This window comes from Pan troglodytes, chromosome 14, assembly GCF_028858775.2.
Source record: "Pan troglodytes isolate AG18354 chromosome 14, NHGRI_mPanTro3-v2.0_pri, whole genome shotgun sequence".
Taxonomy (NCBI): Eukaryota; Metazoa; Chordata; class Mammalia; order Primates; family Hominidae; genus Pan; species Pan troglodytes.
The window spans coordinates 118,096,444-118,240,622 of record NC_072412.2 but is presented as its reverse complement, the minus strand read 5'-3'; the positions used below and the strand labels follow the sequence as shown (position 1 = coordinate 118,240,622).

General features: G+C 43.7%; 1 protein-coding gene across 7 annotated transcripts; it reads left to right on the top strand.

Annotated features, from left to right (window-relative positions):
* Positions 1-37,878: 37,878 nt before the first annotated feature.
* TUBGCP3 (tubulin gamma complex component 3) lies at positions 37,879-140,470 on the top strand. 7 transcript variants are annotated; one of them, XM_063792367.1, is made up of 23 exons: positions 39,357-39,408; positions 41,935-42,057; positions 57,340-57,447; positions 61,210-61,277; positions 66,699-66,776; positions 67,686-67,903; positions 69,876-70,048; positions 71,095-71,213; positions 71,918-72,043; positions 77,720-77,788; positions 78,144-78,276; positions 79,952-80,118; positions 97,464-97,574; positions 97,898-98,006; positions 103,115-103,304; positions 105,606-105,741; positions 106,584-106,652; positions 109,085-109,220; positions 120,921-121,009; positions 121,469-121,600; positions 126,434-126,574; positions 135,878-135,994; positions 139,330-140,470. In XM_063792367.1, the coding sequence occupies exons 2-23, from the start codon at positions 42,033-42,035 to the stop codon at positions 139,486-139,488; spliced, it is 2,673 nt and encodes an 890-aa protein (XP_063648437.1). In that variant the 5' UTR covers positions 39,357-39,408; positions 41,935-42,032; the 3' UTR covers positions 139,489-140,470. The 7 variants fall into 7 exon arrangements, 6 of the variants coding, with proteins under 6 accessions (XP_001142636.2, XP_009425540.1, XP_016781063.1 ...); XM_001142636.5 differs by lacking the exons at positions 39,357-39,408; positions 41,935-42,057 and adding an exon at positions 37,879-38,186; XR_010150587.1 differs by lacking the exons at positions 39,357-39,408; positions 41,935-42,057 and adding an exon at positions 37,887-38,186 and having other exon boundaries at positions 78,144-78,354.
* The last annotated feature ends 3,709 nt before the right edge of the window (positions 140,471-144,179 follow it).

The following is a 144,179-nucleotide window of genomic DNA, read 5'->3' as shown; positions in this document are numbered from 1 at the left end:
CAGTGACCGAGGAAGCTAATGCATTTCTTTCCACCTGCACCTCACCCTGAGCACCTCCGGGAGGGTCATGGTATGAGCCTCAGCTGCATGTTCCTGTGTGTCACCACCTGCTATGGACTGAGTGTGTGTGTCCCTCCAAATCTCCCGTGCTGACGCCCTAACCCCCAGTGTGAGGGCATTTGGAGGTGAGCCTTTGGGCATTATGTAGGTTTAGGTGCGGTCACAATGGTGAGGCTCCTTATAAGCAGAGGAAGATAGAGCACCGCCTTCTCTCTCTGCCTGCCACGTGAGGATACAGAAAGAAGGTGGCTGCCTGCAAACCAGGAAGAGAGCCCTCATCACAAAGTAAATCTGCCAGCACCTTGATCTTAGACTTACCTGTCTCCAGGACGGTGAGAGAGAAATTGAGCCACCCAGGTTGTGTTTGTATTATACTAACCTGGGCTGACTAAAACACCACTTCTCGTACCATCAGCAGTGAGTTCTCAAACCCATCCTGAGGATGCATTTTTCAGGCCACCCCTGGGCTCCCCCAGACAGCAGAGCTGGAGACAAGGGCCTGTGTGAAGGTGGTTGATTAGGGAAGGGAGGCCGGGGGCAGGAGAGGGAGACTGGGAAGTGCGGAGCCGGCAGGGAGGAAGGACAAATTAAGCGTGTGCTGCCAGGCTGGCCACCACTGTTGGTGACGGGCCTCAGGGGAGCCCTGTCCACCATGCAGTGGGGCGGGAGGAGTCCCGTTACTCCTGGGCCCCTATTCCCTGGTGTCCAAGCATTGCCACAGGGAGTGTTGATACCCTCATGTATCCAGCCCGGGGATCCTCCCCGCTGCATCAGGAATGCCCCAGAGAAAAGCGAGGGCCGCAGAGAGCAGCTGTGTGACACTGACCACCACGGCAAGGATGAGAACATGAGGTGGGACTTGGGGGGTTGGGGCAGGGCCACAGAGGAGGCCAGTGCACCTGCAGAGGGCCGTAGAGAGCAGCTGTGTGACACTGATCACCAGGGAAAGGATGAGAACACGAGGTGGGACTCGGGGGTTGGGGCAGGGCCACAGAGGAGGCCAGTGCACCTGCAGTGACCTTCTACCAGCTCCACCTGGCTGGTTTCTGTTCCCCTTTCAGCTCTCACACGGCCAACTGCCCAGTGCCGCAGGGAGGCCTCATTATTCTTCTTGGGATTACTTCCCTCATGTTTTTGTTCCCCACAATTTGTAGCTACAATGTTGTTTATTTGTTGACTGTGTTTCTGATTCCTTGAACTACATGTCCAGCTAGCCAGAGACATGTATTGATTGTATGTTCACCATTATGCAAGTCACCCAGCATAGCATGGGACAGAGTAGGTTCAACATGCGGGCTAAACAAAGGAACAGCACCTCGGTGCATTGCTCCCCAAGCCCCCTATGGCCACAGCATGTTCATCCTGCCTGGTGTTCCTCCCTTCTCTCACCCTACTGGAATAACCCTGAACACTCCTCTTTCCCCATGAAGTTTCCCAGGTCTGCAAAGTCCTGCTGCTCTTCCCTCTTCTGAATCCTGAAGATACTCAGGGGTTCCCATTGATGGCATTTCTGTCCACACCAGGGGCTGTGACTTGGGGGCTCACTGCTTTGCTCCAAACACAGTAGGCATTCAGTCTTTACAACCCAAATGCCACTCGCCCTCCCCAGCCTGGGGCTCTAAGTGGAATGACTCCCTCTGCGTAAATTGGGAGGTGCAAGTAGATCCCAGGCAGTGGCACCCACCCAGTGTGTCTGTCTGAGCTGCAAAACTGGGTGCACAGTCGTGCAAGACAGTGGGACAACACTCTCAGCCGACACTTTCTCGCTGGCTGGCAATGAACGGAGGACTGCTAAGCCTTTCTAAGGACTTCACAGCAGTGCTGGCCACAGGACTGAGCTGGTGCTCCGTGCTGACCCCTGAGCGGTGCCTCCATTCCAGGAACAAGTGCTGCTGCCTGAGGCACCGGCACACGTCCTGCACCTTCCCCGCAGGCCAAGCCCCTCGGGTCGTCCAGCCGGGGCCATGCATAGGCGCCCAGCGTGCAGTGCCAGCCCCGGAAACACAGGAGGAAACGGAGCGTCCACACACGTTGCTGCTCTTACCCTCCACACTTCACTGACCTCACCCGTGTTTCTACGAAGGCCCCCTTTCTGTCCTACAATCCTCTCCAAGGTGCCTACTGCATGTGGACGTCCTGTCTCTCTAGCATCCTACAATCCCCTCCAAGGTGCCTACTGCATGTGGATGTCCTGTCTCTGTAGCGTCTTCCGGTCTGGTGCGAGTCCTCGGCCTTTCCTTGTCTGTCATGACATGGACTGTTCTGTGTTTTGAAGAAAGTCCCTCGATTTGGGTTTGTCTGATGTGCTACCCATGGTTCGACTGGGGTTCTGGGAAGAAGTGCCCTTCCCATCACATCCTTCCAAGGGGTGCCTGGTACCCACATGAACTCCTGGCAACGGACTATCCTCAGGTGGTGTCAGACCACCTCTGACAGAGCCACGGTTTTGCCATCCCAAGGGGTCCCTGCCTGGACATTTCTGTGACCAGTTGGTTGAACACTGTCATAAATGGCTGAAGAACCCAAGTGACGTCCTCCTGAGCTATTCCTGGAGGAGGCAGGTGATGAAGAACGGCTTCCCATGTGTGCTCACTGTACTGGTGGAGCGAGCCTGTGCTCACAGCCAGACGGGCCGGGGTTCAAATCTCAGCCCAGATCTCTGTGCTGGTGCAGCCTGTGCTCACAGCCAGACAGGCCGGGGTTCAAATCTCAGCCCAGATCTCTGTGCTGGTGCAGCCTGTGCTCACAGCCAGACGGGCCGGGGTTCAAATCTCAGCCCAGATACCTATGAGATGGGGCAGATCCTTATCAAAGTGAGGTTTAATTTCTTTATCCACGAGTGGAAATATGACATACGCCTCACAGATGATGGCAGGATTCAAAACCACACGTTCAAAGCGTCCAGCAGTCCACAGGGCCCAGCAGGGATGCAGTAAGTGCTGGCGGCTGTTGGTGGCTGATTGTTGTAAATAAGTGGAGGAATAACACGGAGAGAAGCTGCAGGCAGGATGCTCACCTCAGCCCTTTGCCCAGGAGAAGGTTAGTGTGTTATTTAGATATTTTTATCTCTGAAGAACTTTTCATATTGTATGTCTTATTTTCCCCAAAAGACTGTACAGTCTGAATGATAATAACAGCCAAGAGGTATGGGTGCCTCCTCCGTGTCGGGTGTTAAACACTTTGCACGTATTTTTCCATTAGATTTAACTCTCACAACAACCTCACCAGGTAAGAGCAATGATTAGCTGAGTTTTGCAGATCAGGTGAGGGGGAAGGAATCACCCGTCTGTGTGTATTTTCTCCTGTCCACCTTCTCTTCCTCGAACGTTCCTGATACTCATCATTAACATCCTCCGTAGGCATCCACTTTTCTGGGAAGGATTCTTTGAACAAAGCAAACCAGGAGCACCTCCTGGCCCAGCTTGTGGCTCCTTGGCTCACCCAGTATACCAGTTGTCCTGTTGTTCAGGCCCTGTCACAATTGTGCCTGACGTATGAATTCCCTGCGGACAGGGACTGTGGTGGAGTTCTCGCCCAGCTCCCACCCCAGCAGAGGGCCTGGGGACAGGGACTATGGTGGAGCGCTCACCCCGGCTCCCACCCCAGCAGAGGGCCTGGCATATAGAGTCCCTAAATAAACCTTTTGAATGAATGTGTGGAGGACCTGGGGTCTGGCAGCAGACACAGAAAGGAAAGGGTGGGCCAGGACCTCGGCAGGGAGAACGGAGGGACCTGGCGACAGGAACTGGGTGAGCGGAATAAAGGCGTGTGATGGGAAGGACACAGGGACAGCTAGGGGAGGCAGGTGGCAGTGATGGGAGGCCTCCCTCCAGACAGGATGAGTCTGCGGTTAAGAGAAGCCTCCAGGTGGAGCGTCCCAGCACAGGCAGATGAAATCCAAACCCAGGATACAGCTGCGGTCAACAAAAACATCAGCAAATATTGCTGTGCTCTATTAGGAAGGACGCTGGAAACAGCAGAACGCGTCTTCCCGCCTATCTCCGCACCTGGAAATCTATATATTCTTTTCATTGCCGAACTTGAGAAATAAATACTAAATTAAGGAAAAGTCCAGAAAGCAATTACTATTCTCATGTATACAGAGATATTTTTTCATCAAAAGACTAATAAAAGAAAATATTTGAGTTTTAAGTTTGAAAATAAAAGATATATCTTAGGAAAATGTCATGATTAGTGGATTAATAATACTCGTTTACCTAATTTCAGAAAAGGAAGGCTAGAGAGCTGCCTGAAGTCTGTAGCTAAGTTTAATGTGAATAAATTCAGTAAAAATATACATACACGCACATACACAGAAAACTCACATTATGCTAGGAGTCTACAGGGTGCGGTCACACACATCATAAACCAAGTGCTCACAAATTCCCCGTGATGTTGGTGTTATCTCAGTATTATATGTGAGTAGAGTAAGCTCTAGAAATTAAGCTGCAGTCATCACTCAATTTGTAGCCGGCAGAACCTTTGAGACAAAGGAAGTATCAACACATTCAGCACAATAAAAGATTTGAAGTTTGTTAGTCCCCCCAATAGATTAGAACCAACGAACATTAACATATGTGTAAGCTATCTTTATTACTTTGTGTTGAACTTGAGAAATAAATGGATCCCATTTGAAAAAAATATTTCTAAGGCTTTATATTTTCAACAAAGTATTTTAAAATTATGCTATGACTTAACTATACCTAAGTGTGAAATTATGTATGAACTCTTTATATTTACAACAAATGAAATAAGACAAAACTATACTATCAATAAAATCCGAATCAACAGCATTCTTCATAATAGATGAGTTGCTTGGGTTTATCTAAAATACTCATACATTGGCACGTTTTGTGCTTCCCTGGTCCACTTTTTTTTTTTTAAGATGGAGTCTCACTCTGTCTCTCAGGCTGGAGTGCAGTGGCACCATCTCGGCTCATTGCAAACTCCACCTCCCAGATTCAAGTGATTCTCCTGCCTTAGCCTCCCAAGTAGCTGGGATTACAGGCATGCACCACCATGCCTGGCTAATTTTTTTGTATTTTCAGTAGAGATGGGGTTTCACCATGTTGGTCAGGCTGGTCTCAAACTCCTAACCTCAGGTGATCCACCTGTCTTGGCCTCCCAAAGTGCTGGGATTACAGGCGTGAGCCACTGTGCCCGGCCAGCTAATTTTTTGTCTGCATATTTTTTTTGTAGAGATGGGGTCTCCCTATGTTGCCTAGGCTGGTCTCTGCCAGAAAATGTCTTCTCATTGCAAAAATAAGTGTTGACTTTATAACTAGTCCAAGCTTTTTTTTTTTTTTTTTTTTTTTGACGGAATTTCACTCTTATTGCCCAGTCTGGAGTGCAATGGTGCAATCTCGGCTCACAGCAACCTCTGCCTCCCGGGTTCAAGCGATTCTCCTGCCTCAACCTTCCAAGTAGCTGGGATAACACGCATGTGCCACCACAACCGGCTAATTTTGTGTTTTTAGTAGAGACGGGGTTTATCCTTGTTGGCAGGCTGGTCTCGAACTCCCGTCCTCAGGTGATCCGCCTGCCTTGGCCTCCCAAAGTGCTGAGATTACAGGCGTGAGCCACCACACCCGGCCTAGTCCAAGCTTTTAACATGCGTAATCGTCATTTGAATTCGGGACTTGTCTAGCTGCAGTGGAAAGACGTACATGGGCCCCATAAGCAGGTGACGCTCTTTAGACGCAGCCTGCCAGGTTCTTGATGATAAACCCAGTCCTGAGTGCAGGCCGTGCCACAACAACCCTCACTCCTAAGGTGGCCGTGCAGGTGACCCACGGTGCACTGAGGTTTTTCAAATTAGCACTGGAAAGAAGCATGACACTCTGCACTAGCCCTCCTGGGCCCTGGAGAATACAGCACAGTCCTCTATCTCTCACGTATTTATCTATACAGGAAAAAAAAAAAAAAAAAGGTGTGTGTGTTGGGGGGACTTCGAGAACCTTGTTAGGCAGCTGTCTGAGCTTGAGCACTCACTCAACGTCCATTCGTCACCAGATGAAGGGTCTCGGCTGAGAGCTGTCCAGGTTCTTGGCACGTTGAACAAAGAATTGAACAAAACGCACAAACAAAGCAACAAAAGAATGAAGCAACGAAAGAAGAAGCAACAAAAGCGCAGATTTACTGAAGCAAAAGTACTTCCACAGAGTGGGAGGGAACTTGCGCCAGCGGCTCCAGAGTCCCCCGTTAGGGATGTTATTAAGCTAAAAGAATTTGGTAACACCCCCAGGTGCCCTATAGAGGCCTCCAATTGGCTACATCCTATTGCCCCACGACCAATCAGAGGCTGAAGTGGAGGCAGCTCATGGCCAATCAGAGGCTGAAGTGGAGACAGTCTCGTTATTTCAGGAGGGAGGCTGTGGCCTGAGTGCTGCCTGATCCTGCCCAGAACTGGCTGCACCTGCTGTTCTTTTGCTTCTGCCTTATCCCTTGGCTACCCTCATTCCCTATTCTCCTGCCACACGTGGGCCTCTTTTCCTCATCTTTAAAGTGGGGATAATAATAGTGCCTACCTCACTGGATTGTCAGGAGATCGGCAATCAAATAGGTTGGCATATGTAATATACTTAAATTTGGTACACAAGACATGCCTAGTTATTACGACTACCTGTGCATTCTAAAATAGAAGAGAATCTTTATTCTTTACCTTTCAGCAATAAAGAATACGGAATCATTAATGCAAATGTATCCCTTACAATGTATCTCATAAAAATATAGACAGAACAGAATGTGATATGAATTTTAATTTATTCCATTTCCTAAACCCCAAACGTTCATGGTTTAGGAAAAACGGGCTGGTGTTGGAAGCATGCACAGCAGGACGAACCCAGCATTCTGCTCAACAGTGGCCGAGTCCCCACGTGCCAACCAGGGTCAAAAGGAATCTTAGGAACAATAACAGTAGAAACCATTAGCAGGTGTCACAACCGGCCAGGCGCTGTGGCTCACACCTGTAATCCCAGCACTTTGGGAGGCCGAGGCAGGCGAGTCACTTGAGGTCAGGAGTTCAAGACCAGCCTGGCCAACATAGCAAAACCCTGTCTCTACTCAAAATACAAAAATTTGCCAGGCGTGATGGCAGGTGCCTGTAATCCCAGCTACTCGGGTGGCTGAGGCACGAGAGTTGCTTGAACCCGGGTGGAAGAGTTTGCAGTGAGACGAGATCTCTCCACTGCACTCCAGCCTGGGCAACAGAGTGAGAGTGAGTGAGACTCCATCTCGAAACAAACAAACAAAAAGAATTTGTCACAACCTTGAGACACAAAACTTTATAGGTGAGGATACTCAAGTTCAGGAAGATTGAGGAACTCCCCCAGGATGAAACAGCTAGAATGTGGTGAACTTGGACTTCTGCTGACCGGCATCCGGCCTCAGGCCCCTCGCTCTTCTCATTGCCGAGAACCGAGAGGCCAGGGGCAGCTGGGTCCAGGGAGATGCCACCTGCCCTCCTGTTGTGGCTGCCACTTGCTGTCTCTGCGCAGCTTGGGATGACGTCGCCGTGTCCAGGCCCCCAAGAGGGAGCGCAGGTGAGCTCAAGAGCTTCGAGGGGACCCTCCCAGGGCTCAGCGTCTCGTTAGCTTCCTCTCAAGGCCTGAGTTAGCACGGAGTAGGAGCTCAGAAATTATTTACTGGCTGATTAGACAGTTCTTGAGTTTATGTCTTAGTAGAGATGCAACGGGTCTCTACCAAGAGAATTTACAAAAAGAGTAGAGTCTGTAATGAGGGGTGGGGAGAAGCGTGGTGCTGGGGGCTGGGCTAGTTCACGGACTCATGGGTGACCCCACACTATAGCATGTCCTGTGAAAGAGGACCTCTCCATGAATTTCTCCCCTGTGGAAAGGCTGAGGCCCTGGGACGATTATGTCCAGGGAAGACAGCGAACGGGCACTGAGTGGCGGCCTCTGGGCTGCAGTCTCAGCGGGCGTGGGCGTGGCATGTGTCCAGGTCTCAGGCGGGCCATCTTCTAGCCCAGCAGAGTCCAAGGGTCAATGCTGTCTGCAGGACAGGGACCTCTGTCTCCCAGGGGCCTCTGCTGTGACCTGGCCGGGGGTCTCCTGCTCTCTCCTTCTCTTCTGATCTGTTTCAGCTCTGGATGGGTCACTGGGCCCTGGAGGGAGGGGGTGCCCCAGGTCTTGCTGCGTTCACCTTCATCTTGAAGCCCGAGAGAGCAGCCCGCATTTGGAGCAGGACTGGTGTCCACATTCAGCCCCGTCTGTGGCCAGACAGGCGCCTCCCAACAAAGACAGACGGACAGTGGAACTCCAGCCACCAGGCGTGAACCCCCGAGTGGACTGACAAAGCCGCCTCCCAGCCCACGGGAGAGAGAGGCTCTGCACCTTGACCTGGTGAAGAATAAGGGGCCATAAACCATGGGATTCCTCTTGGAGTCCCTCGGGGAGGGAGCTTCTGGCAGAGACGATTCTTCCGGATAGGTTTGATGTATTCCAGTCTCACATTGCAGTAAGAATTGATTGCAGGGGAAGAAGATGGAACCACCTTCCCTAAAGGTCTTTAACGACAGAATTGGTTTCTACCTGTGTTGGGTCAGTTAATTGGGTCCTGCCTGAAGGGAAGAAAAGGAATCAGGGCATCGCCCAGGTTCCTCCTAGTCCTGTGCTTGTGTGACCTGAAATAAAGAGGGTTTTCTGCATCTAGAAAACTGAGTGGATGGGCGTAGCTGGGTCCCAGATGTAATCTGTTTGCATGTGTCATGGGAGGTAATTTAAGTTATCGAAAATACTTTGTATCTGATGTCTTTTAAACACCAATTTATGAGCACAGCGAGAACAAAATGCTTTAGGCCATCCAAAGCGGTACTAAAGACACAATACCACACTTCCGTGTCAACGGAAAAACCAAACTCTGCAAAATACTTAAAGAGGTTTATTCTCAGCAAATATGAGTGACTGCAGCCCAGGGAAACACAAGCTTTAGAATCCTGACCCAGTGCTCCCAAGGCAGACAGTTTGTAACTGCCTCACACATTTCCAGGACGTGTGACCCCTACAGGCAAAGTCGCAGATTGACACATGGAGGTTACGCGTTGGCTTGGCCAAAAAGGCAGGAAGTCTTGAAGCAGGGATTTCCAGGTCCTAGGTGGATTCCGAGATTCTTAATTTTGAAATTGTTTGAAGGAGCAAGGCTTTGTCTAAAACTTGGGATCAACAGAAAGGAATGTCCAACTTTTGACTTTACCATGTGTTAGTTAAGATAAGAAAGTTTGCTAGCCTTGCCAGAGCAAGCCACAGTTCCCGGGGTCAGGGTGGCCTCTTAGCAAGGCTGATGGTCTGCAGATGCGACTGTTGCCAGGCCCCTTAGGAAGGAATCTGGAGTGCAAAGTGGTGGTCAAAGCTTAGTGCTCATTGTCATACTCCAGGACAAACCAGGGTACGTCCCCTGCAGAGGTGCCAGGAACAGTTCCAGACACGCACCTCCAGGCACGGAGGAAGCGAGAAAAATACTGCCAGACGACCAATTGCAATGGTCATTTCTGGGGGAAAAAAAGTAGACGAGAGATGGATTTACCAAGCGAAATAGGAAGGCTTTGAGGGCAACATTGAGTTCTGTAGAGTCAGGAGGACCTCAGGCTCGTCACCAAACCCAGATCCCAGCACTTGGGGGACCTCTCTTTAATTTGGAAGAGGAAAATCCACTACTTTTCAAAGAAAGCACTGAGCTTTTATAATAAGTAAATTAATGAAACTCCTAATGCTATAATTAATAACAGGAAGAATTAAAAGGATTAAATAAATTAGTTGTTGTTGGAGAGGAAGTACCCTTGAGGACAGCTGGGACTTTTAACTGTCTGCTGTCATCTCTGGCACCACTGGATCACTCCCGAATGCGGTGTTTGTACCATGATTGTAAGATCCCAGCATCCGGAGCCGGGGTGACCGTGAGTGACTGCGGCGATAACTCTGAGCCCTGCAAAGAGGGGCTGGATCACTCCCGAATGCAGTGTTTGTACCATGATTGTAAGATCCCAGCACCCAGAGCTGGGGGGACTGTGAGTGACCGCGGCGATAACTCTGAGGCCCTGCAAAGAGGGGCTGGCCACCAACTGCATGGAAACTGCATGCATCTGACAGGTCGATGCTCTTTTCAATGGGAAGAAATAGCCATTTGCAAGTTATTGGTTTTATGCCAAACACATGAATATCACACATCACTAGTGTTATTTTACAAAAGCCAAACTTAGGGAGTAAAAGTATCTTTTCTTAGCCTTATAAAAATGCTGAAGAATGCCTCCTATTTGGCCCCTTCTCTGAATATTTATGATTCACTGAAGGTCTTTCCCCTAAGTGCCTTTTGAATCACATTTAATAAGTCTTCATTTATTTATTCATAGCAAACATTTATTGAATGGCAATATATCGATGCTGGGATATAGGTATTAATAAAGCATGGCCTCCACCCTCAGGGAGCTCAGAGTCAAATGGATGAATCACATGAGAGTGGTGAGGTTCTGTGCTGAGCCTGCCCGCACTGCCCCGCCTTGCCCCGGGCACACCCACTGAGGGCCACTGCTACAAGTACCTGGGCTCCTTCCTGAGGGCTCCCTCCGGCTGCCAAGGTCCACCCAGGCTATGAGGCTGGTGGGGCAAAGGGAGTGTGGTTAGCACCCCTGGGAGCAGCCCACAGACTTGGTGGATAATTACCCAGCATCCAAGTCACCAGCAGGTCGGAGGGATGAAGATACACAGAAGCCAAACAGTGCCCCGATGGAAGCTGGAAACCTGCCATTTAAGGGATAGTCGACAGGAGGAACCATTCGTCAATTAGTTTTATTAAACCAGGAAAGAGTGGTGTTCCTGACACCAAGAACAGAGAGTTTCCAAAGTGGTCATTGTCCAGTGCTGGGGAGAGCTCAGGTAGGATGAAAATTCAACACAGACTTTTGACCGGGCACCAAGGAGCTTACGGTGACCTCGGACAGGCCAGCAGAGCAGCTCTTTGAAGGGATATGGAAGGAATCAGGGCTAGGAACGCGTGGTAACCCTGTGTCTACTAAAAATACAAAAATTAGCCAGGCATAGCGGTACATGCCTGTAATCCCAGCTACTCAGGAGGCCGAGGAAGGAGGATCACTTGAATCTGGAATGTGGAGGTTGCAGTGAGTGCAGGTTGCATCATTGCACTTTAGCCTGGGTGACAACAGAGTGAGACTGTCTCACAAAAAACAAAAAACAAAAACACAAAAACATTGAGGGGAGGTTGGAGACAGGGCCCACTGGGGCCAGGGGTGGGGTGAGGTGTCCTCTACAGAGCCCAAATGTGATATCTTGGGGCGCCACACAGCAGGTGCACATAGAGAAGAAGCATTTAGGTTCTTCCTTAGTGCGACATGATTCAGAGATCAGGAGGAAGAACGGAGATCCACAGGTGGTCAAGAACAAGCTCCATAAAGAAAAAAAGGAGCAGGGGCGGGAGCTCAAAGCTGGGGCGGACCCAGGGCTGAGACAGCAGGTGGGTCTCTGTGACCCCAGGAGATGAAACCCTGGATTCAAAGCCTTTGAGGACTTCTCAAAAACTCCTGCCTTGAGTTCAACCTGCAGAGATCTTGGTGGTCTTTTAGAGAGCACTGCGGGGAGTTGCACAGCCAGGATTGGGAGTGCTGGGTCCACGCACGGGCGAGCACAGGCTTGGGATGGCTTTGAAGGTGATTTATGTAAAGTGCCTGCAATCAGTGGGCACACAGGAAGTTTCTGTTCCTCTCCAGCATCTTTTAGTTCCTTCCACGTTTTAACTTCTCAACTATCTCCCACAGATTCTACAAGCTTTGCAAGAAATCTGCCCTTGCTTCTCAATGTTGTGTCCTATGAGATCACTGCAAAAGAAAATCATTTTTGTAACCATCATTTTATTTATTTTGCCAAAATTGCACTTTTGAGTCTATTGTTGGCAGGGGCGGCAGCATCATTTTTAAGCATTATCACATACCCGACAGTGGCATTATGGAAACTTGATATAAAACACTCTTTCTATCCTGCTTAGATATTGATTTACTATCAGACGACCATTTTCTCTTCATCTCAACCAGATGCTAAAAGGAACTTGAGGTGGACAGGAAGGACATGTCTTGGGCCAGCTACCACTCAGCTGACTGAAAATAGAAGACAACTTTCCTTCTCCTTTGAAGCATCTTGAGGCATTTTTTAATATATAGAAAGGAACGTGTAACTGTGTGTTAAGAGACAGCAGGATTCTAAGTGATAAAGGTGAATCTGAGGGACGCTTTTTGTCTGTTTAATTTATGTGCACCCTTCACTGTGACTGTCTGGCACAGAAGCAGAGGTCCGAGCCCACATATGCCTCCGTACACAGAACCCCAAGCAAGGCCACTCTGAAAAAGGACTAATGGCCACAAACATATTGATAATTGTGTTTATTTATTTGAATACTTCATCTCTCACTTACCTTAAGTTTGCAACAGGGCTTCCAGGGCCATGCAATCAACAAAGCATCTTCATTTTATTCCTAATCTTAAAGGAAATATTTATATATATCATATAAGGATTCTCTTTAAGAATTTATTTAATAATACATTTATTTTTTATTATTATTATTTTTGAGATGGAGTCTTGCTCTGTCACCCAGGCTGGAGTGCAGTGGTGCAATCTCGACTCACTGCACCCTCCACTTCCTGGGTTCAAGCGATTCTCCTGCCTTAGCCTCCTAAGTAGCTGGGATTACAGGCACGCGCCACCACGCCTAGCTAATTTTTCTATTTTAGTAGAGATGGAGTTTCACCATGTTGGTCAGGCTGGTCTCAAACTTCTGACCTCAAGTGATCTGCCCACCTTGGCCTCCCAAAGTGCTGGGATTACAGGCATGAGCCACCGAGTCTGGCCAATAAAACATTTAAATGTTTGCTTTTGAGTTAAGTGCATGCACTTGCTTTATTGAGGTAAAATTTGCATACAGTGACATGCACGGAGCTTTAGTGTGCTATTCAGTGGTTTTGACACATGTTTATCCCCAGTTAACCAGCACTGCCGCCAAGATACGTGGCCAGGTGTGGCAGCTCATACCTGCAATCCTAACACTTTGGGAGGCTGAGGTGGGAGGATTGCTTGAGCTCAGGAGATGGAGGTTGCGGTGAGCCAAGATGGTGCCACTGCACTCCAGCCTGGGTGATACAGCCAGACCCTGACTTGAATGAACAAACAAAAAGATATAGAACTTTTCCGTCACTCAAGAAACTCCCGCATGCTTCATTTTGGTCAGACCCAACCTCTCCCTGACATGAGCATCCACGGTTCTGATTCCTATCACTGTTGATTAGATTTGTGTCATTTCAACTTCAAATAAAGGCAATAACACACGATTGTTTCTGGCTCCTTTTTTTTTTTTTTTTTGAGACGGAGTTTCACTCTTGTTGCCTAGGCTAGAGTGCAATGGCACAACCTTGGCTCACTGCAACCTCCGCGTCCTGGGTTCAAGTGATTCTCCTGCCTCAGCCTACCCAGTAGCTGGACGGGATTACAGGCATGCACCACCATGCCCAGCTAATTTTGTATTTTTAGTAGAGATGGGGTTCTCCATGTTGGTCAGGCTGGTCTCGAACTCCTGACCTCAGGTGGTCCACCCCCATCGGCCTCCCAAAGTTCTGAGTGTTTCTAGCTTCTTTTGTTCAACACAATGTTTCTGAGATTCATCCTACATTTTTATGCTCCAATAGTTCCTTCTTTTTTCAATTGCTGAATAGAATTCCATTGTATGATCACACCACACTTTGCGTGTCTGTTCTCTTGTTGATGGATATTGCTTTCTGTTGGGGCTATTGTAAATAAAACTGCTCTAAACATTATTGTGAAGTTTTTTTTTGTGGACGTATACTTTCATTTCTCTAGGAGAGTTGCTGGATCATAAGATTGGTGTACGTTTTGCTGTATAAGAAATGTGACATATTTTCCAAGTAACTGCACCATTTTATTATACAATCCCAATGGCAGGAGAGAGTCCAGCTGCTCCACACCCTTTGCTAACTGATATTATCATCTTTTCTGTGTTGGCCATTTTAGTGTAAAGTCGCATCACACGTCAGTTTTCATTTGCATTTCTTCAAGGATTAACGATTTGATTAATCCCTCGAAGTTGCCACATGCGTGAGTGTAAGTTGTAGGTATGTTCATAGTAATCCCTTTTTATCCTTAATGGTTGCAGGATCGGCAGTTATATTTGCTGTTTTGTTTGTTTATTTATTTATTTATTTATTTTTGAGACAGAGTCTCGCTCTGTCGCCTAGGCCGGAGTGCAGCGGTGCAATCTCGGCTCACTGCAGCCTCCGCCTCCCAGGTTCAAGCAATCCTCCCGCCTCAGCCTCCCAAGTAGCTGGGACTATAGGTGTGTGCCACCACACGGGGCTAATTTTTATACTTTTTGTACAGATGGGATTTTGCCATGTCACCCAGGCTGGCCTTGAACTCCTGAACTCAAATGATCCGCCTGCCTTGGCCTCCCAAAATGCTGGAATTTCAGATGTGAGCCACTGCACCCGGCTGATACTTGTTGTTTTATACCTGATGGTGATTTCTGTCCTCTTTATCTTTCCTGTCTTTTTCAGAGGTTTATCAATTTTACCGACTTTTTCAAAGAACTAACTTTGTAACACATTCATTTTCTCTATTTTTTCTGTTTTCAATTGTACTAGTTTCTGCTTTTATTATTATTTCCTTCTTTTCCTAGCTGCTTGAATTGGGAACTTACATGATTAATTTTCGTCTTTTCTAATGTAAACATTTAGAGCTGTCAAGGTCTCTGTTAGCACCGCTTTATTGCATCCTACAAATTTTGGTATGTTGCATTTTCATTGTCTTACAAGTTTACGTATTTTCGGATTTTCTTTCGTGATTTCTTTTGGCCCATGAATTATTTAGCAGTATGTTGTTTAGTTTCTACATGCTGGAGATTTTCCTATTGTCTTAGGTTTCTAGTTTGATTCCATTATGGTCAGAGAACATACTCTGTATGATTTAAATTCTATTACATTTATTAGGGTTGGTTTTGTGACCTACATTACTGTATCCTGGTGATTGACAGGAATGATGTTTAAAAATAATGTAGATTCTGCTGCCGTTGGATGCAGCGTTCGAAAAATGTCAGCTAGACCCTGCTGGTTGATGGTGTGACTTCATTCTTCGATACCCTTGCTGATTTTCTGTCTCATAGTTCTATTCATTTCAATGAATTGGATGTTGAAACCCCCAACTATTTTGGATTTGGCTATTTCTCTTTTCAGCTCTGTCAGTTTTTGTTTTATGTATTTTGAAGCACTGGTTTCTTGGTGCCCGCAGATTTAGGATTACTACTTCTTCTTGGTGGATTAATCCTTTTATGGTTATGCAATTTCTCTTCTTGTCCCTAGTAATTTTCTGTGCTCTGAAGTCTACTTTATCTGAAAGTAATGAAGCTACTCCTGTTTTTTTAAAATTAATGTTTGTATGATATATCTTTTTCCATTTTATTACTTCAGTATCCCTATGCCTTTTGATATGGTTAGGCTTTGTGTCCCCACCCAAATCTCATCTTGAATTGTAATCCCCGGGTGTTGAGGGAGGGACCTGGTGGGAAGTGATTGGGTCATGGGGGCAGTTTCCCCCATGCTGTTCTTGCCGTAGTGAGTGAGTTCTCACGAGATCTGATGGTTGTATAAATGGCAGTTCCCCTGGGCTTTTTCTCTCTCTCCTGCCACCTTGTGAAGAAGGTGCCTGCTTTGCCTTCCGCCAGGATTGTAAGTTTCCTGAGGCCTCCCCAGCCATATGGAACTGTGAGTCAATTAAACCTCTTTTCTTTATAATGTACCCAGTCTTGGGCAGTATCTCTATAGCAGTGTGAAAATGGACTAATACAGTAAATCATTATATTTGAAGTGAGCTTTTTATAGACAGCATGTAATTGAGTTGTGCTGCTTGCTAATCTTTTTTTAATTGGTATATTTATGTCATTTACATTTGAGGTAATTATTGATATGTTAGGCCTTAAGTCTGCCATTTTATTATTTGTGTCTGTTTTTCTGTTTCTTATTCCTTTGTTTCTCTTTTCTGCCTTGAATCACTTGAACTTTTTTTTAGAAATATATCTGAATTTATCTATAACAGTTCTTCAGTATATCACTTTGTGTAACTTTTCTAGCACTTGCTCTAGGTGCTGTAGTGCACATAAATAAATTATCTCAGGCTACTGTATTAACGTTTCACCACTTCAAGTCAAGCCTTGAAATGCTGCTTGTGTTAGGCCCTACCCTACCCACTTTTAAAATATGATTGTCTCAAGTTTTTACTCTACATACATTGCACAGCACACCAGATGGGGTTATGTTTTTGTTTATTTGTTTGTTTGTTTTTTTGACAGAGTCTCTTCTGTTGCCCAGGCTGGAGTGCAGTGGAACGCGATCTTGGCTTACTGCAAACTCTACCTCCTGGGTTCAAGCAATTCTCCTGCCTTAGCCTCCTAAGTAGCTGGAATTACAGGTGGGTGCCACCATGCCTGGCTAATTTTTGTGTGTTTTTCTCTTAGTAGATAAGGGGTTTCACCATGTTGGCCAGGCTGGGGTTATGTTTTGTTTTTGTTTTTGTTTTTGTTTTGCTTTTTTTTTTTTTTTTTTTGCTTTAACCATAAAATATTATTTAAGAAACTCATGAGATAAAGAATAGTTTATTGGCTGGGCGCGGTGGCTCATGCCTATAATCCCAGCGCTTTGGGGGGCTGAGGCAGGCGGATCACCTGAGGTCAGGAGTTTGAGACCAGCCTGATCAACATGGAAAAACCTTGTCTCTACTAAAAAATACAAAATTAGTCAGGCATGGTGGTGCATGCCTTTAATCGCAGCTACTTGGGAGGCTGAGGCAGGAGAATTGCTTGAACCCGGGAGGCAGAGGTTGCAGTGAGCTGAGATCGCGCCATTGCACTCCAGCCTGGGCAACAAGAGCGAAACTCCATCTCAAAAAAAAAAAAAAAAAAAAAAAGAATAGTTTTATTGCTCTTCTCTTATTGATGAAATTTTGGTCTTCTTTTTTTGGGACTGAGTTTCACTCTTGTTGCCCAGGCTGGAGTATAGTGGCAAAATCTTGGCTCACTGCAAGCTCTGCCTCCCAGGTTCAAGCGATTCTTCTGCTTCAGCCTCACGAGTAGCTGGGACTACAGGTGCACGCCACCACACCTGGCTAATTTTTGTATTTTTAGTAGAGACAGGGTTTCCCATGTTGGCCAGGCTGGTCTCAAACTCCTGATCTCAGGTGTCCGCCCGCCTCAGCCTCCCGAAGTGCTGGGATTACAGGTGTGAGCCACTGTGCCCAGTCAATTTTTGGTCTTCTTTTAACATTTTCTTTCTGTTCAGCAGGTTTCTTTCAGCCCATTTCTGTTAGTTTTCGTTTGTCTGAGAATGTCTTTATTTCCCTTTTACTCCTGAAGACTCATTTTGCCAGGTCTCGGATTTGCAGCCGACAGTCTTTTCCTCCTGGACTCCATGGTTTCAGATTTCTAAGCTTGCTTCTTTGTCTTTGAAAAGGTTTTATTCTGATGTGACTTGGTGTGAATTTGTGGGGGGTTTATCCTAACTGGCATTCTCTCAGTTTCCTGAATCTGTAGATTTATGTCTTTTGCCAAATCTGGAAAGTTTTCAGATATAATTTCTTTTCAGCCCCACACTCTCCTTTCCTATGGGACTCTAATGCTGTGAATGTTAGATCTTTTCTTACTGCCCTATAGACCCTGAGGCTCTGTTCATTTTTTTTAGTCCATCTTCTTTCTGTTGTTCAGAGTGTAAATGTTATTGCTCAGTCTTCACGTTCACTGGTTCTAACCTCTTTCGTCTCCATTCTGCTATTAAGCTCATTTAGCATGTTTTCATTTCTGTTATTTTACTTTTCAGTTCTATAATTTCTACTTGGTCCTTTTAAAATAATTTCTCGTTTTTGCTAAGTTTCCTATTTGTTCATTTATTTCAACTGAGTTCATAATTGTTTGTTGAAGCATTGTTGTGGCTGCTTTGAGCATCTTATAACTCCACCATCTGATTTACTTTACTGTGGTGTCAGCTGATTGTCTTTTCTTATTCAAGTTGTGTTTCTCCTGCTTCTTGTTGTGACAAGCAATATTTGCTTGTATCCTGCACACTTTTAATATTATGCCAAGATTCTTGATCCTATTTAAGTTTCTGATTTTTAACAGACAGTAGCTTTGTTTAGGTTCAGTGTATAGGACCTGGCCTATTTTTGTGAACTGTAATTCCAGTAACAATTTGGTTTTCAGAGCCTTGCAAGGCTAATCTGGTCTAGTTCAGATTTCAGCAAGGTGCAATTTTTTAATAAGCATCTACTCATTTCGTAATTAGAAAAATAAAAACTCACTGTACACATGCATCTTATATACAACATGTTAGTATGGATGACACCAGGGCCAAGTGAATACCAGAGTCAAGAACCAAGAGTCAAGGCCATAGGAGAAGAAACAAGTCATACAGTTCAGGGGTGACAGTGGCAGGCAGGACTATCTGACATTCCCAGGTAGCAATAGTTTGTGGGCATGAGGCCTCTGTGCACACTGGGTTATATAACACATGCTTATTTCAAAGGCACCATCTAGCATCTGAGAGGTGTTTGCCTAGAGGCCAGCCTTGGATTCAAATTTAGGACTTGTGGCTCTGAAGCCACAATGTTACTGGTTGCAAAGTAAGATACAAGATAAAACAATCTTAATTAATTAATTTTACACTTTTAAAAAACAGCTACTAGAAATTTTACTTTATACCCGTGAAACTCATTTGTGATGCACAGGGTTTCTTGTGCTGTGGAGATGAGACCATCTCTGTTTGCCGAATCAATAAATCTCTACAGCCGGAGCTTTATTAAGTACTACTATTGAAATAATTGGATAAATTTAGATTCTCTATTTTCCCATTCATCTTGGATTAGTTTTAATATATAAAATAATGCAATCCTGACATATGTATAATGCTAAATTAAGGTTCATTTAAAAACAGACTCAGTATGCTAAAGTGAATCTCTCTATTGATCTTATTCATGTAATCTTGAAAAAGTTCATTTATTGAAATCTACAAATAAAAATTCCATACCCTCTTTTACTGCTGCCATTTTTAGATGCCTGCCAGGTATTTTTTAAACCTCTCAAAATCCTGCAAGTGAAATCTACTTTGAGGATTGGAACACGGAAGTCCAAAGCAGTATCTCGCTCGGAGTCGTCTCTGGCACTGGGATTTCACCAGGACTTTCTGAAGGGCTTTGCAGGGCACCTTGCAGCCTCCAACGTTCTCTTGCTCGTGCAGGGTGGAACGAGCTCGTCCGCATTCTGAAAACCGCCTTTTTCAGTCAGGCAAAGATTGTGGGCCACGATCAAATAGACTCATTTGTGGAACTAGGAGAACCCTCCTGATGATCTGACAGTTATTCTTAGATTCAGTCTCTGAGATCGGTTGCGATTCCCGCTGGACGGCAGGGGGCAGCACCAGGCCGCCTCAGGGCCGGACCCGCGCGGGCGGTGCCGCCGCTTCCCCTCAGGCTGCCGGTGTGGGTGGGGCAGCCCGTGGCCTGGGCGGAGTCGGGAAGGGCCTGGCGGGCGAGAGCCTCAGACGGAGGGAAGGAGAGGGCGCCTTTCCGCGCTTCTGTTTCCCTGGAGGAGGGAAAGAAGTTGAGAAAATTCAGAGCCAAATGTAGATTTTCTCAAGTGCCTCATTCCACACAGCGATCTTGCTGGTAACCGGGAGTGCGTTTCTTCTGCATCCGATGTTCAAATGCTGTCTTCCAAAATGTTTCTGACCGTGGCAGGAATTTCAAACGAAATCCTAGGAGCTAGATGAAGAGTTACAGACAATCGCGAATTTCCAGGCAACACGCCAGGGATTTGGGGAAGAGAACAGTAAAACGTAACAGAAATAGCAGCTTCCTGACACGGCGGAAGTCATCTGGTGAAGATTTTTTATACATTTTATATCGACTTTTTAATCTCCTAATTTATTAGTAAAGTGTTGACCTAAGAAGTAAGAATGCATTTTGTAGCTCATCATTGTTTAAATAGAGGCTTTGAAATTCAGTCCCTCTTGGTGATTGTAGCCGCCATTAGAAAGTGGCTGCGGGAGGGGTCTGGCCTCTGCTCAGCCACTCACTGCTGTGTGATCTTGGGCAGAGCACTTGATGTCTCTGAGCCCGTCTCCTGAAGCCCAAAGCCAGGCTGTAATATCTGTGTCGGCTGTTCCGTGAGGAAAGATGCCTCATCTCTAGCTCTTCCTCAAGGCTATGAATATAATCAAAGGCGGATGCTCAGGGCTGTGAATAAGAGTTCAGTGAGGCAGCGTTTTATCCAGTGCATTCCTCTTCCCAGGCATCTGTGACATCGTCTTACCGACCAGCTGCCCCACTCTGGGACATTTCCATCGCTTTGCAGTGGCCGCACTGACAGTCGACAGCTGCGCCAGGACTTAAGGCTCCAGCCTGGTCCCCTCCTTGCTTCCCAGCACTGCCTGGTCAAATGGTGGAGGACAGAGTGGAGGCAGAAGACGGAGGCGCAGCCGACACGTGGACTAAGGGCTCTCCAGGCATTCCGACTTCTGAAGAGGTGGCTGACAGCCTGAGCTCCATGGAAAGGTTGGGATAAAGAGCCTGTGTGATTGTCTACTCCAAATTCATGACTTTACAGATGGGCTTCAGCCAATGGTTTGGGTCCCAAGCTGTTGTTATTATTATTATTATTATCATTATCATTTAAGACAGTCTCGCTCTGTCACCCAGGCTGGAGTGCAGTGGTGCGATCTTGGCTCACTGCAGCCTCCGCCTCCCGGGTTCAAGTGATTCTCCTGCCTCAGCCTCCTGAGTAGCTGGGATTACAGGTGCCTGCCACCAGGCCCGGCTAATTTTTTTTTATTTTTAGTAGAAACGGGGTTTCACCATGTTGGCTAGGCTGGTCTCAAACTCCTGACCTTAAGTGATCTGCCCGCCTCGGCCTTCCAAAGTGCTGGGATTACAGGCATAAGCCACCGTGCCCGGCCCCAAGCTGCTTTTAGAATGGCTTTTACTTTCTTATATGTAATAGTGAAGAATTTAAAAATGTAAAGACAAGCCAGATGTCATGTTTGAAGAGGGAAATTAATCCCATAAAGAGCAGCACATCCATGTGATGGGGTATTAGGAGGCCCTTAATAGCCAAGGGTTAGCCTTTTTGATGACATAGAAAAATATGAGATATGATATTGAGTGAAAAGGGAGGTTATAAAATATCATGTGTAGTGCAATCACAAGTGTATGCACACACGCGGTGGAGAGAGACTGGGCGGACAGCACTAACCCATTACCAGGGCTGTCTCCTGACTTTTATCCTTTAGGTATTTTTTGTGGTTTCCAAATTTTTCAATGCACATTTATTAGGAGCAGGAAAAAACTTATTTTTGCCAATGAAATAAAAATAAATTTGGGCCAGGCATGGTAGCTCACTTCTGTAATTACAGCACTTTGGGAGTCTGAGGTGGGTGGGTTGCTTGAGCCCAGGAGTTCAAGACCAGTCTAGGCAACATGTCAAGACCTCATCTCTACAAAAAATTAAAACATGCGCTGGGTATGGTGGCATATGCCTGTAGTCCCAGCTACTCAGGAGGCTGAGGTGGGAGGATTACTCGAGTCTGGGAGGTCAATGCTGCAGTGAGCTGTGATGACACCAGTGCACTCCAGCCTGGATGACAGAGTGAGACCCTGTCTCAACAACAAAACAATCAAGTGTGTTGGTGAATATTTGAAGATAGTTTCTCAAACTAAAAGATACCCAAAGAAAACCTTGGAAATATAAAAATAATGCATGAATTGAAAACAAAAAGCCATAATACAAGACTCTAAAGATCTGGAATGAAACCTAATAAGAGACTGGTAGGTCAAATGAGAGCAAAGCATTTGAATTTGACTGGATTGTTTTCTCACTGGAAATAGTGATTCTATGAGTTCATCATTAACACATTTTTTGACTGGAAAACTGCTATAGGACCCCAGGGAGGACTACATTTGAACAGAGGAAGTGGGCAGTGTTAAGTCTCTGTTCTAGCTCTTGGTTCTAGAATAGGAGAGTTAAGAGCACCAATTTGGGATGAAGAAAGCAGAAAGCAATTATCGATATCAATCAAGAGAGCAGAACAGCCTCTCTCCCTCCATCCTCCCTCTGCCCTCTTCTCCCTTCCTCCTTCTCTGCTTTCCTTTCACTCTGTGTATGTTAGCTTTGGCCCCATTCCATAAGCCGAGATAAAAATGCTAGGCATGATAAATTTGTGACTGTTACTAACATTTAGGATTTTTTTTTTTGAGATGGAGTTTCACTCATGTTGCCCAGGCTGGGTGCCATGGTGCGATCTCGGCTCACTGCAACCTCTGCCTTCCGGGTTCAAGCAATTCTCCTGCCACAGCCTCGCAAGTAACTGGGACTACAGGCGCATGCCACCATGCCCGGCTAATTTCTTTTGTATTTTTAGTAGAGACAAGGTTTCACCGTGTTGGCCAGGATGGTCTCGATCTCCTGACCTTGTGATCTGCCCACCTCAGTCTCCCAAAGCACTGGGATTACAGGCGTGAGCCACCACACCTAGCACATTTAGGATCGTTATATGGAATTCTTCATATCTTCTAAGTTTTAAAAAAACAAAATCTACCAAATATTAGAGATTTAGTAGTTAAATAAAATCATTAGGAAAGAGCAAAGACTTGCCCAGTTTTAGGTGGAGTAAATTCTGGAACTTTTAATACAAAGATAGGCTGGGAAACTGCAAAGATAACTTCGTGGTTCTTCTTGTATGCAAATCTGTGATCATGGATGGAGAAGCCTGGAGGAGAATCGGAAGGCAAGGTCAAACTTTATCGGATGCGATCCATTTGGTTCTTTCAATAAGAATCCAAAATTGATAAAATACTACAGTTTGTGTCTCTTAGCTGAGAATGCAGGCGCGAGGAAGTAAAATGATTTCTTCTCATCAGTAGTAGAGCCACCCAACCCCAGTCTTCGGCCTCAAGCTCTTTCTGTGCTTTATTAAATCAGCTGCTTTTTAACAGAAAACCGACTTTGCACACCAGACTATAATGCAGGTCTTGCTTTGGGAATATTTACATGGTAATCTTATAGTCACATTATACACTAAATAAATGTGAGCTGGGCCATTGTGTAGAAATATAATTTGTGCAAAATAAAACCGTTAATGTGTAAAACACATGATGGGGGAGTTTCTTGGTTTTGAGTGTCTGCCTCAAATTATACAGACTCATCTGTAAATTCCAGCTGTATCTTTAAAAATACATTCAAGCTAACGTTCGGTAAAATGAACACTTAGCAGTGGCAGTGCATGGTTGGTCACTAGCCCACTCAATTGTTTTGTGAGGCAGATGAAATATAAAAATATGACAAAGAACAAATGTTTTCCTCTCCTATGCAGAGGTGAACTGAAGCCTGCTGCCGCCAGGGTAATTTATAACATATATTTATAGAAATAAATGGCCCGTCTGGGCATTCATGTGTTTCAAATCAATCATGGAGTACAATGCTCAGTGCCGAGGGAAAAGAGAGTTATTCAGAAGGTCTTTTGAGACCTCCTCTGACCACGGTGGTGGCTCACGGAAGAGTTTGCAGCTGCAGGTTCTGTGGTGGACAGAGGCTCTCCATCTTTACATTATTAATCTGGGTGAAGCGCTTTGTTCAAGCAGAAGGGGAATAAGCGCTCTAATCATCCGGAAACTCATTAACTTCTTTCTTTCAAATGTCTTATCAGATTTCTCCCTGGATGCTTTCCTCTAATTCCTTAGGACTGAAGGGCTAAAGACACTGGAGAGTGTATTAAAATATATTAAGCAATCACAAATGTCTGAATGCGAGGCACGGCCATACAGCTAGAAAGCAACAGCCTGGTGGGGCTCGCTGCACAGATTCGAACACTGGTCTCCCCGACCGTGAACTTGGGCAGGCTACTCACAACTTCATATTGCAGCTTCCACTTCTATAAAATGGGGAGAACAAGACTGACCTTGTTCAGTTGTTGTGAGGATTGGAGATATAACTGCTAAGCGCCTGGCATAAGGAGCAATAGTGCAGTGATCATAACTTATGAAAACAGCAGTGACATCCCGGGGCTACAGAGGCACAGCAGGAAGTGCGGACCCCAGGACTCTTCTGGGCTCTCTGTAGCCATGGCCCTGGGGCACCTGGGTTCTCCTACCCTCTGGCTTCCAGAAGCTTAATAGACTTGATTGGCCACAAGGAATATCCTGTCATGAAAATCAATATTTTAGAGCAAGATGAATCCGGAAAGAGGCTTTGAGAAGGTTTTATAGGCCTGAAAAGGGGGGACATGGAGCTCACCTCACATGGCTGGGGATGAGTCGGAACTGACTGGGGCATGCCCAACTGCTACCTTCAACTGACTCCAAAGGTCTTGACCTTCCAGAGTGATCTGACCTCAGAACCCGACATTCCAGATGTCACAGGCCACCTGGGCGAACACAGATGTCTCAGCACACACTTCTCGTTACCTCATCCAGTCCTCACAGCAGCCCTGGCCAGAGCCGTGGGAACTGTGAAGCGCTGTTAACGCTACCGAGAGAATGAATCCACCCTCATCTCAAGCCCGGGCGACAGAATGAGAACACTAAACCAATTTACAAAGAAAGCCAGTTTATAAGTAAACTGAAGTTAAAGTTCATGGCAAGTGCATTATTAAATGGGCCATATGAGGAAGAGCAAGATGAGAGAAGATTAAAATATTAGTCATGGAATTTTGTGTCCAAACAAGGATATTTCATCACCATTATGAAAAGTCATTTGTATTCTTTTAATTTTTTTTTTTTTTTTTTTTTTTTTTTTGTAGACAGAAGCTTGCTCTGTGGCCCAGGCTAGAGTGCAGTGGCGTGATCTTGGCTCACTGCAACCTCTGCCTCCTGGGTTGAAGCAATTCTCCTGTCTCAGCTCCTTAGTAGCTGGGATTACAGGCAAACGCCACTGTGTTTGACTAATTTTTGTGTTTTGAGTAGAGACGGGGTTTCGCCATGTTGGCCAGGCTGGTCTTGAACCCCTGGCCTCAAGTGATCTACCTGCCTTGGCCTCTCAAAGTGCTGGGATTACAGGTGTGAGCTAAATTGTGTTTTAAAATTAAATTAAAATACGTTTAGAATCAAAGAAACAGTGTTCCCCTTAAACACCATACTCAAAAACTTAATGTGCCTCAAAAACCGTAACTATAGACCTGAGTTATAAGACAGGAGAATACAGGCGAAAATGATTCTGGAGAAGAGGCGAGTAGTGGCTTCTGCTTGCCAGCCTGGAGAGAGAGGCAAAAAGCATCCTTCGATCCTAGCGATATTTATAGTAAAGCCTTATCAAATGTCAACCTTTGAAAATTAATTCCAATTTTTTTTAAGTATAAGAAGAAACACTACATGCTCACAAAGCAAGATAACAGAAAGGAGAGTGGTTTAAAAGACTTCTTGACTTCTAAAGTAATTTATCCATCTACTTTCAACAGTTTAATGACATTTTCCTGAAAGATAGGAGTTTTTCAAAGCCTGGTTGAAGTTTCAATCCGTTGATATGATGTCAGAACAACAAATCATTCTGATCTCATAAAAGAAAAGTGAGTATAAATTTATAAATTAATTGTAATTTTAAAGATTGTTCACTAGTTTTAGTCAATCAATCAGAAGCTCGTTATATTAATTGGGTTGAGTACTGATAACCTCATTAATCATACAGCTTCCAGTTTAGGCAGGTTGAATGCATTTTCCCCCTATAATATCAAGTGTGACATGAGAGATAGAATATAAAAGAATTTTAAAACTAATCCACATCATGGAGAGAAGAAACAGACTCACACAGAGACGGATGGGATGATTTGCAGCCGTCTTTGGGAATTCTCTACCGCAGCATCCCACCAGCGTCGCCTCAGCTAAAATGATCCATTTCATGGAGAAGAGATGACACAGTGGGTGCACAAGTGTGGGATTCGTAGTCTTAGCATGGACTAATGCAAATTGTGGACCTCAGTTAATAATCATGTTTTAATATTGGTCCATTCACTGTGCACTAATGCAAGATGCTAATTATAGGAGAAAGCTGCAGGGGGTGGGGAGATGGGGAGAGGCGTGTGACAGTCTGTACTATCTTCTCAATTTTTCTGTAAATCTAAAATGGTATAAAAATGGTATAAAATCTAAAATGGTATAAAACATAAGGTGTAGGCTGGGCGCAGTGGCTCATGCCTGTAATCCCAGCACTTTGGGAGGCCAAGGCAGGCGGATCACGAGGTCAGGAGTTTGAGACCAGCCTGGCCAACACAGCGAAACCCCGTCTCTACTAAAAGAAAAATAAAAAATAAAAATAATTTGGCGGGCCTGGTGGCATGCGCCTGTAGTCCCAGGTACTCAGGAGGCTGAGGTAGGAGAATCTCTTGAACCTGGGAGGCGGAGGTTACAGTGAGCCGAGATCACGCCACTGCACTCCAGCCTGGGTAACAGAGTGAGACTCCGTCTATAAGAAAAAACAAAAAACAAAAAACCATAGCAAAGTAGTTTTAGATTATAACTCAAAGTATAAACTAAATGCCCATAAATACTAATATAAATAAACTATTGAATAAATAAATAAATGAGGGAGAATAGACAACTCTCTCAGTCAGAACAATGGTAAATAATTTATGTGGAGATTCTATCCGTAGGGAAGTGGAGCGTAAGGACCCATTTATTAGGTGTGGGCTGCGTAATGACTTGTTTCCAAAGACTACAGTATGGAAAGAAAAAGAAAAAGAATAACCTCATAGAATAACTTTACCTGACAAACAGCACCCCAAGTCAGGTGATCAAAGTTATTACCACCAACAGTGACAAGTCATGTTGACAGTATGCACCCTTGATAATACGCGATCAGAACTGTACTTTACCTCTGTGGATTTAGTGCTTTTATATTTGATGTAACTTGTGAGATATTTTGGTTTAACTCTGCCGTCTTTATATTCTTTTATCCCTCTTGCAGTATGTTCATTTTTCTTTCTTTTTTTTTTGTATTGATAGAAACCTTTTATTGTCTAATAATTTACTTTTTTTTTTTTTTTTTTGAGATGGAGTCTCGCTCTGTCACCCAGGCTAGAGTGCAGTGGTGCGATTTTGGCTCACTGCAACCTCCACCTTCTAGGTTCAAGCGATTCTCCTGCCTCAGCCTCCTGAGTAGCTGGGACTATACAGGCGTGCGCCACGATGCCTGGCTAATTTTTTGTATTTTTAGTAGAGACAGGGTTTCACCATGTTAGCCAGGATGGTCTCCATCTCCTGACCTCATGATCCGCCCACCTCAGCCTCCCAAAGTGCTCGGATTACAGGCATGAGCCACCGTACCCGGTGATAATTTACTCTTTATTAGTTTGATAGTTATCAGTATTTTCACTCTTCACTTAATGGTTTCCCTAGAAACTACAACAAATATCCTTGACATATCAAAGTTTAATATAAATGGTACTTTTACCTCTTTTAGGACATTTCAAAGATAACAGAGCACTTTAATAATATTTACCGTCTTCTTTATTGGTGAGATATTTTTGTTATGTATTTAAGTTTGCATATGTTAAACCTAAAACATTGTTTTTTCTAATCAATATCCATTCATATTTATCCTGTATTCATGGCATCCACTGTTGTGTGTTCCTGCCTACAGTGCTAGCCTTCATCTAGTATCATTTTTCTTCTGCCTGAAGGAAATGGTCTTTAGTGTTTCATTTACTATAAATCTGCTGGTGGTAAATCTTTTTCATTTCCGTTCTTCTAAAAAAGCCTTTGTTTCTCTTTCTTTGTAAAATGTATTTAGGCTGAGTATAGAATTCTAGATTGGCAGTTGTTTTCTTTCTGCACTTGGAAATATAATTCCATCTTCATCTGGCCTCTATGTTTTCTTTCTGCTGAAATATCAACTATCAGGTTAATTGGTGCGCCTTTGACGATAACCTCTTTTTTCCTCTGGCTATTAAGACTGTCTCTGTTTTTGCTCTCCGAGGATTTTGCTTACATTTGCCTCGGCATGGCTTTCCTTAGGCAAGTGTGGCTGTGGTTTGTGGCACTTTTACCATTGCCTTGATGTCTTTTGCCATATTGGGAGTGTCATTGGCCATGTTCTCTTCAGTTATTGTCTCTGACACATTTTCTCTCTCCCCTCCTTCTGGATTCCAATTATATGAATGTTATGCTTTTTCACTCTGTCCCCTATGTATTTCATATTCTTTCTCATATTTTAAATCCTTTTCTCAGCATGTTTTCATGTGTCTGTTTTCTTCATGTCACCACCATTTTTTTTTTTAGTTGTATCTAAACTGCTGTTAAGGTCACACGTTGATTTTTAATTTCAGTTAATGTTTTTTAGTTCTAGAGTTCCTACTGGCTTTTTGTTGTTGTTGTTCTCTAAATTCTTTGCCAAACATTCCCAATCTTTTCTTTGATTTCCCTTGAGCATCTTATTCATAGTGCATTGTCTGTAACACCTGTAAATCTCTTTCTAGTTTTCTGTTGTTTCTCTTGGTTTTCCAAAACACTCGTTGTCTCCTCACCTGACTGGTTAAATTGTATTGTGTGACTGAGACACTATGTGAAAGCTTATAGAGGTACTTTGAGGCTAGAATGAAGTTTTATTTCTCTAATGGGGATTTATGTTTGATTCTTGCAAGTACTAGGGGCACTAGCAATCCTGCACACCATCTTAATCCAATCATAAGTTAAGATAATTTAAAGCTGAGCACAAATCCCTAAAGAGGACAATCTATTTACAGCTTAGTCTGTATTCTGCAATTTTACCATCAGTTCCCAACCCAGATCCCTAAGCAACCTTAAGAGCCCATTAGTCAGGCTGACAGACCAGCCACCACTCTCTTCCTTATCATGCCATAAACTCCAATTTTTGTTTTTGTAAGATCAGAAGTAAGTTTAAAGTAAGTTTCAGCTTGTCAGTATCCCAGCCATTTCTTCTGGAAATTGGAGGAAATCCATGGGGGAAAAGCATTTCAAATGCCAAGGTCATCCTTCTATATGTTCTTATTCTCCCAAATCTTGGTTCCCAGGTTTTTTCACTGCGTTATGTTCCAGTACCTTTGAACATATGGTTTTTATATTGTATCCACTAGTTCCATGTGTTTGCAATGGGAGGGTTGGTCTGAATTAACTAGTCTTTCATTACCCAAAATAGAAGTCTGGAAATGTTAGAATAATAGAAGTCATTCAATCTGAACAACAAAGAGAAAATATATTTTTTAAAAATGAAGAAAGCCTCAGAGACCCATGGGACTATAACAAAATAATTAACATCCACATCACCAGGGTTCTAGAAGGAGAGCAGAATGTGCATAGGACTAAAAAGTTGTCAAGGAATAATGTCTGAAAAATCCCCAAATTTGGCAAAAGACATAAACCTATAGATTCAAGAAGCTGAACAAACTCAAGGAAACCATGTCAAGACATTTCATAGTCAAACTCCGAAAAACCGAAGACAAAGAAAAAAAAAATATTGAAAACAGCCAGAGAGAAATAACATCCTAGCATCAGGGGAAAACTATTTGAATGAAAGAAAAGTTCTCACTACAAACCACAAAGGCCAGAAGGAAGTGGCACAACATTTATCAAGTGTTAACTCAGAATTCTATATCTTGTGAAAATAGTCTTCAGGAATGAAAGGAGAGTCAAGATATTTCACATGGAGGAAAACAAAAAGAATTTGCTGCCATCATACCTATCCCAAAAGAATGGGTAGTTCTTGAAATAGGAAATGATAAAAGACAGAATCACGAAACATCAGGAAGAAAGTACAATGAAAAGAATGAAAATATGAATAACTACAATAGGCTCTCTTCTACTCTTGAGTTTTCTAAATTATATGTGAGGCACAGACAGTACCACCATTTAGCGTGGTTCTCAATGTTTGTAGAGGAAATATTTATATCATAAACAGGGGAATGTAAAGGGACACAAAAGGAGATTGGGTTCATTCACACCGTAAAATATCAACAGCAGTAGACAGAAATAAGTTATGTACATGTAAAGTAGCACCTAAAGAAACTCCTCAAAAAAGATGCGCTGGGAAACATTATGGACAAATCAAACTGGAATTCTAAAAAAAATTGTTCAAATAATTCACAGGAAAGCACAAAAAAGAGAGAAATGGAAAACAGAGAATGAATAGAAAACAAAAAATATAATAGCAGACTCAAGCCTTACATATCAAATTACATCAAATGTAAATGGTCTAAATATACCAACTAGAAGATAGAGATTAGAAGGCAGCATTAAAAAAACATGGCCCAACTATATGCTGTCTATCCTTCAATCACAATCACATAGTAGAATGAAAGGGGAAAAAAATAGAAAAATATATATACCATGCAAACAATCAAAAGAGGCAGTCCTATTAATATCAGATAAAGTAGACTTCAGAGCCAAGACAATTATATAATGAGATAAAGGTCAATTTGCTAAGATGGCATAGCAATTTTAAACATATATACACTAAACGGCAGAGCTGCAAAATGTATTAATTGGCTGGGCAGGGTGGCTCACGCCTGTAATCCCAGCACTTTGGGAGGCTGAGACGGGTGGATCACGAGGTCAGGAGATCAAGACCATCCTGGCTAACACGGTGAAACCCTGTCTCTACTAACAATACAAAAAAATTAGCTGGGTGTGGTGGCGGGTGCCTGTAGTCCCAGCTACTTGGGAGGCTGAGGCAGGAGAATGGTGTGAACCCGGGAGGTGGAGCTTGCAGTGAGCTGAGATTGCACTCCAGCCTGGGTGACAGAGCGAGACTCCGTCTCAAAAAAAAAAAAAAAAAAAGTATTAATTGATAGAGCTGAAAAGAGAAACAGCAATCCACAATTATTGTTAGAGACCCTACTCTCCTTTCCCGCCAATTGATAGAACAACTAAACAGAAAATTCACAAGGACAGAAAACAACTTATGAACAATCAACTGGATCTAATGGGTATTTGGAGAACATGGCGATCAACAACAGCAGAATATATATTCTTTTCAGGTGCCCACAAAACATATAAAAAGATATACCACTTCTGATTATCAAACAAACCTCAACATATTTAAAAGAATTAAAATCTTAGTCTGTCTTCTCTTACCCCCACTAGAAATCAACAACAAAATAACAGGAAAATCTCCAAACACATGAAAAAGAAATAACACACTTTTCATTATCCATGGGTCAAAGAATAAGGATCAAGAGAAATACGTAAAAGTACACTCAACAGAATAAACATGAAAATACAACATATCAAAATTCAAAAGCTCAGCAAAGCAGTGCTTAGACAGAAATTTATAGCACTAAATGTTTACATTAGAAAAGAGGAAAAGTCTCAAACAATAACCTAAGTGTTCACCTCAAGAATCTAGAAATAGAAGAGCAAATAAACCCAAAGCAAACAGAATGACGGAGATAATGAAGAGATTAATGAAATAAAAGCAGAGACATAACAGAGGAAACAAATAAGACAAAAAGATGATTCTCTGAAACTTAGATAGCTGCAGGTTTATTTTATAGATGACCTTTATCAGGTTGTGAAAGTTTCTTTGTAGTCATAGGTTGGGAGTTTTTATTATGAAAGGGTTGGTTTTGTCAAATGCTTTTTCTGTGGCTATTAGAAGGTCATATGGATTTTTTCTTTTATTCTATTGAGGAGTTATGACATTAATTGGCTTTCAGATGTTAGCCCAACCTTGCATTCCTCAGATAAACCCCACTTGGTCATGTTGCTGGATTTAATCTGCAATCACTTTGTTAAAAAGTTGTACCTTTCTCATTTTATAGTTTTCTTATGATGTGTTTGCCTGGCTTTGGTATCAGGTTAATACTGGCCTTGTAAAATATTTGGGAAGTGTTATTTTGTCTCTATTTCCTGTAAGATTGATATCATTTGTTTCTTAAGCATTTGAGAAAATTCACCAGTGAAGCCATTTGGCTCAGATCTTTTCTTTGTGGGCATGTAGTTAACTACTAATTCAACTTGGTTACTTATACACCTGTTCAAAGTTTCTATTCATTGTTGGTCAGTGCTCGTAATTTATGTCTCTTTAGGAATTTGTCCATTTTATCTAAATTATCTATTTTTTTAAACATTTTTAAATTTCTTTGTGATATTTTTAGTTTCACCATGGACCCTTGTATGTTATTTCTTTTATTCCTGATTTGGCATATTTCTGTTTTTTTCTTTTCCTTTTGGCTTGTCCAGTCTAGCAAATCTGATCAGTTTGTTTTCCTAGAATCAACTTCTTTTAGTTTCTTCTGTTTTCCGTATTTGTCTTACTGTTTTCTAGGTCACTGTTTGCCATTCGGATCTTTTTTTTTTTCTTTTTTTTGAGATGGAGTCTTGCTCTGTCACCCAGGCTGGAGTGCAGTGGCATGGTCTCAGCTCACTGCAACCTCCGCCTACTAGGTTCAAAGGATTCTTCTGTCTCAGCTTCCCGAGTAGCTGGGATTGCAGGCACACGACAGCAAGCCTGGCTAATTTTTGTGTTTTTAGTAGAGATGGGGTTTCACCATGTTGGATAGGCTGGTCTCAAACTCCTGACCTCAGGCGATCTGCCCTTGGCCTCCCAAAGTTTTGGAATTTAGATAGAGTCTCTCTCTCTGTCCCCCAGGCTGGAGAGCAGTGGTGTCATCGTGGCTCACTGCAACCTCTGCTTCCTGGGTTCAAGCAATTGTCTTGCCTCAGCCACCTGAGCAGCTGGGATTACAGGTGCGTACAACTACGCCCAGCTAATTTTTGTATTTTTGTAGAGATGGGGTTTTACCATGTTGGCCAGCCTTGTCACAAACTCCTGACCTCAGGTGATCCACCCACTTCGGCCTCCCAAAGTGCTGGGATTACAGGTGTGAGCTACCGCGCCCAGCATCCATTCTGATCTCACTCCCCTTCCTTCTACTTAGTTTGAGCTTGATTTGGTTTTCCTTTTCTAGATTCCTGGTGCGGAAGCTTAAACTATTCCTTTAATCTCTTTCTTTCTAATGCAACGATCAAAACTTAGCAGCATCCCATCAATATTTTGAAATGTTTTCTTTTTCGAAACTAGTTTTATTGAAACAGAGTTGGAATGCAACATGCTGCCTGGAAAGTTGGCTGGCTGCAGCCCAAATGCCCTGTGGGATCTTTCAGGTCTGACCACGGATGACGACAAAGGCCCCACCTGGCTGCCTCATAGTGTGTGGCCAGTGCACTGCCGTGTCTGAAGGCTGTTGCGGGGAAGGACCTGGGTGCCCTGGGTATCCCCTGTGCCCAACCCAGGCACCTCCCTTCCGAGACCACATGGGTCCCTTGGCTGAGGCCTGTCATAGGTACCTCTGCCAAAGCCTCCTTTTCAGGGGGCCTGGAAGACATTTTTCCCACTCTGACTTTGTATTCAGCACTTTTCCACTCTCAGCTGCCTCCCTCTCTCTCTTCCCCTGACTCCAGGGCCATAGAATGGCAGAAACTTTTTGTTAGGGGCTCTCTGGGCAGTGAGACAGTATCCCTTCACTGCTGTCTTCACAGACACACCTAACCTTCACCCAGTGCCGTGGGGAAAATGAAACACCAGGGTGGGGGCTGGCACCCTCAGTGAGGCCTCTGGTTTCTACTCCTGCCGGGAGTGACACCTGCCTGGTGGAACCTGCGTTTGGCCTTTGACCCACCCACCACCCGGCACCTGGCAGCTGGCCCCTCTCGCTCAGCACCTCACAATGCACAGATTAAAAGTGTGTTGTTTGTTACATTTAAGAACCAGTATTGAAGCATTATGAATCAAAGTCCATACTTTGAATTATTCAGACTACCTAGTTTTATCTACTATCTATGTCGGTTGTGAACTATTCCATCCTATGTCCAGGCATAATGCAGAGAATGGTGTCCTGGCCACCTTGGGGGTAACCATGGCCATAGGTCATTATCACAGAGTCCAGATGTTCCATCTGGAGCCAACCAGTAAACACCCGGTCACTATGCCCACTCAGTGGCATGCCAGCCAGGACTCTGTAACACAATGGTGTAGATGCACTGTTCTCTGGGTTCCATCCCATATCTCCAGTGCTCCTGGGCCAGGGATCTTTGATATGATTCTTTTGTTCCCAATGTAAAGGGGCACGTGAACTAAGTTGACCCAAAGAGAGGGTAAGTCAGGTGAAACCATCCCAAGTTTGTGTTATGCCATCCCGATACTGAGTGGTCTAATCTCTCAGTTGGCGTAGTACCAGCATTAAGGTATGTGGACTTTTACTGAAAAGCTCTTCCTATGGCTTTGCTTTGTAAAGTATTATTAATAGGCCAGTGATGCACACTCGCCTTCATCATACTAGTGCTAAGCACCAATGACTGTGCTGAGAAACACAGACACATTTCTGATATTCTGTCTACTCTTGTCCTTGAAGAGGAGCTGCCACCATGGTAGGCCAGAACCACCAGAAAGGGGCGCGAGGCCACACACCTAACGAGTGTTGTCCTGTAATTTACTAGCACAGGCCCAAGCCTACTGCAAGAAGATGTTTGTTTCATGGGCAATGGCTGGTGATGGTAGCAACAAAACAGAAGAACTAGGGACAAAAAGAAGGAAGTGTGGTGGGAACTTGTAAAGGAAGACCTTCCTCATCTACTGACGATGATTATATTAAGGGTTTGTCTAGATACAGGCCTGGTCAGGTGTCTTGAGAAGGCTGATCACCTCACATGTCGTTTTCTTCTCATCCTTGTCGGTTCTGGAGAGTTTTAGTTTTAGATCACCGATTTGAGATGAAGTCCAAACTGACAAAGCAGCTTTCCTTGCACGGGTGGCAGGTATCCAGGAACCAACTCCTTTAAGCTTAGCGGCACAAGGGTTGGTTAGGAGTCCCTGATAAGGTTCCTTCCTCCTTGGTGCAGAAAGTCCTTTAAAGGATGCTGTTTCCTACAAAGTCTCCTGGCTGAAGTATGTGTTCCTTGAGTTTTGGCTTCTTGGAGCTCACTGTGGAAAGAATCTTTTACTAAATAACAGTTTTTACTTAGGTGCCTCATGAGGCTGCTGCAATAATACAACCTGTCCCTTTTTAATATCATCGATTTACAATTTCCTGGAGACAATTTCATAGGTCTGTCCGTTATAATTTCAGATGAAGACAGTTGGTGTTTACCCATAAGGGCTGATCTTAGGTGAAGCAAAAACAAGAAAGAGCTTCCAGTCAAGGGAGTTTTAAAACTTCAGTTAATTTTGCCAAATGAGTTTTGATTATTCTGCTTGTGCATTCTACTAACCCAGATGACTGGGGTGATAGGCACAATGGAAATGCTGGAAAATGGGCCAGATTTTGCATACTGACTGGATTATTTGTGCAGTGAAATGAGTGCCTCTGTTGCTATAAAGTTCTTGAGGAACTCCCCAAGTCGGAATAATTTTCTCTAAGATAATTTTACTTACCGCCAAGGCTGCTGCTCTTCTGCATGGAAATGCTTCTACCCATGAGAAAATACACAAACCATCACTAGGATGTGCCTGTATCTTTGTGATGGTGGTAGCTGAAAAAATCTAGTTGCCATCCCTCGAAAGGGCCTTCTGGTAAAGGAAAATGACATGGAGAACTGGGTCAAGGTTTCCTTGCATTATATTCTGGGAAGACAGCCCTGACTGTATACCTATGAGCAACAGTTGGAGAAGGTTTCCAACAACATTGTTCTCCTCAAGAAATCAATAATCTTATCAGGGCTCCAGTGAGTCACATCGTGTATGCACGTTAAGAAAGATGGCTGGACCAGGCGCGGTGGCTCACGCCTGTAATCCCAGCACCTTGGGAGGCCGAGGCGGGCACATCACGAGGTCAGGAGATCGAGACCATTCTGGCTAACAGAGTGTAACCCCGTCTCTACTAAAAATACAAAAAATTAGCCCGGCATGGTGGCGGGTGCCTGTAGTCCCAGCTACTCAGGAGGCTGAGGCAGGAGAATTGCGTGAACCCAGGAGGTGGAGTTCACGCCATTGCACTCCAGCCTGGGCAACAGAGCGAGACTCCATCTGAAAAAGAAAAAAAAAAAAAAAAAGAAAGATGGTTGTAACTTAGTTGGAAGTATGAGTAGAACATTTGGTCAAACCGTACATCAGTCTCAGAAGCGCATGTGCCACTTTTGTTTCCCAATTTTCTCGTCCTGTTTTTGGAGATTTAGATTGAGCTAATTTTACATAAAAATCTAACTTCCTTAAAGGCCAAAATGGTTTGATCTTTTTGTTCAGATATGTTTATGGCCACCCTGTTTGCTATACTACCTGCTAACTGGCTTATCTTGCTTTTTTGAGTGTCTTTGAATGGCCTGGAATCTTGATAATGGCTAATGATTTTGGCAATAGTATGGCTTGCCATAATTCTGAAACAAGGCACCCATTTTTTTGTGGGCTGACTAGAAAAGGTTAAAAATCCTTTGTCTCCATAGCATTCCAAAGTTATGAGCTACTCTATAAGCATACCTGCTATTGGTATAAAGATTAGCAGTTATTCCTTTTGCCAACTGACAGGCTCTAATTAATGCTATTAACTTTGCTTGTTGAGATGATTGCTCCTGGAAGACAAGCACTTTCTATTTCTTTGGGCAAAGACGCTATGGCATAACCAGTGTAATACCTTCCAGCTGCATCCTTTAAGTAAGAGCCATCTGTAAACCAAATAACATCAGCGTTAGTGAGGGGGGTTCTTGCATGTCTGTCCTAGGAGAGAGCTGGTCAGGTAAGATGATGCAGTCATGCAGCATTTCAGCTGAAGGTGGGGGAGAGGGTGGCAGGATTTAGATGACATCTGGACATTGTAGTATGCGGCTGAGAAAATAACTTCATAAAAAGCCAGTTACTAACTGATCGTGTTGAGTGTGATGCAAGTTTAGAAGCGTTTCCACAGAATGCGGGTCGAAGGCAGTGAGGGGTGATCGCATCCTTGGTGGTTTGGTTGCTCTTGCAGAGCTGTGATGGTTGTTGCATCATGCAAGGAGACAGTCCTTTAGCTGTAGGGTCTAGTTGTTGACTGTAATATCCTACAAGTCTGCTTTGTCTCCATGTTTTTGAGTCAGAACGCCAACAAACGTTTTACTTGCCAACAATTCTGCAACCTGAGCTGGACCCAGGCCCGACGGGCTTTGCAGACAGTCACGTGTGTGGCTGGCCTCAGCTGGGATGTTGGAATAGCTGGGTTGTCCTCCCTCTTCCATTTCATAGGATCTCGGGATCTCTTTCCATCATTTTTCCTTAGGAAGTTGGCCTTTTAACATGGTAGCTCACGGCTCCCAAGCGTGCACCCATGTGTAAGCTTTAACGATTGCACTGAAGTTGGCTTGGTGTAATTGTCTGCTTATCGATCTTTTTCTCGGCAGGTCTCCTGTTCTCTCACTCCGTACGTGATTAATTTATTTTCCCAGGACGTCCCAGTTACCCGGGCCGGGGGGACCGGCCTGCGCGGCAGTGCGAGGTCGGGCCTGAGCAGGGCGCCTGTTGGATAGCGTAGCAGGTGAACTGCCCACTGCACGTTAACAATCCTAACACCCTGCACCCTTTAAACAGGCTTCTTTTTTCTTTTCTTTTTTAAACAGGCTTCTTTAATCAGAAGTGTGAATCAAACCAATGCCGTTAAAACACACCCCCCCACACCAAATTATGGCCTTTATGGTGCTACCGGCCACCAAGTGCCCTCCAAGCAAGCCCGTCACGCTCGCGACTCCGGGGCCGCTCTGTCCGCGCAGCTCGAGGGCCTCGGGCCACCTGTCGCCCGGAACTTTCTCGGCCGGCCGGGCAGCAGCCGGGGGAATGCACCGGACAGGGCCGGGAACGCTTAGGCAGCCGCACGCGCGGCCGCGGCGCAGGGAAGAAGCGGGGCATTGTGGGAAGCGCCCGCGCTTTCGGCGGGTTCCGTTAAAATGGCGCCCTGGTGGCCGGCGGCGCCCGCGCCTTAGCCTGTCAGGAGCAGGCAGCTTGCGGGGCGCAGGAAGGGCGCGGGCCGCGGTCCCTGCGCGTGCGGCGGTAGTGGCGGCTCTGCCCGGACCCCCGTGCACGGCTCCGGGCGAGGATGGCGACCCCGGACCAGAAGTCGCCGAACGTTCTGCTGCAGAACCTGTGCTGCAGGATCCTGGGCAGGAGCGAAGGTACAGTGGCCGGGCGACGCGAAGCCCGCAGACCCGTCCCGGGGGCTGCTCCCTGCGCGTGCAGCCCTAATACGTTCCGGGGCTGGAGGAACGAGGATGCAGGGCCGGGCAGAGGGCTGGGGGACGGGCCGAGGACGTGGGGCCCGGACGAGGGAGCGGAGGGCTGGGGTTCGAGGGTCAGGGAGCCGGGGAGGACAGCGGAGGGCTGGGGGCCAGGACCGGGGCGGAGGGAGTGGAGAGGCCAAGGCCGGGGCGAGAACGCCGGGGCGGGAGGCGGGAGGGCGGAGCCGAGCCGGAGCGGGCTGAGTCACCGCTCACTCCGCTTGCGGGTCCGTCAGTGAGGACGGGAGGAATGCCAGCTCGCCAATTTATCCCCCTTCTCTGGTGTCACGCGCCGGGGGAGGGCGCCTCTGCGCGCCTTTGGGTTCATCCTGTGTGGGGTGGAGAGAGTGGCTGCGCCGCGGAGGTGGATGCGGGGTGCTGGAGTGTCACATCATCGTCCCTTTTCGTTAGGAAAGTTTAACAGGCTTGAGTATTATGGGAAGGGGGTGTTAACGCCTATAACTGCCGTGTTTTCCTACTGTTTAAAGGGTTGAAGGTTGGATTTGATATAAAACTATTCTGGGAAAGTTCACATGGCGAATATTGTTACTAATAAGCAAAACTAATCCTATACGGTAGGTAAACCATTTTGTAGTCGAGGTACTTAGAAAGAAATGGTACAGGATGCCATTTCTTGCTCCTTGTTTTGGCCAGGTTGGTGGGGGAGAAAGTGAGGATGCACCATGAGGGAATTTTCTGAGTAATGGAAGCAACTGAGTTACATCTTAAGCACCAAAATGTGGAAAAGAAGTTACTCAATTTTTGAAGGAAGACTTCAAAGTTACATTTAAAGTACTGAGAATGCATTTTGACCTTTCATGCTTCATGACAATTACTGTACATAATTCATTGGATGTTCTATGATAATCTTGGGGCAATCATGAATAATTTTGTGTCACTATTAAATGAGTGACTTCACACAGTTCTTGCTGCATCTTGTAAAGTTTGATTCTGTCACTTTATTTATCTAAGAAATCTTTGAGGACAACCCCGTCCTCAAAGTTCCCCCCAGGAACTGTGCTAAGTGCTGGTGATGCAGATGCACAAGTCATTCCTCCCACAGATCTGACAGACGCTCTACTGGAAGAGACAGATGATAAACCAGCCATGTTAATTAGCAGTAAGTACTGTGGCGAAAAAGTAGGGTAAAGGAATAGAGAGGGAAGAGGCAGGTGAGGGAAAGCCTCTGAGATATTTAAAGAGACCTGAATGGAGTAAGGGAGGGCCATTTGAACATGTGGGGAAGGTTCTGAGTAGAGAGAACCAGTGGAAAGGTCTTGAGGTATGAGCATGGCCTGCCATCGTTTGTTTTTGTCATTAGCAGACTGAGTTTCCTTTCTCATGTTTCATGTTCCTCGTCATAGGGGGAATCAGATAAAACTAAGATTGTTAGGACTTACCCACCTTAATGTCAGTGTTTTCCTTATACCAGTGGTTCCAGAGTTTTTTTTTCTAGGGATAAACCACACATTCATACATTCCCATTGTTATAATTGGATTTTGAAATTCATTCATCATGAGCTAGAATGATATTTCTCAACTTAAAAACTTTTTTTTTTTTTTTTTTTGAGACAGAGTCTCACTCTGGTCGCCCAGGCTGGAGTGCAGTGGTGTGATCTCGGCTCACTGCCAGTTCTACCTTCCGGGTTCATGCCATTCTCCTGCCTCAGCCTCCCGAGTAGCTGGGACTACAGGCGCCCGCCACCACGCCCGGCTAATTTTTTGTATTTTTAGTAGAGACGGGGTTCACTGTGTTAGCCAGGATGGTTTCGATCTCCTGACCTCGTGATGCACCCGCCTCGGCCTCCCAAAGTGCTGGGATTACAGGTGTGAGCCACCGCGCCCAGCCAAAAACTTTTTTTTTTACATTGAAGATTCTTTGATATAAAAGTTTTGTCCCTTCTAAGAGACTGAAAAGCTTCTTTTCAGCAAAATTCTGTATCCTACTATCTTCCCATTTAGAACTGTGTCTAAATTAAAAGTGGGCTCTCAGATCCTGACAGGGTCCTCTCTGAATAAATTATTTATTTATTTATTTGAGATGGAGTCTTGATCTGTCACCTAGGCTAGAGTGCAGTGGCATGATCTGGGCTCACTGCAACCTCTGCCTCCTTCAAGTGATTCTCCTGCATCAGCCCCCCAAGTAGCTGGGATTACAGGCGTATGCCAGCACTCCTGGCTAATTTTTGTGTTTTTAGTAGAGATGGGGTTTCACCATGTGGCCAGGCTGGTCTCCAACTCCTGACCTCAAGTGATCTGCACCCCACCCCCCTGCCGCTTGGCCTCCCAAAGTGCTGGGATTACAGGCACGAGCCACTGCGCCCGGCCCTCTCTGAATAAATTATGTCATGAAGTCCATTAAAGGTGATGCTCTTTTTGCTATGTTCTAGATAGCTAGGATTGTCAAGCATTTATGATATAATTTTAAATTATGCTGCTATTTACTGAAGAATTTATAAATAGTAGCTTACCTTGTTCTTTCATTTGTTATACCTTAGTGAGCAAAGGAGCAATATTAATTACTACCTTTACAATATTTGGTGTTAAAAAATTTGATTAGTGAGCATTTTATCTGGTAACTCCATAGAATATTTGATTAATTACCTTATTCTTTGATGACATATTACAATTGGCCTTATGCTTTTGTAATACATTGTTTTTTTAGTACTATGAAATCAAGTCATAATAGGTACTTGTTACTTTTAATGAGAATTTCATATGAATCACATTTTTATAAGGTACTTTAAAAAAATTATACAGTTGACTTCAAGGGACCTTCAGAAGCAAAGCACCTACATATAATGGTGCTTGACAATTTTATAAAGTTAGCATGACCATGATTTACCACCTTTTCCAACTTATAACATCTGTGAATTTGCTTGAAACACATACTGCCAGCCAGTCATAGTCAAATCCTGTCTCCATATCCCTGCCCCTCCTGGGAGCACATTTATTTATTATGTCTTTGCGTAATTATTCTTATCATTGGAAACAGTGTGCTTGATGTTAATGTTCAAATCTGTCAGAGGTAACACTTCTTTTCATAGCTACTTTGTAATCCTTTTTCTAACTATGAGGTAAAGAATACATAAAGAGGAATTTATATTAGATAAGTATTTCATCATAAATGTTCAGGTATGACTACAGTACACAACATATTCGAAGATGATTGCCGTAATATGCAAGACCTCTATGAGTGTCCTACAAGCCACTATCAGAAGATAAAGGATTATTGTTTTGGTGATTCAGTACCACAAGTGGTGTTGCTATTGGTTTCATGATTTTCCAAAATGGTAAAGAGCTTTTGATGAAGTTCCAAATACCATGTGATCTTCCTTTGGTTATATAATTACATTCTTGGGAAGATCAATGTGTATTACATGTATATTAAGATATACATTAGATGTGTATTAAAACTTCAGAGTTTCAGGCTTTGTTTCAAGTTGTACTTAATGGATTTACTATTTTTCAATAAGTTAAACTTTAAAAATTGTTTTGGCTTAAATTTCTAATATGGTAACTGTGGATAGATATAACCTACATAAACAAAAGCTTTTTGGAGTTCTCAATCGTAATAGTGTAAAGAAGCCCTGAGACCAAAGAGTTTGAGAACCACACATCTAGAGTAATGTTTTTGTTGTTTTAGAGCATTGCTTTTCAACTAGAGCCATGCATTGGAATCGCCTGTGATTACACAAGAACCTGATAACATTGATTGCCTGTGGGAAGGGGAGCTGGTGGCCAATGGTTGAGAACAGGACTTTTTATGGTATCTAACTTCATGCCTTTTCATTTTAAACTCTCTGAATGTGGGACTTACTCAGAATTAATATTGTGGGCTTCATGACATCCATCTGAGGTGCAGAGAAAGTGAGGAGGTGAAGAGGAGAGTGTTTCTGGCATTGAAGAGTTCCTAACTTTTTGGTATGAGAAAGTTGAAAAGTATATAAAACATTTGGATTGGGGATATTTATGTGATGTACTTGAGTGTGAAAATGGTAACCTAAAAATAATTTTTACTGGCTGGGTGCGGTGGCTCACACCTGTAATCCCAGCACTTTGGGAGGCCAAGGCGGGAGGATTGCTTGATCCCAGGAGTTCGAGACCAGCCTGGGCAACATGGTAAGACCCTGTCTGTACAGAAAATATAAAAATTAGCTGGATGTGGTGACACATACCTGTAGTCCCAGCTACTTGGGAGGCTGAGGTGGGGGATCACTTGAGCCCAGGAGGCAGAGGTTGCAGGGAGCTGAGATCTTACCACTGCACTCCAGCCTGGGTGACAGAGTGAGACCCTGTCTGGGAAAAAAAAAAAATTCTTAAATAGTGACACAACTTTTTAAGGAAACTTTTCAATGATACTTTTAATATTCATAAAATTAATATATACTCAGTGTAAAAATTCAGAAAGTGTGGAAAAATATAAGGAGAAAAATAAAAACTACCCCGACCCTGTGACCCCACAAAACATTTTAGATTTCATTTTGTTCCTTTCCCCACTATGCAGGCATTCACTGGATCCTTGCTGACACAGTGCGCTTGTGTCTGCTTTAGCTAGAATAGGGACAGAAAGATGGGGGGGGGGTGTGAGTCCTTAGAGGATGTGGAGAAGAGCGAGCTGGGTGCCGAGCTGGAGGTGAGCTTGGTGTGTTCCAGGAATAGCAGGAGTGCAATGTGGGGAGCAAGGGGCCGGCTCCCTGGGCTGGGGCCAGGAGGTTGGGTTCTGTTGTGAGTGTGATGGGGGGTGTGTGAGCAGAGTGATGATAATATTTATATTTTAAGAGGATCACTTTGACTGCTGGGTGGATAATTCACTCTAAGGGGGCAAAGGTGGAAGCAAGTGAGCAGCTCCTCAGGAGACTTCCTGTAATGGGATGGTAGCTGTGGGGTGATCATATTTGGGATATGCTTTTAGAAATAGAATCAACAGGATTTGCCGATCTAAATAATTACTTAATAGTCTGAAAATGTCTTTATTTCTCTTACGCGCCTATTCCCGAACTCTTGGATCATCAGTCAGATATAGATATTTTGGTCTGAAGTGTTTTTCCTCTGCCCACTTTGAAGGTATTCTTTCATTATTGATGAGAAGTCTGATGTTAATCCATTTCTTACTCCTTTGAAGTTGTATCTGGTAGCTTTTAGAATTTTAAAAAATCCTGCATGTTCTGAAATTTTGCAATAATGTGTCTAGGTGTGGAACTTAAAAATTTACCTGGATTAACACTTGATGATCCTTCAATCTGAGGACTTTTTCTTTTTTTAAAATTTATTATTTTTTTCAAAGCTAGTGACAGACTTAGAATTTTTTTTTTGAGAAGGATCTTGCTGTATTGTCCAGGCTGGTCGCAAACTCCTGGGCTCAAGTAATCCACCTCAGCCCCTGAAAGTGTTGAAATTACAGGCTTGAGCCACCACGCTGGGCTGACTTTTTTTTAATGATAGAAAAATTTTACTAGTTTATTTTTCTTCATAATTTCTAACTGTTCTTTTGTTGTGTTTGATTTTCTAGCTTGCATTTAAATTGTCCTTTAGTATCTCCATTCTGCTGTTTAGCCCATTTAAAAAAATTCTCAGTGTTTAGGTTCACAGTGATTTCCTCTGTGCTACCATTTTGCCTTTGTGCTGGCCGCCACTGTCCTGTGTCTGTGTATGTCTCCGCTTCTAGAATTTCGCGTAAATGCAGTCATACAGTGTTCAGTCAAAAGTTTTGAGACTTGTTTCTTTCACTTAGTATAACGCGTTTGAGATGCATTTACAGTGCCATATCAATAGTTCACCTTTTCATTGCAGAGTAGTGTTCCATTGTATGATGAACCAGTTTAGCCATTTTACCACTGAGGGACATTTGGAGTGCTTCCGTTTTTGGCAGTTATGGATAATGCTGCTATGAACATTCATGGACAGGTTTTTTATGTGAACTTAAGTTAGTTTTCTAGAATAAACACCTGCAAGTGGGGTTGTTGGGCCTCGGGGCAGGTGCATGCTCATTGTTTTCAGAAGTTGCCAGACTCTTTTCCAGTATGGCTGTGGCTGCTTTGCCGCTGCACCAGCAGTGTGGGAGAGCTCCAGGGATGCCGTGGCCCCCCGGCACTCAGCAGTGTGGGAGAGCTCCAGGGATGCCGTGGCCCCACCTGCACTCAGCAGTGTGGGAGAGCTCCAGGGATGCCGTGGCTCCCCGGCACTCAGCAGTGTGGGAGAGCTCCAGGGATGTCGTGGTCCCCCGGCACTCAGCAGTGTGGGAGAGCTCCAGGGATGCCCGTGGCCCCGCCGGCACTCAGAAGTGTAGGAGAGCTCCAGGGATGCCGTGGCCCCCCGGCACTCAGCAGTGTGGGAGAGCTCCAGGGATGCCGTGGCCCCCCGGCACTCACGCTCCAGGGATGCCGTGGCCCCGCCGGCACTCAGCAGTGTGGGAGAGCTCCAGGGGTGCCGTGGCCCCGCCGGCACTCAGCAGTGTGGGAGAGCTCCAGGGGTGCCGTGGCCCCCCGACACTCAGCAGTGTGGGAGAGCTCCAGGGATGCCGTGGCCCCCCGACACTCAGCAGTGTGGGAGAGCTCCAGGGATGCCGTGGCCCCGCCGGCACTCAGCAGTGTGGGAGAGCTCCAGGGGTGCCGTGGCCCCGCCGGCACTCAGCAGTGTGGGAGAGCTCCAGGGGTGCCGTGGCCCCGCCGGCACTCAGCAGTGTGGGAGAGCTCCAGGGGTGCCGTGGCCCCACCTGCACTCAGCAGTGTTAGTGGTTTTTAATCTTAGCTATTCTAGCAAGTGTGTTGTGATATCTCAGTGTGGTTTTAATTTTAATTTTCCTAGTGATGTTGAACATCTTTGTGTGTGTGTGTGTGTGTTTGCCATTCATATGTCTTCTTGGTGAATTATCTGTTCAAAACTTTTGCTTATGTCTTTGTGTTTTGCACATATTTTTTCTCAGTATTTTCATTCTCTTAACAGCGTCTTTTGCAGAGCAAAAGTTTTTAATCTCGATGAAGGCCAATGTATGAATTTCTAAAAAAATGGGTCATCATTTTGGTGTCATGTAGGAACTCTGCCAAACTCAAAGTTGCAAAGATTTCTTCTTTGTTTTGTTTTATTTCTAAGAGGGGCTTATGTTTTACTCTTCTATTTGAGTTAATTTTTGTTGGGGTGATCAGACCCAACACCAGGTCGTGGGGGTGACGAAGTCTGGTGGAGTCGAAGGAATGAGAAAAACAGTTTGAGAGCGAAAGTGGGTCCAGGGGGCCATCGCTAAGTATGGAGGCTGTGAAGGCCCTGAGCTCTGGAAGCCCAGACTATTTATTGGTGATCAAACAAAGAAACAGGTGGTGAGAATGTGGGGGTCGAAAGGTCGCGTTGCATTAAGCACATGATTTACAGGTGTGATGGTTTAGCATATGCTCTGCTACTTGAGATAATGGAGAGCAGGTTCTTTTAACTCAAGATACAATCCATCCTGGGAGAGCAAGGAGCAAGGAGCCAGCAAGTCTAGACACATTCCAGAGCCACGAGTCCTGGATTCCATCCAAGCCACGAGGGGTTTTATGCCCTGGGCTGAGATTATGGTGCGTCAGGGTAGCCTTCCGCCCTTTAGCACAGATTGGCGTTCCAAAGGCCACAAGGGATTTTAGACCCTGGACCCCGGACATGTTCCAAGACTCTTTTACATTAGTCAGACATGCAAGTCCTGCCTCAGCTTCTCCCAACACTCAGCTTTTCCCAACAAATTTTCATATGTGGCATGTGATATAGGTTGAAATTCATTTTTGAGTTTACCAAAGAAAGCTTTTCCCCCCCTCACATTTTAATTGCTTTCCTATCTTGAAGACTAAAAGTTTGAAAACGGAGCTTTAAAATATTGATGCCATGGCTCCCCACTCCAGACTAATAAAATCAGAATTTGTGAAAAGTGAGTCTTGGCATTAATATATTAAAAAAAAAAAGTTTTATTTTAGAATGATGGTAGACTTACAGAAAAATTGCAAATATAGAGCTCCTGTAAGCCCAGTACCATTTCGTCTATTATTAGCATCTTACATAACCGTGGTACACTTGTTAGAATTAATTAATTAATAATGATACACTAGTATTAATGAAGCTCCATAGTTATTTAGATTTCCTCACTTATCACTCGGTGGCCTTTTGCTGTCTCTAGGCTCCCTCTAGGAATGTTACATTCATTCGTCTTGTCTCTTTGGGCTTCTCTTGACATTGACAATTTCTCAGACTTTTTTTTTCATGATCTTGAGAATTTTGAGGATTAAAGGTTATTAGTAGACTGTCTCAATTGAGTCTGATATTTTTATCATGACTAGACTGGGGCTACACATTTTTGGGAGGAAGACCCCCGGGGTGAAGTGACATTTTCATCACATCATATGGAGGATACCTGCCACCAGGGTGATTCATCTTTCTTGAAAGTGACCTTGATCGCTTGGCTAAGGTGTGTGTGCCAGGTTTCTCTGCTGTGAGTGACTCTTTTTTTCTGCTTGTATTGTGCTCTTTGGAAGAAAGTGTGCCCAGCCCACACTTATGATATGGAGTTGTTTTAGCTACCTCCTTGAGAGTGAAGTGTCTACATAAATTACTTAGCCCTTATTATCTTTTAAATTTTTATAAGATCAGTGGCAGTATCCCCTCCTGATTCTGTGTCTTGTCTTGTTTTTCTTGGTCAGTCTGGCAAAGGTTTATCAATTCTGTGATTTTTTTTCCTTTTTTGTTTTTTTAAGAATTTTTTTCCCCCCACCCCACCATTTTTTGTTGTAAATTTCATTGACTGCTGGGGTTTTTTTGTTTGTTTGTTTTACCATTTCCTAATGTGTACTTTGAGTTTTGTTTGTTCTTTTTCCAGATTTTATCATATAAACTGAGATTATTGATTTGAGGTCTATCTTCCTTTTTAAAGAAAGCATTTTATGCTATAAATTTTCCTCTAAGGACTGTTTTAGCCACATCTCACATATTTTGATATGTTGTTTTTATTTTCATTCAATTCATTTTCTGATTTTCTTTGACAGTTTTTATTGCCCATGTATTTTTTTCAGCTTTGTTGAGGTATAATTGATAAATCCAAAATATATATTTAAGGTATGCAATGTGATGCTTTGATGTATGTATGGATTGTGAAATGATTACCACAGTGAAGCTAATCAATATGTTCATCAGCTCACCTCAGTACCCGTTTTTTTGTGTGTGTTTGTGTGTGTGGTGAGAAAACCTGTGATTTGCTCTCAGCAGATTTCAAGTACACAATCCATTGTCATTAACTACCGTCCCCATGCTGTGTGTTAGGTCTCCAGAACTCATTCACCCATGACTGCAAGTTTGAAGTGCTTGCTCTTGGAGTAAGAAGTTGCATTGCTTTCTTTTACTGCAACCCCTTGAAAGTGCATTTACTGTAGTTTGAGGCTTTTCCCCGAGAGATTTCTAGGACCTTTATAGAGAAAGAGAAAGGAGTAGCAGTTTTTTCAGTTTGAGGCCTGTTCTGACCTTTCTTTTGACAGCTCAGCCTTGCTTCTGTTAAATTTTTTAACTGTTCAGAATTACGTTCATTCCATGAATTTTTAAGTCTTGTAGTTGTTACTGTGAAGATGTAATATAACGATATAAAACAACCTTTTAAATAAAGTTTAATTTAAATAATGAAAGGGACGTACGTAATTTTCCTATGACTGCTGTAACAAATTATTACAAATTAGTTCGTTTATTCCCCTGTGTTTCTGGAGACCAGAGCCAAAGGCAGTGTCCTGGGGCTGACTGCAGGTTGCAGGGCTGGGCTACCCCTGGAGGCTCTGGGGGGTGCTGCGTCGCCTTTTCCAGCTCCAGTGACTGTGGTGCTCCTTGGCTCATTGGCTCCTTGGCCCATGTGTGTGTTGACTGACTGCCAGATGTTTGGAGATTTTTCAGATACCATTCTGTTAAGGATTACTAGTTTAATTCTGTTAGTGTTAGAGGACATACTTTGAATAATTTTGTTTTCTGTTTAATCAGACTGCTTTGTGACCCACAGTTCAGTCTGTCCTGAATGTTCCACGTGCATTTGAAAAGAGTGTGTGTTGTTTGGTTGTGGGGTGGGCTGTTGTGTGAATACCGATTAGGTTTAGTTGGTTGTTGGTGTTCAAGTCGATATCCTTGCTCATTTTCTCTTCACTTGCCCTTTTGATTACTGAGAAATGCCCCTTGATGTCTCCAGATGTATTTGTGAATGTCTGTTTTTCCTTTCAGTTCTATTAGAGTTTGCTTCATGTGTCTTACAGCTCTGCTGTTTAGAGTGTTCACATTTAGAATTGCTTTGTCATCTTGGTGAATTGCCCTTTTATCATTTTGTGATCCCTACTTTATCCTTGTTAATTTTTCTTAGTCTAAAGTTTACTTTGTCTGATAGAAATGTAGCCAGTTCACGTTCTTTGAATAGTGTTTTCATGGAATATCTTTCTTCTTCCTTTCATTTTTTTTTTTTCTTTTTTATTGATCATTCTTGGGTGTTTCTCGCAGAGGGGGATTTGGCAGGGTCACAGGACAATAGTGGAGGGAAGGTCAGCAGATAAACAAGTGAACAAAGTTCTCTGGTTTTCCTAGGCAGAGGACCCTGCGGCCTTCCGCAGTGTTTGTGTCCCTGGGTACTTGAGATTAGGGAGTGGTGATGACTCTTAACGAACATGCTGCCTTCAAGCATCTGTTTAACAAAGCACATCTTGCACCGCCCTTAATCCATTCAACCCTGAGTGGATACAGCACATGTTTCAGAGAGCAGGGGGTTGGGGGTAAGGTCACAGATCAACAGGATCCCAAGGCAGAGGAATTTTTCTTAGTACAGAACAAAATGAAAAGTCTCCCATGTCTACCTCTTTCTACACAGACACGGCAACCATCTGATTTCTCAATCTTTTCCCCACCTTTCCCCCCTTTCTATTCCACAAAACCGCCATTGTCTTCATGGCCCGTTCTCAATGAGCTGTTGAGTACACCTCCCAGATGGGGTGGTGGCCGGGAAGAGGAGCTCCTCACTTCCCAGTAGGGGCGGCCGGGCAGAAGCGCCCCTCACCTCCCGGACGGGGCGGCTGGCCGGGCGGGGGGCTGACCCCCCCCCACCTCCCTCCTGGACAGGGCGGCTGGCCGGGCAGAGGGGCTCCTCACTTCCCAGTAGGGGCGGCCGGGCAGAGGCGCCCCTCACTTCCCTGACGGGGCGGCTGGCCCGGCGGGGGGCTGACCCCCCCACCTCCCTCCCGGACGGGGTGGCTGGCCGGGCAGAGGGGCTCCTCACTTCCCGGTAGGGGCGGCCGGGCAGAGGCGCCCCTCACCTCCTGGACAGGGCGGCTGGCCGGGCGGGGGGCTGATCCCCCCACCTCCCTCCCGGACGGGGCGGCTGGCCGGGCGGGGGGCTGACCCCCCCACCTCCCTCCCGGACGGGGCGGCTGGCCGGGCGGGGGGCTGACCCCCACACCTCCCTCCCGGACGGGGCGGCTGGCCGGGCGGGGGGCTGACCCCCCCCACCTCCCTCCCGGACGGGGCGGCTGGCCGGGCGGGGGGCTGACCCCCCCACCTCCCTCCCGGACGGGGCGGCTGGCCGGGCGGGGGGCTGACCCCCCCACCTCCCTCCCAGACAGAGCGGCTGGCCGGGCAGAGGGGCTCCTCACTTCCCAGTAGGGGCGGCCGGGCAGAGGCGCCCCTCACCTCCCGGACGGGGCGGCTGGCCGGGCGGGGGGCTGACCCCCCCACCTCCCTCCCGGACGGGGCGGCTGGCCGGGCGGGGGGCTGACCCCCCCACCTCCCTCCCAGACAGAGCGGCTGGCCGGGCAGAGGGGCTCCTCACTTCCCAGTAGGGGCGGCCAGGCAGAGGCGCCCCCCACCTCCCGGACGGGGCGTCTGGCCGGGCGGGGGGCTGATCCCCCCACCTCCCGGACGGGGCGACTGGCCAGGTGGGGGGCTGATCCCCCCACCTCCCTCCCGGACGGGGCGGCTGGCTGGGCGGGGGGCTGACCCCCCCACCTCCCTCCCGGACGGGGCAGCTGGCCGGGCAGAGGGGCTCCTCACTTCCCAGTAGGGGCGGCCGGGCAGAGGCACCCCTCGCCTCCCGGACGGGGCGGCTGGCCAGGCGGGGGGCTGACCCCCCCACCTCCCTCCCGGACGAGGCGGCTGGCCGGGCAGAGGGGCTCCTCATTTCCCGGTAGGGGCGGCCGGGCAGAGGCGCCCCTCACCTCCCGGACGGGGCGGCTGGCCGGGCGGGGGGCTGACCCCCCCACCTCCCTCCCGGACGAGGAGGGAGGACGCTCCTCACTTCTCAGACGGGGTGGCTGCCGGGCGGAGGGGCTCCTCACTTCTCAGACAGGGCGGTTGCCAGGCAGAGGGTCTCCTCACTTCTCAGACAGGGCGGCCGGGCAGAGACGCTCCTCACATCCCGGACGGGGCGGCAGGGCAGAGGTGCTCCCCACATCTCAGACGATGGGTGGCCGGGCAGAGACGCTCCTCACTTCCCAGATGTGATGGCGGCCGGGAAGAGGCGCTCCTCACTTCCTAGATGGGATGGCGACCTGGCAGAGACGCTCCTCACTTTCCAGACTGGGCAGCCAGGCAGAGGGGCTCCTCACATCCCAGACGATGGGCGGTCAGAAGGAGACGCTCCTCACTTCCCAGACGGGGTGGCTGCCAGGCAGAGGCTGCAATCTCGGCACTTAGGGAGGCCAAGGCAGGCGGCTGGGAGGTGGTTGTAGCGAGCCGAGATCACGCCACTGCACTCCAGCCTGGGCGCCATTGAGCACTGAGTTAACGAGACTCCGTCTGCAATCCCGGCACCTCGGGAGGCCAAGGCTGGCGGATCACTTGCGGTTAGGAGCTGGAGACCAGCCCAGCTGACACATCGAAACCCCGTCTCCACCAAAAAAATACGAAAACCAGTCAGGCGTGGCGGCGCGCGCCTGCAATCGCAGGCACTCGGCAGGCTGAGGCAGGAGAATCGGGCAGGGAGGTTGCAGTGAGCTGAGATGGCAGCAGTACCGTCTAGCTTCGGCTCGGCATCAGAGGGAGACCGTGGAAAGAGGGGAGAGGGGAGAGGGGGGAGGGGAGAGGGGAGAGGGGGGAGGGGAGAGGGAGCTCTATCTACCACACAGTCTTGGGTCCTTCCTTTCATTTTTAAGGATATCTTTCATCATGTCTCAGTTGGGCTCCTTCTCGATAGTACACAGCTTTAAGGGGTGACTTTTTCCAGCTTCCTTTTCTGTGCTGCTGCCCTCACTCTGGTTCCCAACACATTTCCTCATGTTCTGGCTAAAATCCGAGCCCCCAGCCTGCCAGCCTTGTGATGGAGTCTTGGGGCCATTATTGGTTCTTGTCAAGTGTGGAATGGGGCAGCCCACTGCGGGGGTGCCCCTGAGTGAAGGTAGAAGGGGCTGGTAGCCTGGCGCAGGGCTGGGAGAGCTGTGGTGCTTCCTCCCTCCTTCCCCACCTGGGCCCTGGCTGGGGAGACTGGGCCTGGCTCGGAGGTTTTTCTGTCTTTGCCTGTTTGTGGTTTGGGTTTTGGAGTGTTACCCAGCCCCAGCTGGTGCAGTAAACAGCAAACACATAAAGAAAATATCAAAAAGCAAAAATGGGGGAAGTCATTTCAGGATTTCCTTTGATCCATCAGTTTCATACCCAGTCTGCTTCTCTTACCCATTGTTCAGAGTCTGATTAGAGGTGTTTTATGTATTTTTGCCAGAGTTTTACATTGTCATCAGTAGTGGAGTGTGCTTACTCTGTCTTGACGGAGATGACTTCTGTCTCTAGTTTCTTCTTTCAAGTCAATCCTGTTTGTTTTCTTTACATCTTTCAGGGATTCTTCAGTTTCTGTTTCACCAGGAATGCTCTTCTTAGATCCACTTTTCTGGTTTTGTTTATATCTTCCTTAAATCCTTTCTTACATTTCTGGGTATTTTGGATTGTCTATGGATTGGGCAGGGGAAGCCACACTGTGAGCTCAGAGTGCCCACTTGAAGATTCTCTGTGGATTGGGCAGGGGAAGCCACACTGAGCTCAGAGTGCCCACTTGAAGATTCTCTGTGGATTGGGCAGGGGGAAGCCACACTGAGCTCAGAGTGCTCACTTGAAGATTCTCTGTGGATTGGGCAGGGGAAGCCACACTGTGAGCGTGGAGTGCCCACTTGAAGATTCTCTGTGGATTGGGCAGGGGGAAGCCACACTGTGAGCTCAGAGTGCCCACTTGAAGATTCTCTGTGGATTGGGCAGGGGAAGCCACACTGAGCTCAGAGTGCCCACTTGAAGATTCTCTGTGGATTGGGCAGGGGAAGCCACACTGTGAGCTCAGAGTGCTCACTTAAAGATTCTCTGCGGATTGGGCGGAGGAAGCCACACTGAGCTCAGAGTGCCCACTTGAATTTCCAGGTGCCACTCATAGTTCCACTTCCTTCCTAGGATGGAGAACAGTGTTGGCTTTTGCTGGCAGATGCAGCTGGGCACTGCCCTGTTGGGCTGCTCCTCTGCATCCCGGGTTGAACTGGGCCCAGCACTCAGTGGTGGGGTTGGGGGGATCTGGAGGTATCTACTGGTAACTTGACTTCTAGAGTCATAGAAGTTGGGCAGACTGGCAGGCTCTCCCACCCTGGCACCAGCTCCAATCCACTTATTGAAGTGATTGCTTTCGGAAGGTAGAGGCTTTCTGAAAGATTTCTTCCTGACCCTTGACGTTCTTTTGCTGCTGAGATTGTAGTGGGGAACATTTTTCTCCCAGATCCCTTGTACTGAGGGTGGGAGTTCCTCAGATTGGGAGTTTGCGTCTGCAGAGATGAGAGCCTGGATTTTTTCCTGGGGCTGAGGCAGTTGCTGTGAACCATGTAACTTCCAAGGCCCTTCCCTTCTCATCCTTTCTGTCTTGTATGACTTTTTTGGACATTTATTCCACTCCAGGTTTCTCCCTCCCCACTTCCGCCTGGCCTGATGTGGTGATTTCCTTGTCTTGGCTGTCTTAATTTCCATCTTTTTGCCTTTTTGTTTTAGTTTTTGAGAGACTTCTTCAACTTTAAATACAAGCTTTCTACTTATTTTAAAAAACATCTGCCTTCATACTTTTAATATTCAAGAGCTTGTCTTCTCTGAATTTATGGCATACTGTTTTGTTTCATGGATGTGTTATGTCTAATCTCGTAGGCCATTATAGCTTCTTTGTTTTTGTACATCTTGCCCCCATTTTCTTATTTCCTACGTTGTTACTTTTTCTTAGAGTTTCCTTTTTTCCTTCTTGTGTTTGTCTCCTTTTTGTTTTAGATGATGCCCTCAGGTATCTGGTGATACCTGTTCTTTTCATCTTTAAGAGTGGAGTTGTCGGAAGGTCTTGGCTAGGGCAGCATTTGCCCAGTGCTGAGCTTCCTTGTGGAGGACAGGCACATGTCATCTTATTGTCCTTTACAGATACTGCGTTATTTGACAATTGGAAGTTTTTGGCACCCTGCGTTGGGCAAGTCTTTAGGTACCATTTTTCCAACAGCATGTGCTCACTTTGTATCTCTGTGTCATATTTGGAAATTCTCACAGTATTTCAGACTTTTTCATGATTATTATATCTGTTATGTTGATGTGTAACTTGTGATCTTTGATGCTGCTGTTGTAATTGTTTTGGGGTGCCATGAAGTGCACAAACTTAATAAAAAAGTGTTGTGTATGTTCTGACTACTCTGCTGACCAGCTGTTCCCTGTCTCACCCCGTCTCCTCAGGCCTGCCTATTTCCTGAGTCACAACAATATTGAAATTAGGCCAGTTAATAGCCTTACAGTGACCTCTTACTGTTTAAGTGAAATTAGTGATCAACAGAAAACCAAACACGACCTTCTCACTCATAAGTGGGAGTTGAACAGTGAGAACACATGGACACAGAGAGGGGAACAACACACACCTGGGCCTGTTGGAGGGTAGGGGGTGAGGGGCGGGAACCTAGAGGACGGGTCATTAGGTGCCGCAAACCAGCACAGCACACGTATACCTATGTAACAAACCTGCCACACGTGTACCTGTGTAACAAACCTGCACGTTCTGCACATGTATCCCGCTTTTTGTTTTTTAGAAGAAATAATAAAAAAAAGAAATTAGTGTTCAAGTGAAATGAAGAGTCACATGCCTCTCACTTTAAATCAAAAGCTAGAAATGGTTAAGCTTGGTGAGGAAGGCATGCCAAAAGCTGAGACACGCGAGAAGCTAGGCCTCTTATGCCAGTTAGTCAAGTTGTGATTGAATAGGAAAAGTTCTTGAAGGAAATTACAAGTGCTATTCCAGTGAACACAAGAGTAATAAATTGAAACAGCCTTATTGCTAATATGGAGAAAGTTTGAGTGGTCTGGATAGAAGATCAAACCAGCCACAGCATTCCTTTAAGCCAAAACCTAATCTTGAGCAAGACCTTAATTCTGTGAAGGCTGAGAGAGGTGAGGAAGCTGCAGAAGAAAAGTTAGAAGCTAGCAGGGGTTTTTAGTTCATGAGATTGAAGGAAAGAAGCTGTCTCCATAACATAAAAATGCAAGGTGAAGCAGCACCTGCTAATGGAGAAGCTGCAGCAAGTCATCCAGATCTAGCTGAGATCATTGGGGAAGGTGGCTACACTAACAACAGATTTTCAGTGTAAGTGAAACACCCTTCTATTGGAATAAGACGCCATCTTATTGGCGTCTAATAAGACGCCAACTTTCATTCCTAGAGAGGAGAAGTTAGTGCCTTCCTTCAGAGCTACAAAGAATAAGCCGACTCTTGTCTGGGGCTAATGCAGCAGGTGACTGAAGTTGTTGAAGCCAGTGCTCGTTGACCATTCCAAAAATCCTGGGGCCCTTAGGAGTTATGCTAAATCTACTCTTCCTGTGCTCTAGAAATGAAACGACAAAGCCTAGATGACAGCACATCTTTTTGTAGCATGGTTTACTGAATATTTTAAGCCTCCTATTAAGGTCTACTGCTCAGAAAAAGATTCCTTACTGCTCGTTGAGAATGCACCTGGAGTTGTTTTCATGCCTGCTAACATGCATCTGTTCTGCAGAACATGGACCAAAGAGTAATTTCAACTTTCAAATCTTATCACCTGAGAAACACATTTTATAAGGCTATAGTTGCCATAGATAGTGATTCCTCTGATGGATCTGGGCAAAGTAAATTGAAAACCTTCTGGAAAGGATTCATCATTCTAGATGCCATTAAGATCATTTGTGATTCATGGGAGGTCAAATTGTCAGCATTAACAGGAGTTTGGAAGAAAGTGATTCCAGCCATGATGGATGACTTTGAGGGTTCAAGCCTTCGGTGGAGGAAGGAACTGCAGATGTGGTGGCAATAGCAAGAGAAGTAGAAGAGGATCTTGAAGAGGTAACTGAACTGCCACAATCTCATGATAAAATGTGAAGGGATGAGGAGTTGCTTTTTATCGATGAGCAGAGAAAGTGGTTTCTTGAGATGGAATCTACTCCTGCTGAAGTGCTGTGAACATTGTTGAAATGACAACAAAGAATTTAGAATATTACATAAACTTAGTTGATAAAACAGTGGCAGGGTTTAAGAGGACTGGCTTCTGTTTCGAAAGAAGTTGTACTGTGGGTAAAATGCTATCAAACAACATCACATGCTATAGAGAAGAAGCACGAAAGGAAGGGTCAATCGATGTGGTAAACTTCATTGTTGTCTTATTTTAAGAAATTGCCACAGCCTTCAGCAACCACCGCCCTGGTCAGTCAGTAGTCGTCAACATCAAGGTGAGACCCTCCACCAGCAAAAAGATTTCGACTTGCTGAAGGCTCAGATGATTGTTAGCATTTTTTAGCAATAAAGTATTTTTGAATTAAGGTGTGTATATGTTTTTTTCTTTTTAGACATAATGCCGTTGCACACTTAATAGACCACAGTATATTAAACCTAACTTTTATATGCACTGGGAAAACAAGTTTCATGTGACTCACTTTTTGTGATATTTTCTTTAATATGGTGATTGGAACCAGATCTGCACTATCTCTGTGGTCTGTCTGAATTTGACAAAGACCCGTGTGCTTGTTGGGGATCCCCACTCATCACCATCTGTCTCTCTTTTCTCTTGGGCTGATCAGTTTTCCCATAGACAAATTGTGCATCCTGGAGTTCTGGGAAGGACTGGGGATCCCTGAGTTGTCTGTTAACCTTTACTTAGGGACCGGGGCCACCCTAGTGTCCATCCAGACCAGGCTTGCTGGGTGGGTCTCGGTGGTTGTCTGGCAGCGTGGGATTGGGTGGAGGACCCAGGAGTCTGTTTCCATCCAAACTTGCAGCCAGGTCTCCCCCTTCAGCCCTGCTTGCTTCTGCATCCTGAAAGTATCCAGTTCCTTCCTTTCCTGAGCCTGCCTGGGCTCTGCAGTGGGAACTGTTATTTCTTCTTGACATTTGTTCCTCCCACTCCCCTCTCCCCATTCTTAACTTGACGGACATTTAGTGTTCAGGTTTCATTGTCCTCTTGAATCAGTTACCACACATCCATCTGCAGTCCAGCTTCTCACATTTTTTGACTTCTCTCTGATTCCTTTCTGCTTTGTTTTCTTTGTCCTTGTTGGTTTATGCTTTTAGTTTTAAAAACTCCTTTATCCTGAATTTTATGGTGTTTTTGAAGGGAGTAGAGGCACATGCGTTTAAGCTGTCATCTTCATCTAGAGGTGCAAATGCAAATTAACTGTCTATTTTGACTGTTGAGTGACCTGCTTCTGGCTTTTTGTGTGTGTTGACCCGGGAGTTTCTCAGAGGCTCTCCTGACCCGGCCTTCTCCTCTTGTTCATGTGTTGGGATGTGACCCTTTCTGTTCCTTTTCTTTTCGTGATTACTGAGCCAGTTTGTTTTTTGTTATCTAGGATTTTTCAGACTCTCTGGTGTGTTACTGTTCTCATTCTTATTTTATTGAACTCTTATTTCATTCATTCATTCTGTTTTGATTTCTTAATAGCTTTTCTGTCCTCTCAGTTAAGACCTTGGGGAGGTGGAAGATAGATGTTATTACTAGTTCACTGTCTTGAACTGGAAGCTTCAGGTGACCAGAACGTAACCTGGTTGGTAACAATCCACATCCTTTTGTTTGCCTTTCAGCTGATGTAGCCCAGCAGTTCCAGTATGCTGTGCGGGTGATTGGCAGCAACTTCGCCCCAACTGTTGAAAGAGATGAATTTTTAGTAGCTGAAAAAATCAAGAAAGAGCGTACGTATTTTTCTTAAATGTCATGTGTTGGATTCTTAAACTTGTCAGAGCTTAAGCAGATGTATGTATGTATGTGCGTAGGTGTGTATGTAGTTCCCAAGCGCATTTTAATATTGGTACAAAATAAGGACAAGTCAATTCTGTTGTAGAGTCAGAACTATTAGAACATAATACTTTAGAATGTTTAATTCTGGGATGGTGCATAAAGCTTTTGCAAATCCTGGCACCTTAGAGAAGAAAGCTTTCCATTTGTTAGCTTTTGGTTGGTGAGTAGGTTATCTGATTATCCCTGGCAGGGCTCTGCCACCCTGCTTCACCTCTGAAGAGTCTGAGGGGAAGCTCGGCTCTGAGTAATGAGCCGCCACACATGAGCTGTCCTGTTTGAAAGGTGGTTTTTCCAGGTGGCCAGCTCTTCATCCTTACAGTTCTCTGGGCTGTATAAGCCAAACGCAGTGGTGCTTTTCAGTTGGCCTAGAAAAGAGGCCTGTGCGAAGGTCAGTGCATTTCCCTGCTGGGGCCTCCCCGTTAAACTGTCCAAGTGGAGTAGATGTTGGCCTTGGGTCTCAGTAATAACATCTTCTGGAAGTCCATTGGCCTTGGGTCTCAGTAGTAACACCTTCTAGAAGCCCATTTGGCCTTGGATCTCAGTAATAACACCTTCTAGAAGCCCATTTGGCCTTGGATCTCAGTAATAACACCTTCTAGAAGTCCATTTGGCCTTGGGTCTCAGTAATAACACGTTCTAGAAGCCCATTTGGCCTTGGGTCTCAGTAATAACACCTTCTAGCAGCCCATTTGGCCTTTGGTCTCAGTAATAACACCTTCTAGAAGTCCATTTGGCCTTGGGTCTTAGTGATAACACCTTCTAGAAGTCCATTTGGCCTTGGGTCTCAGTAATAACACCTAGAAGTCCATTTGGCCATGGGTCTCAGTAGTAACATCTTCTAGAAGTCCATTTGGCCTTGGGTCTTAGTGATAACACCTTCTAGAAGCCCATTTGGCCGTGGGTCTCAGTAATAACACTTTCTAGAAGTCCATTTGGCCTTGGGTCTTAGTGATAACACCTTCTAGAAGTCCTGCGTGGCACAGTTTTCCACCCCTGGCTGTTGCATTATGAACTGTGTTTGGCCCATGGTCTGTGGCGGTCCCACTTTAGACCTGTGTGAGTGCACTGGATGGCGAGTCAGTTCTGGATAGAGTTGAGGGTGTGACCCAGAGTACTTCACCTAGACATAGTGCTTTTGCCTGTTCAGGGCTGGACGAGCAAGTGGGAGTCTGAAATGATCCATCTGCTGTTACGATGCAGAGCTTTGGTGTTGCTGAGTGTGCATGTATTATTTAAGATGGGGAATAAAAATGGGGTATTTATACTGCTGTTAACATATTAAAATTTATTTTCCTCAATGTCTATATAACAACATAAGAACACTATACTCTCCTCTTGAACCCTAAACCATTTTACACATTTTAGATGATTACTGAAGACTCCAACAATTAGGTACTGTGATAAACAGACCATTTCCTTTACAAAGTTACATTTCATGGCCTCGCGGTGAGCATATTACACATATTTAAACATACTACTATAAGTGTGTCATAGTAGCTAAAAATAAAGTTTGTTTAAACTCATAAGGAACTGACAGCTACTTTGTTGCAGTGGATATTCGAGGGAATCTGGGATTTTCCTTTTAAAGAAGAAAACTGCAGCAATGTAGAGTTTGTTTCCTGTGGGTGTTGTGTTTTGAGATTAAGGCATGTTGTGTATTGACTGACTCAGGTGCCTCTGGGGTGTCCCCAGCAGGTGTCCCCAACTCTTCTTGGGACCCTCCAGTGAGCACCACCTCCTTCAGCACCTATAGTCCTTTCCTGTGATAGGCACTGTTAATTTGTCATGTTTTATGAATGCTTAGACATTTGAAATTTGATTACAGTTGTTGATAGATTAGTTGAGTTATGGTAGCTCTGCTCTTTGGAATAATATGGAAAAGTTAATTTTCCATTTGATATAACCGACCTCAAATATAAAGTGCTAGTATGTTTTATATTGAAACAAATTGCAAAAGTCATCATGTGTGACAAAACATTTTCCACACTGGCAGGTGGGGTACATTGTAACTGGAGATGTGCTAAAATTTAATAGAGAATCAATTTAATAGAGAAACATCACTTATTTTGTAAATACTATGTGTTCATTTTTATTCTTATTTTATTGTGCTGTGACTGTAGTGCATGTATGAATTAGTGCCAATCTCATTCTATAGAAAGAGCGTCACTTGCTTGATTTCATGGTTGTATTTTGAGTCTATTTATATGTTGTAAATACAGTAAATTATATTAAATTTTAATTGCATTCATTTTGTTTAATGCACTTTACATAGTATGTTTTAAGATAGCTTTCCTTTTCCATATAGGAAGAGTTGAATGTACAGTTACGATTAGATTATGTAATCTCTGGTATGTGCTTCATACCAAGATCCTTTTTTAGCTGAAGAATATGGGGTTGGCTGTAAAGTCAGTCATTATCTTTGTACAGATGAATTAGAACATTTAATGCTAAATGTGATTGGCTGATGAGCTTTTTATAAAGTCATACTACTAAAATGGGATACATACAAAGGTTCATTAGAGAGTATTGAAGTTATAAGTTAGCCTTTGAAAGTGGCACCTTTCTGGTGGGTGTAACAGCTTCTTTGAGAGGCACCTGTGCACAGGTGATGTTTGCAGTGTTGTAAATGTGAGCAAAGTAGGTTCTCTTCCCCCAGGGAACCCAATACGACCGCAGCTTCTCCTCCTTCATGGAACAGAACATAGAATGAACTTCTCATTCGCTGCAACTGCTTTCAGATAATTTGTAAGTGTAGCTGGAACAGCCGAAGACATTTGTTAATCAAATGAATTGGTGGATGAAAATTAATAAGCTATTTTGAATTTTATTTTGAAACAGTGATTATGACATTTAATACTAAAACAAGATGAAACATTGCTGTGTATCTTTTTTTTTTTTTTGAGACAGAATCTCACTCTGTCGCCCAGGCTGGAGTGCAGTGGTGTGATCTCGGCTCACTGCAAGCTCTGCCTCCTGGGTTCACGCCATTCACCTGCCTCAGCCTCCCAAGTGGCTGGGACTACAGGCGCCTGCCACCACACCCAGCTAATTTTTTGTATTTTTTAGTAGAGACTGGGTTTCACCGTGTTAGCCAGGATGGTCTCGATCTCCTGACCTTGTGATCCACCTGCCTCGGTCTCCCAAAGTGTTGGGATTACAGGTGTGAGCCACCGCGCCCAGCCTGCTGTGTATCTTAACAAAAATGTTTAGGATATGTAGTTTCCAAGTGGAATGAATGACCATGAATATTGTACTTAACTTACCGCCCTTGGATTCAGGATTCCTAATATTTTCACTTTCCATCCCTACCTCCAGGTGACCACTGTTAACTGGTTACAGTGATCATAGCTTGCCTTACTGTTTATTAATATTTGTAGATGGACTGTAAATAATCCCATTATTTCTATTACTTTACCTAATTTTCACATAAACTCTTTGATCCCAGCCTAATATTTTCCGTACTTTACAAACATCAGGGAGGTTAGATGAATTGATCGGATTCATAGAGCTTAAAAGTTGCTCATCATCTAATTTGACAGTGACTTTTGACTCCGAATTCATCACTTGCGAGTTATGGTGTTGTAGGTGAAATAGCATCATAAGAATGAATTTTGGTGTTTGTAATTACCACACTTATTTTCTTTCTGTCTTTTCAGTTATTCGACAACGAAGAGAAGCAGATGCTGCATTATTTTCAGAACTCCACAGAAAACTTCATTCACAGGTACAGTGCAGAATTCTGGAGGTCATTGCACTCATTGTTGAGGATATGATGAGTGGTATAGGAACCTTTGAATGTTTTTTGTGGTATCATATTAAACTTTTCTATAATTGGTAATTGCTTTTAATTATAGATAGCATTTGCTTTTTTTGTGTGAGCTTCAGTATTAGAAGTTTTAGCTGGATTTAATGCTAAATTGCTTATAAAGATGAATGAAGCTGCACTGGGAAAGTCAACAGAATGTGTGAGTTTTTATTGTAGTCGCTTAATTACTGCTGGGAGGAAGCACATTGGTAGAAGTCTTATCTTCATATAATAGCTAAACTTTATCTGACTGATAAACTTTATTCATTGGGTCATAATTTGTACTGCCATAGTGAATAACGAAAAAATTGATTTTGAATGTGGTTGGATATTGATACTTGAAAATGAATGATTTTTCTGACCTTTTTTTTTCTTTTGAGACGCAGCTTCGCTGTGTTCCCCAGGCTGGTCTCAAACTCCTGGGCTCAAGCGATCCTCCTGCCTGGGCCTCCCAAGTAGCTGGGACTACAGGTGCATGCCACCAAGCCCAGCCTTGTATTTTGATAAAAGATTTTGGCAGCCTGCATACCAATACATTAATTGAATCATAGGGTGAGATTTTTGTGATTTCTGACTATAAAGGAACTTAGTTCATCCCGCTTTCTTTCCTTTTATGGAGAAGAAAGTGAATCTAGAGAGGTTTAGTGCTTTGCGCAACAAATACTGTTAGTGTTACACAGTGAAAATGATTGAGTCAGGCCTAATGCTGCTAGTAATTAAACTCTTTTATTTTGAGTCTTCCTCTGTTGTTATATTGTGCTCTTGAAACAAGCTGAGTTCATTTGCTGCCCATTTTGATTCCTTAATTGTTTGACTTGGATTCACTGTTTTAAGCATGCTTTTTTCCATAATATTTGCGATATTATCTTTGTAATGTTTACAGAGTAAGAAATAGGAACCTTTTTTGTCCATTCATTTCCAGGCAAATTATTTCAAACTGCTGTATCATTTGCTTTTCTTAAATCTTTCTCCATTTTTAAAACCATTTTCTACACACTGTATGTTAAAAAGATTTGCTTATTGGATACCATATTTCTCCAGATTCTTAGCCTTACCAAGATCCCCAAAGGGAGATTTCATCTAGTAAAAGCTGTTGTATTTGTTAATATTAGCCATTGGATGAAAACATATTTAGACACTTTTTTTTTTTTTTTTGAGGCAAAGTCTTGCTCTGTGCCCCAGGCTGGAGTGCAGTGGCGCAATCTGGGCTCACTGCAAGCTCCGCCTTCTGGGTTCACACCATTCTCCTCCCTCAGCCTCCCAAGTAGCTGGGACTACAGGCGCCCGCCAACATGCCCGGCTAATTTGTTTTTTTTTTTTTTGTATTTTTAGTAGAGATGGGGTTTCACCGTGTTAGCCAGGATGGTCTCGATCTCCTGACTTCGTGATCTGTCCGTCTCGGCCTCCCAAAGTGCTGGGATTACAGGCGTGAGCCACCGCACCTGGCCCTATTTAGACACTTTGTGACTTAAAATGGTTGTTTTCCAAAATTTTGTTTGGAGCTCTGAATGTTTATTCCTAAATATCAATGTTTTAAATAGTGGCCCGCTCCCTAGGGCTCGCCCCCAAAACTGACTTGCTTGGCTTTTTCATTGCATGACTGAAACATGATGAAAAATACTAGGAAATAATAGTATAAGACCAACGATTATACAAAGTAGAATAGTAGATTCAGGTTAGTAGCCATTCCATCATTTTGCTAAAAATGGCTCCGCAGAAGTGTGAAGGTTGTTGATCCTAATTTTTTATCTTGTCTTAGTTAGGGCCCCTTGTGTGGGTGTGCTGTGCAGACCATGGGGACGAAAGGTCAAAGGTGCAGTCGAATGTTTGCTCTTGTTGTTGTTAGACCTAGAGGAAGGAGTCCGGAGTGGAAGGAGGGTCCAGGTTGACGTGGAGACGGGAGTAGAGTGCTGTGGTGTTCCTGAGCTGGGTTTGAAGCATGGCTGAGCAGGAAAGTCCGAAGGGGGAGGGTGGCTTATGAGGGGAGTAGAACTAGAACATTGTGCATCTGCACTGCTCGGGCAGGACTGTGGCCTCGAGGGCAGGGAACAGCGTGCAGGTGCTGTGGCGGCATGGTAGGTGGTGCCCTGTTGATGACAGGTGTTCTGGTGTGGCAGTGCCGGGAAAGCTGAGATCAGCTCTTGTGCTGGGCACTAAACAGCTGCTTTGCGAAGATGTTTATTTGGTGTTCCTCTAGATCTTACCATGTCCTGATAAGACTTTCTTCACGTACAATTCAGTTTGTGCACAGTTTTAAAAGTTTTGTATCTGAACTTGCGGTCCTGTAGTTCAGAGTCTGAGGTGGCAGGTCTGAAGTGATTTCGGATGGTTAAAAGCATCTGTACTGCCAGAGTGGTGGGAACGATCTGGTTTCCTCCGCCAAATCTCTCCTCTACCCACTCCTGCCCACTCTGTGCTCTCCAGGCCTGGCAGATTATACTCCTGGCCTCTCGCTGTGTGTCTCCCGGTTGGCTTCAGCTGGAGCTGGCTTAAGCTCCAGGGTGAGTCTGGAGTTGGGAGAGGGGTGACACTAAACTCATCTCCCCTGCTGCCGGGCAGCTGTTTGTCAGTGGCGTAGCTGTGCCCACAGCTCCTGAGGGCAGTCCCTGCCCTGTGTTGGGCCCTCCTGGACCCTGCAGCTGCTGTCTCCAGCCTGATCTCTCTGGTCTCAGGGTCATTAGTGGCTTCTGGCTGGTGGTGTTCCCCTAGTGGCCCCTGGCTGGTGGTGTTCCCTAGTAGGTCCTGGCTGGTGGTGTTCCCTAGTAGACCCTGGCTGGTGGTATTCCCTAGTAGACCCTGGCTGGTGGTGTTCCCTAGTGGGTCCTGGCTGGTGGTGTTCCCTAGTGGGTCCTGGCTGGTGGTGTTCCCTAGTGGGTCGTGGCTGGTGGTGTTCCCTAGTGGATCCTGGCTGGTGGTGTTCCCTAGTGGGTCCTGGCTGGTGGTATTCCCATAGTTGCTCCACCAGCCGGTAGTGTTGCTGGTGGTGTTTCCAGACTGCCTCACTGTCTCCTGTGGTTTCCCTGTTTCCATCCACACCTTCATATCAAACGGTTTTCAGCAGACTGAAGAGATCCCGGGTGTTTTATACTTGCTCTTTTTATAGTTAAAAAATGCTGCCTCCTCCTTTATGTCACTTGCTAAGTTTTTGGTGCATAATTTTGTTCATTTTTGAAATTTCTCCACCCTTCACCCTCAGATACATCTTTGCTAAAATATAATCTGAGATTTTTAACCTAGCGGTTTCTTAGTGCAAAGGTAGAACATTTCCTGCCGTCTTTCCCTTCACCTACCGGTCATTTCACTCAGAGACTTCCTGGAAACTCCCACAGGGACTCACAACTTGGCATCCTCTGAGCTGAAGGAAGTGTTGCGTCTTGTTCCACCCCTCTGGGCGTCCATTCGCATCCACCCGCACGCTGCCTGCTCTTTCTTCTGTGTTCTCTCTTTTGGTGAATGACAGCACCATTGATCTTGCCCCCCATGAGAACCTGAGTGTCATCTTGACTCCCCAGCTATATCTCTCGTTTGTCCGTTTTGGAGTTGGGCAGACCTGGGTTTGAACCCTGCATATAGCTCTGTGATTTGGGTGAGTTATTCAGATTTGCTGTCCTTTGTTCTCTCATTTATGGCATGAAGAGAATAAGCCCTGTCATAGTGTGGTTGTGACGATGACAGGATTTAATGTGTGGAAAGAGCTAAAGGTTGGCGGCAGCTTGGCTCCTTGGTCCTGGGCCTGAGTGCCTGAGCCTCACGGGCCCCTGTTGCTGGCTTGCAGGGACTCACCGGGGACACATGCCTGAGCACACACTCGGCTCACTGCATTGCATTCAGCTGCTTGCATCTCCCTCCAGATAACAGCGGTCTTCCTCTCATGTTGTCCCCTCCAGCATGTTCGTCACTTGTGCAGTGATGGTGCCTCTGCCTAGGACGTCCTTCGCAGGCTTCCTGCTGTTGTCTTTACCTCCAAATCCAAGTTTCTTGGTGCAGCGTGGAGGCCTCATTCCGATATCAGCTTCCCTCCTGACTCCTGGCTTTTGTCAGGTTGCTGTGTTCACTGTTCCTGTCCCTCCCTCTACACGGTCCATCTTTCTAGGAGACTCGAGTCTCCTCCAGAAGCCCTTTTGTGAGCTGTGAAGTGCCATTTGCCACATTGCATCTGCCCACTTGTCTGTTGCCTGTGATGAGACACACTCCATCAGGGCTGGGTCTGTTTCTTATCCTTGTGGCCCTGGCTGGGGATTAGTTGAGTTTCTGAAAAAGCCTATGTCAACCAATTTTTTAAAGTTAGACAGTAATTTAAATACCTGGGATGAGCTTACTTTTAAAAGAAACTTTCAGAGAGTGTTTTATATAATGGAGAGTTTACATAATATAAGCAATCATCCCATAATTTGTTATGTAAATAAAGGTACTTACATGTGCATACAAAAGATAAGGCTGTCTGAATAGAGTATACTGAGGTTTGGCTGCTGTTATGTTTGCGAATCAGACTGGTGTGATACACAATTGGAAATTAATGAAATCTGTATGATAACCCTTGCATAGAAACCTGTGGGTTGGTTATCTTGACAGCTAAGTGCTTCAGACCCACTTTTTTTTTTTTTTTTGAGACGGAGTCTTGCTCTGTCTCCCAGCTGGATTGCAGTGGTACAATCTCAGCTCACTGCAACCTCTGCTTCCCAGGTTCAAGTGATTCTCGTGTCTCAGCCTCCCGAGTAGCTGGGACTACAGGTGCGTGATACCACGCCTGGCTAATTTTGTGTTTTTAGTAGAGATGGGGTTTCGCCATGTTGGCCAGGCTGGTCTCGAACTCCTAACCTCAAGTGGTCCACCTGCTTTGGCCTCCCAAAGTGCTGGGATTACAGGCGTGAGCCCCTGTTCCCGGCCCAGACCTACATCTTGACTTTAGGTACACATGATGCTGAGACTAACTTGTGCTTGTGGCTTAAATGGGATGTTGATAAAGGAAAAAATAATTCACATATTTTTATGATGGCTTTGTCTCATAATTACGGTTTTGGGGACATTATAAGAATTATTTCAGGGGAGACGATACTGTTATTCAGGAATAGGGTAACTTAAAAAAACTTTTCTTGTTGGGGACTTTAGAGCTAGTTAATAAGGGAAGGAAAGATCCAAGGTTGTTGGTTGCATGAGGACATTTGCTTCCGCCTTCGGGTAGGTAGCACTGTTGAAAATACTTATGAATTGTTAGATTTGACGTTACTATGTGAATTTTAAAATGCATTTCTAGTTTGGAAATATAGTTCAGGAAAGAGGAAAATAAGGCTGGAGAGTAGTTTAAAATCATTCTTTTAATATTAACTTTTTTCCAAACAGGGAGTTTTGAAAAATAAATGGTCAATACTCTACCTCTTGCTGAGCCTCAGTGAGGACCCACGCAGGCAGCCAAGCAAGGTAAGTGGCTTTGCCTTTGCAGCGTCGTGTCTGTCGGGACACCCTGGCTGACTTTGATAGGAAACGGCTTCTGCAGCTAAGAAAATAATGCTAGGAAAGCAACAAGCTTGTCTGGTCATGGAAGGTCAAGAGATTTCTTTTCCTTTTTCTTTTTAAGGACATTTTTAGTCAGTGTGGTTTCCTGATAATGTTTTTCAGAATTTTGTTATTCAGACATAACAATGGGTGATTAAATAGAGAATAAATGGTTAGTTTTCAAAATGTTTACTTTGTGAAGTTACTAATATCAGCACTAATAGGTAATTCTTTATGAACTAGAAGACCCTTTAGGAGTTTTTCATGCTCTCAGTTATGAGCATTCTTTACTTTTGTGCCAGTGAAACCCTGTCATCACCGGGCTCAGTGTCTGTCCCCTGCAGTATGTCAGAGTGATTCCAGTGCTCTGTGCCCCAGAGTCTGGTATAATAAAGTACCCACCAGAGACGTGGGAGTGCAAAGAGGTTGAAGCGTGTGGGTGAAAGAGTTCTGTCTATTGCTAAAGGCTTCGTCTGAGCAATCATTATATATTAATATACATGTAAACCATATAGATATGAATATATAGAGGGCAATCATTCTTTAATAATGCCTAACTTTAAAAAATTATTCAAGTTTCAGTTTGCTTGGATCAGAATGAGTGTTTAGTTATCAGATGATGTAGTAGTTGTTGGAGTTCAGAAAATTTTCTAAAACTTTGTCAGTTTAGGCATATTTCAAAAGCATAACATCTAATTTATTGTTTAATAAAGTATGGAATCCAAATCCAGTTACAGAAATAGAAGGAAAATCTGAATATAAATGACCTTTTTAGGTTTGGGAAGACTGTTCTGTAATTTCCTGTCTCTGCTCTTAGTGTGTTTCTCTTTTCAGGTTTCTAGCTATGCTACGTTATTTGCTCAGGCCTTACCAAGAGATGCCCACTCAACCCCTTACTACTATGCCAGGCCTCAGACCCTTCCCCTGAGCTACCAGGATCGGAGTGCCCAGTCAGCCCAGAGCTCCGGCAGCGTGGGCAGCAGTGGCATCAGCAGCATTGGCCTGTGTGCCCTCAGTGGCCCCGCGCCTGCGCCACAATCTCTCCTCCCAGGGTAAGGCCACGCTGACGTGTATAGATTCTCTATGTGTTAGAAACAGAGACGCCTGCAGGCTGTTAACCAGACATTGGTGTTCACCCACAGTATCAGTGGGGCCTCATATGTGCCAGACGGTGTTCTGGGCACTGTGTCCGATGCACTCCATCTCCGAGCGTTACTCCTCTTCAGAGCTATGCTACAGCAGGAGTTCCTTCCACTTTGTAATCCACAAGCTCTGGCCAGCTCTCACCTGTCACTGAAGTGCCCATCACGAAGGAGCTTGAAGTACCCTGTGCAAAGCCCTTCATCTGGAGGCTCTCTGACTGTGCGCTCAGATTTTTCCTTAGGGAATAGTGGCCTCTTCATTGATGTATGTTTTTCTCCTCATTGGATTCTTTAGTAAATTGTTAAGTAAAATAAAATAAGGTTGAACTTTCCTCGAGTGCTGAGGTCTTTAAGGATTGTGACATTTTAGTGCATATGAATTAAGATGATGAAATGCAGGAATGCACAACGAAGGTTTTATGTATGTGGTCCAAGCATGTTTTCAAGAAATACAGGATTTACAGCTGAGAATCAAGCAGGCGCCATTGTCATTCATGGATGGAACTTTGTTTTTTCTTTGTTTTTAATTACACATTCTTCCTATATGTAGATAAACGGGTGGCTTTGCTTTTTGCCATAGTTGGTTCCCGGAAATCGCATTAAAGTGGATTATCATAAAGTAGATATTTTTCCAGAAAAACAGTGACCAAGGATTTAGCATCAAATAAATGGTGTTTTCCATGTGAGTGTAATAGAATTATAAATCATTTTGTGATTTATACAATTACGTTCAAGATACTCAAAAACAGAATGTGTGTTCTATACATATGGATTACCAATGGGGTCTAGTGTTCTATAAAGAAAACGCAAAGCATTTAAAAACAGAACTTGACACATTTAATCTAGAATTTAAGTTCCAGCTCAAAGAATCAATTGACATTCTCATTTATACCTCAGAATTTCAATTATTATCCTATTAAAAATCTGTATAGAGAACTTTGAACTGAAAGTCTTTTAGAATCATCCTCTTAAATTTAGAACTATGCCCAGAGACATAGTTTTAGTGAATGTTGTTGACTTCTCTCCTGATGAAAATGGAATAAAATAAGAACTGTTTCAGTTCTTTCCTGTTCTCCTTACTTCACGAGTGGATTATGGATAAACCCCCCCAGTATTGCACCAGTACTAAATCCAAGCTCTGGCACCTGGAAACTGTAGAGCAGCTGAGGTTCTCATTTTTGTGTTTTGTAGTCCCAGGAAGTGATATTTTTGTTGCAGCTGTCAAAACTGACGCTATTAGAAATCAGCTATGAGGTTCTTACATTTTTCAAAAAACAACTTTGACATAGTCTCAAAATTGCTGACAAGCCATCTTGACCTTGAATATGCATTTGCCTTAGATTTTATACGTTTGTATACTTTAGCAGTTAATTGAAAATTGCAGTTTCTTTTCACAGTGAGCACCCTGAAGGCTGAAGACAGGTGAGGCCAGGCGCCTGGGGCAGTGTCACAGTGACTCGATTCCTCTGCTCAGTACATGGGGAGTGAACGAGAGTTGTTGATTTTGAAGTTAAAATAAGTAGAGAATTTCAAAGTGGTTATGGGGTGGGTAAGGTATGTTATATGTTTATAAAGAAAAGCCAAATAGATTTTGATATTAATGGTAAGAAATATATATTGTAAGGTAGCAGTAAGATGATTTTTCCACTGCTGTGTTGGGTCCGAACGCTAGGCCAAGGGTCGCAAGGAGGCTTGACCAAGTTCAAGGGACTTGGGACTGTCTGTTATTGATGTATTCGGTTAGGGTAAAGTCATGGTATCAGCTATACCAGATTTATAAATTTATGTGATTCACGATAGTAATACAAGAGAAATTTCTAGGGACACTTTTGTCTCTTCAGCGGATAGCCTATTAGAAGATAATACATGTTTCTTTTTTTAGACAGTCTAATCAAGCTCCGGGAGTAGGAGATTGCCTTCGACAGCAGTTGGGGTCACGACTCGCATGGACTTTAACTGCAAATCAGCCTTCTTCACAAGCCACTACCTCAAAAGGTGTCCCCAGTGCTGTGTCTCGCAACATGACAAGGTCCAGGAGAGAAGGGGATACGGGTGGTGAGTAAGGATCTATGTTAATACAGCTTTTCTGTGAACACTTGGAATTCAGCCTTTCCTTATTTTAAAGTACGGCCCAGGAGCCCCACCTCAGACCTTTTAGTGGTTTCTTCTGGTTCTTATGATGAAGTCCAGAGTCCCTGGTGGTCTGCAGCGCCTTGGGGAGTTTGGCTTTTCACCCCAGGCCACCTGGGCTTTTTCCTCCCAGCACAGTCTGCTTTTTGGCTGCTTTTCCATGTGGCCTCCTCCCTCCACATCTCTCGTCTTTGCTGTTCCTCATCACATTCTCCCTGTCTGTTTTCATCCTGCCGTTTCCCTGGGAAAGTCTTTAAGGCTGGGTTAGGCCCCCAGTAAAAGTCACCTTCTTCTACCAAAGTCTTAAGGCCACAGAGGGGCTATGTCTTTTCATTTATGGTGCCAGTGCTTAGCACAGTGCCTGGCACGTCGAAGAGAGTCGTTGAGGAATTACTGAATGGTGAGATGAATACCTCATGGAGGGTTTTAAAGCCCTGCTAGATTCCAAAAGGAAGCTTGAGTTTCTTTATTGAGAACACTACAGTTAGCAGCGTTTGATACATGAGTGTCCTGAAAACAGAGGTTTGGGTTTCCCTGTTGCCTCGTAATCTGCTGATTCTGAAATGGCTCTGGATGTTACCTGTACCTGTCCTTGCGTAGAATGCAAAGGTGAGGAGCATCTGAGAGCTGGAGGACATCCTGGCACAGTATTAGCCCCCGCAGTAGTCTCCACCATCTGCCCCACTCCGTCTGTCCCTGTGTGTGGCTCCCGCGTCCAGCCTCTGTCCACAGCTGCAGACTCATGTCGTATTTGACAGCTGTGTGTTCATGGCACAGCAGGCCAACCTCTAGACTGAGACTCGCCTTGTTTCTTTCTAATCTCATACTCTTTTTCATCTTGAGCTTATTTATTGAGTTAGTAAATTTCTTCGGGGTGGCAAATATCTAATCTGAAGCTAATTGCACCATAATATCTATTGTCTCTTAAAATATTGTCTAGTAATTACTGTCTTTAAAAAATGATTTTGCAGGTACTATGGAAATTACAGAAGCAGCTCTGGTAAGGGACATTTTGTACGTCTTTCAGGGCATAGATGGCAAAAACATCAAAATGAACAACACTGAAAATTGTTACAAAGTAGAAGGAAAGGTACAGTAACATAAAATCTAAGTTAAAATATTCAGAAAGAAAAAACATGTCATGAAGTCCAGATAGTGGCTGTTGATTGATAAGGTGGTACTGGGGTTTTGCGAATCGGGTGTGAGGTGAAATTGCACTGTGGAATTCTGGTTTCTATTTCTGTCCATTGTGGCTCGTTCAGTTTTGTTATGGGGACCCTTTGTGATTAATGTGTGCCTCCTTTCCTCACGTCTACTGATGGGGCTGCCCCATAGCCGATTTCTGCATCCTGCTGTGTGATGGCTGAGGCACCCAGGGGACAGAGGTCCCTTGGCACCTTCGGCATTGATGCAGGATTCCAGGTCAGGGGTCTTCACCCACTTTTGTTTCCTTTTTCCATAACCTGCCTTTACCATGCCCATTTCTTGTGGTGTGGGTCACACTGTGGCTCTTAGCCCTTTCACAGCGTGGCTGAGATCACAGACCTTCTCTGCCACACCGCAGGCCAACTGCAGGGTGGTGTGAAATGAGCTCACCATGCCCTTTGAGGTGCTTTCCATCATGCTGTCACTTAATGTGCTTTCCTTCCCTTTAGTGATGGGATCTTAGTTTTAACTTTTATGTCTTGAAGCCTAAGGATTATAGTATTAAAAGTAGAAGTGCTTGAGAAAAATACTAATTAAAGCTCTAGTATTGCTTTTTAATGTTTAACATTTGATGTATTTACTTTTTAGGCAAATCTAAGTAGGTCTTTGAGAGACACAGCAGTCAGGCTCTCTGAGTTGGGATGGTTGCATAATAAAATCAGAAGATACACGGACCAGAGGAGCCTGGACCGCTCATTCGGACTCGTCGGGCAGGTGCGTTCATGGTTCCTAGGATGCTGGGATGCTGCGCACTTTGGGAAACGCTTACTCTAGTTGAAATCTTACTGTGAAATAGCTCCTTCTAAGGCTCTTTCCAAGTAAAGCAGCTTTGAGAGTCAGCTGTCAGGGTCCACTCAAGACAGTAGAAACCACAGTAGGTGCTGATGAGGACACTGAATACAGCAGTTTGGCTCAGGAACTGCTGGAGGACTGTAAAATACAGAGAAAATGGTGAGACAGAGCTGGCCATGGGGAGCTGGCATTGCCCGATTCCAAACGCTTGAAGGGGGCCCTGCCCAGCTGCTGCTGCCTCCTCCAGAAGGTGGAGGAGGGGCCCTGCTGGGACGGGGCCTGCCAACAGGGGACACTCCCAGCTGCGTGATTCCCCAGGCAGCACGGTGAGGCAGGATTTGGGAACACTGCCGAAGCTGGAGATGGGAATCCTGGCTATGGCTGTCTGGACAGCCCTGGGTGGGCACTGCCGATGGCACAGCGCATGGTTGGGAGGGAGCTGCTGCTGCTTCTCCTCCTGTTGGAGCCTGACAGGGGGCAGCTAATAGGAGCCGTGGCATCTCCACTGTCCAGCCCTTCTTTGTGGCTAAGCAGCATGTGGTCTTGTCCGTAGGTTGATTATTGGGCAGTAATTACTGCCAATGAAATCTCCAAAAATTATTGAATCACAAAACAACTGTATACTATAAGCCCAGCATAGCACAGGACTTATGGCAGTGTGGCTGGTGGGTAGGAGCGTGGCTGGTGAGTAGGAGCGTGACTGATGGAGAAGAGCATGGCTGGTGGGGAGGAGTGTGGTGTGGCAGTGTGGCTGGTGGGGAGGAGCATGGCTGGTGGGTAAGAACGTGGCTGGTGAGTAGGAGCATGGCCGGTGGTTGGGAATGTGGCTAGTGAGTAGGAGTGTGGGTGGTGGGTTAGAATGTGTGGCTGGTGAGTAGGCGAGTAGTGTGGCAGTGTGGCTGGTGAGTAGGAGCGTGGCTGGTGGGGAGGAGCGTGCTGTGGCAGCGTGGCTGCTGAGTAGGAGCATGGCTGATGGGGAAGAGCATGGCTGGTGGGGAGGAGCGTGGCTGGTGGGGAGGAGCGTGGCTGGTGGGGAGGAGCGTGCTGTGGCAGTGTGGCTGCTGAGTAGGTGTCACACTTTGAGCTTTGAAGCGAGGCAGCCCAGGGTTCCGGTTTGGGCTTCTCCTGTAATGGTCACATCATCTTGCCCAGGTTATCTTCTCTTGGCCACAAGTTTCTTCCTGCGTAGAGTGGGGTAGTGATTACCTCTAGGATTGTGAAGGTGGGGAGAGAATGCGTATAAAGATGCTGCTTCCCAGTCTAGCACGGTTTTCTGTTCTGTTTGCCAGTCTAGTGAATTGCTCGATGACCAGCCACCACTCTCCCTCATTGCAAGGGCAGATAGGAGTGAGCTGGCTCTTTCTCGAGGCAGGTAGAACTGATGGGCCGTCCCCTCAGGAGCCAGCTGTAATTTTAGAGTCCCTGTCCCTTTTCCCAAAGGGAGTGTTTTATCATGTCTGGGTTTATATCATCATCTTATGCAAGTGTCACTGATAGCTCCTAGTCAACTTGATAGACATGAAGCAAAACACACACACAAAATCAGTACAGGATAACTAAACCATTATGTAGATATTTTATTCCAGGAGGTGGATTGATCATCACTATAGTAGTATCATACTATGTTTTATAGCAGGGGTCCCCAGTTCCTGGACTGTGGACCGGTACTGGTTCATGGCCTGTTAGGAACTGGGCCGTACGGCAGGAGGTGAGTGGAGGGCGAGCAGGCATGACCACCTGAGCTCTGCCTCCTGTCAGATCAGTGATGGCATTAGTTTCATAGGAGTGTGATCCCTGTTGTGAACCATGCATTCAAGGGATCTAGGTTGCATGCTTCTTATGATAATCTAATGTCTGATTATCTGAGGTGGGAACAGTTTTATCCCAAAACCACCCTGCCCCCCCATCCCACCCTGGTCCGTGGAAAAAATGTCTTCCACAAAACCAGTCCCTGGTGCCAAAAAGGTCGGGGACTGCTGTTTATAGTGCTGGACTTTAGAGGCTCTTCTTTTATCTTCTTTCTCCTTATCGATTATCATAGCAGCCTTCTAAAATGATCAGGGCAAGCATTAATTGTCCCCATTTTGCAGATGTGAAAATTGAACCTCAGCAAGTTTGATTGATTTGACCAAGTTGCCCTGACTAGTAGATGGCAGGTATGGACCAGGGTGTGACGTGTCACTCTGTTCCAAAGCTGTCTCTGTTCTTCCATTTCCTGCTGTTTGGAGTCATTGCTCGGTGCCATCCAGTTGCTGAAGGAGTGATGGTTTATTTATCTTATTTGAAGAGCCAGCGTGTGCTCTCAGTGGGGTGACCGTGTGCCCTAATTTATGCCTTGCATAATTTATGTCCTGTGTCAGTATTACCAGTGCCCACAATTAGCCTTGGAGGTGTCCTGGCTCTAGACATACCAAATGGAGCAAAATCATATATGAATGAAGATACTGTTTTGTAAGTGTGAAATTTACATGTGCATTTAATGAACCAAGGTGGAAACAGCCTCTGCTAACCACAGGCCTTTTCCCTCTGAGGGTGTGTGGCGCTGCCGCGCTCTGCCTGCACTTCCACTCTTTTGGTTATAGACTTCTCAGAAGCTGACTCACATACACCTGTATATAAATACTTAGATTCTACACGTTGGATAATGATTTGATCATTTCAGCAGGTTTTGTTTTTGTTTTTTTTTTTGAGACGGAGTCGTCTCGCTCTGTCACCCAGGCTGGAGTGCAGTGGTGCGATCTCGGCTCACTGCAAGCTCTGCCTCCCGGGTTCACGCCATTCTCCTGCCTCAGCCTCCCAGGTAGCTGGAACCACAGGCACCCGCCACCATGCCTGGCTAATTTTTTTGTATTTTTAATAGAGACGGGGTTTCACTGTGTTAGCCAGGATGGTCTCGATCTCCTGACCTCTTGATCTGCCCGCCTTGGCCTCCCAAAGTGATGGGATTACAGGCGTGAGCCACCGCACCTGGCCGCATATTTCAGCAGGTTTTTCAAAGCTTTGATGTGTTTGTGTGTCTGCCCTCCTGCCCTCGGGTTGGGATGGAGTTTTGGTAAAGAGTGATGCTGTGCCTGAGCAGATTCCATGTCGTTTTCTCTGTAAATATTACCTAAGAAAACTGACCTATGGTTTAGTAAGCACCTTTGTGCCCACCCTGTGCCAGGCGCTTGCCCTACGTTACCGCATTTATTCTTCCTCCCTATGTAGATGAGCCTAGAGGTTCATACCGTCAGGGGCTGACACGTAGCGGTACCTCCAGCGGGAGCCCTGGATTTTTACCCCCTGGTCTATCTCATTCCAGACTCTAGGACGTTTCTTCTTGCACACCTCACTTTTGACGTGTCCTTTTGTGTCTACAAAATTAGTATGTTTTATGTTCATTTTCAAACTTGAAAATGTTCACATTTGTCTTAGTCCACAAACCATAAATGCAGTAAAATACACCTATAGGTGACTGCTGATATATTTTAAAAATATACAGAAAGGTATGCAACCTACATATTTACTTAAAGAAAATAAGCTTAAAAAACAATTAAAAAAATTTTTTTGATGGAGTTTTGCTGGATAAAACTGAATGAGAAAGAACACAGGTTTATCCCTTGCAGGCTGCTTCTGCTGTGGGCTCCTTGAACAGCAGAGCTGCCCCCAGGCATCCTGGAGTTACATCCCACAGCTCATCCCTGAAGGCTCTTGCCACAGGACTGGATGCAGGTGTATGAGGGTGCCTCTTCTAGCTTCTTATTCGTGTTGTTTTGACCTGACTCCTTTAAGTATTTTTTTTTTTTTTTTGAGATGGAGTCTCACCCTGTCGCCCAGGCTGGAGTGCAGTGTTGTGATCTTGGCTCACTGCAAGCTCCGCCTCCTGGGTTCAAGCCATTCTCCTGCCTCAGCCTCCTGAGTAGCTGGGACCACAGGCACCCGCCAACATGCCCGGCTAATTTTTGGTATTTTTAGTAGAGACAGGGATCTCACCATGTTAGCCAGGATGGTCTCGATCTCCTGACCTCGTGATCCGCCTGCCTTGGCCTCCCAAAGTGCTGGGATTACAGGTGTGAGCCACTGCGCCCGGCCTCCTTTCAGTATTTAAGATTGGAGATGTGTGGAAAAGTTCTTACTACTAATAGGGGTCAGAAGAACAAGCAGTGCAAACAGAACAAAAATTAGGAGGATTGGCATTGAGCTGCCAATTTTAAAATTTTGTTAATTAAGAGCATGAAAGAAAATTACATTTTAACCCTGAATATTTACAGGGGATATAATCTTTTTTAATTAATTAATTAATTTTTTTATTATTATACCTTAAGTTTTAGGGTACATGTGCACAACGTGCAGGTTTGTTACATATGTATACATGTGCCGTGTTGGTGTGCTGCACCCTTTAACTTGTCATTTACATTAGGTATATCTCCTAATGCCTTCCCTCTCTGCTCCCCACACCCCACAACAGGCCCCGTGTCCAAGTTCCCCACCCTGTGTCAAAGTGTTCTCATTGTTCAGTTCCCACCTGTGAGTGAGAACATGCGGTGTTTTGTTTTCTGTCCTTCTGATAGTTTGCTCAGAATGATGGTTTCCAGCTTCATCCATGTCCCTGCAAAGGACATGAACTCATCATTTTTTATGGCTGCATAGTATTCCATGGTGTATATGTGCCACATTTTCTTAATCCAGTCTATCATTGATGGACATTTGGGTTGGTTCCAAGTCTTTGCTATTGTGAATAGTGCTGCAGTAAACATACGTGTGCGTGTGTCTTTATAGCAGCATAATTTATAATCCTTTGGGTATATACCCAGTAATGGGATGGCTGGGTCAAATGGTATTTCTAGTTCTAGATCCTTGAGGAATCGCCACACCGTCTTCCACAATGGTTGAACTAGTTTACAGTCCCACCAACAGTGTAAAAGTGTTCCTATTTCTCCACATCCTCTCCAGCACCTGTTGTTTCCTGACTTTTTAATGATCACCATTCTAACTGGTGTGAGATGGTATCTCATTGTGGTTTTGATTTGCATTTCTCTGATGGCCAGTGATGATGAGCATTTTTTCATGTGTCTGTTGCCTGCATAAATGTCCTCTTTTGAGAAGTGTCTGTTCATATCCTTTGCCCACTTTTTGATGGGGTTGTTTGATTTTTTCTTGTAAATTTGTTTAAGTTCTTTGTAGATTCTGGGTATTAGCCCTTTGTCAGATGGGTAGATTGTAAAAATTTTCTCCCATTCTGCAGGTTGCCTGCTGACTCTGATGGTAGTTTCTTTTGCTGTGCAGAAGCTCTTTAGTTTAATTAGATCTACAGGGGATATAATCGTAAAGGATCATTCTCTAAAGTCACTACACTTCATGAAAACTGTACCATGTGTATTTTTTCCATTCCTCTTCTGCAAAGTTCATGCTTTTTGTACTAAGGAACAACACTTTTTTCATGTTATTAAAATATATATTGTGGTGATTAAGATGATTAGAAGATTATTGACAAAACCTGAATTTAAATCTTGTAGCACCCCACCTGAACTTTATCTAAACGCATTATACCTTTCCACTTAAAATCAGTCAATGTGTAATGAGTGTGTCGTGCTTTAATTATATTTCTCCTCCACACAGAGCTTTTGTGCCGCCTTGCACCAGGAACTCAGAGAATACTATCGATTGCTCTCTGTTTTACATTCTCAGGTAAATATTTTATTTTTATTTTTATTTCTTTATGATTTGAAGTGTTACAAAATTGAAGCTATATAGAATGTTTTAAGTTCCTTCATACATTACTTTTAAAATACAGCAATATTTTTCATAATATTATTTGTAAGGTTTGAATATCAAGTTTCAGTGTAGCCTAGAGCCAGTTAATTGCCAATTTTCGGGGTTCTACCAGTTAAAGGTAGCTTTAAAATACTATTTTTTTTTAAAGGGGACTTTGGCTTCATTTTTATGAGTATAATCATTTTCTTATGTTCGCTTGATATAGATTAAGAAGTGTGATCTGTGTAGTTATTTGTACTTAAACATTTCTATCTTTATTGTTTTTTAGCTACAACTAGAGGATGACCAGGGTGTGAATTTGGGACTTGAGAGTAGTTTAACACTTCGGCGCCTCCTGGTTTGGACCTATGATCCCAAAATACGACTGAAGACCCTTGCGGCCCTAGTGGACCACTGCCAAGGTCCCATGCACGTCTTTCCCATGCACGTCTTTCCCATGCGCGTCCGGCGCTCGCTTTGTTTCAGAACTCGTTTGTAGGGTGCGCCATCCAGGCTTGCTTTTGTGTCCTGCCCTTTTTTGTCCTTAATGGCCGTGTTGATTCAATAGGAATCGATAGATAGGAACCAAGAGGGGACGTAACCACTTGCCAGTGTGGCCCAGTATTTATACGGTAGAAGCTTGGGCTGGCATTGAGATGGAGGTGGGAAAGAGGAGGGTGTCTCGTGTTTAAAGATTTCTCTCTTGCGTGGTCCTTGGTTATGGCTCCCCATGGTGCTTGCTGCTCCCTTGGTCGCCTTTCCTTGCATTTTGCTTTTTGCCTTTAGTCCTTCTGCAGTCAGGGACCATGTTGGTGACTCTCGGTCAGATGTTCCCATATTTGCATGTCTTGCTTTGGCCTCTCTGGCTCTAGGTTCTGTATTGCTAGTTGCTTTCTGACATTTTTTCTCATTGTGCTACCTTGGCCAAGAACCTCTTTGCCTTTTCCCTCGTTTATAACATTGAGATCCTAGTAGCAGTTACTTCTTAGGGTTGTTAGGATGACATGAGATGGGCGAGCCGGCCATCTGCCACACAAAGAGTTCCCTTCTCACTGCCATCCTCTGCCCAGGGTGTTCCCCAGAATCTGCAGGGCCCCATTGGTCATCTTGCTGTCTGCACACCTTCCTCTCTCACCTCTTGGCACTTCCCTCAAAAAAGAGAGAAGTGGAGCACAGTAAATAAACGCCAGCGTTTTCTCCAGTTCCCAGCGCTTCTCCGGAACTGGATCCCCCAAACTCCTCTGTCACTTTCTGTGTCCAGCGGGCCCCTGGGGTCCTTCACTGTCTTCACTCTGCTCAGCCTGTGCGCTTGGCCTTGGCGCTGTAGGGACTGTTATAAGAGCTGCTGTCCGATCCCCATATTCAATCTCACAGCCCCACTTTGTGTACACACACCAGAGCCATCTTCTTAAAATCAGATCCTGTCACTCCTCTCCCTAAAATCTACCAGTGGTCTAATAAAATCTTGAATTCTTAGCATAACATAAAAACTCTTCATGTGCTTCTATTTCCAGACCGGATTTTTGCCACTCCCAGTCCTTCATACTGTGTAGTTCTGGCCAAGGCCCACGGGCCTCTTCTCTCTACAGAGAGCGGTGTTTCTCACGCTGTCTGTTGTAGCCAGCTAATGGGTTATGAAACAAGTTAATGGGTTGGGGCTAGCATACCATACCAAAAAAAAAGTACAAGGATTGATTCATAGGACTTTTGTTTTTCATACATATTTGTGCCCTCCTTTGCACCATGAAGCATGAATCTTAGTATGTCTCAAGTAGAAAAGGCATGAAAAGTCATGTGAACTTTAGATTGTGTAGCCAGCAATTTTTTGCTACTTTTTGTTTCTGAAAAATTCCTCAGCAGTCCTAAAGAGAAGAGTGACTCACACACTTGTGTAAAGCCAGGGTTGGAGTCTGGACCTCCTGGTTTCTGAATCATGACATGTTACTGCTGCTTCTAGGTCCAAAATGGTATTAACTGTAAGAAAACAAATGCTCTTTATCTCAATTACTTGGGCGTCTTTGGTTGGTGAGAAGTGACTGGTGTGTACTATGAGTGTAAATGTGTGTGTTTTTGTGTATTTTCCTCCATTTCTCCCAGGAAGGAAAGGAGGTGAGCTGGCCTCAGCTGTCCACGCCTACACAAAAACAGGAGACCCGTACATGCGGTCTCTGGTGCAGCACATCCTCAGCCTCGTGTCTCATCCTGTTTTGAGCTTCCTGTACCGCTGGATATATGATGGGGAGCTTGAGGACACTTACCACGAAGTAAGGATCGGTGTTCGGTTCTGAGACTTGGATTGAAAAAGCATGGGCACGCAGTTATGCTGTTTCATTTTTCCCCTCATGATTACCATATTCTCCTAACAGGAATGCAACTGCACTTCCATTGAATACCATATACATTTTACACAGTGCCTCGACAGCTGGTTATCTCACTGAACAGCAGATAAGTTCACGAGTTCTTTGGTTAGTGGAGAACTGTCCCGGTTTATTCCTCAGCAAGGTGGAATCACTCGTCCGAGTTTACTAGCACGTGGATGGCAAAGCAGGACGAGGCCTCCTGAGTCTTGGGGCAGTCATCATCGCAGATTCTGCTGCTTTGCCATGATTACTTTGCAAACTCACTTTGGTGCTAACAGCTTAATGAAACAAGTTAGTTGTATATGTAGCTATTGAAATACAGTCAGTTCTGTAATGCAGCATGTGCCGCTTAAAAATCACTGTTGTGTAAATCACATGATAGAAATGATAGGGCTTTTGGTGGAAGGTAGGGTGAGGGGGCACCACACTCAAAACCTTTGTCAGTAAGACAGGAATCTAACAAAAGTTGTAGTGCAGTTTAACACGTTAAAGTTTAAGAAATACATAAGCACTGCCATAAATATCACATTGGCCTTGGAAAAACCCTGGCGTTTTTTTGTGGGAGTGGGCCGTTGGTGCCGCAGACTTTGTGTGGCGGGAAGTGGCGGAGGCCTGGCCATCTGAAACAGGTGTGCCTTGTGTGGGCGCTGCTGGCTGCAGTGGCCTGTGTTCTCCTGCCGTTTCTCATGGATGAAATTGCAAATAAGCAAGCGTGAAGTTTGTATTACGTTCAATTTGTTTTCTAATTTATTGTTTGTGCTGTTACAAGTTGTTTTTAAAGCAAGCGTTGGGGCAGAATGGAGTCTCTGGTGCTCTGTGTGCTTTTGAAACACATGGGCGGCATGGCGTGTGTGCATCTGCGTTGGGCAAGTTGCTTAGCCTGTCTTGTAGCGCTTTCCTGATGGTGTGTGTAGTTTTTCTTTATTACTGCATATTATTTCACAGTAGGGACAGATATGTTTTTGTCTAGCCACTGTCCTGTTGATGGAGATGATGTTTTCTTTGTAGTTTTTAATCTTATGAACAGTATTAAAATGAACATCCTTTTATGTGTCTCCCTGCACGTATTTTTGAGTTTCTCTAAGGTGGGTTCTGGGAGGTGGGATTGCTGGGTTGTGGGGATGCATTTTTTTTTTGAGACGGAGTCTTGCTCTGTTGCCCAGGCTGGAGTGCAGTGGCTCAATCTCGGCTCACTGCAGGCTCTGCCTCCCATGTTCACGCCATTCTCCTGCCTCAGCCTCCCAGGTAGCTTGGGACTACAGGTGCCCGCCACCATGCCTGGCTAATTTTTGTATTTTTAGTAGAGACGGGGTTTCACTGTGTTAGCCAGGATGGTCTCGATCTCCTGACCTTGTGATCTGCCCTCCTTGGCCTCCCAAAGTGCTGGGATTACAGGCGTGAGCCACTGCGCCCGGCCTGTGGGGATGCATATTTTAAACTGCTTCTGCCACGTTGTGCTCAGGAGTGCCTATCCAGGTTGACGCAGCTATCAGCTTCCTGTTATGGTCCTCATTCCCGCATCCTTGTCAACACTTTGTCTTACCCAATGTTAATAAGAATATTTTCACCTAATGCACGAAATGTGCCATCTCACTGGGGTGTTTATTTGCATTTCCCTGATTACTAGTGAGACTGACCAGCTTTTGGTGCTTATAGGTTATTTTTTTATTTCTTCTTCTAATTACCTGTTAGTTTCCTTTGCCCATTTTTCTTATGGATTTGTTTTTCTTTTTAGGAGTGAATCATGGATGGTTTTATATTTTCAAATTTTTATATATGGAATTGCTGTTTTAAAAAATTATATCTTTTAACTTTTTTTCACATTCTTCCAAACTTATAAAAAAGTTGCAAAAATAGTACAAAGAATCATTGTACTGTTGACTGAGCCTTAACTGAGACTCCACACAAGTTTTACCACATTTTATCATAAACTAAATTTCTCTATATACTTGAATCTGTTTCTGGATTGTATTTTTTCTGTTTGCTTTTCATCTGTCAATATTATTTAAATGACTCTATGGTTTGAAATTTGGTAGAGGCAGTCCTTACCTTTTGTTCTTTTCACAGTTTCTCTGTTTTTGCACATTTATACTTAGATACGAATTTACAATCAGCCTGTCAATTCCGTTAAAAGTTCTTTTAAAATTTTTATAGGGATTGCGTATTGGATTTGGAGATTAAAAAGGATTTTCAGGCTTCTTATGTTCCTTTTGTTGTATGAACTTTCTTTAAAAAAAAAAACTGAAGCTTTGTAAGATATGTTTTATTTTACTAATGGTTACCTCAAGTTTTTCAGAGCTTTTGTGAGCCTGTATCTTTCTAAATGTTAAAATCACGAGTAAACTTTCTTTTTTAACCCCTTCCTCCATTAAGATGACGAATTGTGTCCATTTCCCAGGTTCTGCATACCTGCATGTACCGCCACACTCTTTTTTTTTGAGACGGAGTCTCGCTTTGTTGTCCAGGCTGGAGTGCAGTGGCGCGATCTCAGCTCACTGCAGCCTCCACCTCTGGGGTTCAAGCAATTCTCCTGCCTCAGCCTCCCAAGTAGCTGGAACTACAGGTGCATGCTGCTACGCCCAGCTAAGTTTTTTGTATTTTAGTAGAGACGGGGTTTCACTTTGTTGCCCAGGCTGGTGTTGAACTCCTGAGCTCAGGCAATCCGCCCACCTTGGCCTCTCAAAGTGCTGGGATTACAGGCATGAGCCACCATGCCTGGCCCTACACTCTTAAGCTCTGTACCTTTTGTTTAAATCTAGGTTATTTTATGTTTTTAATTTTTTATATGCAATTTGTATTAAGTCACTATCCAAGTCAAGAAATAGCACTTATCAGTACCCCTATTGTGTACCCATCATTGTCCCCTTCTCCTTAAAGGTAAACTTTATACTGACCTCTGACACTGTAGATAGCTCAATTCTTAGTTTAACTTTTATATAATGTTCAATGTTAAAATACATATACATGCCATCTATAGAGGTATATTTGGTATTCATCATTTAAATTTGAATCCTTATTTTTAGGTCTGTTTCTGGAAAGTATCATAAAATTATTTAATTGACTTAAAGTTCTAGACTTAATTTTTCAAGATTAAATGGAGACTTAAATTCTTGTACTATTTAGTTTTTATCTATCACAATGGTAAGGTGCTAAGGACACGTAGGTAATGGGCGCTTCCTTTGATAGAGTGAGGCTTGTCATTGTTAATGCATTTATGTTCAGTTATTCCATAATTACAGGATGAGGTGAGTTTTGAAAGCTGTTTAAAAACCTGTGCAATTGATTATTTAGAATGCATATTAAATCTCCTGACCATTATCACAATAAGCCAAGTTATTTGAGTTTAAAAAATTTGTTATTTAATGAGTTTATGGGAGTCTAAGTGATCTTGTGGTTAAGAAAATGAAAAATCAATGTTTTATTTTCAGAACGTATGTTCTTTTTATATTACTATGATTTGTTTACTCTCAGCCATGCTTAGTGGTGTAGATTTATGAGAAATACTTTGACCAGCATGTACACCAGAAATAAAAAGTTCTGTGTGTTACTGTTCTCAGTTTTGAGGTGTATCTTCTTATCATCCATTATAATTGTACCCTTCAGAAGTAAAAGATGATATTTTAAGGCAATCTTTAAAAATTAGGATTATAAAAAGGAGAAAGTTTACCTTTTTATTTAATTAAAGAATCTGTATCCTCTTTGTTCAATAATTAGTGTGTCAGTTATAGTATGAATTTGGGCGATTTTAACTTTTCTAATGATTGCTGATCAATTGATAAACCTGGTTTTCTTCAGAGATTGGAGTGGGAATTGTCTGAGTTTTCATACGATTAGGATATATATTGCTAATAATTAGAACAAAAGTCAAAGCCACAAGCTGGCTAATTGCCCTTTTTGACTTTAGTACCTAATTTGTAATTTGCAATACTTCTGTCTTGAGAATAATTTAGTTTGCATATTTTTCACAACCAGGCTTTTAAAGTACTCCTTAGTTGAACCACCAATTCATTATATTTGTCTGTGGTATTTTTTTTTTTTTTTTTGAGACGGAGTCTTGCTCTGCCGCTGAGGCTGGAATGCAGTGATATCATCTCGGTGCACTGTAACCTCTGCCTCCTGGGTTCAAGCAATTCTCCTGCCTCAGCCTGCTGAGTAGCTGGGATTACAGGCACGTGCCACCTCGCCCAGCTAATTTTCATATTTTTAGTAGAGGCGGGATTTCACCATGTTGGCCAGGCTGGTCTTGAACTCCTGACCTCAGGTGATCCACCCGCCTCGGCCTCCCAAAGTGTTGGGATTACAGGCGAGAGCCACCACGCCTGGCCATTTGTCTGTGTTTTTAAAGGAGTCCTTAAAGGTACCGCCAGTTCTTTATTGATTCTCTGCCTTATATGTTATTCAGGCTTGTGTATTCATTTCCTTTCGTGATAGTAATGATGGGACTGGAGAGTTGATAGGGAATGCAGAGGGAATTGGGCAAAAACTGATAAATCGATTTTCCTCTGTACTTTTTTCTTTAATATGTTTAAACTTTGATTCGTTGAGGTAAGACAAAAGCAGACCCTTAGGACTAGTGTGGTTTAAATTTGGGAAACTTTTTTGAAGCACTCTTGTTGCTTAGAATATGTATAAGCATGTATGCTTATACATATGTAGAATTCGAATGTATAATATTCGAATCAGCATCTCAAATTATTAATGAACTTACCTCAGGTCTTGCCTCATTGGCAAAGATTTTCAGTTTTAAATGTTTTCCTTTTGATTTAATTTTAGACTTAGAAAAGTTGCAAGAATTAATGCAAAACATTCCCAGGTGTCCTTTCCCAAGACCACCTGAATGCTCATAGACTACTACATTGATGTCATCACTCCCAGGTATCCTTTCCCAAGACCACCTGAATGCTCATAGGCTACTACATTGACATCCTCATTCCCAGGTGTCCTTTCCCAAGACCACCTGAATGCTCATAGGCTACTACATTGATGTCGTCATTCCCAGGTGTCCTTTCCCAAGACCACCCAAATGCTGATAGGCTACTACAGTGATGTCATGATCCCTGTCTTTTTTTTATTTTAAAGGTTCTATATTTACTGATGCAGGTACCTAGGGTCTGATATTAGATAGAGCTTTAGGAAGTTCATGATTTGTAATTTTTAAATTTGCTAGTCATTTTGTCCAAATAGCTCTTTACACCTGAGATACTCTTGTTTGCTTCACTAATTTTGCTTGTAGGTTTTTTCAGAAATGCATTGTGATTGATGGAGCTAAAATTAATCTTTCTTGACATAAAGTATATTGTGTTCTTTGCCATGGGTCTGCTATGTTTAGTACTGCAATACCAGTGGGCTTATACCACCTACCGGTTTATCTCATTGTAACTCATCTGACTACTTTATCTCTGTGGGTTTGAGCTCAAGAGCTTAGGTTCTGAAGTCTGATTTGGGTCTGGCTGTTGGCTTCAGATTCTGATGACTCTGTATCCTGGGCAAATACCTTCGCCTCTCTGGGCCTTCCCTTCCCCATCTTCCAGATGTGTGTATGATAGTGCTTGTCTGGTGCGATTTTGTGTATGTGTGAAGATTACATCAGACCAATAGGAAGTGTGTAGCATATCTGCTGCTACTTTAAGGAGAACATTGGATAAAATTTGAATATCTTCTGTCCCTAAGATGTCTGTGGGCTTTCTCTGATTTGTTTGTAGTTCTCTGACATCTGTTTTTTCTGTTAGACCCTACATTTATAAATATCCATTTAAGTCTTTGATTAGTTTTGGGAAGGTTCTCTTTAATTTACTTTAAATATTAATAACATCTTTACCCTAAGAATTTGGTAATTTAGACAGTTACATTGTGTGTTTGATCACTATGTAATTAAAATGTGGAAATTTTGTCTCTTTGTTTCTTCTATAGGTTAATTTTTCCTTAGTTTCCCTAATGGGAATTATAACTTTGTTGTAAAATTGCATTTTTTTTCAAGTGTGTGGTTAACTCTAAGTAGTTATAAGTGAGCTTTATAATCATTCATCTCATAGTAATTTATTATATATCTATATAAGAAAATGCTTCTTTTTATAATAAAAGTGCAAGATATCAATAAAGAGATAGAAATTGTAAAAAAGAGCCAAATAGAAATTCTGGAGTTAAAAAGGACAATTACTGAAATGAATGAACTCACTAGTGGGGCACTACAGCAGATTTGAACAGGGAGAAGAAAGTCAGCAACTTGAGTTTAGGTCAATTGAGACCATCCAGTCTGAGAACAGAAAGTTAGAAGAGGGAAGGAAAATGAACAGAGCAAAGAGACCCAAATTTGATGAGAAACATTAATCTACACATTCAAGGAGCTCAGCAAACTCTCAAAAGTAGGATAAACTCACCACAGCAAGACACATTTAGGTTGAATATCTCTTATCTAAAATGCTTGGGACCGGAAGTTTTGGAGTCTGGATTTTGGAATGCTTGCATTATACTTATGTTCAGCATCCCCAGTCAGAGAATCTGATATCAGAAATACTGCAGTGAACATTTCCTGTCAGTGTCATGCTGGTGTCCAAGATGCTTTGGATTTTTGAGCATTCTGGATTTCTGATTTTGAGATTAGGGATACTCAACCTATATAACCAAACTGTAGAGAGACAGAGCAAATCTTCAAAGTGGCAGGTGGGAAAACCCATCACACAGAAGGGATCCTCAAGAAGATGAATAGCCGATTTCTCATCAGAAACCGTGGAGGCCACAAGGTGGGGGAGAATACATTCAAAAGGTGGAAAGCAAAACCATGATGATTCAAGAATTCTGTATCCAACAGAATTCCCATTCAAAAATGGTGTCAAAATCAAGACATTTCTAGATAGATAAAACTTGAGAGAGTTCCTAGAAGCATACGGACTACCAAAATTGATTCACAAAGAAATAGAAAACCTGAATAGACCTGTAACAGGTAAAGAGATTGAATCATTAATCAGGAAACTTTAGCAAAGAAAAGTGCAGGAGCCGATGGCTTCTCTGGTGAGTGCTACCAAATATTTAAAGAATTAACAGCAATCCTATTTAAAGAATTAACAGCAATCCTTCTCAGATTCCTTAAAAAAATAAAATAGGACGGAATACTTCTTAACTCATTTTATGAAGTCAACATGATACAACACACAAAAACTACATACCAGTAGTTCTTAGGAATATAGATGCAAAACTCCTCAGTAAAATACTGGAAAACAGAATTCATCAGCATAGTAGAAGGATTGTACACAATAGCCAAGTGGAATTAATCCCAAGAATGCAAGGGTAGTTCAGTATAATCAAAGTCAATCAATGTAAGACATCTTACTAAGGCAGTGAAAGGAAAAATGATCAACTCAACTGGTGCTGAAAAAGCATTTGATGAGATTCAGTACCCTTTTATGATAAAACAGTCAAACTTGGAATAGAAAGGAACATAACTAATAAAAGGCATCTGTGAAACACTAACAGCTAACATACTTAAAGATTCCATGCTTTCTTCATAAGGTCAGGAACAAGACAAGGGTGTTCACTCTTACCACTTCCTTTTAGCACTGTTGAGAAAGTTACGGCCAGGATAATTAGTCAAGGTTTTTTTTTTTTTTTTTTTAAAAAGGAAAAAGGTAAAAGCATCCAGATAGCCAGATTGGAAAAGAAAAAGTAAAACCAGCTGGGTGCAGTGGCTCACAGCTGTAATCCCAGCATTTTGGGAGGCCAAGGCAGGAGCACGGCTTGCGATCAGAGTTTGAGACCAGTCTGGGCAACATAGCAAGACCTTCCTCTCTACAAAAGATTAAGAAAAAATGAGCCAGGTGTAGTGGTGCACACCTGTAGTCCTAGCTTCTTGGGAGGCTGAGGTCAGAGGATCACTTGAGCCCAAGAGGTTGAGGCTGCAGTGAACTATGATTGTACCACTGCACTCTGGGTGACAGAGTGAGACCATATCTCCAAAAAAAAGTAAAGCCATTTCTGTTCACAGATACTTGATCTGATTTATAGAAAACTAAAGAATCCACGCATACTTTATAATAAAGATTATATATAGGTAGAGAGGTGTATGTATAGCTGTCTAATGTATAAGTTCACCACATTGGCAGGATACAAGCTCAATAACAAAAATCAGTTATATTTCCATATACTTTCAATGAATAATCCAAATATGAAATTAAGAAAATAACTCCATTTAAAATATCATCTAAATAAGTTAAATACATAGTACAAAATTTAACCAAGGAAGTGCAAGACTTGTGCTCTGAAAAGAATAGATCATTGTTGAGAGGAATGAAAAAGGCCTAAATAAATGGAAAGACATTCTGTGCTTATGGATGGAAGGTTTGATATTGCTAAGATGGCAGCGCTTCCCCAACACGAGACACACTTTCAATGTTTGATATTGTTAAGATGGCAGTACTCCCCCAACACGAGCCACACTTTCAATGCAATGTCTATCAAAATTCCAACAGCCTTTGCAGAAATGGAAAAGCTGATCTTCACATTCACAGGGAAGTACAAGGGGCCCTGAGGCCAAACAATCTTGTAAAAGAACAAAGTTGAACAAACTTTCTGATTTTAAAACATGCTACAATGCAAGGTAATCAAAACAATGTGATACTGGCATAATGATAGACCTCTGGGTCAATGGACTAGAAGCGAGAGCCCAGAAGTACATCTTCATTTTTATTGATTTTCAATAAAGGTGCCAAGATTACTCAATGGGGATAAAAAGCCTATTCAGCAAATGATAACAGGACAACTGGATGCATGTAGAAGAATGCATTGGGATCTCTGTCATACACCATATGTAAAGATTAACTCAAAATGGATCAGACACCTAAATTTAAGGGCCAAAGTTATAAAACTTAGAAGAAGATATAGTGGTAAATCTTTGGGACCATGGATTTGGCAGCAGTTTCTTAGATATGTCATCAAAAGCATGAGCAGTAAGAACAAGTAAATCAGGCTTTATCAAAATAAAAACTATGTACATTAAAGGGCACTTTTGAGAAAGTGAAAAAAACACAGAGTGGGAGAAAAGTATTTCCAAATCACTTACCTGATAATGGTCTAGTATCCCATCCCAAATACATAAAGAACTATCACAACTCAACAAGAAAAATCACCCAGTTTAAAAAGGGTTTGAGAAGATATTTCTCCAAAGAAGACACAAAAATGGACAATAAGCACAGGAAAAGATTATTATTATAGGGAAATGCAAATCAAAACTACAATTAAATACCACTTCACAGCCATTAGGTTTGTTAACAAAACCAAACCAACAGCCAGAAAATAACAAGTGTTGGCAAGGATTTGGAGAAATTGGGAACTGCATCGTTGCTGGTAGAAACACAGAATGGTGCAGCCCCTCTGGAAAGCAGTTTGACAGTTTCTAAAAAAAATTAAATATGGATTTACCATGTGACCCAACAGTTCTACTCCTAGGTATATACCCAAAGAAATGAAAACACGCATTCATCTAAAAACTTGTCTATGAACATTCATAGCAGCGTCATTTATAATAGTCAAAAGTGAAAACAGCTCCAGTGTCCATCAACTGATGAACTGATAAATAAAATGATGTATATCCATACAATGGAATATTATTCAGCCTTAACAAAAAAATGAAAATCTGATACTTGCTACAGTGTGGGTGAATCTTGAGAACATTGTGCTCTGTGAAGTAAGCCAGACACAGAAGGCCATATATTGTGTGATTCCATTCGTATGAAATGTCCAGAATTGGCAAATGCGTAGAGATAGAAAGTAGTTAATGTTGTCAGGGACTGGGGCTGGGGAGGCAGAGAGGAATGAGTGACTGCTTAATGGATATGGAGTTTCTCTCCAGGCTGATGAAAATCTTCTGGAGTTAGATCATAGGAATGGTCGCATGACCACATTGTGAATATACTAGAAGCCACTAAGTTGCACACTTTAAAATGGTGACTTTTATATTATGTGAATTTCCTCTAAAAAAAAAAAAGTAGAAGTTCCGAAAACACAAACGCTTGGTGAGGGATGCCGGCTACGGTAGCTCCTGTGGCTCCTTTCCCGGGTCTTCTCCCTCCCTGCTAGGTTGAGGTGCTCCTGTTCACCATGGAGTCGCCGTGCGCAAGTAGGGCTCTGTAGCTCTCAGGCTGCACATCTGTTTGCCACACATGGGGCCTTGCAGGAGTTTTTTTTGTTTTGTTTCGTTTTTGAGACGGAGTTTCCCTCTGTCGCCCAGGCTGGAGTGCAGTGGTGCGATCTCGACTCACTGCAAGCTCCACCTCCCGGGTTCACGCCATTCTCCTGCCTCAGTCTCCTGATTAGCTGGGACCACAGGCGCCTGCCACCACGCCCGGCTACTTTTTTGTACTTTTAGTAGAGATGGGGTTTCACCGTGTTAGCCAGGATGGTCTCGATCTCCTGACCTCGTGATCCACCCCTCTCGGCCTCCCAGAGTGCTGGGATTACAGGCGTGAGCCGCCGCGCCCGGCCGCAGGAGTTTTAATGTGGATTGATATGGGCATGAGGATTTCCAAAGCCCCGCGGTGTTTCTGCTGTGCACTGAAACTTGAGGACCCCTGGTCTATCCACCCTCCGATTCCCTGCAGCAGCCCCCAGAGTCGGGCGGGGACCTGCAAAGTTTGTTCTAAAATTGAGGTGATGGGAGGTGGCTGAGTTCAGAGTGCCACCTCCTTCCACACCAGCTCTGCATACTCACCTCCCTTCCACACTCGCAATCCTCTGTGCAGTAGTGCAGGCTCCAAGAAATTCCCTTGGAGGGAAAGGGTGGGAAGGGAGTGAGGGATAAAAGACTACAAATTGGGTGCAGTGTATACTGCTCGGGTGATGGGTGCACCAAAATCTCACAGATCACCACTAAAGAACTTACTCGTGCAACCAAACACCACTTGTTTCCCAAAACCTATGGAAATAGAAAATTAAAAAAAAAAAAAAATTCTCTTAGAAAGAACTCTGCTTTATCTAGTGTGTCCAAACTGAATATCAAGTCAGTGATGTGGTAATATGCGGGCTTATTTTTTAAATAAATAAATAAAATTTAGCGCATTAAGGGTTAGTGCCTATTTCAAAGCACCTGCAACAGCTCAACATGTGATGTGAACTGTGTGGTTCCTGTTGACAACAAAGGCACGGGTGCTGTGGTTTGTTAGTCACATTTATAATTGAAGGAAGAGATAAATTTCAGATAGAGGTTAGTGAGGTTAGTGAGGTTAGTGAAAATAAAGATGAGATTATTTTTCCTCCCAAGTCCACAGACCCCTGCTGTGCTGTCTGTCTGTGGCCCTGGTTAAGGGAGGCCCAAGTTGGAACAGGACCCAGGGCTTTCCTTTGACCTGTGCTTTTGCAAACATGAGAGATGCATGGGCTGGGCATGGCGCTGGTGTGAGAGCTGCACCTTCTGTAGTGACCCGAAGCCTGAATTCACCTTGACCTCCAGTTCCTCCTGCCTGGGAGTCGGTGGATGCCTGCTGAATGGGGACGCGGTGCGTCTCCCTCTTGGCTGTGTCTGCCCAGAGCCTACTGCTATTCCTCGGGGACTTCCTTGCGTTGGGCTCCTGCCAGTCTCAGGGACCTCTCGGTCTCTCTGTTGATGGCCCAGCAGAGCTCATTCCACGTGTGAAGGCTTTCTCCTGTCTTCCTTCCTGGAAGCTCTTTGAGTGCCAATCATGGCTGAACACTGCACTGCCTCTCTGCCCAGCTGCCTCTGGGCTTGGCTGATTTGCAACTGCAAGATGACAGAAAAACTTCCAGATGACATCTGGGCTTTGCTATGTCTGCTGTGGTATCATTGAAAGCTGCCTCTAAGTCTAACATCTGGGATTTTACTTTTTAACAATAAAAAGGATATAGACCTTTAGCCCACTAGTGCTAAGAATGGTATCTAAATTTTGTTTTTATTTTATTTGTATCTTGTATATTTGCAAAGGCAGACAAAAGTAGAGGGCTATAAGAGTTTGGAAGGTATTCCGAATGATTAAGTTGGAAAGCACTTTCAGCATTTGGGGAAAAGTTTATATTTTTTGCTCTTAAATGTAGGTACTGTAAAAGTAAACCAAGTTTTTCCATTGTGTTACTACTATCTAGAGAAGCTGCATGGTGAGTCCTTTCTGTAGCTAACCTGGCTTCTTCCCCCATAAACTTAAGGTAAACAAGTTATGCCAATATATTCAAGTTACAGGCAGAACCACTCAGTTTCCATTTGCCCTTTGGATAGTAAAGATTAGGTGCTTCAACTAGCAGCAAGAAAAGATGGGTCAAGTTAAAATTAAACTTGCTTTCAAAATTAGATTTCCAGACTTGATTCAAATGTTTACTTAAATGCTGTGATTATATTCTAAAACTCTACATTCTTGAATTTGAAGATCCACAAAGTATGGATAAGATAGAATATCTCTGGATCTATTTAGCACTGTTGCTGTGTTACTGAAATTTAAAAGTTTACCATGTAAAATATCTTACTGTTTTGGAATTTTTATGCCATACCTCTTGAAATATTGTAATTATAAGTTTACCCTGTAAATTATCCTTTGTTGTACAGAGAATCTGACCAATTTACCCATTCCCCTGGTCCAGTTGCCATTTTATTGTATCTAAGTGTGGCCTTAGGAGAAATCTCTTGGTAGCTGCCTGCGTGATTGGCAAGTTGAAGTTGGAATTTTTTATGGTCTGTATTAATGGATCTGATTCTCAGAAGTTGCTTGCTAAGAAAATTACCCTCTTCATTTCTGTTTTTAGTAGGGAGGCCTTGGCATTTGTCCAGCAATTAATGAGAAATCATGGTACAATTATGTTTTATTTTTTTTCTTAATTCTTTCTGCGTTTGACATAATGGTGAAAATTAAAGAACCTTGAGTGGAAAATGCCTTAGTAAAATAAAAGCGTATCACAATTATATTCTGACCTTGGTTTTTTTCCCTCTATAACTCTATATTTTTCACAGAATTAATTATATTCTAAAGCGTACCCAGGCTCTGTGCTTGCTACGAGATGTTTGCTGCTGGAGTGATTGCATGCTCCTTTGCCCTTAGATGAAGCAGTGCCTTCATAACTTCTAAACATGCCTGAATTGCCTGAGGTTTTTTATGGCTTAAATTTTCTTTATTGTTCATACTGATAAAAATCCGGCTGTACTCCAACTATTAGGATAAATTAGTGTGTTGTCTGTAGAAATGAGCTCTTCTGTCTAACTGAATAACAGACATACAATTTATTTGCAGTTAATATAATCTGTAGCATGGCAAGCTACAGAGCAGTCCCAGCATGAGCGCGGTGACTTTGTCGCTGCCGAGATTACTCAACAGGGGCTTATTTCTGTCATGGACAATTGAAGTCTAGGTTAAGTCGATGATGCCTCCGTGATAGTACTGCTGTTTACCCCTGAAGGGCAATATAGATCTCAAAAGGCTAAAATAGATCAGTGAATGCTTCAGTCATTTACATTGATACTTAAAGATAAGACATTTTAGTTGAAAATAAACGTAGCAGCCTCTTCCCTATGGTCATAAAAATGTTGGCACTTATTCATTGCCTACTTACGCAGGAGATTGGCGGTACATAATTGATACTGTCTGGCCCTTAAAAGGATCAAATAGAAGATTTTGACATCATTAAAATTTTGTTTCCTGAAATACTTACTCTTGGAAGTAGATTTCTGTGAAAGAAAAAAATTCATTTTTGGTTGGTTGCCCTGGGAAAATGACGTTATTTAAAAAACACAACAATTTACTGGTAGCATGTGTTCAGTATTTGGCTAGAATTACTTGATTCTTTTATTAAACAGTGTTTTTTTTCTAATAGAAAAATATTTGCAGTTTAAACAATGTTGATCACATAAGCACATACAGAGGATAAAGTTAAAATTCTCCAGTAACCCTGTCAGGACCAGACACATTCTGTTAATATTTGTATATACTGATTTTTTTCTGTGTATTTGTGTGTATCGTATGCGTAGTATATTGTCAACTTGTTCAAGTAAATAATGAACATTATTTTATGCCATTAAATTTTTTTTTGACACCAAGGCTTATTAAAATGATCTCTGAAACTCTATTTTGTGAATATAATCGTCCCGTGGTATACGAGGGGAATTGGTTCTAGGACCCCTGTGGATACCAAAATCCACACATACTCACGTCCTGCAGTCGGCCGGTGGAACCTGTGGGTTGAGAAGCGGGCCTCCCATACAAGTGAGTTTCACACCCCGAGGATGCTAAGTTTCTGTGTGTGCCGTTGGTTGGAAAACATCCACCTATAAGTGGACCCGCACAGTTCAAATTGGTGTGATTCAAGGGTCAGTTGTATATGCGATTTTTTCCTGGGAAGAACTATACTTTTCATCAGATTATTGGAAAGGGCTGTGGTAGTTAAGAACAATCTATTTTTAATGACTACATGGTAATATTTTGTAATTCATTTATATATTCCCTTATTTTTAAGACATTTAGCATAGCATATTAGAAGTATAATATATGCTGACGAAGAATATTTTATTCCAGTAATGCAAGTATAACATTTTATTTAGAGTTTATTCATATTCACAAATGAGACTGTCCTGTAATATTTTTGGTATTTTTCTAATCACATGTGCTAGTGTTATGCCAGTTTCATGAAATCAACTGAGGCCATCCTATGTGTATTTCTGTGGCCTAGAATACGTTAAGCAACCTAAGAATTATGTCTTAAAAAGTGTTAGTAACCCTGTGCCTTAGTGGTAGCATTTTATATTTCCAGTTTCCTCTGAAGATACCGTTTTCAGGGTCTTCTCTCTCTTGCTTCTTGGGTTACTTTTGACCATTACATTTTGCTAAGAGATCATTAATTTTGTATTGCTGTGTAATTTTTAAAGATATTTGGAATTTATGGAAAGATCACCAAAAAGGCACTTTGGGTGTGATACGACTGAAATGTGTTTTACAGTCTGACTGGAGAACTCAGCTGCCGTGCATCACAGGGCAGTGCTGACTCTTAGGCCTGCTGGCTTTTAATTGAAAATACTGCCAAGTGCTGAGGTCATGGTCCCGGTACCATTTCTCCCTCAAAGGAAGTAGGGCTCCTTGGAGAAGTGGCTGATTCTAGGTATTGGGAGGAACAGAGCTAAGCCTAGAGCACCATCTATAGCAGAAAAGTAGGGCAGACCACTGGGGTCCAGTGTGGACTCAGGAGCGGCTTGAAGAGGCTCCCCCGCCCCACATAGGAGATGGGGAGCCCCAGGAAGAGCATAACTGTGATGGAGGAAGCACTGGATACGCTTAAATCCACGCTCTCATGATCATAAAAAACGAATTGGTCGTCATTGGAGAATGTAAATAGAGGCATTATCAGATGCTTCCTCAGCATTTTTTGATATAGTCAAATGATTTCCTCTTTTAATCTGTTGATATAATTAATTATGGTGATATTAACAATTCCTGATGAGGCATCCTTAGCTCAGAGGAAAGGATGGTGTATTCATTAAATGGGGCCGGCTCGGCCAGTAAAGAAAAAAATGCCATCCAGGAGAAGACGTAGACTTCCCCCTTATAACATACTGTGTGCCAGGATTATACCAAGTTCCAGAGGAATTAAAGATCTAGGTAATAGGACGGGCATGGTGGCTCCTGCCTGTAATCCCAGCACTTTGGGAGGCTGAGGCAGGCAGATCGCTTGAGCTCAGGAGTTTGAGACCAGCCTGGGCAACATGGTGAAACCCTGTCTCTACCAAAAATGCAAAAAATTAGCCGGGCATGGTGGTGTGCTCCTGTGGTCCCAGTTACTTGGGAGGCTGAGGTGGGAGGATGGCTTGAGCTGGGGAGGCAGACGTTGCAGTGAGCCAAGATCATGCCAGTGTACTCCAGCGTGGGCCACAGAGTGAGACCCTGTCTCAAAAAAAAAAAAAAAAAAAGATCTAGGTAATGAAAATAACTCAATAGAAATACTGAAAGAACATGATGGACAATATTTTCATAATCTAGGAATGGGAAGATCTTAGGAAGACAGGAAACTCAGAAACCATAAAGGAAGACTGACATTTATCTACATATAACAAAAAAATAGATCAGAACTAAAATATGGACCATACTATAAACAATGGCAAATGATTAACTTGGAAAAATTAAATCTCTAATATTTAATGATTCACAAATCGTCACTATTCCTAATGTACAAAGAATTTTTGTATATTGATGAGAGAACAAAATGAATAGCAAGATGGGTCAAGGGCATGAAAAGACCATTCACAGGAGAAGAAAAGCAAATGGCAATTAGAACTATGAAAATATGCTCGGCTTCATTTTTGGTTAATGACAGCAATATAGGATAACCATGATTCCACCTAACTGGCAAAATCTAAAATGAGCCAGGATGCAAAAACAGGACATCTTGCCCGTGGGAGCGTCAGTCTACACAGCTGTGTGGAAAGGAAACCTGGCATTGTCTATAAAAACTAAAAGCTACTTTAATTCAGCAGTTGTGCTTTTATAAAACAAGTTTATAGAAATAAAAGTGCAATTCTATTAGGGTGTATGATTGAAAAATGAGAATGGCTGCATTGTTGTAGTGGGAAATAAACTGGAAGCAACAGCAATAGAATTTTCTCCTTACTGCTCAGTTTCCTTTCTAACGGCAGTGATGTAGGTGCCCGTGAGGGTCAGGGCGGGGGAGCTGCTTGCCAGTGAGGAAGAAAGCTCCTGAGCACAGATGGTTCCCGGGGGAGCCACACAGGGGTCACTTCTACAATGCCACCTGGCTGGTGCCGGCCCCTTGTACACGTGGGTACATGTACAGCAAGGCCTGCCCATAGAGCTTGGGACTTGTCTGTGAAGAGAGGACACCGGCCTGGGCACCTCTGTTTTCCAGGCTTTGGGGCTTTGCAAAAGAGAGACTGCAAGGGCAGGCAGACTGATGGGAGGAGACACACAGCTGCTGCCTGTGAGGGAGGGGAACCCCAAAAGCCTGCACCGTTATTGAGGAAGAGCTCCCTGTGGCCCAGGAAGCCTCAGTATTATGCTGCAGAGGCACTAATGGACATTCTGAATCTCCAAGGAAGACATAACTTGTTTTTGTTATACTTTAGTTTTAAAAGTTTAGGAAATACATAGTTCCAATTTAGAGAGATTTCTGTGTTTCATACAAGTTTTATTGTATAAATAGGTAAGACTCCCTGTGTCTGGAGAACTTGGCTTTCTAGAATAACTTACTCTTTGATGTTGCTGTTGGTTAATATTTTGCCATAAATATCACTCTTGAACATTTCCATGCCCCTTTGCTTTCAGTTTTTTGTAGCATCAGATCCAACAGTTAAAACAGATCGACTGTGGCACGACAAGTATACTTTGAGGAAATCGATGATTCCTTCGTTTATTACGATGGATCAGTCTAGGAAGGTAGGATTAGAAGAGATTTTTGTGATTTTGATGTTTTATGGCTATGTATACTTAGATTATGTGACAAAACCAATTTTCAGTTAAAATTTCATGCGTTTTGAGATTGTTAATGTTCTGGAGATGAAGTAAGTGCATGTTAATTGAATACATCAGTATAGTATGTGTTCAGTATATCTTTGAGTTACTAGAATTCACTCCATACTGTAGCAGATGCTCTTGTTGGTTTTCAATCAATAGCCAATTTGTAGCTTATGAATATTTGTAGATTTGGGCAGTCGTTTTAAATTTACATAAAAGTAATCATAGAATGTTTTTCTTTTTAGGTCCTTTTGATAGGAAAATCAATAAACTTCTTGCACCAAGTTTGTCATGATCAGACTCCCACTACAAAGATGATAGCTGTGACCAAGTCTGCAGAGTCACCCCAGGACGGTATGATGATGCTGGTGGGGTGGTGATGATGGCAATGGTGTGATGTTGATGATGATGTGAGGATGGTGATACTCATGGTAACAGTGATGTTGATGACGTAGTGATGGTGATGGTGTGATGATGGGGATGATGGTGATGTGATGATAATGATGTTGGGGATGGGTGGTGATGATGGCGATGATGAATGCGTGGTGGTGGCAGTGATGGTGGTGATGATGTTGATGGTGGTGATGATGTTGATGGTGATGATGGGGGTAATGATGGTGGTGTAATGACGGTGATGTGATGATGTTGGGGATGGATGATGCGGATGTGATGATGGCATGCTGGTGGTAGTGATGGTGGTGATGATGATGATGGTGATGTGGTGATGGTGTGATGATGGTGATGTGATGATGTTGGGGATGGGTGGTGATGATGGCGTGGTAGTGGCAGTGATGGTGATGTTGATGGTGATGATGGTGGTAATGATGGTGATGGTGTGATGATAGTGATAATGATGTTGGGGATGGGTGGTGATGATGGCGATGATGATGGTGTGCTGGTGGTAGTGATGGTGGTGATGATGATGATGATGATGGTGATGATGTGGTGATGGTGTGATGATGGTGATGTGATGATGTTGGGGATGGGTGGTGATGATGGCGTGGTAGTGGCAGTGATGGTGGTGATGATGTTGATGGTGATGATGGTGGTAATGATGGTGATGGTGTGATGATAGTGATAATGATGTTGGGGATGGGTGGTGATGATGGCGATGATGATGGTGTGCTGGTGGTAGTGATGGTGGTGATGATGATGATGGTGATGATGTGGTGATGGTGTGATGATGGTGATGTGATGATGTTGGGGATGGGTGGTGATGATGGCGTGGTAGTGGCAGTGATGGTGATGATGTTGATGGTGATGATGGTGGTAATGATGGTGATGGTGTGATGATAGTAATGATGTTGGGGATGGGTGGTGATGATGGCGATGATGATGGTGTGCTGGTGGTAGTGATGGTGATGATGATGATGATGGTGATGATGTGGTGATGGTGTGATGATGGTGATGTGATGATGTTGGGGATGGGTGGTGATGATGGCGTGGTAGTGGCAGTGATGGTGGTGATGATGTTGATGGTGATGATGGTGGTGATGATGGTGATGGTGTGATGATAGTGATAATGATGGGGATGGGTGGCGATGACGGTGATGATGATGGCGTGGTGGCGGCAGTGATGGTGGTGATGATGTTGATGGTGATGATGGTGGTAATGATGGTGATGGTGTGATGATAGTGATGATGGAGATGGGTGGTGACGGTGATGATGATGGCATGGTGGTGGCAGTGATGGTGTTGATGGTGATGATGGTGGTGATGATGGTGATGGTGTGATGATAGTGATAATGATGGGGATGGGTGGTGATGATGGCGTGGTGGTGGCAGTGATGGTGGTGATGATAGTGATGGTGATGATGGTGGTAATGATGATGGTGATGTGATGATAGTAATGACAATGATAATTGTGATGGATGGTGATAGTAATGATATGATGATGGTGATAGCGGTGATGATAGTGGAGGTGATGATGATGTGCTGATATTACAGATTACTTAAAAGTATTTTTTGTACCATAGGATTTATAGATTATTAGAATTACTCTCTGACGCACCTTAATACATAGTATTATGTATGTATATATATAGTACTGTGTAAATTTTTAATTTCCTTTTTATACAGAGTTATACAGTAAGTGTTGGAATAGGTATAGCTGTTTTAAAATGATAAAGTGGCAGTGTGCCAAAATAAGAAATAACAGAAAAAATATTGCTAATGGTAGCCTATTCTTTGGGATGCAAAGGCTTTGTTTGGAGAAGAGCCAGGACTTATTGCACTTATTGTGTTTATTGCATTCAGAATGTCGCGTGAGCGTTCAGCCTGTGGGAAGTGCTGAGGCTTTCCCTCGTTCTCTTCCTTTTCCCCATTTGCCGCCTGCCCCACCCTCAGTAATTTCATGATGTTTTGTGTATGGCTAACTTATATTTATAGCTCTCCAGTTTTGGCTGTATTTGCTATTTATATTGTCATGGTTAATTCAAAAGGTTTACTTTGCGTAGGACACTGTGGTAGCTACAGGAAAGAGACGATGACTTCACCATGACTGTTCCTTTCATGAGCTTATTAGTCTGGTCTTGGAGAGGAGATGCGTAGTAAAATAACCAGTAGTCAGTAATAAAGGTGAAAGTGATCAGGGACGTGAGATGTGCAGGTGAAGCGCTTTGGGTATTTTCAGGCAAGGCTCAACAGGAAGGCTTTGGAAAGAGGCAGGAATTGCACTGTCCATGGAGAAGGAGGAGAATTTGGTTGTGGGTTATCGTGCAGCCCAGGACAAAGGAATAATGTGCATGGAAGTGCAGAAGAGAAATAGGACGAATTAGACTTATCTAAAGATTGTAGTGAAAATAAAAAGTTATTATTTAATAATGTGACAGACTAAAGAGACACAGACTAGGACCTCAGGTAGGAAGCAGGATAGGTTACTGGGTGTGGTTTTAGCTACAGGTGTTACTGGAATGACAGATGTTCTCTTAACAGGACTTGGCTCTCTGGACGGGAGGGCTGGGGATCAGGAAGAGTCAGTGATGGCACTAGAACTCTGAGCTCATGAGGCCAAGTCGGAAGGGCAGCAGGGGATTTCGGGAGAGCATAGCACTGAGAGAGGAGTGTCATTTAGGGCAATTTGGTTTTCAGTAGCTGAGAGGACTTACTAGTGGAAGCTTCCAGCATGTATTGGAAATGCTATACTGAAACTCTGGTTAAAAGTCAGGGCCGAATATAGAGATTTTGGAAGCACTTATCTCACCATGGTAACTCAGGACAAGGCAGGATGGTGTAGCAAGAGCTCCCGTGTGGTCCAGGGGAGACACCCTTTCCAGGCGTGTGAGAGCCATGGCCCCTCTCACCCTTTAGCATTCAGACATAATTTTACATGTATTTTTTTTTGTGGGGGGGTACATAGACCCCAGATTAGTTCCTGGAATAGAGATAGATGTGATCCAATACAGATTTTGGGGAAATGCTTCTACACTGAAGAGGTGGAAGGAAGAAGAACCAGGAGAGCAGTTGTGTTCGAGTTGTGACCTTTCATAGTTCCTAGAGAAGGCGGCGCACGCATGGGCTGTGCCTGGGACAGGGCGTCCCCATGCGCCTGCTGTGCCGGAGGCTCTCCATGAAGGTTGCTGCTGCTTGTGTGAGCACCGCGTCTGCTGTGCTGCTGGCGGCCCCCATACCCACTGCCCCACATCTGCAGATTCAATCAACTGAGGATCAAAAACACTTAAAAAAAAGGCAGCCACTAAAAAAATACACAAAAAACCAAGACAGTTTAACAGCTATTTGCATAGCATGTACATTGCGCTAGATATTATAAGTAATTTAGAGATGATTTACTGTATATGGGAAGATGTGTGTAGGTTAGGTGCAAATATTGCTCCGTTTGTAGAAGAGACTTGAGCATCAGGGAATTTTGGTGTCTGTGGGGGTCGTGGGATTGGTCCCCTGCAGATGCTGAGGGTGACGGGGCGCTGCTGCTGCTGACGCTGCTGCTTCTCTGTGACGACTCCTGTGGTCCCCGTCATCCTGTCCATGGCTGCCAGGGTCTGCGGAGAGCAAAGTTTCTGCTCTTGAGTATTTATAGTGTAACTGGGAAGACAGAAGATGCAAATCCTAAAAGACTCCTAATAATGGTCAAAAAACAGGAGAACATGTCAAATTCATCTTTATCTGTGAAAAGGTTATGAAGATTTAAAAGTGTGAATAAAGAATAAATAGTGAAAATTTAAAAACTGGAGCACGAGAGATGCCTCAACCCTGAAGGAGCAAAGAGAGTTCCGAGGAGGCTCTGGGTTCTGTGTCTTCATAGGCTGCTTTGGGCTAAGACTGATTCAAACCTTCTCTTTGGAATGAAAATTTTTAATGACTCAAACAAAGGTGTAATGAAAACATTTCTAGAGAAAAATCTTTATGTCATTAAAACTACGTAGATCAACGGAAATACAACCCCATGCCCTTAAAACAGGACTGTGGTGAGCTCATCAAGGGGTTCCGTGGTGTCGTGACTCCAGGCAGACCTCACTCATCCTCATAACTACAGTTTCTTCACTGGGAGCATCTTAGTTGTTTGCTACTAGTGTGTAATTGGAATAATAGCAACACTAAAATAGGCCTGTCTTAACTGCTTTCTTATTCGGAAGGACAAACAAATCTTAAGAGTCTTCTGGTATATTTAAACTGGGTAACTCAGATAGTGGAAAGAGACTTAAACTCTGAATCAGAAGATCTCGCCTTTCTTGTCCTTGCTTAGTCTTCAGCTAGCGTTTTGCCTTCTCTCAGTCTGAGGTTGTTCCTCCCACTGGGGTTATTGTCTAGCTTAAGTATTATTATGGGTTTAATGAAATGAAGTATTCATATAAGTTTAAAAAATGGTTTTGTGCTTTGCAGATGTAAATCAGCACTGTAAGAAGCTCTGTTATGTGTATAGTCTCCACCTGCGATTTCTTCTCAATAGAAAGCTATGGAAATGCTTTCTTCCGCTATGTTACTGCTTAGAGTCAGGCGTCTTTATTGGTGACAATCTGGTTTTGTCCCCTAGACATCTCCACCAATCTCCGTAGAGTTCACTCTATGGTGCATGATACTACTACTCAACTTTTGCGAGTTGTACAATTCACAAAGCTTATTTGCATGTGCTGTTTTGGTCTTAAGACTAATTTATGGAAACATCTTATGGGTATGGACGGGTGACTCAGCACTGACTTGCCCTATTACCAGTGTGTTTTGGTGAGATTTACGGTTAGTTACAGTGTATTAAGGGATTTGGAAATCATGAAGACACACATGTAGGTGTCTGCTGTGAACCCAGCTGGCAGAATTGTTTTCATGTGTGTGGTCTTAGGGCTCTGGTCTCCTTTGTGGAATGTCCAGCTGTCTGTGCCTGCGGTCAGTCTGTTACTGATGCCACAGGCAGTGGTTGGCCCTGAGTCTGGATGTATGTGCCTTCATTTCTCCTCTGTGGAAATACAAATTACATATGCATGTGTGCTCTTCCCTGTTGTTCTTTACAGCTGCAGACCTATTCACAGACTTGGAAAATGCATTTCAGGGGAAGATTGATGCTGCTTATTTTGAGACCAGCAAATACCTGTTGGATGTTCTCAATAAAAAGTACAGCTTGCTGGACCACATGCAGGCAATGAGGCGGTACCTGCTTCTTGGTCAAGGAGACTTTATAAGGCACTTAATGGACTTGCTAAAGTAAGGCACTATTTTGATTTCTATAAATAAGTAATATATTTGACATGATAAGGAATCTTGTATTTAAAAGAATAAATTATATTAAAAGAAAATGAGTTGAATTCTTCGAGCATACTTTTTAAAATAAAATCTGAAAAGAATGTAAAATTTTCAAAAGGTAAAGCCCCTTCATTTTTCTCTGGTTATCAGCAGAGCATCATTGTCATGTTCTGTGCTTTATTCATAAGAGAAACTGGCATTTCTTTCCAAAACTGTGGGGCTTACAGTCTTCATGTATGAAGAGTTGGTCTAATCACAATTAACTTTAGCTTGAGTTTGAAATAAAGCTGAAAAATAAAATATATATTTTAAAGTTGAATTTTACTTTTATATTTGTAGTTAATGTTCACATAAAAATGAAACTATGACCTTTTCATTTTGCTCCCTGACATTTCTTATGGCATCTTCCCTTCCAGAGTTAAATGTATGTCCTTCTCCACAAGTTCTGGACCAGAGCCTGCTATGCTTCTAGGTCTAGAGACAGTGCAGACCCCGGCCCAGGCAGCGTGAGCCTGGGCATGAGCATCCCAGGGGTCCACAGCCTGGGCCTGGAGATTTTCACCCAAGTGTTTAGAAGAATGAAACTTCTTTTTTGGTGTTCCTTTTAGGACACTTAAAGTAAGATAAATGTTCCCTTTAAGACACAAAATAGTAACTTACCTTTAAACCCTGCCAGTGCTCCCCAAGCAATTGTTTTAGGCCTCAGGTCCTCAAGTTTCAGTGTATCACAGACTAAAAAGCTTGCTGCAGTAGCTTGTGGGCCCACTTCAGAGAATGAGATTCTCAGGTGTGGGGTAGAGGATTTGCATTTCCAGCCAGTTCCAGCTGCTGGTGATGCTGCGTTTGTGGGGACTACACATTGAGAAGCACTGTTTGAGACATGCAAGCTCTTACATCCTACCTTCTAGCCAGAAGCCAGTCTCCCGTGTGAAAACTCATGTGGCTTTTTGAGGCGTACACAGCCATAGCTGGCTTGTGACATGCTCATGCCTTAGTCATAGCTGATGCCTGCTAACACATTTGTAAGAAAAGAAAGTTCACTAGTACAGTAAATGCTGGTCGTGATGAGGTCAACACCTGTTTGAAGTATGAGTGGTGATGAGCTTTTAAAGGGGAAATGTTCTCTACTGCCATGGGGGCATGGGGTGTGTATGTGGGTCAGTTGGTGCAGATGGAGATGAGGAGCCAAAGTGAGGTTTGGAGGACACTGATGGTGTCATAGGTCACATCATAGAGCCGGCTGAATGCATTTGCCTTGTGCCCAATCTTAATGTTGAAAGTATCACATGCTTGCTATAAAATGAAAAATTCATTTCTCCTCAATGTCGTATTTTAAGTTCCTAGTTTTTAGGTTTATTTGACGTTGTGTGTCTTTTTCACCTTGTCTCTGCCCTGTGTTTTGTAGAGCTTACACGTCTACCTGAGTTGATTAGTGGTGTTCCTAACTTGGTCACCCCCGATTAGAGACGTGTTAGCTTCATATTTATAAAAGCAGATATCAGTAACCCTCAAGAAATGCTTGCTGAAAGTGTAGTGTTTCTTGGCCCTTTAGAATCATGACATCCATGTACCTAATTGCTTTGATTTGATGGAGGCCTCTCCTCTTCCCATTGGGTCTAAAAGGAAATTACATCAGCTCATGCTACTCATAGGCCAGTCTGAAGTTTGAAAACGTTGTTAACATGTATAGCACATTTAAGTACTTTCAATTTAAGCTGAATCAAAATCAGTTCTTTTTTTTTCTTTTTTTTGAGATGGAGTCTCGCTCTGTCTGTCACCCAGGCTGGAGTGTAGTGGCGCGATCTTGGCTCACTGCAACCTCTGCTTCCTGGGTTCAAGCGATTCTCCTGCCTCAGCCTCCAAAGTAGCTGGGATTACAGGTGCCCGCCACCATGCTGGGCTAATTTTTGTATTTTTAGTAGAGATAGGATTTCACTATGTTGGCCAGGCTGGTCTCAAGCTCCTGACCTCAGGTGATCCTCCCACCTTGGCCTCCCAAAGTGCTGGGATTACAAGCTTGAGCAAATGTTCCTGGCCAAAATCAGTATTTTTCAGATTTTAAAGAAATGTAACTCCACAATAATTAGTAATCCCTGTTTGCAGTTAATGCTCTGAAGCTTTTGTTGCCGCATTATTGTATTGGTCCCATTTGTCTTTTGAGTTTTTATAATTTGAACTCTTACTTTTAATAGTTTATACGTTTTTTAAAGTTCATTAAGAATTGAAGTAATATTTTCTTTAATTTTTAAAAAATTTGTTAAGACCAGAACTTGTCCGTCCAGCTACGACTTTGTATCAGCATAACTTGACTGGAATTCTAGAAACCGCTGTCAGAGCCACCAACGCACAGTTTGACAGTCCTGAGATCCTGCGAAGGCTGGACGTGCGGCTGCTGGAGGTACTGCGGCTCTGCGTGTTGGGAACGCCGCCCCGGCACCAAGGACCCACTGGGCTGGGGTGTTCTAGCGAGTGTTTTCCATGTTGTTTCAGGCACAGCTAGCCGTTATGTTTCTGGAAACTGGGCAGCCTGAGTAGGAACTCCACTCTGTGGCTTGTTACTGCCTGGTCAGCACATCTGCTCTCTCTCCACCATCTGGGTTTCCGTTTGCCCATCTTGCAGCGAGGAGCCTTGCAGGGCTGCTAGGCTTAAGCTGGAGAAAACGCATGACACCCTTGCCCTGTGCTGGGCAGCATATCACAGATGCTTAGAAAATGGTGCTTTCTTCTCATAGTAAATCCAACAGGAGCACAAGACATGGTGTACGATGGTATTTATCAGAAAATGGATGTTTTTAGTTGCAGTTTGGTAGGACATGACTTTTCTTAAGGGTGTGGTTATTATGAACATAAACCCACTATTTACTTAGTTGTGATGGAAGATCATTAGCAGAACGGTTAGTTTTCTTAAAATATTGCAAGAGTCATCTTGGAATAAAAAGATTTGGAACATATTTAGAGGCAGTGGGGTTTCGTCGTAAGCAAATGGTGATGAATTTTAAACACATAGTCACAATATTCATTCAGAAATACACCATGCATTGCCAGATGTTTGCAGAGCACCTACTGTGTGCTCATTATTGCCTAATTGGTGAGGTTGTAGAAGTTAACAAGAAGATGCACTCAGAACTGTTGAGCAGTTTTTAACAATTGGGCATTATTTTACTGCTTTTTCTTTGCGTTAACAAGTTCTTCAGCAAGAAGCTTAAGGTCTTGCAATTACGTGTTTGTTTCTGTTGTTAGGTCTCTCCAGGTGACACTGGATGGGATGTCTTCAGCCTCGATTATCATGTTGACGGACCAATTGCAACTGTAAGATTATCCTGCATCATTTTATAGTATTTACAGCTATTAAGATTGTTAAACATTTTGTTTGAAATTGGCTTTCTTCTCTGGGGACTTCTAATTCAAGTGATCACTCGACATCTAAGATCTACTCATTGAATGAATACTTAAGCCAGAATTGTGTGTGTGTTTTAAATGATTATTAATGAGTACTGAAATGCTCTATTATTTTAAAAATTCTTAAAAATATCATTTGTTCTATCATAGGTTTCAGCAACTCCTTAATAAATGGACTGTTCATTTTCTTCCATTATTCTTATACTGTGGCAACTAGTTTAGGATAATGTGAAAGGAACTATAAAGTGTATTTTACGGGAATCATATTTTTACTACTTAGATAAAATTTGGTATTTAGTATTCATTTAAACCGATGACGAAGCAGCTGTACTTTGTTCATAGTGCTTTTACCTACATAACAGTTACCACGTTATAAAAGGCTGACCAGGAAAGCTGTCTTTTTACATGTCGGCAATTAAAATGCCTCCTTTTAGTGCTCATTTTTAAAGTATTCAGACTTGAATAAATTTCCTTGACCAAGATACCCTCTAAACTTACTTCAGTCAGTTTTATATCTGAAATACTGAAGAAGGACATTGCATTTCTTTGAGGTATTGGGAAAAGTATTCTGTTGAGAAGGAATATAGTTGGGCTCTAAAATTTCTTCTCGGTGGTTCTGGTAGAACCTGCTTCGTGCTGTTTTCCCGCCTCTCAGGGTGCATATCATGCTGCTGCAATAATTGCATCAGGGCACACTCACCCTCTTTCCTCTTGGGGGTAAGAAACCTGCCACTGGTAAGTGTGTCTCTCCTGTCTACAGTGAGATGGGAACTGCTGGTGCAATTTCCTTTTTACACATAAATTCCTGGTGTGTAACCTTTATTGATCAAAGCTACTATATTTTAAGTGTATAACTTCTCTTAAATTTAATTTCTCATCATATTCAAATTAGCTTTTTCTCTTTTGACTTATATCCTAAACAATTTAAAATAGTTACAATGCAAAAAGCAGTGTGATATTTTAACAAATTATTTATTTATTTAATTTATTTTTGACACAGAGTCTCACTCTGTCACCAAGGCTGGGAGTGCAGTGGTACAATCTTGGGTCACTGCAACCTTCACCTCTCAGATTCAAGCGATTCTCCTGCCTCACCCTCCCAAGTAGCTAGGGTTACAGGCACAAGCCACCATGTCTGGCTAATTTTTGTATTTTTAGTAGAGATGGGGTTTCACCATATTGGCCAGGCTGGTCTCAAACTCCTGACCTCAGGTGATCCACCTGCCTCCCTCCCAAAGTGCTGGGATTATAGGCATGAGCCACCGTGCCCGGCCTTAACAAATTATTTAAATTAGCAACTTTCATATCTCCTGCCTTATTAATTTGCATACATTACGTATTATTTTCATAGCATAAAAGATACCATAGTACAGATAATTGCATCGATTATTTCACAGAGTCTGAGTGCCTTGACAAATAGGTAAACTGAACATTGCCTAGATAAGAGATAATTAATTATTTCGTAGTATTACAGATCTCATTAAGAGTGTCAAAGTTGTCATGCCATGTACATAAACAATTGCTCATGCAATAATGTTAAATGTTTAGGTCTGTAAAGCTCTACTTTAGTAGAAGGACTCAAGGAAAAAAGTTTATATCATAGATTTATTTAAAAAAGGCAAATCTATCACTCGAGGCCAGGAGTTCGAGACCAGCCTGGCTAACATGGCAAAAACACACCTCTCCTAAAAAATATAAAAATTAGCTGGGCATGGTGGCACACACCTGTAATTATGGCTACTCAGGAGGCTGAGGCATGAGAATCCCTTCAACGCAGGAGGCGGAGGTTGCAGTGAGCCGAGCTCTCACCACTGCACTCCAGCCTGGGTGATGGAGTGAGACTCTTATCTCAAAACAAACAAACAAACAAACAAAAAAACAAAATAAAAGTAAATGGGTGAAAATAACCTGAAGGATTCTTTTCAGACGGGAGATTCTTCTAGGCCTACCTTCCATGAGATTCACCACCCTTAGGAGCTACTGTTACAGAAGAAAGTGCACCCCTGCCTCACAGATCCCTCAGGCGGGTTGGGGGGAGTTGTAGTGAAGAGTCCACATTTTAGACTAGGTTTAGACTAGTCTAAAATGGATTGAAAATCTTAATAAACTGCAAGCTGTGTAACATTAGGCCTCTGTTTCCCCATCTGTACAACTGGCATAAAAATGCCTGCCTTCTGTTACTGTGACTTTGCTTAGCACGCTGCCTAGCATGTAAGTAATCAGTGTGGTTGTTATATTATGATAGTTTGCTAAAATGTACCTTTTTAAAAAAAGATTGAGACCTGTACTGAGAGGATTCTTATGTGGGAATACTATCAACTCATCTTCTGCTGTTATCCCAGGTGTTTACTCGAGAATGTATGAGCCACTACCTAAGAGTATTTAACTTCCTCTGGAGGGCGAAGCGGATGGAATACATCCTCACTGACATACGGAAGGGACACATGTGCAATGCAAAGCTCCTGAGAAACATGCCAGGTGAGCCCCCAGCACGGGCACGGGTCCTCACACACTCCCAGCAGCCTCCAGCCCCCACTGGGTGCGGTTTCCAGCAACTCCGCGGAAGTGAAGGTAGACTCACGGTGACAGCTATATATTTTTTTCAGATGGCGAACTTTCTTTTAAAATCACATTTATTTTTTATTCTAATGTTCATATATATACTTTTAAAAAATTGCCTATTTTTAAGGAAAACAGTTTAATAAATCACTGACTCATTTAAAATTCATAGTGTTTTAACTAAATTGTTTTTGAGAATTTCTTTAATGTTTTGTTTTGTCCATAAACCAGAACATGGGAATATATTATTTAAAACAATCTAAAACTATAGTAAAAATTCTTAGGTATCAGATAGTCAAGATTATTTTAATGTTATAAACATTGAATGACTTAAATTACAAGTAATTTTGAAGTCTTTATATAAAATTGATTTGGTCAGAACCTTTGAGAAAGTATTTCAGTAGGTATGTCTCTAAGGAAGAACTAAATGGTATATGCCTTTAATCCTTTGGTGAAAAGTAATTGTTAGGAATAAAAAGAGAGCAGTTGTTTGGAGAAAGCAGTTCATGATCTCTGCTTCTTTACCAGCTCACAGGCTGGTCCCTGAGCAGCTACCAGAGATCCAGAATAGTGACCCCCGCCGAAGGCTGTGGGGGCAGGGAGTTCCCTGTCTGAGCCAACACTGACATGTAGAATTGTCAGTTTTTATTGGGTGTTGATATTTGACTATAGTGGGAAGTGAATGGTAGGAATCCTCTGAATTAGCTGAGAGGGAAGCAAAGGGGAGATTTTCTTTTAAAGGCAGTGATGGCTGCGGGCAGAGTGCCCTTCTTATGAATGTGCTGCCACTGGACGGGAGGCGGGAGGAGGGCCGTGCTGAGAGGGCTGCATGCACGCCTGGGGCTCTGCGGGTCTCCTTTCTCCATGGTTTCACACCGTCCTTCTCGCTACTGTTGCGGATTCCCTTGCTCACAGTTGCTTTAACTGGATGTGCACTTGCCTGCACTTCTCCTTCCCCCTGTGTTCTTATGAATACCACCAGGTAGATCGGTTCCTGGCTGCCCCCTTCACGAGGCAGCATCTTTCTTGTAGTGGATTTAGACCAATTCAAGGCCAAACCGATGCTGTCATTGTCACACGTCAAAATAAGCCTCTGTGAAGGCTGAGCTCCATTGTCAACTTGAAATATGGGCTGGTTGCGATATAGTTTTCTGATCTGATTATCAGTTTAGCAACGTCTGTATCAATTTGCTCTTCTCTTATTGTATTGAATATCAGTAATGAGTTTTGTTTTCTAGTTGGAGATAACTAATAAATTTTTTGATCAGTTTTCTATGTATGGGAAAATGCATATTTTATTATTTATAAAATTTATTTATATCGCTAGGATCCTGCTTCACAGAGTTTGACTCCAGCTTCTTCTGCTGATCCTTCCCCCTCGCTATTGAAACTTTTTCTGAACCATTTTTAATAGCACGATATTACCTCATGTACATATGATTTCATCATTTCTCTTTGGCTGGACATGTAGTTTTTTTCTCCAATTTTTTGCCGATATAAATAATGCCATGCATGTTTTTATAAATACAACTTTATATGCCTCTGAATATTTCTTGAGAATAGATAGAAGTGGAACTGCTTGCTTAACAGTTTGAATTTTAGTTTGACTTTTTACTTACTAAGTATTCATATTTTAACTCTATTGATATTATCAGATCACTTTTTGGGAAATGTGTACCAATTTAGTTCATATCTCAGTAAGCCCAGATTGTATTGTTGATAGTTGTCTGTATCACTGTTTTTGTTAACATTGGCTATTAATTCAAATAAATTGTCAATTCATAGGTGAAAATGGAAGTTCATTTCAACTTTTATGCTTTTTAAATGTTACGCTTTTAAAATGATTGATGAGGGTGAACACTTTTTATTTTTAAGATGGGGTCCCCCTTTGTTGCCCAGGCTAGCCTCAAATTCCTAGGCTCAAGTGATCCTCCCACCTTGGCCTTCCAGAGTGCTGGGATTACAGGCATAAGCCACCATGCCTGGCCTCTTTTTTCTTTGTTTTGCTGTATTATATAGTATTCCCTTTATCTACAGGGGATATATTCTAAGACCCTCCCCCCCACCCCATGGATGCCTGAAACCTCAGATAGTATTACGTATACTGCTTTTCCCCATATGAACCTACCTATGATAAAGTTTAACTTATAGGTTAGGCACAGTAAGTGATTAACAGCAATAACTAATGGCAAAATAGGATTATTTTAACATCATACTATTACAAACGTTATGTGGGTGTTATGTGTCTCTCAAAAGATCTCACCGTACTGTGCTCACCTTTTTTTCTCATGATCTGTTGACCTGATAACTGAGACAGCTACTGAGTGACTAACGGGGGGGTTGGATACGCCATGAATTTGCTGGACAAAGGGTTGATTAACTTCCTGGCTAGGTTAGAGCAGGATGGTGTGAGATTTCATCACTACTCAGAACGGTGCTCAATTGAAAACTTATGAATTGTTTATTTCTGGGATTTTCCATGTGCTATTTCTGGACTGCCGTTGACAGCAGGTGACAAACAGCATAAAGAGAAACTGTATGGGGGACTACCATATTTCCTTTTTCAGGAATTGTTTTACCTGCGTTTCTGTTGGGGTGTCAGTGTTCTTACCTTTAATAAAGAAGTATTTTAAAGTAGTTCATGGCCAAGCAGCTTCATGAGCAGAAATCAACTAGCTGATTTTGCTAATCCAGCCCGTTAGAAATGTCCTGCTAATGATAAATCTGAAGCAGAGTACAGACAGACCCTGTAGAGAGCTCCCATCAACAGGTGCCACGGGGCCTTGTATGGGCGTGGTGTGCAGAGGACAGCTTAGTCTTACTTAAAGTATCAACAGTCATCACCCTAGCGTTTTAGCAATATTCATCAAAGTAGTAACTTGCTTCATGGTGTGCAGTAAGTAGTTACGTGTGAAAGTGCTTTGCTGGGGGCAAGAGTTTTTGATCATGATCTACCAAGAAGATCCCACCCATTCCTCATGTAAGATTATCTGCTTTTCATGCCTTTACCAATCCTGGATGGTAGCAGCTTTTTATGTATTTGCCAGTCAGCTGGACAAAACACAGCGGCTAATACTAAAATGGTTTATTAGATTCAATTAATCTAAAAAAATTTCTACTACTGGAAACTAAATTCATGTTTCAGATAACATTTCACAAAATGAAATAGACCAATACAGGTAACTGAGCCTGTATTCTTTCTCAGCCTTTGTGTGGGGTGGGGAGGGAACGAATGGAGGCTTTTTCTTTCTCCCTCAGCTTCCCTCCCTTTCCCCTTTCAAAACAGTGGCATTGAAATAATTTGCTTTTGGTCTTTATTAGAAATAAAATCGATCTCTTATGTTCTTGAGGGAAAACAAGGATGCGTTCATCTTTCATGAAGAATCAAGATGAAATTTACGTAGTCAGGTTCTAATAGAAGTCTGATTCAGAAATAACACTTTCTTAGTTTTCCTCTGGTTTTTAAGACATTAACTTACTGGTCTGAGACAAAAATTAATGTTTAGACAGTTTTTAGAGGGCTCTTAAGAGAATGTTAATTCTCTGAAATGGTCCCTGAAGTTCTCAGGGAACAGTGGTTAGTGGAGATTTATGTTTACCTTTTTTTTGAGATGGAGTCTCACTCCGTCACCCAGGCTGGAGTGCAATGGTGCGATTTTGGCTCACTGCAACCTCCACTTCCCAGATTCAAGCTACTCTCCTGCCTCATCCTCATGAGTAGCTGGAATTACAGGTGCCCGCCACAACGCCTGGCTAATTTTTTGTAGTTTTAGTAGAGATGGGGTTTCACTATGTTGGCCAGGCTGGTCTCAAGCTCCTGGCCTAAGGTGATCTGCCCACCTTGGCCTCCCCCAGTGCTGGGATTACAGGCGTGAGCCACTGTGCCTGGGCCTTTTTTTTTTTTTTTTTTTTTTTTTGAGACAGAGTCTTGCACTGTTGCCCAGGCTGGAGTACAGTGGTGTGATCTCAGCTCACTGCAACCTCCACCTCCCAGGATCAAGCGATTCTCATTCCTCAGCCTCCTGAGTAGCTGGGATTACAGGCATGTACACCATGCCCAGCTAATTTTTTGTGTTAATATTTGTAGCAGAGATGGGGTTTTCACTATGTTGGCCAGGCTGGCCTCGAACTCCTGGCCTCAAGTGATCTGCCCGCCTTGGCCTCCCAAAGTATTGGGGTTATGGGCGTGAGCTACTGTGCTCAGCCACTGTTTAAGATGATGGAACTCCACTAGCTTAAAATGAGATGTAAATAATACTACATTTTAAAATTAGAGCTTGTACACTAGACACTCAATTATTTCTTGTCTAAAATGTAATGATAATAAGTTACAGGTTTTCCTTTATCTTTTCTAATCCCACTGAATGAAATGTGCTTTCGAGAGAACGAGTGTCTGAGTAAGTGCTTCCTTGTGTAGGTTTTGGAGAGCAGTGTCTGGCCATGGAAATAGCTTGGTGTGGGGCCACATCTGAACCAGCAGGTCCCTTATAATTAGAAAGCTTTCAAGTAGAAGGCACTTCGGAGATACCACAGTCAAACCTCCCTAGTGTATAGTGGAGAGCAGCCTGAGACCCAGAATCTGAAAAGGTTGGATTGGCCCAAATTTGGTTTTGGCCCAATATATCGAAAAATAAGGTAAATGAAGGTTTAATAGCTCATACTACATTTTTTTTTTTGGTTTTCCTTTTAACCATATTGTATCACTTCTAAGATACACATTGTTTTCATGTTCTCAATGTGTCTTAAAGTCTGTGGAGCTGCAGGCTCCTGTGACCTGCAGCTGTGTGAACCTGGCCCCAGCTCCTCTTGGTTCCTGGAGCTGGGCTCTGTGCTCCGGCAGCACAGCCTTTAGTACCAGCCCAGCTGCGGTTCATTGCCTTCAAAAAGATTACACCCTGGCTCCACCCTGGCTCTATTTTGAAATGAAAAGTTGCTGTGTTTGCAGAAAGGTGTAGAAATAGCAGTGGAGCATAAATTTGAAATCCATGAAGCACATAATTATTATTGAGAGAAGAACCAAAATGCCACTTTTCCATGTAAAGCAGCACTGCAGATTTTATCTTACCAGGAAAGGCAGGTGCCCGCGGGCCAGCAGTGCCCTGTGAGGGGCCCATCTGAGCGGTGGGTTCAGAGGGTGTTTCCCGCACAGGACTGTGGTCAGGGTGTCTGTTAGTGTGACTGGCAACTGTTTTACTTTCTTGATGATTCATATAATAACGATTCATCTTACAAATGACAGTGTCTTAGACTCAGTGAATGACAAAGGATGAGTTGAAGTTTTTCTCTTTAAAAATTTCTTTGTGTATCTATCTGTGTTTTTGTATCCTGTGTTTTGTATCCTTAATGTGTCTCAACCGTCCAGTGTGGCCTCGGCCCTGCAGGAGGTGTGCTTGCTGTATTCATTGTATGTTTCACTCATCATTCATATGTTTCACTAAGGAGCCAAAAGATCCTTAACAAAAGTCTTTTGGATCCTTAGTGAAACATACAAATACAGATATAAAAAGTTCTGTGTGCCTGGCTCCAACTGATGGAAACTTTAAGCTGAGCCATTGGTGCTAGAGCTACATTGCCTGGGGGAGTCCCCACCTCATCACCTGTCTCTGAGGCTGTGTGGCCTCAGCTGATTTCTTGATCTTCTGCCTCAGTTTCCTCATCTGGGGGATGAGGTGGCGATGGCACTTACTTCCTAGTGTTGCAGGATTAAGTCTGAGTGAAAAAGTACTTGGAACAGCACCTGCCTGTGGTGAGTGCCCCCAAGTTCACTGTTGCCGTGATTACTTGCCTGGGAGAGCAGGAATGCCGATGATCTAAGGATGAGATCCTTAAAGGTGGTTAGAGACTTTGAAAGCAATCCTAGGTCTTAACAAATGTCATCTGGATCCTTAGTCTTGAGAAAAATAGATCAGATGGGTACTTTGATAAGGTCACTTTTAAATACAGTAGCATCACCATAAATATGGGTTGAGGAGGTGATTTTGAAATTGTGAACAAATTGTTTTAAGGTCTTTTCTAAAAAAAACAAATATCATGTTTAGCAGTACTCGATGCTATCTATAGGGGCATCTCCGCATGTGAGGGGGTTCTGGCGGAAGGTGCCTGAACAAGTCCTTAAGAGCCGGTGTTTGAGTCAAACTTGAAGTTCTTTCAACAGCCTTTAGGGGTCAGTGGAGAATTACAGAAGAGCCTGGCGCTTAGCTGCTGCCCAAGCGGGAGGAGATAGTGGCCGCCCAGTTTTGTGTATCAGCCATCCAGTGTGGCGTCGGCCCTGCAGGAGATGTGCATCCTGTATTCATTGGACCTTATTGCCAGTGTTGCTTTGCTTTTGGGATTCTTATAATTATATAGTTACTTGTGGGTCAGCCATAAAAACACATTTAAAACATGTGCCTAAAATATATTTTCAGAGTGCTGGGTAAAGAGATCCTAGGCATGTTGGCAGGTGTAAATGGAATTTTTTAGGAACTGAAGGACTAATTGTGCCTTGTGAATTGAGTTCATAGTCATTACAGCCTTAGAGTAGTTAGAAGTTCAGAAATACTATTGCCTGTAGTGTTTAATTTCTCATTTGGGAAAGAAAAATAATTGTGATATTGTAGGGATTTCAGACTTCTGTCATGTGGATGGTTTTACGAGGTTTCTTTTCAGTAGCAGCGTCCTCAGCAGCAACCATATGTCTGTCACTGTCAAGGGGCTTTGTCTCAAAAGAAGACCATTGAAGATGCTGTCCTCTGTACTCATTGTAGACACAATAAGAGATGATTTTTCTAGAAGGAAAACTATTCGCTGGTAGTACTTTAAGACTGTAAAAGGAAAGAACACCTATATTCACATTGTTGCTAAATTGACCTTGCTTATACAAACCTTTTGAAAGGTGTGAGTTTGAGTCCTCAAGATCTGGAGGAATGCAGACTGCCTGCTCTGACGTCCAGTGTCCACATCACGCATTCTTTCAGGAAATCATCATTGAGGGCCACTTAGTGCTCCCTGTTGCTGGCTCCCAGTGACAAGGTGACAAACCAGCTCCCTGTGGCCAAGCAGCTCATGGCCTATTAGGGCAGAACAGATGTTTATACAGGATCTTACAGTCAATCGATACAGGAAAATCCAAGTGGCATGGGAATGTTTAAATGAGGCATCTGACAGACGTGGGTGATTCCAGAAGGCTCCAGAGGTGATGGTGTCCAGGTTGGCCCCTGACAGGTGAGGATGAGCTGTTCGGGTCAGTGGGGAGGAGAGCAGCATGTTCAGCTAAGCTGTGGAGGGGGACTGTGCTGCAACATGGGGCTGGAGAGTCCAGCCACGAGCACATCCTGAAGGTCTGGATTCAGGTAGTTGAGAATAACGAACCTGGGGTGCGACCGTGGTGGTTTGCAGGGCAGCCAGTTGTAATAATCCGTGTGCGGTGACGTTGGCCTTTATGGTTACAGCAGCCGTGGGGCTGGAGGGAAGGGAATGGATTTGAGGGAGACTTGGGCTGTGGCGCCAGCAGGACCAGGTGATGCGTGTACGGAGGCCAGGAGGTGGTTGGAGTCTCAGTGGCACCTGGGTCTCTGACTTGAGGACCTGGTGGGTGGTGGCATCTTTTACCACCCAGGGAGCACTGGAGGAAGAGCTTCTTTGGGGGGATAGTGATTCCATTCAAATACGCTAATTTGAGTATTTTTTAGGATACCTTGTGAGGCCATTAATCAGACTGATCTTAAACTTAAGATAGATCTAGACTAGAGGTAAAGATTTTAGATGTCATCAGCCTGGATGATACTTGAAGTTGTGGAGTGGAATGTGGAAGGGACATCAGTAGTGGGAACTGCAGTCTCACAGGGTGCCGTGGCTAGGAGGAAGATGGGGTTGGGGTGGGGGCAGTAGACCTGTCTGTCGTGGTGCACGATACCTTTTCAACTAACAGACCCCTTCTGAGCTGCCATATGGCATCTGAAAATTTAAAGATATACTACAGAAGAGTTGGGCAAAATCAAAGTCAAAACTTCTAACGAAGTTAGACGCTTTGTTTGTTGGAAGGCTGTTTAAGATGCCGATATGGAGAAGGAAGTGGAGCCTGAAAATCACAGAGGAGGAATAGATGGATTCAGAGTGAGGGGGTACGGGTTGGGCCTTTTAAGTGTGTGCTAGGAGGGAGAGGCGGGCTTGGGGTGACTAGGGGGCACGAGGGATACAGGCAGAGCCAAAGCCAAGACAGCGAAGCAATGCAAACCTGGTGGGGCCAGGGCTGCGGGATGCTGAGGCTGGGAGTGAGGGAGAGAAGGGGAAGGCCCCAGGCAGCACTGGGATGGGCTGGAGTGGGATGTCAGGAGTTTAGGCTGACACTGAGCATTGCATGACAGTGTTGTTTGGTAGATGGGTTTGTTTTGTTTTGTGGCCATTCAGTAGCATTTTTATTTCCCAGTGTGACATTAAAGAATCTAGAACATTAATCAGAGAAATTGTACACTCAAGAAAATCAAGAGATTCTGAAATAGAATTAGTGATTTAATCACTAATCACTGTGTATCTACTTTCAGACCGATTTGAAGCCGGAGAAAAAAATTCCTGGTTTCATAAATAGCTCAACAGTGAAATGTAGAAGACGTTAGCAAAAGCATATTCGTGCCATGAAAAATCGGCATGTTACTCAGATGCTGCTGGCTTGACTGACCCTGAGAAGAATTCTGGAGGAAGCCTCAGAAATGCAGGCGGAGCAGAGCAGCATAGACCTGAGCTTTCATGGGACTGAGCCGCTTCTGTCAACCACGGAGCACCCAGCAGGAGCTAGAAAATGGAGAATAGCCACAAAAAATTTTTATGCGTCTGTAACAAATCTAGAGTCCCTCAGAGAAAGTGCTGATAGTAGCCTGCTTCGCATTTTTAGGTGACGGTAAACTTTCAGGTGAAGTTTCCCCTTTCATTTTTAGATGAAATCTAGTTTTGTCATTCAGCTTCAACCTTCTCTGAAGGAGGTCAGGATGGATAAGTATAACCTGGGTAGTTGCTTGAAAAGGCTAGAAGATAAAACAGATTGTGCTCACTGTGCACAAGTGCACAGCAGTGCTAAATTTTAGGATCACACTGAGCATGTACCTGGGGAAGGGTCGATGGAGACATCGGATGTCAGGGTGAGACCTGTGAGGCGTGGCATGTGACTTGTAGAATTCGTCCGTTTGTTTTCCAATGAAAAGATCCACCAGAGTTCTGTGATAATATTAACATAAAAATACAAAAACCTTCCGCAAGTGGTTTCTAAACTATTTCACATAACTTTGCTGCACTGGAAAGAAATCCAATCACATCTGAGAAATAGCTTGAGGACAAATATATGTACACTCTGTGCACCTGTAGAACGTTTTAAATACTCACCATTCTCCAGGGAAGACTGGCTATAGATTTTCCATTACAGTCCAGTGACTTCAGTGGGGGAAGACACAGTCCTCTCATTTGAGCTCTGCGTTAAAACCTAAAGTTGAGTGCAAGTGGTGGTTACTGTCCGTAGAATCTCACCGAAACCATAACATGGCTGAACATCACTTAAAACAACACTTTATTATGCCCCTTTACATTGAAAAGGAATTGTAGTTTGAGGGGTTTTGAGTATTATTCGATTTGAAATCTTAGACCGTATTTATAGTTTTAGTAGGGAAAAGTACACTCATAATTCTAGGATTTCAGATGAACCTCAAAGCTGAACCCATTCTTCGGATGCACATTGACCATATCTGTGTGTTGTAGATTCCTAATGGCAAGAAAGATACTTGGGGTATGTGGAGCGCACGCTGTGCTGCAGGAGCCCCGTGAGACAGATGCTCGGCAGATGTCACAGGTCTGAGGGCAGCTGGGTCTCTTCTGAGGGTCTTAGAGCTGAGAGTGCATCTCATGACTGTGGACGCTATAGTTCTGTGTTTAACTGTCTGCGGAGCCATGTAAGGAGCGCTGAGCATTCTTTGCAGAGTTGTAAACTTTGTAAGTAAATCTTAGATATGCCTCTGATACATCAGTCATAGCCATTGGCAGGGGAGGCGCTTGAGCCTTTGAGTGGGTGTGCTCCCTTGCGAGTCGCTGGGCGGTGCGTGGATGTGGACGAGTGCCCTTTGGAGCTCCTGGTTGGTTAGGTTGCCACCTCCTGCCTGTTTATTGCCTGAGGGACAGTGTGTCATCCCTCTCTTTAAAAAATGAATTTTCTCCATCTGAAAGGTGCATTGTCTAAGTCTGCCATCAATGATCCCTAACTAAAAATTCTTCTGCCTCCTAGAAAGCAAGTTCTTTTTTTGTCTTTTGAAATTTATTTTTTTAAACATCTTTTGTTACTGGCTGCCATATATTTCATTTAGGTGAGTGCTGGTGTATAATGTATATCACTGTCTGCTTTACAACTCTCTGGCTCTCCCTCACCTGAGCCTCTGTGTTCGAGAATTCTAGCCCCTTCCCGAGACCCAGGCACCGGGCAGGTGAGGGTGTCCTTCTCTGCAGTATGTCCTCCACCTTTCCCAAGTGCACGGCGCTTCCCTGGAGACCGGGTGCCAGGGTCGGACGGCGATGCTGCCTGTTAGTGGAGTCTGTGCCTTCGGACAGCGTTCATGCAATTCACATACATATGTCATGCTTGTATAAGTTGATCGTCTGTTTAAGAATTTAGATTTTTATAAGGCTTAGAATTCTATCTCCTCCTCTCCCACTTTTCTTTACTGACCAAGCTGTCATGTGTTAAACCAAGAGAGCAAAACTGCAAGGTGTCAGTTGATCTTTAACTTACAGAAAGAGTATTTTTTAAAAAGTATGCATTGCCACTGTTATTTTTACACACCTCTATAAAGAGGCTTAAGTTCCACTTCTTTACTGTCTTGAGAAGAGGCAAGACTGATGTCTCACACAACTGCATGCGTAGCAAGTCTCGATCTTGTTATCGAGGTAACTCATTGAGGGCATTTGAAGCAGTAACAAAACATGTCCAAGCTGACCCGTGTTATAAAGCCTTTTTGTAATCACCTCACTGATGGGCCTAGCTCTGATTTAGCCATCACATACATTAGTGTAACAATATGCTGCCATAGCCGTTGAACAAAAAAATTAAAAGTGCGAGCAGAGAACTGTGCTCTGTGGTGACCTTCCAGCCTGGTGATGGCTGTGTGATCTCCTAAAGGATAAAAGGAGAGTCTGAGCTCGTCGCTGACCTCCCTCGAGGCTCCTCTTTCTCACAGGCGGTAAGGCCACAGTTGGTTCCTTAAAGAAATGTCACCTTTATCTCCAGAGAGCCAGGGAATAGTAAATGTTTCATGCACAGCAGGCAAACTAATTGTAAAGCCATGAAGTAGAGCTTCTATTTATTCAGTGCACTGCATTATTATAAAATAAATGTTTTGTATTTAATTTTTAAACACAATTACATTTTGTTTCATATATTCGTTATTAGGTAAAGTAGTATAGTACTGCTTGGTTAGATAGCTGAGTTCTTGTTTAGCTTGAACTGCACAGAAATTGGTTATGGAGAGGTTGTTTCCTGTTAGGGGGTCGAGAATTTAAATGACTGATTTTTTGTTTTAAGATAGCTTGCAGGTGGGTAAGGGAGAACAGCGCGTTGTCGGTAAGTGTACTTGCATTGCACCTCTGACGTCAGCTCTTCCCTTGCAGAGTTCTCCGGGGTGCTGCACCAGTGTCACATTTTGGCCTCTGAGATGGTCCATTTCATTCATCAGATGCAGTATTACATCACATTTGAGGTACACTTCAGTCGTTGTGTTGATTTTAGTTTAAATAAGTCATGTCTTGGCTTTTACATGGTATATATATATATGTGTATGTATATGTATGTGTGTATATATATGTGTATATATACATAATTTTTTCTTTTTTTTTTGAGATGGAGTCTTGCTGTTGCCTAGGCTGGAGTGCAATGGTGTGATCTCACCTCACTGCAACCTCTGCCTCCTGGGTTCAAGCGATTCTCCTGCCTCAGACTCCTGAGTAGCTGGGATTACAGGGGCCCACCATCACTCCCAGCTGATTTTTGTATTTTTAGTAGAGACGGGGTTTCGCCATGTTGGCCAGGCTGGTTTCGAACTCCCGATCTCAGGTGATCTGCCCGCCTCGGCCTCGCATAGGTGGTATATATTTTATGAGTGATGCTACACTAGGAAGGACATGAGCTTATCTAGCGTCTTTAAATTGTTGTTTCCCAGGTGCTTGAATGTTCTTGGGATGAGCTTTGGAACAAAGTCCAGCAGGCCCAGGATTTGGATCACATCATTGCTGCACACGAGGTGTTCTTAGACACCATCATCTCCCGCTGCCTGCTGGACAGTGACTCCAGGGTAAGACTCCGACCTGCTTAGAAACAAGAAACCAAAAGAATCATCTTCTTTTCTTGGGTTCCTGTCAAATGGGGGAATCTTAGAAATGCCCTGATGCAGCCACATTGGTAATAATTCAGATAATTTTATTAAAAGTTTACTGTTGAAGGTACAGTTTCTGAAGAGAATTGGAACAGTAGTACAGTAGTGCTGAAACAAGAATATACTCTAAACTGGATGTAAAAATGGTAGAAAATAATAATACCTTTTCATTTTCTAGATATAATGATATCCTATTGTGGTATTCAAAAGAGAAAACCATGACTTTTGAGTTGTTGAGGTTAATATCTCAACAAAATAAGCAACACGATATAAGAACAAAACAGGCCGGGCGTAGTGGCTCATGCTTGTAATCCCAGCACTTTGGGAGGCCGAGGCGGGTGGATCACCTGAGGTCAGGAGTTCGAGACTAGCCTGACCAACATGGTGAAACCCTGCCTCTACTAAAATTATACACTAGCCGGTCGTGGTGGTGTGTGCCTGTAATCCCAGCTACTTGGGAGGCCGAGACAGGAGAATCGCTTCAACCCGGGAGGCAGAGGTTGCAGTGAGTCGAGATCATGCCACTGCACTGCAGCCTGGGCAACAGAGCGAGACACTGTCTCAAAACAACAAAACAACAACAACAAAAAACCATGGTGACATGTATGACATTTTTCGCAAACATTCTTTTCCTTTAGGGTCCATGTTCTGGAAGTTGCACGTTCCATGTGGCAAATCTTCCTGGAGTTCTCCTTTTATTCTGAGGTCTGGGACAAGAAGGAACCACATTGCTTTCACTTGAAGCAAATATATTGTGAAGTAGGGGGCAAATTTCAAATGCATTTTTCACCTGAACTCCGAGACTTCACGGATGTTTCCGACTGGCAGAGGCTGCCTCCAGCTGGGCCTGCACTCTCCTCAGGGCCTGTCAGTGGAAAACACGCCACTTCAGGGCCTTTACTTCATCTAAATTTTAGTATATGTAGGTTAGCCAGCTGTGAATTTCATTATTAAAGAACTATTAATCATGTCAAAAAATGGTTAAGATCAAAGCTGCTTCTATATGGAGTGTTTTACATGTTTTTATAAATATGTGGAAATTATGTCAGAAAAATAGTTTAAAATACTTTGAGGATAATTAATAATTAAAGAAATATACAGGCCGGGCGCAGTGGCTCATGCCTGTAATCGCAGCACTTTGGGAGGCTGAGGTGGGTGGATCACGAGGTTAGGAGATCGAGACCATCCTGGCCAACACTGTGAAACCCTGTCTCTACTAAAAATACAAAAAATTAGCCAGGTGTGGTGGCGGACACCTGTACTCCCAGCTACTGGGGAGGCTGAGGCAGGAGAATGGCATGAACCCGGGAGGCAGAGCTTGCAGTGAGCCAAGATTGCGCCATTGCACTCCAGCCTGGGCAACAGAGCGAGACTCTGTCTCAAAAAAAAAAAAAAAAAAAAAGAAGAAATGTACTTCTTGAGGTTTGAGGCCCTTGAAACCTCTATTACTAACCCTGGTCTTGTTATCGGAGTAAAACCACAGACGGTTTCATGCTGCCTGCCAGCCGTTGCCTTTCTGTATTCAGCAGACGCCGACGAGCGTTGTCCGCACACGTTTAGGAAGTCAGTGTAACAAATAGCTCTCTGTTCCTAGACCTGTGTGCCGTTGGCCAGCACGGCCTGTCTCACGGTGCAGTCGCATGGCAAGACAGACACAGGCTCTGCAGCCAGGTAGACCGAGGGTGGAGTTTCACTTCATAGCTTTTGACTCCAGTGTTCTGTTTTAAAAGGGCATGGTCCTAGTCTCTTCAACAGATTTGTAAGAATTGTATAATTCAAGTATAATGTTGACCATAGTGGCTGGCAGATAGGTGTTAGTTGCTATTTTGTGCTGGTGTGTGTGTTTTACAGAGGTGTTTACAGTCACTAGATTTCATGCATTTCAGAAAATGTTTGAACTACTGAGGACTATACCCATACTGATATCAGTCCAGTTGTGGCAAATAAGTAACACTCCACACAGCTTACGGAGAATGTAGGAGACTTAGTCCACTTACAGATGTGAACCTTCTGTACGAGATAAATTGTCATAGCTTTTGCCCCTAGATGATTTCCACTGGTAAGAACCCTATCCGGGGGAGAAAATCTTCCCACCTGTAGCACAGTGCCCTTGTGAAAGTGGGAAGCGGGGTCTTCACGTGTGCGTTGGTCCCACCTGACGTTGTTGAAGGTGTCATGCCAGAGGCTTCATGGTCATTTCTGAACTTGCCTTTGCTGATGGCTTTACTCTTAATTTGACGATTTGTTTAAAATGAGCTTAAAAAAAAAAACAAAAAACCCAGTATGTAAAGCAGATTAAAACAATCTATTATTGACATAAGCAATTTTAAGTATAACATTTTTATTATGTCACTCACTAAGAAAACCAAGGCGGTTCTGATACATATAATCTTGAAGCTGGAGGCTGTGCATGTTTTTGTGTTTTTTGTTTGCACATTGTTGAGAGAAATTGTGAATTGCAGAGTGAATTGGTACCACTGATGTTGCGAAAGAACGGCCTCCTGCAGGTGCCCTGTGTGGACAGATTGTCAGCAGAGCCCTGCCTGGCAGCCTGAGCTTGAAGTCAATGTCAGTGGGTCACCTTGTAGATAGATTAACTCTTGCAAACATAATAAATTATTCTTTATTAGACTACATAAACAAATTAGATAAATCTTTACTAAAAACAACAGATTAAACCGTCTGTATCTTTTATGTTGCTTATTTAAGACCCTGTCAAAAGGACAGAACAGCTCTAAGATGAGAACTTGTAAGATGGAAGATGTGTTTGCCGCATTAATCACGTGGTGGTTTTATGTTAGGAACAGCATCCCCTGATCACATCCTTCTGTCATTTGCCAAATCAGTCCACATTGTTTTTGTTGCCATGTAATTTGAAGACCTGGTTGCATAAGTGCATTGTAGTAAGTGAAAGAGAGCATGGGCTGTTCACTGCCGAATACCAAGTTCTCCTGCATCAGTTTGTTCCAAAACCCATTCAGCAAATACTCATTTCAGCTTTGTCTCACTTGAGATCAGACATCAGTTCAACTCTGAACGGTGCTGCTGTGACTTAGCAAATGAATTTTGAACCGAAGCATTGCCATGCTTTCATAACGGAAAATATTTTTGTAGAATAGTATTAGTCCATTAGACAATGGGTGATGAGAAGTGGCTTTGCAAATGTCTTCATTAACTGTAAAGTTGTGTTAAAAATAGAGTTAACTCAACATCTTAGTTTCTCCCCAAATCAACTGTATTGTGTCTTCCCAACCACAGGCTTGGAACCTCTCCTGTTATCTCGGTTTCTTTTATGCTTCTCAAGTACAGTTGTGTCATTTTTCTCCTATAAACTTCTTGCAAATCTTTTGTTACATTATTGCTACATTTGAGAAATTTGGCTGGTCTGAAATGGTATTGATTTTGTTATTTCGATCTCTAATTTTTCTAGTCTAATATTTTCTTGGCGCATATTTTTTATAAGTAAAACCAGTTTTGTTTCTTTCATTTCACACAGTCTGCCTTTGCTTCTTTTTCACACTTCGGAGTGTTAGCTAGGCTGACTCTAAGCACAAAGGGAATCCCAGTCTTATTCCTGACGTTAAAGTGATGCTTTGTTGCTTCATTGTTGGCTGTTTTGTTTGCAAAGACATCTGATAGGACCCTTGTCAAGCTAAGAGGGTTCTGCCCTAGTCCTAGTTTGCTTAGATGCCTTATTTAAATTATGAGTGGGTGTTGAATTTTATCACAATTTTCTTCTGCACTATTGAAATTACCCCCCGCTCAGCCCTCAGACTGTTAGTGTGTTTTTTCAAACCTAAGATGGCAGAGGGTAGAGTTAACCTTTCTCTTCAGTCATAGCACACTGCCATCAGTGGTCCGTGAAAAGCCTCTCATATTTTGTTAGGTTTAATTTTATCCCCTTCCCTGCCAATACCCCAATTCCACCCTCCTCTGCCTGTACCCCCTTCCCTGCTGTTTGCATCAGCTTTAATGTATTTGCTGTATGGCCTTGGGTATATAGATGGTATTTTCTGTGTATACATTTTTAATTTATGTAAATGATTTTGTGCTGTAGATTTCATTGTGTCCTTCCATGCCACAATAGGAGAAAGATTAATGAGGTACAGTAGTTGTTTACTGAAGATTACTGGGCAGTAGTTATAAGCAATGAACGGAAGATACCTGCTGTGACACTGATATTTGTTTAAAACATTAGGAGTTTTTTCCTCATGTTAAGGTATCCTTTTATTCCTGGTATAAAATATACATTTTTTAAAAACCTTGCTGAATTTGCTTTTTATATTTTACTAAGTATTTCCTTTCTCATATTTTTGATTACCTGCTTTTGCTATATCTAAAAAAAAAATGGAGATGCTTTCCTATTCTTTTTTCAATCTTGGAATAGTTCTACTCATTACTACCTGCTATCTAGCTTTGAAATTTGGGCAGAACTTCATTTTTGTAAACTTGTGAGGATTGGAGATGATTTGCAGAGAGCTCCTGGCCCACCGTGGGACTTGGGCAGTCACGATTGCTCTTGTTACGGGTGCAGCTGCAGGATGGTCACGTTTTGCTGGTGCCCAGCACAGCGCTGCTCAGCAGGAGGGTTCAGGAAATGTGTGGTGAGGGAATGAATGAACAGCTAATGAACACTTTGGGAATTTCAGTTGATATCTTGTTTTCTAATATCTTTTCACTAAATATCAATGTTTTGTTTAAGAAACTTAGCTGGTTGAGGCTCTATTCATAAATCATTGTCATCTCTTTCAGGCACTTTTAAATCAACTTAGAGCTGTGTTTGATCAAATTATTGAACTTCAGAATGCTCAAGATGCAATATACAGAGCTGCTCTGGAAGAATTGCAGAGACGATTACAGTTTGAAGAGAAAAAGAAACAGCGTGAAATTGAGGTATGGTCTTTACACTTGTGAATTTATCTATTTGAATAATGAGCTCCTTGCCACACACGATAATCTCAAATGCCAACAAATAACTTTCTTGCCAAAATTGTCAGACAGGTTGAGATGTGCCTATACTGCGTTTGAAGTCCCGAGAAATCACTGACAGTTGTAAAGAGGGAGGGGCCACCCTCACTGGCATCATCATCCTGTTTCACAAAATAAATAAAAACAGCAGCATTCATGAGAATTACAAGTCTCCTGCCCGTTTTCATTACTGAGTGCCACAATGCCGATGTCACCCGTCGGAATCTCCACAGCTGCCTCCGCTCTGCATCGCTCTGTGTTTGAAGCTTGTGGATCATGCACCATGCTGCATGTTGCAAACGTGTGCATCTACAGGTGCTCCTCAACTTAGAGCAGTCTTATGTCCCAATGAGCACATTCTACACTGAAAGTGCATTTCATATAATATAGATGGAGCATCCCTAATCTGAAATACAAAATACGAAATGCTCCTAAACCCGAAACTTTTTCATCACTGACATGACGTCACAAGTGGGAAATTCCACACCTGACTCCTTTGCTTTCTGATGGCTTATTGTACACAAACTTTGTTTCCTGCAGAAAATTATAAAAAATATATAAAATTACCTTCAGGCTACTATGTATTTAAGGTGTGTATGAAGCATAAATGAATTTCATGTGTAGACTTGCATCCCCTCTCCGAGATACCTCGTTATGTATATGCAAATACTGCAAAATCTGAAATTCAAAATACTTCTGGTCCCAAGCATTTCAGATAAAGGATACTCAACCTGTACCCCAATAAACCCATCGTTAAAGTAGAAAAAATCTTAAGTCAAACGATCTTAAGTTGGAGACCTTATATGTATGTTTATATACCTGTAATGCAAGTATATATGTATATATAATATGTATAGGTATATATGCATGTGTATGTGTTTATGTGTGTGTGTGCTTTGCATATATGTGTGTTTACAGGTACATGCATGTGTGTGTGTGTGTACATGTATATGTACATGAACCAAATTTCTGTACTTAACGATTATTTTCAGATTTGTTAAGCAAGTTTGGCTGTTTATGGGATTTCTTTTATTTACTATAATCTGTTTAATCTTTTACTTTTTCAGGATACAGTCATGTACCACATGATGTTTTGGTCAATGACAGACTGCATATATGACAGTAGTCCCATAAAATTATAATGCCATATTTTCACTGTACCTTTTCTATGTTAGATATGTTAGATACCCAATACTTACCATTGTGTTACAGTTGCCTACAGCATTTAGTACAGTCACACGCTGCCCAGGTTTGTAGCCTAGGAGCATAGGCTGTGCCATATAGCCAGGGTGTAGTCAGCTGTACCACTGAGGTTTCTGTAAGGCACTCAGCGATGTTCACATAGGGACAAAATCACCTAACGATGCGTTTCTCAGCATGTGTCTGTCTTTAATGTCATATGATGGTACTAACTCTTGGGATTGTCAAAGACATTATTCAGTCAATACAGTTTGGTTAGTTTTACTTTTGAGTATTGTTTCTCTTAAAACCTGTGTTAGAGGACCATATGTAGCTTAGAGAGTCCTCAACCACTGGGTGCACAAGTTATTTCTTTGGTATATTTTGGAAACATTTGTATCGCTAAGGGCTCTCATCATTCAAAGCGAATTTTGGTAATTCTGAAGTGTTGTAGAGTTGGCACACAGAAGCTCCTGGGCCTTGTCCAGGCAACCCTATGGATAACTTAAAGTCGGACATACTCACGATTCTACCTAACTCTATAACTTACTGGCTTTGCGCCTTTGGGTGGCTCACCCCTCCAAGATGTCGTTTCCTTATTTGTAAAATGGGTGATAAGGAATATGACCTCACAGAGTCACTTATCTATGTGTGATGATATATGACGCTTATTTAGTAGGCATTCAAGTGCATGCTGGCCACTGCCATTTGTAAAACTGCCCACGTGCCCCAAGAAGCTTCCCTTCTAGAGAATTACTAAACTGTCTCAAAATCGACCAAAATCACTCCGATTTTTTTTTTTTTTTTTTGAGAGGGAGTCTCACTCTGTCGCCCAGGCTGGAGTGCAGTGGCGCGATCTCGGCTCACTGCAGGCTCCGCCTCCTGGGTTCAGGCCATTCTCCTGCCTCAGCCTCCCAAGTAGCTGGGACTACAGGTGCCTGCCACCACGCCCGGCTAATTTTTTGTATTTTTAGTAGAGACAGGGTTTCACTGTGTTAGCCAGGATGGTCTCGATCTCCTGACCTCATGATCTGCCCGCCTCGGCCTCCCAAAGTGCTGGGATTACAAGCATGAGCCACCGCGCCCGGCCACTCCTTCGGATTTTAACCCTGTGCTAATAGCGTGTCCGCTGGCCGTGTGGGAGTGGAAGGTTCTCTTGGGCAGTTAGCCGTCACAGTGAGTGGGACAGATGCATAGGCCAAGTCCACGCTGATTCAGGATATTCCATTCAGACTTGCTTAAGGATGCAGGAAGAGACACAAAAGCTAAAACCATATCTGAGAAGTTATTTAAGTTTAAAAGGCAAGATAATCTTCAAAGCCATCATTTCGACCTGAGGTGCCCTGAAAGTTCTGAAGAGATCATGCAAGTCGCCTCCTGGAAAGATGACAGAGCCCTGGGTGTGTGCTGGGACCGAAGCGGCGCCCGCCTGCTGCACCCCCTGGTGCCACCATGTTCTTATGCCGCCATTGGGTGGGGGACTCCAAAGGGCCCTTCTCCTCCTCCTCATGGCTCTTCTGTTTCTTTCCACTTTTCTTCTCACACGCTATAAATATCAATTTATAGTGATATTTCCAATTCAAATGTAGGATTAAAGGACTTTTACTTGTTTCATTTTTTATCAATATATCTCCAGTGTTGAAAACATTGGTTTCTAACATGATCGTACTTAATTATTTGCCATCTTACGATAATGCATCCATGCATGCACCCATACACGTGACTGTCTCAGAATAAGAATCTCGATGCTGCTGCTGATATGGGAACAGTATAGTTTTGAAAATAGTTTTACTTTTTTTGCAGTTTTTTTTGAGGGAAAAAATATTTCTTCTTTTATTCTAATAATTTTAAAAAATTTTTTGCCAAAAATTTTTCCACTAAATAGATGCATTCAAATTCCATGTGGTAATGTCCTTGAAATAAGTGCTCCCGTAAGGCTCTCCCACCAACTCACTGCACAGTTAGGTTAAGTGGTTTCATTTTGGCTTTTAATTTTTAGGGATTGCTTTTACTTATAAAACAATTGAATATAGTTATCTAAGATAGTAACCTGATGCCAAAACAAAGCATTTGGTAGTTTAGCTTTTGTTGCTCTCTGTGTCCTAGTCTCCCTTGTAAACATGGATTGGGAAATCCACAGTATTATCACACTGATAGATCAAAATGATAATGTGTTACAAACAAGTTTCAGCTTATTCCAAGAATAGAACCCTCCCTGTTATCATTCTAATAAAGATATTGTAATTCATGTTTATAAACTGAAGGGGAAAAATTATATGATCATCTCAATAGATGGAAAAAATCATTTAATACCAAGTAAAACCCATTAAAAAGGTTTGCATGAATAATTTTATAATAAGACATCATTCTTGGGGGTGAAATATTGGAAGCACATCCCTGAGACAGAGTGAGACATACACGCTCCTGCACTGATGGTCCCAGCCAGGGCTACGAGCTGAGAGGAAGTACAGAGAGAAGGAAGGAAAGCTGGCATTTTGTTGTTGTTACAAAAGTCTGGTTGTGTAGAAACTAGACCCCTGTCTCTTGCCATGTACAAAAATCAAATCGAAATGGATTAAAGACTTAAATCTAAGACCTCACATTATGGAAATACTAATGGAAAACACTGGGGGGAAACTCTAGGACATTGGTCTGGGCAAAATGTCTTGAGTAATACTCTGCAAGCACTGGCAGCCAAAGCAAAAATGGACAAATGGGGTCACATCAAGTTTAACAAGCACCCAAAGGAAACAATCAACAAAGTGAAGAGGCAGCCCAGAAAACGGGAGAAAATATCTGCAAACTACCCATTGGCGAGGGATTGATAACCAGAATATATAAGGAGCCCAAACAGCTCAACAGGAAAAAAATCTAGTAATTCAGTTAAGAAAGGAAAAGGATCTGAATCGACATTTCTCGAAAGAAGACAATGCAAATGGCAAAAAGGCTTATGAAAAGATGCTCAACATCATGGGTTATCAAAGAAATGCAGATCAAAACTACAGTGAGCTATCATCCCACCCCAGTTAAAATGGCTTTTATCCAAAAGTCAGGCAAGAACAAATGCTGGCGAGGATGTGAAGAAAAGGGAACCCTCACACACTGCGGAGGGAACATGGATTAGTCCAGCCACCATGGATATAAGTTTATAGTCGAGTACATGTATGTCCTTAAGTTATCGAATAAGATCATAGTAGTTAAAAGAGTGGTGTGGCTCAAGGAAAGACAAGTAATTGGAACAGGGTAAGGTCCAGAAGCCCACAGGTAGAGACTGTTGCTCCGTGGCCTGTGGTGCTGAGAGCCGTGGGGCCTGGGCCTAAGTCGGCAGCACTGGCTAATTTTAAACAGCTCAAAATATACTATTTTACTATACTAAGTTTAGATGTTTGATGTTAAAATTTTAAAGGCATACACCAACAAATGCTGGTGAGGATGTGAGAAGACTCTTACGCTGCTGGTTCTGGATAAACTGGAATAACCACTTTGGAATACTGTTAGGCAGGAACCAGTGCCGAACTCAGGACTACTCTGACCCAGCATTCTCTCTCCTAGGTGTAGTGCCCAACGGAAGTGTGTCTCAGGCACACCAGGCCTCGTTCCCATAGCTAGAGCGTCTCAGGCACACCAGGCCCCGTTCCCATACCTAGAGCGTCTCAGGCACACCAGGCCCCGTACCCATACCTAGAGCGTCTCAGGCACACCAGGCCCAGTTCCCAAAGCTAGAGTGTCTCAGGCACACCAGGCCCCGTTCCCATAGCTAGAGCGTCTCAGGGACACCAGGCCCTGTTCCCAAAGCTAGAGTGTCTCAGGCACACCAGGCCATGTTTCCATAGCCAGAGCATCTCAGGGACACCAGGCCATGTTCCCATAGCCAGAACATCTCAGGGACACCAGGCCCCATTCCTATAGCCAGAGTGTCTCAGGCACACCAGGCCATGTTCCTATAGCTAGAGCGTCTGAGGGATACCAGGCCCTGTTCCCATAGCTAGAGCATCTCAGGCACACCAGGCCCTGTTCCCAAAGCTAGAGTGTCTCAGGCACACCAGGCCATGTTCCCATAGCCAGAGTGTCTCAGGGACACCAGGCCACGTTCCCATAGCCAGAGCGTCTCAGGGACACCAGGCCCTGTTCCCATAGCCAGAGCGTCTGAGGCACACCAGGCCATGTTCCTATAGCTAGAGCGTTTCAGGGACACCAGGCCCTGTTCCCAAAGCTAGAGTGTCTCAGGCACACCAGGTCCCATTCCCATAGCTAGAGCGTCTCAGGGACACCAGGCCCCGTTCCCAAAGCTAGAGTGTCTCAGGCACACCAGGCCATGTTCCCATAGCCAGAGCATCTCAGGCACACCAGGCCTCGTTCCCATAGCCAGAGCGTCTCAGGCACACCAGGCCCTGTTCCCAAAGCTAGAGTGTCTCAGGCACACCAGGCCATGTTCCCATAGCCAGAGCGTCTCAGGCACACCAGGCCATGTTCCTATAGCTAGAGCGTTTCAGGGACACCAGGCCCTGTTCCCAAAGCTAGAGTGTCTCGGGCACACCAGGCCTTGTTCCCATAGCTAGAGCGTCTCAGGCACACCGGACCCCGTTCCCATACCTAGAGCGTCTCAGGCACACCAGGCCCTGTTCCCATACCTAGAGCGTCTCAGGGACACCAGGCCACGTTCCCATAGCCAGAGCGTCTCAGGCACACCAGGCCACGTTCCCATAGCCAGAGCGTCTCAGGGACACCAGGCCACGTTCCCATAGCCAGAGCGTCTCAGGGACACCAGGCCACGTTCCCATAGCCAGAGCGTCTCAGGGACACCAGGCCACGTTCCCATAGCCAGAGCGTCTCAGGGACACCAGGCCACGTTCCCATAGCTAGAGCGTCTCAGGGACACCAGGCCATGTTCCCATAGCTAGAGCGTCTCAGGGACACCAGGCCATGTTCCCATAGCTAGAGTGTCTCAGGGACACCAGGCCCCGTTCCCATAGCCAGGGTGTCTCAGGGACACCAGGCCATGTTCCCATAGCTAGAGCGTCTCAGGGACACCAGGCCCTGTTCCCAAAGCCAGAGCGTCTCAGGGACACCAGGCCATGTTCCCATAGCCAGAGCGTCTCAGGGACACCAGGCCATGTTCCCATAGCTAGAGCGTCTTAGGGATACCAGGCCCCGTTCCCATAGCCAGGGTGTCTCAGGCACACCAGGCCCCGTTCCCATAGCCAGGGCTCCTCTGGGGGGAGAGGTGGTCATTGGAAGGGGCCACAGGAACATCTGGGTGCTGAGATGCCCTCGCTTGCATCTGCATGGGGGTGACATGCGCATATTCATCTTGTGATAACTTATTAAGCTGTTCATGTATGAGTTTTTACACTTTTTTATATGTGTTATACGACAGTAAAATAGTATATTTTAAAAATTTGTGTAAAGAAATAAAAGACAAAAGTTGGTGGGGAAAAGATGGGAAGTAGTGTAAATATTGTTATTTATCTTTTGTAACCAAGCATCAAAAGATATTGTTTAAAGCTCATAAATGAAGTAAAACAGGTATACTTAGGTTGAAAGATGTTAGAGATATGAATAGAATGTTTCTAAAATCAGATGGCAAAAGGAAGGAGGACAATAATTATTATTGCCCAGATTAGAGTATTGATACCATCCCAAGAAGAAGATGATATGTTTTATGAAGTGAAGGTATAAAGGTAACCACTGGGACACAGTGTCACTGCCTGGCTGTTAGAAGAAATACAGGTGATATAGTAGAAGATTATCACCCTCAAACCGGAAAGCATAGTATAAATATGAAGACAGAACTAAGAGCAGATGTACATCACATCAATCAGGGGACTTGGGTTAAACCCACATAATGAAAGAAAAAGCTCCTCAATAGAGGATGGTGTTTCCTTGATGCCCCTGGGTGGGGGTGCTGGATGGCTTGTAGCTGAGGGCTGAAGGTCATTATCTGGGCAGACCTACAAATTGGGAAGTTCTGGCCGGGCGTGGTGGCTCATGCCTGTAATCCCAGCTCTTAGGGAGGCAGAGGTGGGAGCATAGCTTGAGCCCAGGAGTTGGAGAGCTGCCTGGGCAATATAGCAAGACCCCGTTCTCCACAAAAGGGTTGTTGGTGGGGAGAAAAGAAGACAAATTGGGAAGTTCTGGTGTAGAACGAGTGATGTAGATAGTTTATAAAGAAAACAGTGGACACAAAGCATATAAAGCAAATTAAATTCTTCAAAGGAAAGCAGGTTGTGGTTCAGAGCACAAAACAGTAAACGTGGCAGGAAGGGCGCACTGGAGTGATGGGAGGTGCAGGGCACAGTGAGGCCCACGCAGTGTGGGCTTCCTGTAAGGCCCAGCTTGTGCCATATCAGTACTCACTTAGAAAACCACAAGCAAACAAGCAGAAATGGGTCAAAGCACATGGATTTTAGAAGACTATTTCAGTTTCTTACAGACTATGAAAGATAAAATGCACATAAATAAGGAAATATGAAAATTCATAACTGCCTATATTAATAAATTGGAGAGAATGAAAGTAAATAAACATCCCACTCAAAAAGTTGGAAAAGCAGGAATGAAACCTAAAGAAAAAGCCAAAGGACATAATTAGTAAAGATGAGAGCGAAAATCAGTGAATCGGAAACAAGTTAATAAAGTCCAAGAGCTGGGCCTTTTGGGGGGCCAAGGAGTGGAGGGAAATTAAGCCATGAATGAATCTGAGAGGTAGCGGGAGGAGAAGGCACAAACATACAAAACAAGTGAGAAAGAACTTACTCTTTCGCTCAGCTCTGTGGAAAAAAATCTACTTGAAGGAAATCATTTTCCATAGGTTTCCGAAATTGGCCCCATGAGAGAAAGGAAATTGTAAGCAGAGCAAATACTAAAGAAGAAACAAAGCCATCGAAGGGCTCCCACCAAAAAGCATCAGGTCAGCTGTGCTGAGAAAGACTCCCAAACGCACCGATGGTCAGCTTTGTGCTCTGTGAACTGTTCCAAGTTTCTAAATCGTGTAAGAAGAATCATGAAGCTGATACCCTATCTGAGAAAAAACAAATCTGGGTTGTAAATATTGATGGAGAAATCTCACATAAAATATAATTGAAAAAAGGCTAGATTTAAAAGCATAATTTATGAAGACTAGGATTTATTTCAGGAATGCATAGGTTTGGGAAATCCAGTAATATAATTCACCATATTTGACAAGTGAATTAAATCATGGCCAGGAGCGGTGGCTCCCGCCTGTAATCCCAGCGCTTTGGGAGGCTGAGGCAGGCAGATCACCTGAGGTCAGGAGTTCGAGACAAGCCTGGCCAACATGGTGAAACCCTGTCTCTACTAAAAATACAAAATTAGCCGGGTGTGGTGGTTCATGCCTGTAATCCCGGCTACCTGGGAGGCTGAGGCAGAAGAATCACTTAAACCCAGGAGGCCGAGGTTGCAGTGAGCCGAGATCATGCCATTGTACTCCAGCCTGGGAGAGCGAAACTCCATCTCAAAAAACAAACAAACAAACATAATTCCTATATATGCTATCTGAGAAGACATTTAATTAAATTCATCATTGATTGAAAATGATCTTAAAAATAGAAATAAACGGGTATATCTCCAGTACCAAAAAGTACATCATGGTTAGGGAACTAGAAGCATTCTCACTAAAGTCAAGATAATAGTTTAAAGGGTGCTGACGCCTTGGGCCAGCTGGTTCCACTTTCACACATACTGTCTTTGTTATATAAAAACGTGTACAGCACGAGGGAAGGATAGAAGGCTGTTCATCCCATGAAATGAGATGAATTATATACCTTGTTACATGTTATACAATGTGATATTAAAAACAACAGAGGCAGTCTCAAATGTGTTCATATGAAATATTTTCAACACACATTGTTAACTGGAAAAAGTAAGCTGGAGAGCAGTCTGGCATCAGAAAATTATTGTGAAAGTGTTGAACAGTACAGAGAGGCATAAAAAGCAGACACCTCCCGCTCCTCACATACCTGTTTTCAGCCCTACTCTGTAATCTGTTTTCCATCGTGATTTTACTGACATTTGGTACTTTTGATTGTTCAGGGCCAGTGGGGAGTGACGGCAGCAGAGGAAGAGGAGGAAAATAAGAGGATTGGAGAATTTAAAGAATCTATACCAAAAATGTGCTCACAGTTGCGAATATTGACCCATTTCTACCAGGTGTGTATGAGGATACAGAGTGGCTCTTCACACCACTCTGCCCATGTTCTGTACCTGACAGTTGTTTTCACAGTGATGAGAGCAGAGTCAGCCCTGTCAGTCTGACACTTATTTGTGTAGGTGTGAGTAGCACCCATGGTGGACCCTGTGACCCTCTGGGGGACTCAGGTATGCCTGGGCTCCGGGCAGTGCCAGTGTGCCATCAGTGAGAACCCTGGCCAAAGGGTGGCCCCTGTGGTGGGATGCGGGCACCCGGGGGTGGCCCCAGTGCTCCCCTGTGTTGGGGTGTGGGGACCTGGGCGTGGCCCCTGTGCTCCCCTGTGGTGGGTGTGGGGACCCGTGGGTGGCCCCTGTGCTCCCCTGTGGTGGGTGTGGGGACCTGGGGGTGGCCCCTGTGCTCCACTGTGGTGGGATGTGGGGACCTGGGGGTGGCCCCTGTGCTCCACTGTGGTGGGTGTGGGGACCTGGGGGTGGCCCCTGTGCTCCACTGTGGTGGGTGTGGGGACCTGGGGGTGACCCCTTTGCTCCCCTGTGGTGGGTGTGGGGACCTGGGGGTGACCCCTGTGCTCCCCTGTGGTGGGTGTGGAGACCTGGGGGTGGCCCCTGTGCTCCCCTGTGGTGGGATGTGGGGACCTGGGGGTGACCCCTGTGCTCCCCTGTGGTGGGTGTGGGGACCTGGGGGTGGCTCCTGTGCTCCCCTGTGGTGGGTGTGGGGACCTGGGGGTGACCCCTGTGCTCCCCTGTGGTGGGATGTGGGGACCTGGGGGTGACCCCTGTGCTCCCCTGTGGTGGGTGTGGGGACCTGGGGGTGGCTCCTGTGCTCCCCTGTGGTGGGATGTGGGGACCTGGGGGTGACCCCTGTGCTCCCCTGTGGTGGGTGTGGGGACCTGGGGGTGGCCCCTGTGCTCCCCCGTGGTGGGATTGTGGGGACCTGCAGGCGTCTCTGTAGCCTTCATTTGGGTTTTTCAGTGACTCCCAATGGGGACTGTCCCTGAGACAGCTGCCCAGCCTGGGTGAGGGGCCGGCAGCCAGCAGACATGGTGTAGACCCGGGAAGGCTGGGGACGGCTGCTCTGCATGTCTGTCCCTCTGCTTTTGCCTCCATGTATGGGTCCAGTTTCTCATTTCCTCCATTTCTCAATGTGATCTTACTGATAGTAGAGATGAAAAGATTTCATGAAAAATATTTCTGTTCAGTCGCTGATCACTAATCATGGAGCATCAAGCCTCCAGCCCTCCAACATCGTGGGTTTGTGTGCTGGTGCCTTCATGTGGTTTAAAATTGAAAGTGAGACCTCACTCGCTCTTTCTGTGGGCATCTAGTTTGCTTCCCAGGTCCTCAAACTTTTTTTTTTTTTTTTGAGACCAAGTCTTGCTCTGTCACCCAGGCTGCAGTGCAGTGGTGTGATCTTGGCTCACTGCAATCCCCGTCTCCTGGGTTCAAACGATGCTACTGCCTCAGCCTCCCGAGTAGCTGGGATTACAGGCACGCGCCACCACACCTGGCTAATTGTTGTATTTTTAGTAGAGACAGGGTTTCACCATGTTGGCCAGGCTGGTCTTGAACTCCTGACCTCAAGTGATCCACCCGCCTCAGCTTCCCAAAGTGCTGGGATTACAGGCATGAGCCACCATGCCCGGCCCTCATACTTTTTAAATATTTATTTTTCTTCAAGATAACTAAGGAGGAACGTTGTCCCTTTTACAAGTGGTCTTAGTCTGACCTTGGCCTACTTTTGCATTTTTGTTGAAGTTTCATAAAAGGGGGTAGTGACTGGCCAGCCATGTTCCGTGAACAGGCATCCCTGTTGGATGGTGTTTTGACACGATGCCTTCTTGAACTCATGTTATTTGTACAGTATGTATTCCTGTTTCTTAAAAATGGACACCTAATGGTTAGATCCATATGATTCACTAAAATCAGACATACAAATCCTTTGTATAGCTACAAAGGAGCAATGTGTAATTTTAAAGATTTGTCTGTGTGCTTATTTCTGAGACAACGATGTTCTTGTTTATGGTTACACATTTCCCTGAGGGAGTTAATACATTTTTAAAAAGTAATCTTAATCACTGTAATCCCAGTTTTACTCAAATTACAGTCTTAAATCTGAATGGTAATGATTTACAAAGAAGATTCTTTTCTGTAACAGCAGAAATCCGTCTCTGCTCTCTGTGGCGGTGCCAGCGACGGCAGGGTGTTATCGCCATTGACTGTGAAAGAACATCCAGTCTCAACCTGTGGAAGAAATATTCTTAGATTTCCTTTTAGTAGTTCCACAGACCGTTGTATTTCAGTTTCATCACATCATCACATAATAGGAAGTCACTGTCTATATTTTGGCAATATAACTTCTTAGGCGTGTTCTTCTTCCCTCACCTAAAAAGGCAGTGATACACGCACACACACACACAGACACACACACACATACACAGTGTTTGCCTGCTCAGAGGTGAAGTTACTTTATCAACACAGCAGAGCCTGTGCCCAGGCCTGCCTGTGAGCTTCGGCATTCGTGTTTCTGACCAGAAGCTGGGAAGGGGCAGTGACAGCTGGTGAAGACTTGGGCGGGGCTTGGTGCGGACGCAGTGCCTCAGTGAGTTTTCTCTGCAGATGAGGCCTTTCCAGGCCAGCAGTTCTGTGAACAGATCAGCACCTCGTGGCATGGAGCAGGCTCCAGCACTGGGCGGGGATGGGCCTGTACTCAGTATGCAAGTCTTTCAGCCTGAAATAGAAGCAGCCAGTCCTTTCGTCTTATCAGAGTTAGGGGAAACTTCTGTCACATCTTTAAAAATGCCCTCAGTAACAGGATGATGGCGATGCCAGTGCCCATGAAGAGGGCGGCTGCAGCCTCACGTCCAGCAGCTAGACCCAAAGACCCGACTGATGCTCTCAATTTGTTTTCCAGCAAGGGCTCTAGGATGAAATCCTCTTTCATGAGTCATATGAAAGATGAAATATGTGGCACTGAGTTTTGTATTCAAAATAGAATAGAATGTTCTAACATCTGTTACTTTGCTGTTTTGCTTATTCTTGTGGAACTTAAGAACAAAGTGAAAAAACCTATTGGTTAGTTGTTTTCAAATCAAATGTATTCTTCACTAATTTGTCCTTGTAAAAGGGCGCCCATTCCTAATGCAGGTGCACTGGCCGTGTGCACTCCAGGGTCCCAGCAGCTCTTGCTCCCTGGACACCTGCCCTGGTGGGCATTTACTAAGGGCCTGTTGATCTGGAAGGAAAAACAGACCCAACCCAAAGGAGATTAAGGTCCGGGGAATACGTTTGTGGGTCGTTCTTTTCTGAAACAATATTTTACTCCTTTTGCTTCTTTTTAGGGTATCGTGCAGCAGTTTTTGGTGTTACTGACGACCAGCTCTGACGAGAGTCTTCGGTTTCTTAGCTTCAGGCTGGACTTTAACGAGCATTACAAAGCCAGGGAGCCCAGGCTCCGTGTGTCTCTGGGTACCAGGGGGCGGCGCAGCTCCCACACGTGAAGCTCGCGGTCCTCCCAGGGAGCTGCGGGTGATGTTCGTTGCACTGCTAGACACGAAATTCCCATCGACGTCCTGCAGGAACTGCATGCTGCAGGTGTCCTGCCCTTCCGCCCACGAGTGCGCCATGTTTCAGCGGAGCGGCGTGTGGGAGAAGCCACGTCGTGTTTCACATGTCGGAGTCGAATGCATTTGTAAATCACTAAGTCAAGTAGGCTGGCTGCACTGTTCACATTTGTCTCTAAAAGTCTTCATCGCTAAAAGATACCATAATTTGCTGAGGCTTCTTAAGCTTTCTATGTTATAATTTATATTTGTCACTTTAAAAAATCCATTTCTTTTAGAAAAAATTAGGGTGATAGGATATTCATTAGTTAAGATGGTAACGTCATTGCTATTTTTTTAACATCCTCTTTAGAGGTAATTTTTGTTAACATAACCAAAAATTAAATTGAAACAAAGTGTCCCAACTAAGAAAATATATAGAGCATTTTATTTTTTTTTAGTGTTGTAAAATATTAACCTCTGTGAGATCCTTTGTATCTTAATGCATTACCTTTACACATATTTATTCTTATTTTCTCTCCTTTCAGAGTTTACATTTTTATATTTAATTTACTATTTCAGATTTTTAAAATAGTATAGAAAAAAGTAGGAGGGATAGAGAACAAAAATACTCCTATACAGTGCAACCCAAATACCGCGAATGCATCAGCTAAAGCAGCGTGTAAATAGGAATGACGAGAAAGTTAATGGAGTATTTTATTTTCAAAGTTCCTGATAAGCATTGGAAAGAAATCGACATGGATAATGAAGATTTCCTTTTTCCTTGCCTATTTTTTCATTGTAAATATTTATATACTACTGACCAAGATGTTGGGGTGGGGGGGATTGTTTTTTGTAAAAATGTCATTATCAGGTCACATAAATCTGCCTTTATGTTGCATAAGTGAAAATTTAGAAAATTAAAAGCAATTATCTTTCAGATGCATTCGTTATTTCTTGAGTAGTTTATGAAGGGACAGTTTACTTGCTGGATTTGGGGGTTGAGGGTTGGTAGAATTTGATTTAATATAGTACAGCATATGAATTATTTAATCAGTGAAACCAGGAAAGTAGACTTTGTGTGACTTTTGGTGTAGAAGCAAAGGCAATGTCACCGCTCAGGTCTCAGGAGCGGTGCTTTAGTTATCTGAATCCACCTCTGACTCCTTTAGGTGTGGATTACCTTTAAAACTAAAGGGGCCGTCAGGAATCCTGGCCATGCAGAAATGAATCCATGGCAAAGGCCAGAAATTCAATGTAATTTTAGTTTTAAAGTTCATAAAATCAGAAATTTGAAACAGGTTTTTCTACTGCAAGGTTTTTTAGAAATTATTGCATATTGTTTATCTCCATGAGAGGTTTACCAAGGTAATTGACCATGCAGCCAGCTTTTATTTTATTTTATTCAGAGAGTTGTTCCAGGGATTAATCCTCAGTAGAAACCACCCTAGCAAAGGCCCCCCTCGATTTTAGGGATTACGACTCCATTGGAGTGTAGGAGTCACCAGGACTTAGGTCAGATTTGTGGGCTATGGAGGGCTTCCGGGAGGTGCGGCCCTGGGGGGTGCCTGCGGGTCTGGAGGGTGGGAGCTGGGATGGGGTGAGGCCTCTGAGGAGCTGCGTGAGACCCACTCTCCGTCATTGTGGATGCACAGTCAGGCCCCTTAGGGAGCCAGGGCCCCAAAACCCAGCATCAGCCAAGCATGGATGACTTGGGGGCTCCACACTGGGGTTGTGTGGAAAGGAAAACCCACAGTGTGGGCGACCGCACCAAGCTCTGGGAGGGTCACGTCTTTATCCAGAAAATGCTAACCACTCTTACCTGTCACGCTTGTTGTAAATATTAGTGATGCTGTATCTATAGGGTCCTGGGCAGCTCAAGCAGGCCACCTGGCTCCATCTGCGAGGACAACTCTTACCCACCAGGAAGTTTGGTGACTGCGGCCGAGGGCACAGATATCCTTTGTTAGAAGGGCTGGCCGCCCTCATATCCTGTTGCATGGGCAGGTTCGACTGGAGAGGGGAATATTCTTGCCTTTCTTGCCTGGTTGTCGACTGCAGTGTTCATGGCATCATGATTCTCAAGTCCCTCTGGAAAAATGTGCCTCCAGACATTAAAATGTAGGACAGAAGGACACAGCTTTGTTGAAGGAAAAGAGTACTTTTATCAAATAGCCACAGGCATGCTTGAATCGTGTTATGAGGCATATGTGGAAGAGATGTGTGGTGCAGCAGAGGCATATATAAGGGGCAGCCTTCATCCATAAACGATGCATGTGTTCTGAGCGCCCCACTGTGTGACCATTCCCCAGCCTCTCTCCCTCTTCTCAGCCCTCCGAATTCCCAGACACAGCAATATAGAAATAAGGCCAGTTAACCCTACGGTGGCTTCTAAGTGTTCAAGTGAAAGGTAGAGTCACACGTCTCCCACTCTAAATCAAATGCTAGAAATGACTAAGCTCAGCGAGGAAGGCATGTTGAAAGCTGACAGGTCAAAAGGCCTCTTCCGCCAAACAGCTGGTCATGTGAATGCAAAGAAGTTCTTGAAGGAAATTAAAAGTGCTACTCCAGTGAACACAGAAAGATAGGAAAGCAAAGCAACCTTATTGCTGATACGGAGAAAGTTGTAGTGGTCTGGTTAGAAGATCAAACCAGCACAACATTCACTTAAGCTAAAGCCTAATCCAGAGCAAGGCCCTAACTTCAATTCTGTGAAGGCTGAGAGAGGTGAGGAGGTTGCAGAAGAAAAGTTGGAAGCTAGCAGAGGTTGATTCATGAGGTTGAAGGAAAGAAGCCGTCTCCGTAACACAGAAGTGCAAGGTGAAGCAGCAAGTGCTGATGGAGAAGCTGCAGCAAGTCATCCAGAAGATCTAGCTGAGATAACAGATCATTCATGAAGGTGGCCACACTAACACATTTTCACTGTAGATGAAAGGGCTTTCTATGGGAAGAAGATGCTATCTAGGACTTTCATAGTTAGAAGTCAGTGCCTAGCTTCAAAGGAGGGGTTGATTGTCTTGCTAGGGGCTAGTTAATGCAGCTGGTGATGTTAAGTTAAAGCCAATGCTCACTGGCCATTCTGAAAATCCTAGGGCACTGAAGAGGGATGCTAAATCTACTCTGCCTGTGCTCTATAAATGACACAACAAAGCCTGGATGACAACACATCTATTTACAGCCTGGTTTACTGAATATTTTAAATCCCCCTCGAGATCGATTGCTCAGAAAAAAAGGTTATTTTCAAAATATTACTGCTCATTGATAGTGTACCTGGTTGCCCACGAACTCTGAGGGAGTTGTACAAGGAGATACATGTTGTTTTCATGTGTGCTAAGACGGCATCCTTTCCACAGGATCAGGAGTAATTTCAACTTTCAAGTCTTATGATTTAGGAAATACGGTTTGTAAGGCTATAGCTGCCATAAATAGTGCTTCCTCTGATGGATCTTGGAAAAGTAAACTGAAAACCTTCTGGAAAGGATTCACCATTCTAGATGCCATTATGAACACGATTCGTGGGAGGAGGTAAAAATGTCAGCATAAACAGGAGTTTGGAAGACGATGATTCCAATCATCATGGATGACTGAGGGGTCAAGACATCAGGGAGGAAGGAACTGCAGATGTTGTGGGGCTAGTAAGAGAAGTAGAATTAGAAGCGGAGCCTGAAGATGTGACTGAACTACTGCAATCTTAGGATCCAACTTAAATGGATGAGGAGTTGCTCATTCATCTAGCCATCTAGTTGCAACATGCATCTATCCATCATCTTTGCTTATGGATGAGCAAAGAAAGTGGTTTCTTGAGATGGAATCCATTCGTGGTGAAGATGCTGTGGAGATTGCTGAAATGACAACAAAAGATTTAGAATATTCCATAAACGCAGTTGATAAAGCAGTGGCAGGGTTTGAGAGGATTGTCTCCAATGTTGAAAGAAGTTCTGTGGGTAAAATGCTGTCCAACAGTATCACATGCTACAGAGAAATCTTTTGCAAAAGGAAGAGTGGATTGATGTGGCAAACTTCATTGCTGTCTTTTTTAAAAAACTGCCACTGCCACTCTAACCTTCAGCAACCACCACCCTGATCAGCCAGGAGGCATCCACATCTAGGCAAGACCTTCCACCAGCAAAAAGAGGACAACTTGCTGAAGGCTCAGATGGCCATTAGCATACTTCAGCAATAAAGTATTGTTTAAGTATGCACATTGGTTTTTTAGGCATTGTCTGTTGCACACTTAATAGACTATAGTGTAAACATAATTTTTGGATGCACTCACTTGGAAACCAAAAAATTTGTGTGACTCATTTTATTGTGATACTCGCTTTCTTGTGGTCTGCAACCAGACCCATGATACCTCTGAGTCCTGCCATATTCTTTGGTATGGAAATAATGATCAAAAGAATGCAATTCAGTGTGTAAATGGTAGATGGGGCCAGGTTCTTTCTGTATGTGGTGAACCTGGACTGGACTGTGCAAGGGTCTATTGGAATATGACTTGGTGGAAAGAAAGGAAGAACAGCGGGTCAGATGAGCTCATGATGTGGTTCTTAAAATTTTGCCAACTGTCAGAAAAATCACCGTCTTGGACAAGTATTTGTACTAATGACTTGTAGTTTTAGCAGCATATGAATTGCTCGGCATCTTTGGTG

Bases quoted from the DNA above. Each gene is read 5' to 3' on its own strand.
- TUBGCP3 (XM_001142636.5), top strand. From the start codon at position 38,111: ATGGCGACCCCGGACCAGAAGTCGCCGAACGTTCTGCTGCAGAACCTG. The intron at 57,448-61,209 runs GTACGTATTTTT...CTGTCTTTTCAG, and splicing joins TGAAAAAATCAAGAAAGAGC to TTATTCGACAACGAAGAGAA. The intron at 71,214-71,917 runs GTACAGTAACAT...TTTACTTTTTAG, and splicing joins GTTACAAAGTAGAAGGAAAG to GCAAATCTAAGTAGGTCTTT.